The sequence below is a fragment of the Ambystoma mexicanum genome, chromosome 9 (genome assembly GCF_040938575.1).
Source record: "Ambystoma mexicanum isolate Mex_15411 chromosome 9, UKY_AmexF1_1, whole genome shotgun sequence".
Lineage (NCBI taxonomy): Eukaryota > Metazoa > Chordata > Amphibia > Caudata > Ambystomatidae > Ambystoma > Ambystoma mexicanum.
The window spans coordinates 1,389,512,539-1,389,656,717 of NC_090931.1; the positions used below are offsets into that span (position 1 = coordinate 1,389,512,539).

At 46.7% G+C, this 144,179-nt stretch overlaps 1 protein-coding gene across 2 annotated transcripts; it reads right to left on the reverse strand.

Moving 5' to 3' along the window:
• Nucleotides 1–583: 583 nt before the first annotated feature.
• CYP27C1 (cytochrome P450 family 27 subfamily C member 1) lies at nucleotides 584–112,106 on the reverse strand. 2 transcript variants are annotated; one of them, XM_069616792.1, is made up of 9 exons: nucleotides 111,615–112,106; nucleotides 66,705–66,895; nucleotides 62,724–62,923; nucleotides 51,611–51,820; nucleotides 35,918–36,081; nucleotides 30,380–30,546; nucleotides 18,306–18,384; nucleotides 3,464–3,667; nucleotides 584–1,198 (listed from the first exon to the last, which is right to left on the reverse strand). In XM_069616792.1, exons 1-9 carry the CDS (start codon nucleotides 111,966–111,968, stop codon nucleotides 1,082–1,084), a joined length of 1,686 nt encoding a protein of 561 aa, XP_069472893.1. In that variant the 5' UTR covers nucleotides 111,969–112,106; the 3' UTR covers nucleotides 584–1,081. The 2 variants fall into 2 exon arrangements, with proteins under 2 accessions (XP_069472893.1, XP_069472894.1); XM_069616793.1 differs by lacking the exon at nucleotides 111,615–112,106 and adding an exon at nucleotides 76,462–76,480 and having other exon boundaries at nucleotides 945–1,198.
• Nucleotides 112,107–144,179: the final 32,073 nt, after the last annotated feature.

Here is a 144,179-nt window from a genome sequence, read left to right on the forward strand (position 1 = left end):
TCATATAGACTCTCATGGCAATAGAAATCTATCTCTTTCCCTCAAAGAGCACCCACCCACTTGTCTGACCGCTACTGGGCTGCTTTGTCGAGCCTTCCCAGCCACCCAAGTCTTAGAATGGCAAATATGCACATAAGCTAATCCCCTAGAATCTCTAACCACATCGACTACAGTCACCAACGGCGTTCCAACCAAGGAAAAAGCGCATTGAGGTCACACAAGTGGGGAAAGAGCGCTATATAAATACCAAAATACAATACAATACAAGGGATAGCAAACGACTCTGTGGATTAAGAAGTGTGTTAAAGGGATGCCCATACATGGCATTTGAGACTCAAGTTCAGAACAAAATGGTTCTACCGATCCCTATTATAGCCACCAGATGGCAATGTAACCCCGACTTTTAAACGTGAACGACTACAGCAGTCACCCGTGATAACATTCTCCTTATAGTACTCGGCTACTTCCTGCCTCTGTGGTAAAAAGGTCAACTAAATGGGGTTAGTGACGTTTTTAGCACATTCACTTTTCTTGAATTAAGTCATAACGGTGGCCGTAATTACTCTCCAAGTCAGCAAATGGGTAGCTATTTAGTTGACATTTGTTTTTAATATTTAACAAGATGGGATTGTGTTTTATTGACAGTACTACAGCCCAATGAGCAAATATCCTCATTCGGAGAATAAAGGTAGGGCAGTTTACACTTTACGGTGACATCTCTAAAAACGGGATATCGCAGGATATCAGTCTCACCTGCGAACAAAAAAACATTCAACACTCGTCTTTCGCTGCACACATGTGTGCCTTTAAATCTCTGTAAGACTATGCAGTCTAAAAAAAAGTGCCAGTTAATGTTCTATTTCATTCTATCAAACTACAGCTTTACATAAACATTATCATTACTTATTAAAAAAAAGGACAAGTGAGTAATGTCTTGTGGCTTCATCTAGAATGAGTTTCAGGTCTGCGGAAGGCGAGTATCCGCACCGCGCCAGTGGTGCCGGGCACTGGTCAGCCCTCAGCAGTTCGGTGAAGCTCTTCACCCGGCAGCAGTCCATTTTAACCCCCTTGGGCCTTAGTCTCACTTCCGGTCGCAGAACCTCAGGTTGATGTCGCCTCCGGGGGCCAGAAGTCCATGGGTTCTGGCCTTGACTTCCTTTGTTTTGGGAGAGGTTTGGATCTCGAATTTCTGAAGCAGCTGGAAAAAGAAAGACACACAATTAGTTAGACTGCTACTGAGGATGCATTCCAGTTGAGTTATGTTTTTGTTTTCAATGGCAATTTCCACCCACAAAGTTCTAATAAAGAACTAGAGGGCCAACATTCCACTAGAAACAGTGTCAGCCCTGGACGCCATGTTGGTGGAAAAAACGCTTTACTTTCCATTGCAGCCTATGGCTCTTTTTCCACCACCCTGGCGTCCAAGGCTGTCAACAGAACGAGAAACGCTGCCTCACTTTCTGCTGCCATGAAGTATGGAATGTTGGCCCTCTATTAGAACTCTAGGACACTAAGCAGACTCCCAGAATCATGGGGTGGACATGTTTTCTTCTCCCCTTACGGAGAAACACGGCACATTCACAGTAGTGGAATAATAAGTACTGTTAAGGCCAAGGTAAGGGCGTTGCAACTAATACAGAAAGTTATATGCAGAGAAGCGATGGGGGTAACATGTTTGGACAGCTCATCTCTGTCAATCAATTAGGAAAGTCGGTTACCTGCCTAATCACGAATCGCAAAAACGGTGTTCCTACTTTACTCATTATGACCACCTCCAGATGTCAACTCCCATCATCCCTAAACAGCCTAGTCAGTAGTGACGGATCATGGGAGTTGGAGGCCAGAACATCTGGACGTTCACATAATGAGTAGAAGTATTGGCACTATAACTCCAAAGGTCTAATTTCTTCCGTCAACATGGAATTAATTGACTATAGGGACTGCTTCATCTCCTCTCAGTCAAGAGCAGATTCTAGCTCGGATTAAACTCTGTGGACGCGGGCCTTGGAATTACCTGTCTCTTTACCACTGTGACGTATCTTGGTCATCGATGTGCTCATTGATGTGCCTTAGCAGCCTTCCCACATTCACTGAAGAAATACTGAATACCCAAGTAGGTTTTAAATAAGAATGGTAAATATTTACTACAGACATTATGGGAATTTTGTGCATAAGATTGAACAGATAAAGGAGGAAATCTTCTGGTGACGTATCTTGAATTCTACAAAACTGAAAGGTTTAATAGCAATGTACAATGTCTGGTTAGAGATTGAGAGACGACTGGGTATCTCCATCTGAGTCAAGCGTAATGTAATGTAATGGAACAACCTGTGTGTATACCTAGAGGTAGAGAGAATGAAATGTAGACTGGATATTTATGGCTGTACATATGAGAATGTTTTAGAATAGATTTTATTGATTGTATTGAATTTTAGGTATTTTGATATGGTTCTTATTATATTTTTATGAGTATTAATTATTAATATGTAATTTGGTTCTTCTTTTCTTATTATTGGATTATGTATATATAACATGTAATTATGTGAAAAGTTTATTTATAAACTGTAACACATTAATAATAAAAATAAGAATACCCAAGTAGGTATTAAATAAGCCTATAAAGCTTAGCCCAATATTAAAATCCCTATCTCTGAAGCATGTTCCGTCAAACCTCCACAAACCTTTAGGTCGTCATCATCTCTGGCAAGTTTATGCAACTCATCGGCCTTATGTGCCTTTACAGGGTAAATATTTTCAAAATAGCAGTAACTTTGTTTCTCCAACATTTGCATAGCTCATCTGTTAAGCGACTTTAGCTTGAAGTCTTTTTTGCGTCACCTGAGCAGAGCGGGTCTCCAGCGCACCGCATAAGCAGCCAAGACTCTGCCGCACTGCTAAGGTGGCGCAGAGCATCAAAATATGCTTGCCATGGGAAGGGGTCGAGAATGAGGTCCAAGGGATGTGCAGGAAGGAGTGGGATTGGGGCATACAGAATGCAGGGAGTAGCAGCGAGAATCTTTACATGTGGCTATTACCTGCCTCTAGGGGAAGCAGGAGAGCAGCAGGAGCCATGGAGAATTAAGGGAGAGGGGCCTATCTTCTGAACGACATAGTGGGACAGTGGCAGGCTTGAAGGGGATTGGGAGGGCCTTCGATGCCTCAGATTGCCAAAGGTGAGGAGATGGAAAAGCAGTGGGGTCAGACGTGGGGGTAGGGGTCAAAGGCAGCGCAGAAGAGCGAGAATCAGATGGGTGCATTTCATCAATTTGCATGCTTTAATTGTCCCGCTTGTCAAATTTCATAGAGGATCTTAAGACTTTTTTCAACAAGAGCTTAATTTAGTACTTATTTCAGAGTAACTGAATGCAGAATTGTCACAGAGGAGCAATGTGGCAACGGTGCAGGAATGCAAAGTTTAGGAATTGAGTCTTTGCGCCACTTAGCATCTGCCACACTGTCCTACCTGTATCAAGGAAAGATGAATTTCCAGCTCAGCGATTCTCCTTCCTATGCAACTGCGCAGGCCATAACCAAAGGGGATGGAGCCAAAGTTGTCTACTCGGTCCATGTTGCCTTTCCTCAGCCAGCGCTCTGGCCGGAACTCTTCCGCCGCCGAGAAGTACTCTTCCTCGTAGGATGTGGAGTAATGGCACAGAGCCAACTGCGTCTAACAGAAAACAGACAAAAACACAACATTACAATCTATTATCATTTTCACACTACCCCTCTGTTCCTTTCTCAAAGGTTTTCCAAACAGAATAAATGCATTGTTGCTTGGCATTGCCGTGACATTTTCCCTGAGCAACACACGGTTTCATTTTGACATTTTCAAGGTGACATTTCCACATAGGTTGGCTGTCTGTTCCGTAGTATCAACTCGTTCACTAGGTAGAAGAATATCTAGACTCTTTAAGTCCTTCTTTCTTAATACCTCCAATTCACGATTCTCCATTATATTTTCTAGGAGACACCAGATGATATAGTTGTCTCTTTAAGCCTCTGAGCTCATACATCTGGCCGGTTCACCGGAATAAGCACGGCTGTATACAGACTAAGAATGGGGTCAAGATTTACAGTATTAATAAAACCGCAGAGGGGTAGTGTTATCCTCTTCACAACTTAGAGAGACAACCATATCTGGTGTCTCCTAGAAAATATAATGGAGAATCGTGAATTCGAGGTATTAAGAAGAACAAAGAGAAGAAATTAATTCTGGCGAAGAAGTAGATTTCAGGTATACCAGATTGTAGATATTCTTGTACACAGGAATCCATGTTGTGGGGCATATTAAAAAAAGCTTAGTCCTGATGAAGGCCGATTCCATCTGGAGCTTTAAGTGGTTCACTTTAGGCAAAACACTGGGCTGTTGACTTTAATGTGAGAAGAGTCATGCTTAAATTTGAGTAATATGTGTGTTTGGTAAGAGGAATGGGTACAAATCCCCCGGAACTAAAAAAAAAGGGGACACCAGAGAGAAAATTTCGTCCCAGACTTTGGAAGCAGATGACATCAGGTGTTGTTCCTATGAATATTTGCTATTGTTTCTATGATGCATTTTCATTGTATGTTTGAATAGTGTCCATGCACTGATGAGTCATTGTATTGATGTTTTTATCTGGTATGATTTATGGAAGCTTATTAAAGTTTGAACTATATATAATTGTGAATATTTTTTCCACAGAGAAATGACAGTGCTTACCAATTGATTGTTGGTTTGATGAAAGAAATGGTCTGACATATTGTTTCTGATCATTTTGTGTGTGTAATATATATTTGGACCCTGCAAGATCAGGACTGTAATCAGGTACCCTATAGTATATGGATCTATTTGGCGAGACAGAATGGATGCAGCCAAGCGCCTGCACAGACATTTGCATTCACGCAAAAGGGGTTTGCACAATGATGTTTTGGGCATTGGTGTTGAATATGGCCTATTCGTTGTAGATGTGGGTCTAGGGTAGGTCACTCAGGTCGTGATCTGTGGTTTTGTCAACCGAACTTAACTCCACTACCTTTAACTCAACTTCTCTTGGTTGTACGACCAAAATATATATGTATGTGTATCTTTATAGGGTGGAAGGGGTTGAGGGTGAGAAGAGGAGTATGGTAGGAACCCCCCATTAAAAGAAAAACATTCATACCACCAAAAGGAGTCGAACTACAGGTAGTCGAGGTAAATGTGGTTCATGAAATGACATAGAAACACTAGGGACATAGTTTATGTGCTTCAGTGGAAGATGAAAGCAGCATTGGCACCTGTAGGTGCAGGCGTCTTTTTACTCAAGTTGAAGATCCTCCATGTTCTAAGGATGCACTCGGAATGGCGATGGTTCCATCAATGTAGCCCAGGGGAGAGATGGTCAGTCAACTGACTCAGAAGGCAAGGATTCTCAAGCAGGGGTTAAGACTGGTTTTCCCACCGTCCAGTGGTTGAAGCACTGATGAGCATCTTCTTGAGATCAGGCAGAGGAACAGGATTTCACCAGGACTTCAATGGAGTTGGTGCTAGTCATCTGCAGGGATCATCCTCGGGTTGTCAACGAGCTGCTCTTCTTTGTAGAGGGTTTAGCTCCAACGATGATCCGTCAAATAGCTGAAGGAGCACCCCTTTTATGCAATATTGGGGATGAGAGCCGACCAATGGTAAAGATCTGCACTGTTCAAACTGGCAGTGGCTATCCATTTATGGATTCCATTGGGCACAACATCTACCCAGGATGTGTACTGTGACCAGACAGTGCCAACCCCCACATCTAGGCTTACACACAAACTACCCCTTTGCCCACAATAGCAGCAGTTTTCCCCCCGGGAAAGGGCATTCCATACATGGCATTTCCTTACCTGAGAAGGCAGGAAGAAGGTCAAAGAACAATATGGCCAAAGCACGAGTGAAAACCTTGTGGCAGATCCATCTTAGGGTGCTAGCCACCCTTAGTAGCCATCATTACAGTAAATGCAAAAGTGCAAAACTTTACAGAAATGGTAGAAAAATAAGTACTGCCACTAGCTCGCACCAGGGAAATTGTAAAAGCAACCAAAAGGCCATTACAGTAAAAGATATAAGTATACAAAGTATGTTAACCGCACTTCACTTTATGATGATGTGTGCAATTGTAACATTATAAGAAATTCACAAAATACTGATAGTCTTATGGACTGATCAGTTTCCTCATAAGAATGAGCAAAAGGGCAAGGAAGTAAAGCATAATGCGTTACTTGCCTCCAAAAAGTCAGGTCAGGTGTCCAACGAAAAAGGAACGTGTCCTATAGAAGAGTGTCCCATCAAAGCCAATGGGAGAAAAGCAGCAAAAATAAAGTTTCTCCTAACAATCCTTAGCCAGCATAGTCAATCTTAAACACTCAAGGGAGATGTAGTGCAAACCTTTGGGAAGGCACTCGAAGGGGTTTCCAATTATCAGAAGGAAATTAGAAAACCAAGCTTCAGGTTCCACAGGTACGCAGGGAACCTGGTCAATCGTTATCTACTCTCAATATTTGAGGAGCTCCTGAATTGTATTAAGATGTGTATCTTGGTGATGCGAGAGTTTTGTGTGTGTGCGGGGTACCTTGTTGTGATAAGCATTAACATGTTCATCAAAGGAGGCTATGTGGGGGAGTGTGGGTATTTTGGGGGAAGGAGAATAATAACCTTGATACTGCTATGCCATTTACATTCAGAAGTACAGAGTGTGAATGCAACGATGATCAGGATTTGGTTTGAGAGGGAGTTGAGAAGGTTGCATGACTAGCCCATGTTCTTTCTTCAGGCTGGGTCAAGTCTAGTGGTGCAGAGAAGATAAATATCTGCTCAAGTCAATGGGGGAGGTGTTGCGAATTGCGATGTGTGAGTCAAAGAACGACCTTGAGGTAGCGGGGCTGAGCTTCCAACCACTGGCTGAACTTCTCTAATGTAACGACAAGGGATGTTGAGCTTTGAAAAGATCTAGGATGACAAGGCAAAGATACTGCTGATCAGAAGCGGAGATACTCTCTCTGGGCCTCGGGACAGATCTATGCCAAGCCTTTGTCGGCAGCAGCCACTGCGGGTATTGCCTACAAGCTAGAAGTGAACCAGAGTTCTGCTGACAGCATGCTCAGAACGCCAAAGGTGTGCAACATCTTTTCCACACTCAACAGAGCTTCATTGTTTGCCTTCTGAGCAACGTGTTCATGTTAACCATTTAAGCATGGTCCAGAGAGTGGCTCATGGGATGAGTCTGCCACTGGTTCTTCTCCTCCGAGGAACGGACAATATAGCATGAAAAGTTTACCCAAGGACTCCTCGTTAGGCTTCAGATGTAAAGTTGGTTGTGCCTTTTCCATTATGGCCCCATCACTTTGGAATATACTGCTTGTGCTGTAAGCCATCATATGCCTTTGAGCTGTGAGCAGAAAACCAGGCTATTCCGCCTCCAAAAGCCCATCCTGCTGAGGATTGTTGCAGTGGTGCCAACAATCCTTTGAGTGTTGGTGCCACTTAGAAAGCCATGTCGCTGTAAATCTGACCCCATTTAAAGAAACCCCATGGACCCAAATTCTCTCTGATTGAAGACTCACAATTAGGCCAAGTGTAGCCTATTTGTTCCATTGTATTTTCCATGACACACACGCACACAGTGATCATGTTCCTCAAAGGGAGGGTCTGACCACGGCGGTGCCAGCAAAAAAAAATGAATTCTCTCCAGAAACAATAAAAACACTACCCAATTGCTCATTTGTACATAAAAAGCAGTCTTTCTGACGTCAGAAATCCCTTGTTCATTGGTATAAGCGCTGTGATTGCTTTTCAGAAACACAAAGAGCCTAGACGGTTGTGCAGGTGCATTTTAAGATCAGACGCACTTCAGTTCCTGGAACGCTGCTCAGCGAAGCCAATTTTACGGACTGATCAGTGCCCTTTAATAAGTCTGCCCAGTTCCTGGCAGAAGAGACACTGGCACAATGAGCGTCTTGTTGTCTGTCTGTCTCTGAATGGCGCTTGGAACCGCTCCATGCATCGAGGAAACGCACTGTACCTCGTTGGACGTGCGAGCACACTCCCAAGAATGGAACTAAAGAACCGGGCAAAGGCTCTCAGGCCTTCTCCCTGTGTGGAAGTGCCAAAGCCCCAGATTCATTTTCTGAAGGGCAAAGGCTTAGGTTCCCGTCCAATGTTCCTGTCATTAGGCAGAGGCCAGGAATGGCGAAGAGCCGGCCCTTCTTTAGGACATGCTGCTATCAGCTGGACTCTATGCTGCAATCACACAGGCATAGCTATCCCAGGGGTCAGTGCAGCTGGACTCTATGCTGCAATCACACAGGCATAGCTATCCCAGGGGGCAGTGCAGCTGGACTCTATCCTGCTATCGCACAGGCTTTGCCTGTATTATCCCAGGGGGCAGATCAGCTGGACTCTATGCTGCTATGACACAGGCTTTGCCTGTATTATCCCAGGGGTCAGAGCAGCTGGACTCTATGCTGCTATCACACAGGGATTACCTGTATTATCCCAGGGGGCAGAGCAGAGCAGCTGGACTCTATGCTGCTAGCACACAGGCATTGCCTGTATTATCCCAGGGGTCAGAGCAGCTGGACTCTATGCTGCTATCACACAGGGATTACCTGTATTATCCCAGGGGGCAGAGCAGCTGGACTCTATGCTGCTATCGCACAGGCTTTGCCTGTATTATCCCGGGGGTCAGAGCAGCTGGACTCTATGCCGCTATCCCACAGGCTTAGCCTGTATTATCCCAGGGGGCAGAGCAGCTGGACTCTATGCCGCTATCACACAGGCATTGCCTGTATTATCCCATGGGTCAGAGCAGCTGGACTCTATGCCGCTATCACACAGGCTTTGCCTGTATTATCCCAGGGGTCAGTGCAGCTGGACTCTATGCCGCTATCACACAGGCGTTGCCTGTATTATCCCAGGGGTCAGTGCAGCTGGACTCTATGCTGCTAGCACACAGGCTTTGCCTGTATTATCCCAGGGGTCAGAGCAGCTGGACTCTATGCTGCTAGCACACAGGCTTTGCCTGTATTATCCCAGGGGTCAGAGCAGCTGGACTCTATGCTGCTATCACACAGGGATTACCTGTATTATCCCAGGGGGCAGAGCAGAGCAGCTGGACTCTATGCTGCTAGCACACAGGCATTGCCTGTATTATCCCAGGGGTCAGAGCAGCTGGACTCTATGCTGCTATCACACAGGGATTACCTGTATTATCCCAGGGGGCAGAGCAGCTGGACTCTATGCTGCTATCGCACAGGCTTTGCCTGTATTATCCCGGGGGTCAGAGCAGCTGGACTCTATGCCGCTATCCCACAGGCTTAGCCTGTATTATCCCAGGGGGCAGAGCAGCTGGACTCTATGCCGCTATCACACAGGCATTGCCTGTATTATCCCATGGGTCAGAGCAGCTGGACTCTATGCCGCTATCACACAGGCTTTGCCTGTATTATCCCAGGGGCGCAGAGCAGCAGGACTCTATGCTGCTATCACACAGGGATTGCCTGTATTATCCCAGGGGCGCAGAGCAGCAGGACTCTATGCTGCTATCACACAGGGATTGCCTGTATTATCCCAGGGGGCAGAGCAGCTGGACTCTATGCTGCTATCACACAGGCTTTACCTGTATTATCCCAGTGGTCAGAGCAGCTGGACTCTATGCTGCTATCACATGGATTGTTATTCTTGTGACATTCCTCCTCTCTTGCAAGTCTAGCAGGAATGTGATTCTCCAGGTTCCAGGTTCCTGCATGGCAGGCGGTGTCTAAGCATGAGAGACTCCAATGCCCATGCTCCACCCCCAGCTGATTGTGAGCCGGGAACACATGTTAGTTTGAACAGATGCAGTGTTAGAATGCTCCTTTGCTTCCCAGCTAGATAGGCATTTTAGAAATCCTCCACATAAATTAGAGAAGGCGAATGGTGCTCCTGGGACAGCACTCAATAAAACTGCTGCAACTCGATAAAGATTGCAACATTATTGGGAGCTACGTATAAAATCCACGATGTGCAGCTTGCTAGTGTCACAGGAGCAGTAACATGATCTCAATAGGTGCTTCTTCAAGGCTCTTCTGAACTACAGCCAGGGGCGCCGAGTAGGCAGGTGCTCCAGGGCCCTGCCCCCCCACCAGGAAAGGCCATCTGTGTAAAAGTGCCTATATTTTAATGGGGCCCACCTTCCCCCTGAGATAACCTGAAGTCGGGGCTCCTGACAACAACCAGTCTGGCCAGAGGCGAACAATGAGTTCAAACAGTTCACATCCAATGAAGAGGTGGGTGTGGCCTCGCACCCTAGCATATTGTATGTACCACTTGTGTGCTTGTTTCTTTTGGCTAATTGCAGACTATGGGCTCATGCTCAACTATATGCAGGGTCCCCAATACGAGTTTCACATAAATGGAAATGAGTGGCTCACAAAGCTGCTTGCCTGCCTCAGACACAAGTGGATCTGTGCTAATGGCAGCAAGACCTGTGTCCTACTTCAGGCCTACGTTCCATTTGCTATCACTCGTTGTTATTACTCACTCAAGTGAGACTTTGGGCCTCATTATGAGTCCGGCGGTAGCCATGCCGGTAAATACCGGCATGGCTGCCGCCAGAGTCATGAATTACTGGCACCCAGCAATGGGCAATTACCGGGGCATTCCAGCCCCTGCGGACCCGGTAATTGCCCATTGCCGGTAATTATTGTTCCTCATTCCCATTTGAGTCCAATTGGAGCCGGGACCTTGGAAGGCATGGTCGCATGTGTCATGTCTCAGTGCTTGTATGCATGTGCGTGTTAGTACGGGGCGGCCTGAAGCACCGGCTCGCCCACCACATTGGCGACGAGGCGGGATACAACGAAGTGAGCAGCTCGACACGCACCGACGTGTCAACCACAAGCATTTTCTTCGCTGTGTATCCTGTATCCTGAATCCGACGCGAGCAATGGCGATATCGTTAGCCTCAGCTCGAAAGGCAGTAGCGGCCCACGAGGGTGCTCGTGCGCTGCCTACGTGCTAACGGAGGACAAAACACCAAAGCGTTCGCAGCCCTTTGTTCCAAGAGGACTACAGGACCGAACGTCGTCGTAGCACCAATTCACCTCTGCGCACGGGACCAGGTACATCAGCGATCTGTCCGAGTCACGTTTGCTGCCTCTAATATTGCAGTGAGGTGCCTGAGTGACCGGCAAAGATGACGGACAGCGATGGAGAAGCGTCGGCGATGCAAACGGTAGTGCACAGACATCAGGGTTCATTACTACCCATGCAGGAATTTGACACTTCAGGTCCACCCTCAAAATTGGGCCCAAAATGGTTGCTGTGGATAAAAAAACTGGACATGTACTTTGCAGCGACCGGAGAGACCAATGACGACACAAAGAGGGCGACATTGCTCTATTCGGCAGGGATGGACTTTCTCCGCATATATGAGTCTCTAAACCTACAAGTGGCGACGTATGATGCCGTTAAAACTGCCCTCAAGAACTATTTCATTCCCCTATCCAACGTGGACTTCGACAGATTTTTATTCTGTGGTGAGAAACAGTGGGAGGAGGAATCGCTTGATCAGTTCTGCGCACACCTGCGGCAGATGGCTACCACCTGTAGGTGGGACAATGAAGAGGGTATGATCCGGAATCAAGTGATTCAGGGGTGCAGTTTGGGCAAACTACGCAGACACATACTGCGAGAGCCGGGACTGTCTCTTGTCCAAATATTAGACACTGGCAGGGTGTGTGAATTGGCTGAGACGAGAGGAGCTAAGATGGACGCTGCTGTGCGCCCCGGAAGGTCTGAAGAGGCATTTGCAGTGGGAAGGCAAGCTTCATCGAAGGCGCGATGGAGCCAGAAACGCCAGGATGCAGCCCCAGCACACGGATCAGCGACCATTTGCCAATACTGCGGATATGATCTGCCCCACTCTGATGACTGTCCCGCCAAATCAAGAACATGCGGCAGGTGCAATGGTCCGGGCCATTATGCCAGGATGTGTCGTGCCGCCGCACCGGTTGCCACGCAAAGAGGACCGGCGAGGCCTAATGGCGGCAGGCTCAGGAGACAACGCAGTGTTGCGACACTGGAGCAAGATGTCCAGAAACTAGATATCGCAGAGGAATAGGAAGAGGAAGAAGAGTTTTTTTTCATTTCGAACCTTGCGACAGGAGCACGAAAAAAAGAGACAGCCTAAGTGTGTGGTTGACATTCAAGGTGTCCCAACGCAGGTACTGATAGGCACGGGCGCCTCTGTCTGTGTGCTTGCCACCGACCATTACAGAGCAATCCCGGGACCACCACCATTGGATGTGTCAATGGCAAAGATTTTCACCTTTGGAGGCGACACTCCGCTACCCATTCAAGGGGTGTTTGTGGCACCTGTCACCAGAGGGACCAAGACCATCAAAGAACGTTTATTTGTCACGGACATCAGCCAGCACTCGCTTCTCAGTTGTGCTGCGTCAGAGGCATTGGACCTGGTGCATTTTGCCGTTGAGGTGTACCAGGTGGACATTGACCAACTGCTGACCAGATTCGCCGGTATCTTTCAGGGAGTGGGCAAGCTGAAGGGTCCCCCAGTGCGTCTACATATCGATGATACCATCCGGCCCACCGCCCTCAAACATCGAAGGATCCCGTTCCACCTCAGGGAGCAAGTGGAGAAGGAGCTTCAACTTCTGGTCAAAATGGACATCATTGAGAGGGTGGAGGGGCCGACGCCCTGGGTCTCGCCCATCGTAGTGGCACCGAAATCGAAGCAGCCGGGGGCGGTACGCATCTGTGTGGACATGCGCCTCCCAAATGCCGCCATTAAACGTGAGAGACATCTGACACCAACCCTGGATGACATTGTCGGGGAACTACAACGGGCCAGAGTGTTCTCGAAGCTGGATCTGAGGTTGGGCTATCACCAGCTAGAGCTCCACCCAGATTCCAGATATATTACAACGTTTACTACACACGAGGGCCTCTATCAGTTTAAACGCCTGAGTTTTGGCATATTCCCTGCGGCGTAAGTTTTTCAAAATGCCATCAGGGGTGCGCTGGCTGGCATTAAAGGGGTACTCAATATGAGTGATGACATTTTGGTTTTTGCAGAGTCCAAGGCAGAGCCCATGAAGAGACTGGAGCATACCCTGCGAAGGTTGAGCGAGCTGGGTCTCACTCTGCACTGTGATAAATGTGAGTTTTTCAAGGACAGAATTGGGTTTTTTGGCTCCATATTCCATGCCAGCGGCGTAACGCCAGATCCTGAGAAGGTCAAAGACATCCACGAAGCGGCGGCGCCCCAGTCTCCCACGGAAGTACGTAGCTTCCTGGGACTATTGCGGGCGCTTCATCAAGGGGTTGGTGTCCCTGTCCGAGCCTCTCAGGGCTTTGACCAGGAATGAGGCCACCTGGGTGTGGGACAGGAGAGAGCAGGAGGCGTTTCAGGAGATCAAGAAAGCTCTGTCTGATCGGGACACAATGGCGTATTTTGACCCCACCGCAGAATCAGAGATTGTCGTGGACGCCAGCCCGGTGGGTCTAAGGGATGTCCTTATGCAGGCCGATAATAGAGGAGACATGCACCCCATTGCCTATGCGAGTAAAGCTCTAACGGACACGGAAAAGCGCTACTCGCAGATTGAGAGAGAGGCGTTGGCCATTCTGTGGGGTTGCTGCCATTTTCGTTTGTACATTCTGGGCAAGCCAGTTACGGTTGTGACTGACCAAAAGCCGCTCCTGCCCATCCTGGCGGGCGTGTCGTCGAAACCTCCCCCAAGGATAGAGCGCTGGATGCTAGCACTCGAGTACGGGGTTAAGCTTGTCTACAGACCGGGGACTAATAATCCGGCAGACTACCTCTTCCGCCACCCGGGTCACTAGCGGGTGGAAGGCCCCAGTGAAGTATTGGATTGGTTGGTGTGGTTGGTGTGCCACGTGGTGGAGAGCGCGATGCCCATGGCACTATCCAGGGTAGCAGTGGCCGAGGAGTCGTCGATGGATGAAGTGTTTCAGATGGTCAAGGCGGCGGTGAGAAGTGGTGACTGGAAGGAGATGCTCCAAAACAACTCCAGACGGGAACAGAGGGCTCAGAAGGACCTTCAGACGCTCTGGAAGGTGAGGGACGAACTTTCAATATCGGAAGATGGACTACTGCTGCGTGGAAGTCAAATAGTCATTCCACAAGCCCTAAGGAACCGCGTCCTGGAACTGGCCCATACGGGACACCAGGGTATCGCCAAGACAAAGGCGCGGCTCAGACCCAAGGTATGGTTCCTCGATCTGGAAAGTCTGGTGGAGTCGTTTGTGAAGAGGTGTTTGCCGTGCCAAGCAGCGAGTCCGGTTGAGAGGGCTCCACCCATCAGTTCCATGGAACGGAGTGAGAAGCCGTGGGGCACGGTCCATGCCGACTTTGGATCAACGGGAAGGGGCATGCACTTTCTGGTGGTGATCGACCAATGGTCGAGGTACCCGGAGGTGGAGGTGGTCGAATCAACAGCGACTGAACACACCACCAGGGCGTTGGACAGAATGTTTGCCACGCATGGTTTCCCCGAACTGTTGTGCTCGGACAATGGCCCCCGTTCATGGGAAACGAGTTCACGCAGTACTTAAAAGAAAAAGGCATCCAACATCAGAAGGTCTCGCCCCTCTGGCCTCGGGCCAATGGTAAAGCTGAGAGAATGATGTGGAGCCTTAACAAAGTGTTCAGAATATCGGCCATCGGAGGGAATGACCTACGGCAGAAATTGGTCGAGTTCCTAAGGGAATACATAGCCACACCCCACCAGTCCACGGAGGTCGCCCCAGCGGAGGCGCTTTTTGGACGCTGCCCGAGAGGGTTGATCCCTGAGATGGAGGGCCGAGAACCCGGGGTTATGGACAACGAGAAAGTCTGGGAGGAGCGAGCGGCACGCAACATGATGGAAAGTGCGAGGAGAGGTTTACAAGATACGGAGATGGCCGTAGGCGATTCCGTGTTAGTGCGGAACCGTCGACCGGAAGGGAAGCTGGCACTACCATACGAACCCCGGCCATTGACTGTCACCCACGTGAAGGGGACCATGGTCACCGTGGCCAACGAGCGAGGGACCATCACCCGCAACCAATCTTTTTTTAAGAAAGTGGATGTTGCCGGTGAGGAGACAGGCCCCGACGAGGGATCCCTATCGGACGCGGGGACGGAGAGCCCTGGAACAGATACCCCACTGGAAGGGCTACCGCGGGTGGAGTGCCCAGGAGCGATCCCCCAGAACAGTCCCTGATATCCGGAGCGACATAATCGCCGGCTGCCAGCTCGGCTTAAGGACTGCGTCCTGGACTCACGAGACTGAGCTGGCGTCCTGGTCAGGTCAGCGATCCCCTACTGGGACATTCATCGTTGTTCCATGTTGGACTGTTGTGTTATTGATATTAGTTTGTTTTAATTAAAGAAAAAAGGGATGTGACGTTGTCAGTGTACACGGCGCATGCGCGAGCCTCGTTTTGGGTGGCACATGTGCGTTTTGAATAAAGAACATCCGTGCGGCAGTTGCCGCCGGGACCTTGGAAAGCATGGTCGCATGTGTCATGTCTCAGTGCTTATATGCATGTGCGTGTTAGTACGGGGCGGCCGAAGCACCGGCTCGCCCACCACAGAGGTCAGGCCTGGCAGGCGGGAAGGCACCCAGGAGCAGAACTCGTAGTTTGTCGGTCCAGTAACAATTGTACCCGCAAGCTTACCAGTACCGTAGTTACTGGACCAGCAAACCTGTAATGAGGCCCTTTGTTTGAGACAGACTTTTCATAGGAACCTCAAATCAAGGTGGTGGTCAAGATAGACCACTACCAACTTCATAAACTGGCTAAACTGTTTCCCTCTTTCAGAAACACGTTGTAGTTCTGGTCCAGAAAGTGGCGTTTACTCATTTCAAGTGCAACACATGACTTGTCCAAAAAGAATCTGAAAAGCTTAAAGACGCTTAATATAGAGCAATGTGCTCGGACATTATGCTATGTGACATATGAATAGCATCCAACTGCCGTGGTTATGACTTTAAAGTGCAGACAGAACTTTATACGCTAGACTGTACATTAGACTGCAGGAGAATTACTGCACAAAGGTAAGCGTGCAGGGCCTTTTCACTAATGACTAGCACACGGGCAAGCGTGGCATATGCAGGCCTGACTTGCACCTATGACGAGGTCCGTTCCAGAGATGCACTCCTATTTATGCCTTTTTAGCCAAGTTTCCACATTTGCAAAATGAGTGGAAAGAATTGGGGCATGGACTGGGTCAGTGGCAGCCCGTCTTTCATCGAGTAAGGGGTGTTGCATGTGCGCAACTTGATAGCTCTATGCAAATAACCAAACCTACTAAAACCTCATCCCTCTTCATACACCCCTCAAACCGTAACTAACCACACCCATACCTCTTAACAGCAACCCACACGCACTTCACTACACCGCAACAACAAACACATCACACAGAGCCTTACACAACGGCACATGATGGACACCGACCGGATACCACACCAAAAAGCTCAGTGAGTGGTGGTAACCAAACTGAAGCTGCCAACAACACATCACAGCTCCCTTGCTCTTTCTCCAAACTTAGTCCTACTAGCGTACCCTAACCTACCCCCCTTTCTTTCAGATCCGCCAGGGGACCACTACAGTGGTGATAGTGTGCAATATAAATATCCTTTCACATTAACATAAACATTCAGTGCAGGATACAGCCAGAAAAGCCGAATAAAGAACAACGCTCTAATCCTATTGATTGTTGACAGAAGAAAGAATGTATCTAGTTCTTATGGCGCACGAGATGGTAACGGGCGACTTGGCCTTTTTTCATGATAGGAACTTGATGGGGAGTTATGTAGTGTGTGTCATAGATTTTGCAGCGTGCAGTCAGAGCATTAGGTTTGATGCCATTGAGCCAATTCCGAGAGAGTGTGTCCAGTTTGCTGCTCAACGAGAGGTCAAACTCGGTCCAAGTTGGGTCTAGTTTGAGGTAATAGGTGGACATACAGGACTGAATAGTGTTGAGAAAGTCTTTGAAGTGGAGGTATTTATTGCAGGAGATTTTAAAATAAGGTTGCGTGCCATATGCATGCTCTTCTTTGTCGGTGGTCTTTGTTTTAAAGGAGGACTCCCAGTGGATCTGTATAGAAACTGAAGATTGCGGGTGATAATATGGAACCCTGTTAGACCTGAAAGTCCTAAGCAGTAACCAGGGGGGCCAATCAGGAAACTTAATTTGGGTAGTTTGGCAAAGTAATGCGTGGAGATGTGTGGAGCTGAGTGCAGGTGAAGGCGTGCATGTGCTCGGCATCCTGTCTGGATGGTGGCAAGGGAGAGTTCTTCATGTGAGGTGAAGAGGACTGGAGCGTGAGTTGCCAAGTATTCGTCACGTCTCAGCGGAGCACTGCAACCAACGCTAACCTGAGCCGAGGCGGGCTGCCTGAAGGGATCCAAAGGATGGTAATGTGGCTGGCCGGGCCAGATGGACGCTTGTAGGGCAAGACTGCTAGAGTCCTTGTCAGTGCAGTGATATGGGAAGCGCTGCGGGACCAAACTTTGAGGTACTTCATTCTGAAGGGACAGGGAGAGGCTTCTGGTGGTGGAAGACTCTTGAACTGCTCAAGCAACACCTGACATGGTCAACTTCATGGATAACGGAAGTGAAAGTCTGGTGTTGTGACTTGGGCCAGGCTCTTTTCTGCCCTTTCATCATGATTTCGGGACATGAATACTTATAGGCAGTTACAGCAAGCATAAAGGACGTTCTCCCTATCAGGATAAGATCTTCAGCCTAAGCCCCTCTCCCGCCTAACCCCAGGGTCCTTTCATAATCCAGCGCTGGACGCAGAGACCACCTGACTCCTGGGAGAGACTCTTTAGCGCTTCACTTTTCCTGCCCCATCAGGGACCTTGTCTTCTGAAAGGGCTTCCATGCGTTCTCACAGAGGACGGTGGAATTGCTATTGGACACTCCCCCTTACCCTACTGGGTCTCTGCAAGTTTCCCCCTCTTTCTACTTCTATGAACCAACGTCATTTTTACTGTTTTCCGCTTGCCACTTTTATTTGTCTCTGCACCATTTTGTTTGTTTCACGGTGGGCCTGATTTACAAAAACGCAATCCCATTGGAAAACGCTTTGTAAATCAGGCCTGGTGCCTCTTAGGTGGCAAACGAGGGCACCTTAAAATAACAAACCAAGAATAAGAAACCAAACATCCAGCAGAAATAAGAAAAATAAAATTGTTATTCTCTGATGCCTTTTTTAAGGAAACTATGGAATGGAAGAAAGATGCAACCCATTGCTTACTGGTGAGGAGTAAACCACAGTAATGCTTTACTCACCCCTTTGGGGACCAGATAGCCTCCAATGACCATATCTTCTTGGGTCACCCTTCCGTTTCCTGGCAGGACTGGAAATAACCTGGAATGATGAAAGTGGTAAAGGTCAGACAAATAGCTTTTACAAACGTACCCTGATTCAGGTCATGCTTAAAAGTGGCTTTGCTTCTATTTAGGCCTTTATAAACTAAGCCCAGTCTTTGATACTGCATATTTTTCTGCCGAAAAATCAATTAATGAAAATCCACAGGCCGAGTAACTCGGTCATATTCAGTCCGAAGAGTCCATTACATTAAAAACTCTATGGCAAAGTAAGTCGGGCCAAAGGGCAAGATGATCTTACATTTAAAAAAAGAGAGGCCTGGGGTCTTTTCTGTTTTTATAATTCATACAGAGACTAATGTTTACACCCAGAACGCGTGCTCTCTGGAATCACCACAAAACTTTACATGTCGTGCAACAACTTAGACTAGCAATCAAAGAAAGAGGCACTGCAGGGGCTGGAGAGGGCCAGGAAGGGTACTGAAGTGGAAAAAGAGGAGTAGCCGAGGAGAAAGAGAAAGAGGACATGAAACGTGCCATGAAGAAAAGATGGCTCCTTCAAGCAAAGCAGTGTGACGCAAGGAGCAGCGCAGGTTGAGAAAGGAGTATGAAGGGAAGGAATGGTGTTCCATGCCAACCGGGAGAGTTCAAAATGGAGGTGGGAGTGTTAGGATAGTTTTTCTGAAGTCCATCTAAGGGCTTAGTAAAACCTTTCAACTGAGGCAGTACAAGACTCCATTAGTATAAGGTGGTACCACCTGATTTCATGGTAGCGTAGACAGAGCAGCCAGGCTTAACTTAGGAGGGAGAGAGGGCTGTAGAATCAGTACAAAGAAATTGTAATACAAATGGTCCAAAGAAACACTGAAACGCTAAGTATTGTAAAAAATAAATGGTTTATTTAAATACAAGTAGGCCCAGATAAATCTTGGGGGGAATAAATACTATCACATTATATATAACAATTATAAAAACATAACACTATGCTTGAAGGTACACCGACCAAAGCATATAACCTTATTTGGAACACCTAACAGTAGTTCTAGGGAAGTAAAACCCAATAGTTACTTTTGGATTACTTACAGTAATACAGGGCAGTAGACCCTAGCAGTTGTACCATGACGCTCAGCAAGAAATCACATCGTAATATCAACTGGAAAATATACTTTGTAGAATAGTGACACACTTATTCTAGGAACGTAAAAACCTATAACTTCCTTTGGGATAACACAGTTATACTCAAGGTAATTAAACACTTTGTGTAATTTTCAATTACAGTTGCTTTTCAGTGCACAGATTAAGGAAAGCAATAACTTGTAAACTTATTTTTAGAAGGCACACCGCTAAAACAAGGTAACACCTCTTTACTTTTGTAAGGAGTCTTATTCTGTACAGGCTAACAGCAAGTCAGGGGAAGCAAGAACCAATTGGGGCACTCATACAATTATCCTAACAGGAATAATAAAGTGAACCCGACAGCATTACTTTTGGGAAGAGGAGAACCCAATTCACAGAGTAACTTAAATTGCAGTCTACTTTCAGATAGACTGGCAAGACAGTTTCTAAGGAAAGTAAGACTTTGAGAATACTTATTTAAGAAGGCACACAGCTTATTCAAGATAAGCAAGATGAGGACATTCTATGTATACTTTTCAGAATGGCACAACATAGATAAGGCAAGTAATGACTTTTTGTAACTATTCACTCAGAGTTTAAAGTTACCAACTAATTAATTTACAAGTAAGTAACTTTTCAACACTTGTTTTAGTTTTCATGGCAGACCCCTAAAGTATCCAGTCCTTCCCAGTTCTAGTACACAAGTTCTCTCAGAGGCAAAAGAGGGACCCTAGTGGTCTAGGAGCCAGCTGTAGGCAGCGTGAGAAAAATAAGTATTTTACTTTAGAGTTAGTTGAGGGTCCAGGGACTTCAGAGAAGACACCCTAGGAGGATTCCAGCAGAGGCCTGGGTGCACTTGATGAGAGGACTCCCAATCACAGAAAGCACCCCAAAACTATAAAGGGATCACAAGAGACTTAAGGTAAGTAAATACCCAAGCCAGCACAGTACCTCTGCACAGAAAAAGATTTTGCAGCAGGAGGACTTCAGGATCTACAGCCAAAAACCCAGTCTCTGAATTCCTTCATTAAGATGACAGAAGAAAGGACAATGGAAGTACTTTTTCAGCAAGGATCACAGGGAAGGCTCTAGGTAAGGTTTTCCTTGTGGCCGGATGCGGCTCTGTGGATTTGGCGCCTTTTTCAGTAGCACAGAAGACAGAATATCGCTGGTCGGATTCTCATCATTTGCAAGGTCCAGCACTCTGGTGAGGGGACTTTTTGGACTCGGTTCACGTCTCTGGAGGTCCAGGAGGATGCCCACAAAGTTTCAGCAAGATTCGGAATTCGGAAGACTGTGCACCGTACGATGGCTTCAGGTCCCAGGGTATTGCAGCCCACAAGGTCGCAGCACAACAAGGGATGGCTCAAAATGCAGGTCTTCTTGAGTCTAGTGGGACTCATCAGGCTCTGGATCGGGGTCGCTGTTTTCGGAGTGCCAAGATCGATAGGAAGGAAGGGCTACAGCAGGCTCTGGTTACAGAGCAGGTTCTCCGGTCGCTGGAAATCATCTCAGCCGCATTTCCTGCATCATCCTCTTTGGTTTTGGTTGCAGTGGTCGACTACCTCTTCAGCTTCCAGGATCAGACTTTTATGCAAGAACTCAGCCAAACAAACAGCTTTGCAACATTCAAACTTGAGGGGTTGGCAGACCCTTCAGGACAGCAGCCGCCCAGTTTGAACTGGATTTTCACTCAGGCTGGAAGACAAAGGACTGCAGAGGTTTGGACTCCTCTGTCGCTTCCTGCCTTCACAGACACTCTAGAGCCTGGGCGGGGAATCCCCAGGACTCCCGCCGAAGATAAAAATCACACAAAGGAATTTCCCTCCCTGGAGGTCAGGGGAAGGAACAAGAAAGGACAAGGAACACTGAAATGGCAAAAAAAAGAAGACAGGGGCCATTTTGGTAAAATGAGCAGACATGGAAACAGCCCGTGGAAAAGGTGCACCAAATTAATCAAAAGGTTCACTCCCACCAGCCATTGAAGGTAAATGTGTCCTTGTAACATAAATCTTACATTTAAAATGAGGAAAGGGATACTCAGTATCTCCCCAGCACTCCCCATAAGGTGGGTGGTGCTGGTCTCACCTAATAAAATGTAAAAGGGATCCAGAGACGGGAAATAGGGGTGGGTAAGGGGTGGCTAAAGCTGAAGGCTGGGCATCCATATGAAGAAAATCTTGAGAAAAGGATGGCCACTTGCAAAGGTACATATTTGGAAAAATATGACAACCAATGTGAATGGGCCTCAAAACACATTTGAAACTGATGGAGGATTTGGTCCAGAAAGGTTCCACAGCTGAGACACATGAAGAAAGATTTTCAACACATTCTTAACTCGTCTACAACACCTGCAGGGACAAGCCATGGAACTGGGCATTGATAGGTGGATGGCCTGATACAGCAACTGGAGGAAAGCACATGCAGGTTAAGGCATGTGGTTCACTTAGAGCATTACGCCTACAAGTTTCAGCTCGTCCATGACGCTCCAAGATATTTGTTAGTTATCCCATCACACTTAGAACCGCTTAAGATTAGCCACTGGAACACACATTAGGTATCCTTGATATTGCTATCATTAGACTACCTTGGTTTGTGTCCGCAGAACATGGAAGATATGTCATTGTTATGTCTAATTTAATGTGCATCTGTTGTCTAGGACATCTAGTCTATTGTGTTCCGTGAATCCCATTAGCCTGGCTTTTCCATGTCTAGTCCCACCTAGCAGATGCTCTAGAACAACTAATCTATCACCCACAGACTTGGCGGTAGCCGGCCCATAGTGCCAGTAAATCTGACATAGTGACAACAAAGATAAGGTCCATCTGAGTTTACAGTAAGTATAAACGCAACACTTCGGTAGACACCTGCCACTGGCACGGCTTTCCTCCCACGCACTCTAGCATGCAACTAGGACTATGACAAATTCGGTCCAGCTGGTCACATAATCTTTGCACTGAAACACCAGACTTCACCCAACACCTCTCCCATTAGAATACAGCAACAACCTGCAACAAATTCAGTCTAGCTGAGTACACATAGAGTCTCCTGCACTAGCATTCAGTCGTGACCACCTTAAGCACCCGCCCACGTGCTGGACCTCCTCGGTTGCTTACTGCGCCTAATCTTGGCCAAATGCACACATGCATCTTAGGTCTACTCTAAGAAACGTTCCCATACCTGAACTATGATCCCCGAAGGCGTTCCTACCACAAAGCGATTCGAGGCGATAAAACTGGGAAAAGGCGCCATATAAATGACTACTACAATACAATACAAAATGTAAGTCAGCAATAACACGTAGATCCCTGTCAGTGAAGGTATAGGAGGCATCTGGCAGTGAAGGATTGGAAGCAGCACTGGAGGAGTAGAAGGAGTTGCTCCATGAGACTTACTGCCACCATCAGCCATAACCATCTGGATCCCCGGGCCCCACGTTCAGCAGCAAAAGCCCTTAGATGCCTAAAAGCAGGGGGTGGCCCAGGGAACTTGCAATCCCCAGTGCGGTCAGCCTGAAGTGACTGGTGGTGTTGCCTTTGATTCCCTAACCCCAAACGCCTGGGATGTGCTCCATCATGGGCTGTGTGGCGTGTCTTTAGACTTCTCCTGACACTGTGCTGTCATGCAACAGGCAACGTTCTGCCTCTTGCTATAAGTGACTGGATGGCACTGCTTCAGTTGCTCTCGCCCTTCTGAGGTGGCCACTTCCTCCACCTTAGAGACATAAGCTACTCCATGAAGAGGTCAGCAGAGCTTGCATAAACCAATACTGCTAATTTTGGAAACAGCCATTCCAACCTGCAGCACATGAGAGGAGGACCCCCTGTTTTGAACCCAAAGTGGGACATTTCTCAAGTAGTCTTTGCAGGATTAACAGGCTGAACAAGGTGTCAGTGGTGTCCACAGTGGCACCAGCCGACCTAAAGATTATGATCATCTTAACTGACCTCCTGACCTTTCTCTCTTCAGAAGGAAATGAATACCAGGCTATGCGCTGACCGGGCCTTAGAACTAATGTTACTCTAACAACTTTTAGTGAAATTGGAAGCAATGTGGGCTTCATTGCGAGTTTGGTGGCATCTCGGCGGTAACTCCGCTGAGATACCACCAAACTGCATTACCGTTACCGGCACTTGGTCTGGCGCTGTTAGCACTGGATTACAAGTGGTAGTGGCGGTGTTAGTCCCCATTTAATTGGAGTCCGTGGGACTCCATGGGAGATTTCGGCAGTGGTCATTCTGCAAAACTTTGGCAGAAAGGTGTCAGATTTACCTCCAGCTAATCGCTGGAGGTGAATGCTCAAACTTTCCGCCAAACTCGTAGTTGGGTGGTGCAGTAATGCAGCGTTAACGGTATTAGCGCTGCATTTTACCCGTAACACCCAACTCGTAATGAGGCTGAAAGTGTGGGTAAAAGGGTAACTCTGCAATTGAAGGACTTCAAACAAAATATTAAGAGCAATGCAGAATTGGAAATATTTTAGCATGTGCATTGCACACCAGATTCCTTTCTTGGCCTTTTCAACATTTGGCATAATGTATGTGATTTACATGTGCTTTGCCTACGTCCAACTCCTTCAATTCCAGTTTCACACTTGAAACTAGTGAAATTGTAACTCAGTCCTTTGTTGAGAAAACGACTGTGTTACAATAAGCTCCTGCTGAACGGACTGTGCAGATAATCTGTTTAAGGGCATGAATTGTCATTAGCACCATGGGCGGGGGAGCCAGCCAATCGGGTGACTAGGAACGCAGGCTAGCACTACTAGTGAAAGCCCGTGTTCTACTCTGCTTTAAGAAAATAAAATTGTCCCCCAATCCCACTTACCTGTTCGCTGCAGCTTTGGATTCCCACTGCCGAAGCTGCTCCCGTCCCCACTCTGGCCACCATGGAAATGGACGAGGGGCTCCATTCGGAGCCCCGAGTTCCTAATCCATGGAGGCCATGTTGGTAGAGTATTTTTTCTCCGTGTACCGGACGCCGCGAGGCATCCCGTGCACGGAAAGAAAATACGTTCCAATAAAAAATAAAACATTACCACCCGTGTAGCATGCTGAACTGGTGCTAATGGCGATACGCCCCTCGGTGGCTCGGCCCACCCTATGGTTAACGGCCTGCTAACCTCGTTAAAGGACCTGCCACCTCAGGGCATATCGCCTCATTGTTTACCTGGAAGCAAATCTTGTCACAATGGCATGTCTGAATACAGCAGGGAGATCTCTGTAAAAGGGGACACGCAATGAATCACTTTCCCAATCAAATATTTGGTCCCAGAACAGTAGCCAATATACTTTTAAAACGCAAACATTTTAAAAACAAATTTCCTTTAGCTATGAAAACATTTATTTGTGAATATATCTTTGAATCCAAAAACATGAAGCATTGTGTCTTGAAACCGGTAGTAAAAAATTATTTCCATCCTGAAAATGGCACTTATTCTTATTCCCTCCATCCAAAAAAGTGAAAGCTGAAAAAAATAGGACAGATCTGATATTGCTTCATTGTATGCAAAGAGTAAAAAATATTGGGCCTCATTAGGAGTACAGTGCAGTAAAAACGGTGGTAATGCTGCGATAATTCAGTTACCACCATATTACTGCTTCTCCGTACTATGGGTTTGGGGGTAAGGTGAACGACAAATCCCAAAACATGTGGCATTGTGTCTTGGAACTTGTAGTAAATAATTATTTTCATCCTGAAAAATTAAACATTCTTATTTGCTCCGTCCAAAAAGGGAACGCTGAAAAAATGTGACAGACCCAATATTAAACAATATTGGGCCTCATCATGAGTACAGTGCGGTAGAAATTGGGGTAATGCAGCAATAATTCAGTTATCACCGGATTACTGCTCTCCCGTACTTCCGTATTATGAGTTTGGTTGTAAGTTGGACAATAAAACTACAGCATAATCCTCCACTGTACTGCCAAAAATCGGCAACATTTGTAGAATTGCCACCAGAGGAATTACAGAGGAAATTCAACCAAATTCACAATGAGGCCCACTGTCATCAAAAACAGTCCCCAAATATAAAGGATGTTTTCCTGCAACTGCTAATGACACAGTAAAATAAAATAAATAGATGTCACAACCTTTTTGTTCTCCGAATGGGTTCTGTAGACAGACATGATAACGCTCTCATCAATTGTTGGAAATGAATGATCCTGTAGGTCGCTGTTCCGTCTCACCCTGGCTTGGTGCAGTTCATTGCGGTGCATTGCTATGCAAATATCTCAGAAACCATGCATCCTAGGGCCTTGAAACTTGGTTTCGGAGGTTCCATAGGGACCTCGAGTTTTGTTCCTCGTGTCGGGACCATTTGAGAAACAATGGTGAACATGGTTTACGGTTTCGTCGGCAGGCACCATCTCGCAACAATCCTCTGGAAATGTCATTTCACCTGACGCAGCAAAAACCTAACTGCATTCCTTCACCTTTCAGGTCTATTCACCCCGCATACGTTTTTTGTTTCCCTTGCCGGTGAACATGGTTTACAGCTTTGTCGGCAGGTCAAACATATTTTTACTTTTGCTGAAATCAGGGGAAAAGGGTAGGGTGTCCAAATGTCATGTAGCTAGTAATGTCGGAAGGGTCCTAACAGGTAACTATGCAATCTTTGGTGCAGATTGGTGAAACAGTGAGGAATTGTATAAGGAACAACGCTTCGCCAAAGCCACAAACCCACCGACACTTTTCGACTTTTAAATATATAGAAGATAGATGTAAGTACTTGGTTATTTGAAGTTCAGAGAGCTGGAGGGTTCCACGTGTTTTCGTTGCTGTGCAACTGCACATTTACATTTGAAACGTGCAGTTTTCACCAGTCATTTTCGTTTTTTTTAATGGGGGGTTCCCCTCCAAACCCCCACCTAACCCTCTCCCACTACCTCCCCCTGCCACCCACCACCCCCAACTCTCTACAAACACCCAACACATATGTTTAACAAAAAAATTGGAAAAAAACTACTGCAGTGAAAACTGCATGTTTAAAATGTAAACGTGTAGTTTCAAAGTGGCGAAAGCACGCCACATGGGCTGTGTAGTTACAGAAATAGGCAAGCTTGCAGGGCTTTGCTGAAGGCAGGGCAGGGCAGTCATAAGGTTTTGCAGAAAACCTTTGGAAGAGGGCATCACGGTTGATCCTCTTGGATGGAAAGGTCTGTGCAGCCATTGCCGGCACGGTTGGTTGTGAGATCAAAATCCTAGGCAGCCTCAAGAGTAAGGCGACTGGACGTAGAATGAAAAGGGATCGTCATTTACACTCAGAAGCGGTAAATGGAGCGAAACATTGCTAAGGGAAATGGACTATAAGCAAAGAAAGGGGAACATTTATTAAATGGAAACAACCTCAAAGGGACTACTATGAGGGGCTGGGTAGATAACTACACTTACAAAGCAGGATAATTGTATTGGGTCATTTATAGCAGGCTTAATACCCAGAGGTTTCTAAGCACGGACCCGGGGATCAAACCTGTGTTGCTCCGCCTCGTCTTGCTTCCAAGAGCCTGTTGTCCCTGAGCTGTCCTCCCGGTATACCACATACGACATACAGGAAGTCCTGTGTTAGAGTAGATTTTCCTTTTTGAGTCAAATTCGCTCTGCCTGTGAGTCCCCCAGCACATTTTGCTGGACTCCTGGATTTTTGACCAGTTCTCCTGAGTGGGAACCTTTTTCTTTTACTCTGACCATGAGAACCCTTTTTTGCAATTTTTTTGTATTTCTCTTTGGAGTTATGCTTTCCTCCAACTTTTCTGGCATCTACATTTTATTATTGCAGCATCAGCACTTTCTGTTCAGTGTTGCTGGGAGCCCCCTGAGCTTTCCTTTTTATTTTACCTGTGTTAACACATGTTACCAGGGCAGGGACACCCTTTTTCCCCCTTTTATTTTGCGAGATCAGCACACCCACCCTTAAGGGGAGTGTGAGGGAAAACATTGGGCCTCATTACACGGAAGGCGGTGGGTCCAGGGTGCTATTAGGACCATGCCGGTAAATTACCGGCACCGCCTTGGCGGAAAGGGGATTTATCGCCCCATTCCAAGGTTGGTGGGGCGGTAAATCCCCCTTCCGCCATTGCCCTTCCCCATTCCCATTTCTGCCCCATAGGGCTCTATGGGAATGGGGAAGGCGCTAATTACGGCACCGCAATTTTGCGGTGCCGTAATTAGCTCCGAGGTCCCTTAGCGGGTTGGTTTTTAACACCTGCAAAAAGCAGGCGTTAAAGCACCAACCCGCTAAGGGACCTCGTAGTAAGGCGGTAATGGTTAACGGCCACCGTTACCATTAACGGTGGCCGTTAACCATTACCGCCTTCCGTGTAATGAGGCCCATTGTCTCCCTTTTCTCGCTTTTCCAGTAACTTTTAGTTACTGTTGCAAGTTCATCTGACAGGCGGGTGGCAGTGTACGTTCTTGCATGACTTTTTGTGGACTCTCAATTTAGGCTGTCTTCACAGCTGCAGTATGGGACACAAGGTTCACCATTGACCTCCAATGGTGGCCCGTACCTTTTTAAACCCCATTCTTGATTACTTGCTCTTACTTGAGCCTTCTTCTACCTGCCTGGGTGGGGGAGGTCTTGATGGGTCTTTTGTCTTTGGAGGGCCTCCCTTGGAAGCCCACCATTGCTCTCTGAATGCCTGAAAGGACAGGAAGTTTTGGGGGGGGGCTGGGGTGGATTGAAACTCCCCTGGTCTTTGTCCTACAGTGTGCCTCCAACCATTTTGTGCTGGGAGGCTGGATGTCCCCATTGGACATCCACCTCCCAAGTTTGAGTAAACGCATATATGGCGATTGGTGGGCTCAGACAGTTTTCCTACATAAAAGACGAGGAACCTGGAGCAGAAACTCGAAGTCGACTACTGAAACTGAAGATTCAAAGAAGAAGGACATTCGTAGCCACTTCCTGCGACCATCAGAGCTGTCTGATGAGTAACTGCTGCTGTACCGACCTCAACCTCTGTGCAACAGGGAAGTCCTAAAGCGGGCAACTTGCTCCCTTGGACTGGTGGGCCTAACCAGTCCTAAGATGAACTGCATCTTCAGGCATCCCTGGACAAGCTGCCACCTCCACAGCCTGCAATTCCTCAATGCCCGGGGTCCTGTGCTATTTTGCGGCGGAGCATCTTCTGAGGAACGGTTTTGTCTGAAGCTTGGTAGGCATCCTTCTGGACCTACAGTGACTGGATCCTGCTCCTGAAAGTCCCCTCAGCCGAGACGAGGACTGAGAAAGGGTGCAAACTCCACCACACAACCGTCCTTGTAACAAGCTTTGAAAAAGGCACCAGTGAGCCAGTGCTGCAAGGAACTTCTGTTGAGCACTCAACTACTCGAGGGTAACCATCAGACCCATTGCATGTTTTTTTCTATAGTCGCCAAGACCAAGATTTCTGAACAAGGATCTGCCGTCACCTCTCCTTGTGGACCGTCCTGCTGCACCAGTTTATTTGCTTATAAGGTGCTGTACGGCCCCTAATGCTTACTTCCGGCCTGATTTGTTGCTCCTGTGCTCCGGTGGGTTGCAGTTAAGCTGTTGCTTGCATCCCCACCAAAGCCAGCATTGAGCTACATTGTGGTGGACAACCTTTTGTGCTCCTTAACCAAAGAAACCTAATACTCACCTGTAAACTTAAAGAACTCTTCAGAGACTCTGCCTAATCCACTGCTTACTTGTCTTTTCTTCCCCAGCCCTTGGTCACTGGGCCCCAGGCCCCCCCTTGACTTTGTGAGACTCACCTAGCATAGGGTTGGACTTCGTAAGATTGGTTAAGCAGGAGTTAACTAAGTTATACAAGTTGGCTTAAAGTTTGCATCTTGTGTCAGATGTTTGTACCACTTTGGTGTTACCTTACAAATGTTCTAAAGTATTTTTGATTGTTTGGATATTGCAAGTATTCTGTGTTTATACTACTGTGTGATTGTACTTACCTTACTTAAATGTTATAAACCTAAGTGCCTATAACATAAATACCTATTTTCATATAACTTCTAGTGTGTAAGATTTTCCTTGAACTAAATGCTCAGAGTTCTGTGTACCTCACTACAGCCCTCCTCCCCCCTAAATTAAGCCTAGCTGCTCAGCCATTGCTATCAAACCATTGGGTAGTTCAGGCCTAAGCTAAGAGTTGTAACCCTGTACACCCAAGAGTGAGTCTTCTGAAGTCCTCTCACAGATAAGACTTTTGTAAAACTCCCTAACATCCTGCCTTTAACAATAAGGCTGGTCTGCTCCCATTGGTGGCAGTACCAATACTGATTTGTATACAAATGTTCCAATTTTGGAATGGTGCCGACGGGCTAAAAGACACAGGTGTGAAAGGTCGCATAGAGCAATGCCAGTGGTTAAGATTAATTCAAAACCTTCCACCCATTATACTTTTTTTGTTGAAATGTGACAACATGCATCAGATAGCACTGGCATTTTTCTTTTTTAAATATACCTTCTGTCTAGGAACTAAGACAACTCTATCTGAAGTCAGTCAGGTTGAATTGTGAATTGTGTTTTAATGACTATTAATAAATTGAACATGCTTTGAATTGTAAACTTGGCATATGGATGTGCTGTGGTGTTCACACCTACCTCTCATATATATATATTCTCGTTAACCTCCCAAAAAAGAGGTAGAGTATTCACTATCCTTTTTAGTGAAATTTTGGGTTTCCCTTCTTCGTAGTTTTTTGTTTATTCTGACATTATTACTACCTCATCTAAAAAGGACATTTTAGGTACAAAGAATTACAAAAATATATAGATGTTTTAGGAATTAAACAAGTTTTTTTATACCTTATAAAATCATTTATCCCAATGAAAAATCATCTCTATAGTCCTGGGTAGTTCAACTGAAGTATAAAGCTAGAGAACTGTAATTAAATATAAAAACAAATACCTATTTTAAGGTGTGACTTAATGCATAACTCACCGAAGGGTTTCCTTGAGAACAGCTCTGATGAGGGGCATTTTTGGGACATCTTCTGCGATGGGCACTTGACTCTTTCCCAGGTTCCTAACAATTTCCTCATACACCTCTTGCTGAATGTCAGGGTTCTTCGCCAAAAGAAACGACGCCCAGGACAAAGTGAACGAAGTCTGAAGAAAACAAAATCAAATGCCATTTTTGAGGTCAGACTCACAGACAGATGCTCCAAGCATGAATGAAGTCAAAATATTTAATATGTTAAATGATACTTTACTTGATTGCAAGTGACAACCCAAAACTCCACAAACACCTCAATCTGGTTCTATCTATGTTATCACTTGTCCCTGTAATTTGCGGTACATAGGCATGAACTCCCATGAATGAATGTTGATCCAATATTAGGACCGGCCAGACTCAAGCACCTTTGGTCAAACATTTTCAGGATAAGGGACACACGGTCAAGGCCTGCAGTTGTTCATATTGGAAGCTATTCACCCCAATAAGAACTTTTCCACTCTGCAAAGGTTACACAAGTTAGAACAACATTGGATTTATAGACTAGATACTCTCAATTCTGGCCTTAACGAGGCCATCAATTGGTCCATTCTTATGTGAGAGTGACCTCTAGTCTGGCAACCAACCACTGTTATCTGTATCATGATATCTTCCCTTGTTTTCCATCCAGAGATTCAGTTGTTTCACTGGTCACCCTCTGCATTCACACTTGTGACCCCAGCTACTTGGCATCCCACTTAGTACCTTCAGCCCCTACTATTTGTACACATTTGCATGTGCGCTGCGTTCAACACACATCTCCTGCTCTGTGTGTGGCACTATCCAGTCAACAGATGTTTTTCATCAAGCACTGTTATAAGATGGCCGCCAAATTTTTTGCCGCCCACACTTCATCATGAAAGAGGGACCGGTCCATGCACATATTGTCCTTCATTCATGTTCATGGCTATTTATTTGTATCTGATTCCTTCTGACACAGGAGATTGAACAGCTTTTCCGTCTTCATTCAGACATTTTGTCACAGCGCGAACCACACTGTGTCAATAGTCCTGTCTACGCAATGCTAGGTAAGTGCCACGTTGTTATTACTATGGTTGAGCCGAACCTGGTTTTGAAACATTTTAATACACATGTATTCTGCCACACACGGCCCCAGGTCCTACAGAGGCACTGCACATAGGTGTCACAGCTAGTTGGATTAGATGCACTGCTGGACGCTTTCTAGTTACAGACACAGGGCGTTTTCAGTCTTTACAGTGAAGGAGATGGGAAGTCCTGATGGAACTTGGTGTGATGCTCTGGTGGTGTGCCTCTTTTCAGCTATATTCTGCACTATATCCCTTCTTTTACAATTGAATATGTCACATGTCACGAGGAGTTGCACTACCCCCTTTGTTGCACACTTTTCGGGTTTGAACACAGGCATAAGATTTACTCCTTAGGGGTTCCATAGTTAGCACTTACACAGTGTTACTTTCTATTACCCTGCAGGAGCTTTATCTGACTAATCCCCGCAGGCAGTGCTGGCATTTCCACATTATTTCTGTTTGTACCAGAATGTGGACCCTTCTAGCGGCCTGAAACTCTTGAGTCGACGACGATAGACAACCTTGGGGGTTGTTCTTTTTTTCTCTGACGGCACATTGGACCTTTATTAAATTGACTGTTTTTCAAATGTATTTGATAGATTCCTTGTTGACTAAGTTTCACATGATAAAACACTTTTTTGGTGTATATCTGGTATATTTCTTCAATATTTCCAGGCTTTATGGGTATACTTTGTACCATTTTCAGTAATGTTTTGAACTTCCGTGTCTCTTTGTTTTTATTAGTATGCAATAGGTGTCGTGTGTATTTGTGTTCCAACTGTTCACCACTTTTGCTCTTGTTTTCTGTGCTTTATTCACAATAAGGCAGCTACGGTATAGGTATACATTTGTTTGATGATATTTGTTTTGATTGCACATTTTTCTGTGTTGTTCTCCTTAAATATATTTGCTCGAAGTAAAGAACAATCTGCATGAAGAACTCATCTGTATGTTTGATTATTACCTTTTAAGTTACTGTTTAAAGTACATGAAACAAACTTTATTGTGTACATTTGCATCAATACCTATGTTTGAGCTGTGGTATTTATAGGACACATGTCCAGAGTACGCATTGGATTATTTACATTTAATTTTTGAATTTGATTAAGCAATACAACATATGCATCCTTAAGCAGTGGGCCCATGTCCTTTGCTAATATATACCCCTGAGCACACTTATGGCTGGATTTTGAGGGTCTATGCCAGGAACCTGATTTAAAAAAAAGAGAGATTCTGGATACCCTAAACCTCTGCCTCTTGGGAAGCTAAGGAAAGAGAATGGAGGGTGTCAAAAGGAAGCTTAACCAGCACCATGACCACCTCTGCCAATGGAACTCTTTCATCATCACTGAATGCATGTCTTTCTGGCAACTAGTTCCCTGACAGTCATATCCACTCACTAGGATGCCTGTAATGCTTTCCTGTAACAGAAAACACCACACTGTCCGAACATATGGTCGAAAGGCATTTCGTCAAAAGACATTTCGTCGACGTAATTTGGTCGAAAACCAAATGGTCGAATTTTTTATTTTATTTATATATATATTTTTTAGGTTGTAGTTTAGGGAAAAAAAGGTTTTTTTTTTTAAAAAAAGGGGGTTTGGGGGAAAAGTGAAAATAAAAAATACGACCATTTGGTTTTCGACCAAATGGTTTCGACCAAATGTCCTGTCGACGAATTTTTTTCTACGAAATGTCTGGCAACCAAACACCACAATAAGGATCTCACATATACATGAGATATTTGGTCAGAACATAAGACTGTACGCTGTACTTCATCTGATATTTGCAGTTCTATGGCCTCCTAAAGCACCCGCGATTTGGACCAGAATGTTAATCACAATTACACTCTGTGCATGTTAATTCCAATTTCAGAAAGGCAAGGGGTGAAGGGTGATGAGTTGTGTAAGGGTGCAGAAGAAGGGGGAGACTAACACACAGGTTACATAGTGGTTGCTTAAGACTTTTACTTAAGATCTAAATAAAGTAAAAACCTATCTTTGCCTATATCTAAGAGGGTTTCCCTACCACAACAAAAATACTAGAGGGTCACATGATGTCTATATAAATCAATAGTCCATTTTCCTGTGTCAAGAATCCTACTTCTGTACTTCACACTTATAACTAAACTAAAGAGGTAGTGGATCTTCTTGGTCAAGAAGAATGGTTCCCTTCTTCAGGACAATGGATCACAGTTCCAGTTGTTAGGAGGTATTTTTACCTGAGGAAATGACTCCCCTCCCCAAGTCTCAATCCCTTTCCAAGGCACAAAAAACTGAGTTCCAGGGTGTAATGTCAGCACTGAGAAAAGTTCTCAACTAAACTCAAAAGGTAAAGTTCCAGTTCAAACATCAACATTCCTTACTGCCCATAGTTGACTCTTCACCATTGGGTTCCTGGAGAATGCTCCCTTCTCCAGGTATCTTGTTCCTTGGTTTTCCAGCACCGTGGGCAATGACTCCCTTCCCCTTACTTCAATATTTTAACATAAAGGATTTCTTCTCTCCAAGGAGAATGACGCCCTTCCCCTGGATCATTGCATTGATTCTGTTTGTAAACTCGATCACAAGGTGAATTACTCCCTTCTCCTGATGTCTGACTCTCTGTGCTGTTCTCCACACACAGCCAAAGGGTAGTACTCCCTTCCCCTGAACTCTCTTTTCACTTGGTTTCACGATTTCATAATACCTCGGGAATTACTCCCTGGCCTTCCTTGGCGTTGTTCTCACACTCTCTTGGCTTACATTCACAGTTCACAACATCAGGGGGAATGTCTCCTTTCTCCCGACATTTATTCTCTTTCCTGCTCTGGCAGACCTGGTTCCCTACCCTGCCAGGTACTGCCACGAAGAAGATGGTTTAAAGCTTTCTTCGTACTTATGTGTGGATCCCAAACCCATCTTTCCTCTTATCCTCTCTTTGGCAGACCTGGTTAACTACCCTGCCAGGTATTGCCACAAAGAAGATGACCCAGAAGGCTATTCGTTATTGGGTGCGGGTCCCAGGGTACCGGCCTACAGCCCCTTGTCACATGGCACAGCTTCCCTGCTCAATGCTCCTAGAGGGAGGGCTTGAGGGCTTAACTCATTCGCCAGTCCTTCTTCCTGTATTATGACGAGTGGGCAGAAACAACTAAAATGTCCATTTCAGTTCTCACCATGGCTCTTCATTGTTCTGCACCTCTTTCTCCTCTCAGTACTTGTCATAGGTGCCCTACTGGTGTAGTCTCTGCTCTTCTTCATCTCAGTAGTTGTTAAGGGGGTCATGCCTAGGTAGTCCTTACTCTTCCCTGCCTCAGTGAATCTTATTTCACTGATCCTACCCAAGTACATGGGGTGGTTGTGCTTGGTATTGTGGTGTACCCCCAGGGGTAGGTTGAAGAGGAGTAATTCGTACTGCATTCTCCCTAGATGTATGTCCCTACTCCCAGAAGGGGAGTCCCCATGAGATCCTCCTTCTGTGTACCACCCCCAGGGGGACGATCGGGTAGCGGCCTCACCTCCCTGGCCTCATGGGAAGGGGCTCCCCTTTGGGGAGAAGTGACGACATCTATGGATTTGTCACAGTGGCTATGAACATAAAAAGCATTGGCAAAGTGAACAGTTTGGGATTTGTTAAAGGGAACTCGTTCACTGCGCACGCTGCCTACCTTGTCCGAACCCAAGAGAATAAAGAAGGTGGATGGAATGACCAATGGAGCAATTGCCTAGGAGAGCAGTGTAGCATCCTTGCACTTCCCTAGTCGCAACCACATCACTGGTGATTCAAAGTTTGCTGCCAGCTGTATAAACTAAGGGACAATACACGAGACAAAACTCATGGTGTTGCAAAAGCCCCTTCTTTGGGTCAAAAACAATTTAGTCCCAATAGTTATAGCTAAGGACACCTATGCGCTAAAATGTATTGTGCTGCTAAAGCAACATGTATAAGCAAATCTATGTACCCTTGTCCTGAGCCGTTACGAGATCAACCTAATTATGGTGCTGAACTGCTACCTATGAGCCAAGGTTTTATTTTTGAATTTATAAAGCGCACAAAGCGGCCATGGGGCATCGATGCTAGGAGGTTAATTAGGACATGTTTGCCAATGGTTGCCAAAATGTTAGGTGAACGCAGACTATGGTTGCCAATGTTTGTAGATGGCCAACTTTGGTTGGCGATGGACCGATCTTGGTTGGGGACAGAGCCAGCCAGCATGCATGCATGCCCACTGCCTGACCCTAACAATCCTCTGCCAGTACCAGCAATACCAAATGCCTGACACTAAAAGGGCTGCTAAGAGAGACCCAAGCAGTGCAGCCAAATTACACCCAGGATCGATATGTGCTATCAACATGCCAAATTACCTCTCTACACATCTACAGCATTCATTTTGGCATGCACTAAAAGTCTCATCTCAATGGTCCAAAAGTAAAAAAGTAATTAAAGAAAGGTTTACCGTGTCAACACCAGCCAGGAGCATTTCTGTCATGTTGGCATAGAGCTCTTCTAGGGAAAGTTCTTTACTGATAAGGAGGCACGTGAGGAGCCCATTTTCAACCTCCTCGCCTCTTTCCACGCGTTCCTCGATCTCCCGTAGCTTGTTGTCCACATGGATTTGACCTTTTGGAACAGAAGAAAGAAGTTTAACTTTCAATTCCAACATCAAGATTATTTGATTTGACACCCTTTAGCTACATGTCCTGTCGTGCATCAGAAATAGGCAAACAAAATACAGAAACTATTAAAAAAGAAAAAACACAAGCATTTATCACATTGTTACAAAATGCAAAATGGAACTTTGTTAAAAATAGGAAAGAACAAGGGGGAAATGAAGGGGGAGGTGAGTAGAACCTCTAGGCTGTGCAATTCCAAGTGATGGCAAGAGGGGACCAGTGAACCAGGGCAGAAGTCTCATCTCGTTTGCAAGTGAACGAGATGTCGGGTTATGGAGGAAAGTTTGCATTTTAGGATATGTCACGGGAGATCAAGAATTCATTGCAGGTTTGTGTTTTTATGTGCGTCTTGCATCTCCTTGGGGTGTCTGATAGATTTCTCGCTCTCTGGTCTTTGATGATGCAATAATAAGGCAGACCCCCATCCAATGATGTTTACTCGCATTAGTCTCTTAAGGTCTTATAATCACATCATTCCAGAAGGCACCTGTTTTTCAACTGGAAAAGCATCAGATTGAGGTGTGCCACTCATTCATCTGTTAAATGCTGGCGTTAGGCACTAACTCTCATTGACACATTCTATGGGATACCGGAGTCATAATCCCCCAGTGTTTCCGTGGAGCCAGACGCCGGAAAAATGCACGAGTCCGGTGGCAGCCAGGCCGATTTTAGCGGCAAGGCTACCGCCGGGCGTGTAATGATGCCCATAGATGCAAACACTACAGTACTGTTGATGCATACTACTGGGGTTGCTGCTTCAAAGCACCTGGTGGGAACATGTTGTGGTTCAATAAAAACTCCATCTACAGTTCACAGGCACAAACCCAAAACGTTCTGCACATGCACGTGTTAATGAAAATAGCTGGAGGGATGGTCAGGAAAAAGGTTGTGACAGAGCAAAGTGCTTGGCACCTGCAGCCCACAAACAGTCATCCCCTCAATTGAGAGCTTTAAGGAGGCCGGGGAGTCGTTAGCCACTGGACCCTAGAGAACGTTTATAGAGGGAGGTGGCGGTCAGGAGCGTGGACCCACACAATGGCACACTAGGCCATTTGATCCATTCCCCTCTATACCTTTCTCCATGCTGCACCACCTTCCAGACTGCGATCAGCATGCGACCAGCATGACCACGTTCTTCCTTTGGGATCACTCACTAAGTCCAATGCAAGACTGGACCAGGAACAAGAGGATACTCTCTTCTCAAAATACACACAGTTCATGATTTCTCAGGTCATGACGTTTTTTGTGAAGTATATAATTTGGAAGGTCATGCCGATGGCTACACAGCTGACTCCCCACAGTACCCACCAGAGCTGCAGCCTCAGACAACGCATCCAACAATGCAGCAACCTCTACCGTTGCAGCCGTTCAACCCACAGCTCCAGTGCCCCCCAAAAGCCTGAACTGCCACATAAGGGGCTCCAACCTCCACCTCTGGTGGATATGACCTCTAAGGGGGACACCCACCCATCAAATATACTTCTACTAGGAACATAAGTAGCCGAGAGGTACAGAACTCAATAAGAGCATTCCAAAAATGAGTTTTGTCCATAATGGAATTCATGAACTTGCTGTTCCAGAGCCCTGATATGTGGAATCTCGAAAACTGGAGGAGGTCCTTTTGGACAGGACAGGCAGGAAACCTCCCACAACACCAGTGAACAAATGGCTGGACGTCTAGTTCAGGATGCCTCACTTCTCAACCATGGTCACAATGAGGAGCGGTCTCTCTGCTTCTGGCTTAGAAGAGGGGGCATTCTGCCACAGATAGCACATACTCAGCCTCACTGGCACTCCCGGGAAAAGAGGATAAGTTGCTGGCCCACTGAGGAAAAGAAAGATACCAAAATAGCACCCTCCACGTGACACATGCCAACATATGGCACCATTATGGCAGCCTGCAATATGCACCACTTCCAGGACACAACAGAGATGGCCAAAGATCTCCCCCAAAAAGGGAAGGAGCAAATTCTCTGGGAATGCTGGACATAAAGCAACTGGCCTATGAAATGCAGAACTCAGCCGTTAGGCATGTGGATAGCGTGCCAACAGGCATGTGTCTTGGACTGGATGTGAGGAGGTGGGGCATGGCTGAAATGCACCAAGATAAATATTGAATCCATTAACAAGATTTGTAGCCTAGTACTCAATGGTCTCCAACTCTTCCACCCCACCGGTGATGAAGACCTTACCTAAGAAAAGACAGACACTTTGACAGTGAAACTGATGTTGGCCATTACGAAGCAGCAACAGAAGCATAGGGGTGGCGCAACTACCAAGGCTTCAAGGAGCTCAATCACACTCCCAAGAAAGGTGGAATCCTAGCTCAGGCTCATCTATTGAAGTCATGATAACCATGGGATTGTTTTTTTCCCTGAGCCCATCAGTGAACTACAATAAGTCCATCCTGAGCCTGTAGGTGAACTATAATAAGACCACCCTGATGCTGGCAGACAGGATACACTACACTGGATTTATATATGTGACATGTCCATGGGCACAGCCTTTTCAATCGAGGAAAGGATCCTGGCAATTCAGACTACAATTTCCCAGTTGATGATGTCTGATCGAGTCCCGGCCCTTCTATTCCAAAGGCTGTTAGGGCCCATATTCTCTGGTGGTTCCCCTTGCGATGTATCATATGAGAGACACACAGTTACAATTGGCTTATCACTGGGATCAAGAGGCTTAAGAGTGTCTTCCTGCATTCCAGTGCCCAGGGTCTGAGTGGTGGACATCGAGTAGCTATTTATGAGCCTGATCCTCAGATTTTCCTCATGAAGGACTGCTCCCTCTACACATATGTAGCAAAAATGGCTGTCTGGAAGTGCATGATCTATTGTTACTGATAGAACGGATGTCGGAAAGAAACTTACTAGAACTGAGAGTGATCTGTTCGGCACTGAAGTCCTTTCCGCGATCGATCTTTGGCCAGAGTCCTCATCATCACAGACGACAACTCTGCTACGTTTCCACTGAACAGGCAGGAGAGCATAAAACCCCTCCGATTTACAGGTTGGTGCAAGAACTATGGAGTTTGTGCATCCACCATGTTGTTTTTCCAATTGCAGTTCACCTACATACAAACTCCTTCAACAAGCAGGACTAAGTTCTACAGGAATGGTCCATATCACAGACTCGGGTGGATCAGCTCTTACTTGATAATTGGCTGATGGACATGTTTGCAACTAAGGAGAACAAGACGTGTCCCCTTGTCGCGTCATGGAGCGTTTAAGGGATCTACTCGCATTCCTTCTTCCATAGGACAGGCAGACAGTTCCCTTAGGTGTTTCCTGCTATGCCTCATATTGCAAAAGTGGTTCACAAACTGAGGAGGACCAAGCACTGTCACCTTGTCCTGCTAGTACTATAGTGAGCAGAGAAGGTGAGTTTTGTGGACCTCCTAATGCTGTTCAGCTACCCTCCTTTGCCTCTCTGTCTCACGACCTTCTGACAGAAGGGGGAGTTCTCGCTCAGATCTTTGTCCTTCAATTGCCCTGCTTAGAAGCCTGGCCTCTAAAGGGGGACGTTCAGCAGTATTGGCCTCACAAAAGAGTGTGGTCCTAGAGGCGGCCAAGGAGCAATCCACTAGACAACAATACATAAGTAAGTGGGCAATATGTTGTTACTGATTACTATAGACAGGCCTCAACCCGCTAGTGACTACTTAGGATATGGTCCTGTCTTTTATGGAGGGCGTGCGGCATCGGGCATGAAGACGGAATTCTGACATGCCCATTTCTAGTATAAAAGAGCATACTTAAATTCTGATGGCGCTGTTTTCTCTCTTGCAAACCCACTGGTGAAAGGGCATTTTACCAGCCTCATGAAGCTCCAAACGTATGTGAGTTGCCCATCTGGTACGGAAGCTTAACATCATTCTCTCTTCCCTAATACATAAACATTTTGAGCCTGTGTTCAAGGAAGTTATGAATTTTGAGGTAAGCCAATCTGTCAATGATTTTCAAGAGGAAGGGGACAGTAGTTATGGGTCGGTAGTTAGTTGGGATTGCCGGGTCGAGGGTAGGTTTCTTGAACAGTGGGACAATATAGGATTCTTTGAGGCTAGGTGGGACAAAGTAAGTGGCGAATGAGGAATTAATGATGGCAGAGATAAGTGGGAGCAGGAGTTCTGCGCATTCTTTTACGATGGAGGCTGTACAAGTGCCACCTTTGCAACATGAGGGTTTAAGACCTTTGATGATAGTAGCAAGGTCAGATGTGTTGAAACTGGAAGAGAGGGATGTCACTTAGTTCTCTGTGTTGTGGAGTGTGCAGATAGGCGGCTGGTATGCAAGATTGTTTGGCTTTTATTTTGGCTTACAGTTGTGCAATTATGCCCGTGAAGGTGTCTTGGACATTGCAGCACCATGAGTTGTGTTTCAGGATGGTGGAAGGGGGAGTGATGGGGGTTTCAAGCTCTTGGAGGATGGTAAATAGTTCTTGTAAGCTAGAGGAGGCATTATTCTTTCGTTATAGGTGGCAGCTTTGGTGGCATGAACCAGTCAGATAGCACAGCAAGTAGAGTGCTCACTTTGACATGCGTGCAGAGCCTGCTGACTGAGGTTCGTATCCCGGTGGGGCCAAACTCAGCCTTTCACCCTTCCAAGGTCGATAAATGAGCACCACACAACGTAGGTAATAATAAGCAGCACTCAGATGCGTAAGGGTTCATATCACTATATAAATGCAAATTATTATTATTATTATGAATCAATGGTTTGTAGTGGAGGGAGATTTTGGAGAGGTAGACTGTTTGCTGACGTCGAATCTTTGTTTCATGTGGCATCGGCTGCTCTTTTCCTAGCACGGGTGGCCTAGAGATGGAAAGTGAACCAGGAGTTGAGGTGTAGCGTGTTTTTGGCATTCCAGACTTTGAGGGGGGCCAAGTGGTCAATGGATTTACTAAGCAAGGTGTTGTAGTGGGCCACCAAGGTGGTAGCGTGCTGGAGGAGAGGGAGGAGATGGCTGAGCAAGGGGATTAACTGGGCACTGGTCAGGTTGCGAGTGCTGCAGGAAATAATGGTGGGTGGGAAGGACCCTGACTGCGCAGGACGTTCAGTGTTTGCTTGGGATAGGGATCGAGAAGATGACGGTATGGTGGTCTGACCAAGGGCAAGCTAGGTTAGAGAGGACTGTGATGTTGCTTTCATGATCCAGGAGCTAGTCTAAGTTACGGCCTTTGGAGGGAAAGGGTCTATGATGCGTTCAATACAACCTGAGGCTGCTGTGGAGTTGGACAAGGCAGGGGCCTCTGTGTCATGATGAGAAGTTAGGTCATTGACTTATGGTTTGTAGTGATGAGTTGGGCATGGTCGTCCTCGAAGGTCGCGATGGGACCTGGGGGATGATAGAGGAGGGGGAGGGTAATAGTTGTATTAAGTGAGCAGTTTAGTTTGGCTGGGATTGATTGACAGTTAGGGAGTGGGTGGAGTTAATGGAATGCAAAGAGAGGGATTCCTTATAGATGATGGCAACTCAGCCCGCTTTTCTCAGTGTCCTATCACAGCAAAGAATGGCATATCCTGTGGCGACAGCAATGGATAACGAAGGGCCGGCGGCCAGGGTTAACCATGTTTCTGTTAGGGCAAGGATATCGAGATTCTTAAGGATGGTGAGGTCAAGGATATCATGTTCGTGGGCAATTAGGGATCTGGTGTTGAGTGGGGCACATCGGAGCAGAGAGGCTGGAGATGTGAGGGCAGGCTGAGCTTCTGTGACTTGGGAGGGGTTGGTGGGTATCGCTAGGTGGGAAGGAGATGAAGCAGGAGATTGCCAAGGGCTGAGATGGCATTGGAGATAGGCATTGCGCCACTCTGTTGTTGGGGGAAACCAATCAATAGTGGGGGTAACAGACCGAGTTGCCAGGTGAAGGAGGCATTCTCCTAGTGGGTTAACTCTGGACTGGCTGCAGGTGTCAAGGCGGGGAGGAGGAGGGAGTACCACGGGTGGAAGGTGTGTGGCCTTATTCGATGAGGTCAAGATGAATGCACCAATGGGCTTGGCAGGCATTGGCAGTCCAGTCAATGCAAGGGCGCTATTAGTTTGGGGGGGGATTTCTCGTTGGATGCAAGCATCACGGGATTGAGGGGATGACCATTGTGGTGGTCCAGAATGCACCGTACACCACGCCGTGTTTTGGTAAAAAGGGAAAAGATAGAAAGGTGGAATGAAGGAAAGAACAAGAGAAAAAAATGAAATGACAGAAAGAAACAAACAGAGGGCATGAAGGGAAGAAAGAGTGAGAGAAATAAAGAAATAGAGACATTGAAAGGGAAAGAAATGGAAAAAGAGATGGGAAGAGACAAGGAAGGAAGAAAGGAATGACAGGAGGAACGAGGAGAGCGAGAGCAGGGAAGAAAAGAAGGAAGTAAATGGGGAACAAATATAGAAAGGAAATAGATTGATAGGTGGAAAGAAAATTCGAAATCAGAAGGAAACATAATTTCAAAGATAGAAAAAGAAAAGAGAAGGAAATGTGCATGTGCTACTTCTGAATTAGTCAGTTTCAGATTTGTGTCATTGCACCTCAGAGTAGACACACGTTTCCTATAGTCAAGTAACTGTTACAGCAGCTATTGCCTCTCATTGAGGTGGAAAGTGTCCTGTGATGATCAGTCCCTTATTGATACTTTGTAACAGGAGCAATGGCTCCACGTGGGGCTGCAGGAAAGATGGCAGCCCCAGTACGATAACTGGAGGGCTCGTTTTTACTTTTTATTTTACACGTCTGTTAGTATTCTCCAAGGCCACTGATAATAATGTTGATGTTTTTAAATAAAATATTTCATGACAGTTTCCCTTTAATGATTCGTATTTCACACCATAGTTTACACCATACCGTACCTTTATTCATTCTAGCCATGGCCATGACCACCCAGTAGCTACGCAGAAGGGGCTCCAAGACCCATTTACTACCTGCATCTTATATTTCTAATTAGCGCCGTCTGCACATTAATCCCCTAAAATTAGCCAGCAACTGCAAGATCAAGGTCATGCCCACTCTATCCAACGCCTGAAATACATATCAAATTAAAATTGCATTATGAGATACGATATAAAGGGTAAACCTGGTAACCCAGTACTCTTTTCTCACCCTTTTAAAGCTGAAGAAAATAAAAGCTATCAACATTTTAAATGTGATCTAGTTTAATAAATGCGTGTATTCATTCTTTCAGGTGCAAGTCGTAGCTCTTAGTGAGCCTAGAGGATGTTCATGGTCGAGAATTGGAATGTCTTATGAATCGTGTGTTCGAAGGGATCAGTAGCTCTTTCCTTGAGGTGTGCGTTTGAATGCTCGTTACTGCGTGTTTTCTCATTTTCCCTCTTTCTAGATCAGCATGCTATCTGAACCACTGCCCACCTTTGCAAACGCACCCCAATGTATACAATCATATTCTCTCTACCTATTTATTTATTTATTGCATTTATAAAGGGCACAAACAGCCCGGAGGCATCGTGGCGCTGTTACACGGAGCGCGGCTTAGTTACAGAGGTATTGCATATTGTGATACATAATGTGGTTACATGGAAGACGATTTGGTTACAGAGGGCTTACATAATGTGATTGCATGAGATATTCTCGCTTGCCAATTGCACTGGGCCATGGTGCGGATGCCAAGAAGGAGGTACTGCACGAATGAGACAGCATTGGCAGTGTAGCTTGCCCCAGATCAGTGCGGGAAAGCTGGCCAAAAAGCCTCCTCTGGCAGACCGACATGCCATTAGTGGCCGAAGCATCAGCAGGGTGGGCTAAGGGGTGGAGAAGGTTGGAGGAGTGCACAAGTAGCATGAGGAAGGCTGCTGAGATGATTCTTGCGGCTTCCGATGAGACGTGCCCCATGACGACCACACTAGTGCAGTTGAAGGAAGAAGTAACACCAGTCTGTGCCCTCACACTACTTTGGTGATGTGGAAATAAACACAGCAAAGCAATGATTCAAAAATTGGCCGGCATGGCCATCCCAATACAGACCATGAAACTGTGGCTCTAATCAGCATTACAAAATATCCCTCAATGAACCCACACTTATTGGGCCAGATCCACTCTACAGCCACTGTGCCACTAAGCTGGCTAATACTAGGAGGTGAGCTGCTGGCTGCAACAGGTACAGAATCTGTGCAGCAACCAATCGTTTCAATGTTGTATTTGAATAGGTTGCAATGAGGCTAGTTACAGGTTTAGCAAGTACATAATGGGAAAGTAACATAAAGGCCCAACTGTCCATGATTCAAAGGTTCCAATTGACTATTTTGTACATGCAAAATGAGTGTGCAAAATATTTGTTAGAAATGTTCCATACTCATTGCATTGTCCTTGTGAATGCATTCCCATCTTCTGCTAATTTGCCCAGTTGAAATGGGCAAACTAATTGAACCACATGCCCATGTTGGATATTGGCATCATCTGTAGCTTTGTACAGTTTGCAAGTACAAAATGGGTAAATAAGTGGCCCAACGTTTCTTTATTCAATAATTTGGATATGCCAATTTTTAAACTTGTGAAAATTATGTTTAATGTCACCATGCACAGTTGTCAAACATGTTACTTATGGACAATTGTCAGAAATGTTACATATCATTATAGTGTCCTGGCAGAAAAATAGTCATGTTCTGAGCATTTGCCATGTGGCACGTGGATAATGGGCAAAAAAGGCAAATCCATGCTAAGTTGCCCATTAAAAAGTCATTTGCATAACGTCCAAGTGAAATTCAACGAAGTTAAGAATTTGTATTTAATTGGACAATAAGATCTGCCAAATAGCAAAGTGAAACGCCCAACCCTCTCTGTGAAGTGGTTTTAAAATGTTCCAAGTTGGGACCAATGTTACTGGCCCAATGTGCTTGAAAATGCATCACTTTCCACTGCATTTTCTCACACGATAGCTCAAAGGAAAAGCCCCCAAATCTTTCAGTAACATTTTCTTCTATTCCTTTGACCAATGTAACAGGCCATCTGTGCTTTACTAAAAACAATACGTGACCCTCATTTCCCAGTAATTCATAGGGGGAATTATATGATATTATATGTCATTTATAATGTGCCTGTACACAAGTGTTTCTAGGCGCAACAAGACAAGGTGGGGAGACAGAGGAAGGACAATACAAACAAGACAAACAATCTTCCTAGGTCTTGTGTCTTTCAGATCGTGCACGTGCGACAGCATGAAGGTGCAGGGGGAAGGGAGAGGGGGTTGTGCAAGGGAGAGGGAAAGGGGAAGTGCAATCAGGGCAGCATTGCTCTGAGTGAGTGCAGCCAGGGGGTATCTGGACTTTGCATCTAATACCTTTCCATCGAATACATTCACATCGAGGGATTTGCATCTAAAAAATATGCATCGAATGCATGTTTTTGGGGGGTAAAGGGTTAATTTTTGTTGTGGTGGGTTTTAAAGGGTTAAAAACGTGTGGTTGAGGGGAACCCCCCCACAAAAAAAGAAAAAAAAATGCATTTCATGCACATTTTTTCGATGCAAAAAATTAGATGTAAATGTCCCTCGATGCAAAAAATTAGATGGAAAGACCATAAACCCATCCAGGGCAGCACGGCTCTCTGTAAGTGCAAGGAGGCATGGGGCTGTAGAGGTTACAGTTACAACCCCTAAGTGCGCGATACCCAGTGATCCTCAGGGGGTAGCCAAGAAACCAGTCGGTGCAGCAGACAGGTAGGTCAGCAGGGGAGAGAGAGAACACAGAGGAGAAAAGGAAGGTCTTGAACAGCTTCCGGAACTTCAGGTGGTCTGGCTCATGTTTGAGAGGGGCAGGGAGGCCATTCCAGAGGGAGGCTCCTGCAGAGGAGAGGGATATATATCCCCCATTCTCTGCCTGGAGAAGTGACTGACCATCAGGGAGTTGGAGGTAGCTGAGCGAAGGGCTTGAGAAGGAAGGTATTTTGGAAGAGAGTGTTGAATGTAGTGCACAGAAAGCCTTGTGGACGACGCAGAGGGTCTTGACCTTGATCCTTGCAGCCACCAGGAGCCAGTGGAGAGATTTCAGGGCTGGAGAGATGCAGTCCCTGGGCTTGAGGCCAAGGATAAGTCTTGCAGTCCTGTTCTGGATCAGTTGCAGAGGTCAGAGAGTAGAGGAAGGCAGATTGAGAAAGAGGCTGTTGCAGTAGTCCAGCCTAGAGAGAACCTGGTCTCTGGAGACAGTGATTTTCTGGGGGGAAGTAAGAAAAGGAAGAATTCCTCTGAGGGGGTGCAGCTGGTAGTGGGCCTTCTTGGCAAGGTCTGTGATGTGAAGAGAGAAGGGCAGAGTTGAATCGAAGGTGACGCCAAGGTTTTTTGCCTCACAGGAAGGTGAGGGAAGAGGGCCCACGGAGGGCGGCCAGAGAGAGAGGGAAAGCGGGAGTAGGGGTCCCAATGAGAAGGATCTCCGTCTTGCTAGCATTAAGGCAGAGATCGTTGGATCTCCAATCATGAATAGCGGATAGACTGTCAGGAATGAGCAACACAGGAGTGTAGGCTGAGCGGAGCCTGAAAGAGAGCTGAGTGTCATCCACAGAATACTGAAAGTTAGAGGGGAAGATATAGATCAGGGGGCCAGAGGGGACAAGTAGACATTGAAGATCCAGGGGGAGAGGTTAGAGCTCTGGGGAACACCAGATGCGGAGAGAGAGGTGTTGGAGAGAAAGGAAGGTGAGGGAAGAGGGCCCACGGAGGGCGGCCAGAGAGAGAGGGAAAGCGGGAGTAGGGGTCCCAATGAGAAGGATCTCCGTCTTGCTAGCATTAAGGCAGAGATCGTTGGATCTCCAATCATGAATAGCGGATGGACTGTCAGGAATGAGCAACACAGGAGTGTAGGCTGAGCGGAGCCTGAAAGAGAGCTGAGTGTCATCCACAGAATACTGAAAGTTAGAGGGGAAGATATAGATCAGGGGGCCAGAGGGGACAAGTAGACATTGAAGATCCAGGGGGAGAGGTTAGAGCTCTGGGGAACACCAGATGCGGAGAGAGAGGTGTTGGAGAGAAAGGACCCAAGTTGGACCTGGGATGGTCGGTCCAGGAAGAAGGAGGTCAACAGCTCCATGGCCTCACCTGTGATACCCAGATTCTCGTGGAGTCCATTGATCAGGATGGCATGATTGACCGTATCAAAAGCAGAAGAAAGGTCCAGTAGGAAGAGGACAGAAGGAAGGCTGGAATCAAGATTAGAGAGCAGATCTTTGTGGATGATCAGGAGAGCAGTTTCCTTGCCTCTGGCTGCTCTGAAGTCAGACTGATGGTCATGGAGATAACCAACAGATTCAGTGTCGAGGGTAAGCTGGGAGATGGGCAACTTTTCCAGGGGTTTGGCCAGGAAATGATTGATAGAGTTCGGGCAATAGTTTGCCGTGCAGGTAGGGTTGGCAAAAGGCTTTTTAAGGAGGGGGTGCACAATGGAGTGCTTGAGGAGGGAGGGGGAAGGATCCAGTGGCGAAAGAGTGATTGCAGAAATCGGCCAAGGCTAGAGCGATGGTGTCAATGTGGTCCTTAAGGGTTCTGGACGAGCAGAGGAGCATCTGTTTGGATGACACTTTCACAGATCGGACTTGTCTAGAAACATCGTCAGGTGTTATCAGAGAGAACGAGGAGAAAGGAGGAGGAGAGGGAGAAGCGGCCAGAGGGTGGCCGAGAGAGGTTGAGGGGGAGGATGATGAGAGCAAAGACAGGAATTACTCCTAAATCACCCAGTGAAGTAATCTTTAAATCCTATCAGTTTTTGACCAGTGTTACTGGTCTTGTGTTCTTATATATATACCATTTGCCACAATATATATGATATGATGTGGCATTTATAATGCACCTGTATACAAGTGTTTCCAGGCGCGATAAGACAAGGAGGAGGAAACAAGGGAGGACAAAATAACGATCTTACTAGGCCTTGTGTCATTCAGATTGCGCAAGTGCAGGGAAGAGGGAAGGGGAGAAGTGCCAGGTGGGAGGGAAAGGGGGAAGTGCAGTTAACTCAAAAGTGCAGGCAGGGGGTGGCTCATAAGTGCCCAGAGAAGGGACTGTAGGGTAGCAGATACAGACCCTTAAGTGCTGGGGAGCCGGGAGGCAGTGCAAGGGCAACTGGACATGCAGGAGCCTGGGCCGAGGTTCAGAGGGTGACCAGTGCGCAGAGCAGTCAGGTGCATCAGCAGGGGAGAGGAAGAGAGGAAGCGGAAGCAAAAAGGAAGGTCTTGAGTTGCTTCCGGAACCGGAGGTGGTTCTGCTCAAGTTTGAGAGAGGCAGGGAGGCTGTTCCAGAGGGATGCCCCAGCCGAGAAGATAGATCTGCCCCCAAATCTCTGCTTGGAGAAGCATCTGACCCTCAGAGAGTTGAAGGTGGATGAGCGGAGAGCTTGAGAAGGAATATGTTTGGGAAGAGAAAGTTGGAGGTAGTGCGGTCCCAGGCCCCAGAAAGCCTTGTGAACGATGCAAAGGGTCTTGAACTTGATCCTTGCAGCCACAGGGAGCCGCTGACGATATTCCAGAACTGGAGAGACACAATCCCTGGGCTTGAGGCCAAGGACAAGTCTTGAAGTCCTGTTCTGGATAAGTTGTAAAGGGTCGAAGAGTAGAGGCAGGAATATTTAGAAAGAGGCTGTCGCAATAGTCCAGCTTAGAGAGGACCAGAGCTCTGGAGACAGCGAGCTTCTGGGGTAAAGTGAGAAATGGAAAAATACCTCTAAGGAGGTGCAGCTGATAGTTTGACTTCTAAGAGACGTCAGAGATGTGAGGATAGAAGGAGAGGGTGGAGTCGAAGGTGTGTTCTTCTGAAATTTCCTTAGGGGAGAGCCATAAAATTCAAGTATAATTTATGCATTAAACGCTTCAACTCCTGGCCAATTTGACTGTCCAAGTGGGCTTAATTAAAATGCAGCATGTGCCACTAAACATCCTGAGGAGAGCTCCAAGCACTCTGTCCTACACATTCTTTGTAAACACCAACTTTGTAAGTTGCCTTGAGCAGAAAGCACTTGGCAGACCCTCCAGCTTATAGCAATTTTGTGGTCCCGCAAAATGCCGCAAAAACGGCCGTTTTGTGCAAAAACAGCATCTTTTTTTTTACATTTTTTTTTTAAGTAATCTGAAAAATTACTGTTATAAAAAAGAGAATCCTCAGGGTGCCAGGTTCTCAACTTTTTTTTTTAATGTTTTTTTTTTCACCTCCTTGATTAAATAAAGTGGCGTTTATGTCAATTTAAAACCGCATCCCTCATTTCCAAGCAAGATGCACTTTTAAATGTGCAGAAATTGTAGGCAACCCTACGCGCACGGGATGTGGGGCTGCCACTGCATGACAGGGTCTTTCCTGACCCTGTCATGCATTTCTTTTAAGGTACAAACCGCTGGTGAGTCGCTTGCATTTCTGTTCCTCAAACAGGATAAAAATACATTATTTGGGTCGCATTTTACAGCGGCAGGCACCTAGAGTGCCTGTCCCTGTGAAAGGCGCTGGGAGCTTGCAGAAAACTGCCGGGAGAGCGATTCTAATCAAAGTACTGCCCATTTTGATGACACAAATCTATCGAATGTTACAATTTGACCAATTTCGTCCAGTACTATTCGATCGATTTTTATAAATACTTAACATGTGTTGCGGGGGTGTCACCCGCTCCCCATGTTCAGTATTTTTAGTCTAGGGTGGTTGCAGAAGTGTTTTCCCCTTTTTCCTCAAAATTGGAGGCGGGGACAGAAAAAAAACAAAATAACGAAGAAGGGACCCTGCGGAGTAGGATCCAACCCGCGTTAGAGGGACGGATCTGGCACCGCAGGGTTGCAGGGGAAGTGGCAGCGACCAAGCAGTTAAGTAAGGGAGGGGGTGGGGTTGTGGTGAAAGATACATTTTGGGTTGTTTGGCTGAAGTGCAAATCAATTCGCAGCAAAATTGACTACGGTCAATTCCGCCGCAAATAATTACACTTCGGTCAAACAACCCAGAACACCATTCAAGGCAGCTGGCCAGCGCACAATTTGCGCTACAGCTCAAGCCTGTGGAAATGCGCCGGTCACCTTTGAGAATAAGGTGACCTGCTCATTTCCAAAAATGGGTTGTCTAAAAATAGCATATCCTCTGTTCTTTTTTTAAATGCCCCATTATTTGAGGAACTGGGTCAAAATCTACATTTACATTTTTTTTCAAAAATGGTTACACTATGAGAGAGAGGGAGAGTGATGGGTGAGATGTGAAATGATAGGCAAGAAAGCAGAGGGAGAGCAGTGGGTGAGAGGAGGAAGTGCTGCACAAGAGAGCAGAGGAAGCAGCGATGCAGTGGGCCCGAAATCTGAGAGCGAGCAGAGGTACAGAAAGTAGAGGGAGCGTGTGGTCAGTGAGCCAGAAAGCAGAGAGGAAGCGGTTGGCCAGAAAGAGGCAGTGAGCTGCAGATTGGGAAAAAAGATTAGGGAAGAATGTGATAGAATGGGAGAAAAGATGCAAGATGCAGAAGCAGCACAAAAGAATGAAGGACTGTATATTGAGGGAGGAATTGTAGAGTGTAAGGTGTGAGTTGGGAGTATGATTTGGAGTGTGGCAGGGGCTGGGCAGTGCACATTGTGACTTGACAGTGTGACATAGCACGTGAGTATTTGTATGACAGAGTGAGAGGTTAAGGAATGTAAGTTGTGATGGAGAGTTGGTGAGAGGTGTGTTGGTGAGAGAGGTGTGTGGGTCTTTGGGGATTGGAGAACATAGAAGGGGAATATTTTCATCATTATAATTGATAATGATCAATTTAGTTAATACTATTAAATAGGCATTAACATTAAACCAGAAATGTAGCCAAATCAAACACTGTTCTGCCAAGCCAGAGACATCTGGGACTCTTCCTATTAAATTAATACAAAAGATACATAATAATGATACCCAGGCTCTCTTGTAGCCTTGCACTCTGCCTATTTCCTGCAATGTGGCAATCTTACACCCTCCAGTTAATACAAAATGTCCTGCAAAAATGCCGCAATAAATAAAGGTTTGTGCCGCATAATTTGCCATTTCATGCCGCAAAATCCTGGAAGGTCTGACTTGGTCTAGTTTACTGTTAATTCCTGCACATTAACATAGCCTCTTCGCAATATGAAGTTTCTTCAAGGTATAATTTGTGTTGAAATCGTTTTTTTCCACAAACTGATCGCTGATATGTTCCATAGAACTAAGGATGTTGCTCGCCGTCCATATGATACTGATATTTTGCTTATTATCCACAAAAGGTTGGTGCCCCCTGGTCTATTAGATATAGTGCCCATGAACCCGGGCAGACTGTACAAAGAAAGAGGACTCAAGAAAGAACCAGTGTAAGGATACTCATAGTCATCTAATGAAATCTGCCAAAGAAAGCAGATTCACTCACACTGAAAACCTTGAAAAAAATGAGGATATTACGGAAATCACACTGAGGCGAAATAGGATGTTAGAGCAACAAAGGCTACAATAATGCTTAGCAAAGAAATGAGGAGAAAGGATAACATAAAAATAACCTGTTCATAACCAAAAACAAAAGTGAAGACCTCTTACTGAATTTGAATAGTCCGTCCCAGGAATCGCAGAACTCTTTCCACGGTCTTGGGAGAATTGGGCGGAGCCATTTGGGTATTGCACCTGCATACATGGTGGTCTTGAACATGCTAAACATCAGCTCTAGTGCCTCGATGTACTCCACCGTCTTCTTTGGGACCTCGTTTTCCAAACAGCCCAAACGGCACTCGTAGAGTATGGTAGCCACACCTAAGAAAGGATGAAGAAGAAATCATAGTATTTCATCTTAGCTACACATGGCTAGCATGCCTGCAACTTTCAGAGAAACAAATGTGTGTTTTCAAATTATAAATACAGTCAGAACTGGTCCACCCATGATTAGCTCATCCTGGACTATGGAAATGACCAATCAGAATCTAAAGTGTATTTAACGTACTCTGAAAGACTTGGAGAGGCTAAAACATGTTTCTTCCACTTAAAGGAGTATTACAAATTCCTGGATCACATTATTACACATATATAATAATAAAACATATATATCGTTATATATTATTATTATTATTATGGGTATTTATTGAGCACGGTCCTAGCTTTGGGAAGCAATCTGGGGATTGGTGCATGCTGAGCGAATCCTTATCGCTCAAAATATCTGTCATGAGACGAGTTGGGTTTGGGGGTAGACAGGGGTGCAAAGCCCAATGCAGGCAAAGGGTTAAGGCTGGGAAAGATGCATTAAGGACATTCAAGCACATAAAGGGATTCACTACAGAACAAGAGAGACATTTTGCAGTAAAAAAGGAATTACCTTCATGGGGATTCAGGTGCTCTTATTTTCCATTACCCTTAGATCCAGAAGCTATCCCTCCTTCCTAACCTGTTAGGACAGATTACCCAGTAGGAATGTACTTGGAGAAAGGTGACAGAGCATGCAGGATATCTTCGAGCAAAAAGATCATGTATTAGTTACTGGCCAAAAAAAGCGTCCTGTGCCAAAGAATCATCCAGGTCATGATGCTGACAAACCACAAAGGAAGTAGCCAGAGAGGCCGATTCTGTGATGCTCACATGCCTTTGGAAAGCTACAGACACTGCCCTGGTTCAGGTGGAAGGTTAATGTAGTCTCGTGGGTACAGGGAGACCATGGAAAGCCTTAAAACCATCTTGTCAGCTAGTAAGGTTCATTGCAGGAACGAGCCTGCAACGTAATCACCCACCGAGCAGAAGTGACCACAACCAGAAAAACTGTTTCCCAACAGAGGAGGTCAATGGTGCAGGAAGGCAAAGTTTCAAAAGTCTTCCTCACAAGCAGATCTATAGCCCATTTCAACTGCCATTAAACCGGACAGTGATGCTTAGCAGCATCTTCTGCAAGGAGAAATCTCTATGGATAGGCTCCACCAGTGGACGGATGTTTATATGAATCCATCTTATTTTGCTAAGGCAGTTTCGTTTAGTTTTTATAATTATAGTTAGAAAGGATGTGCCAGACAAATATGACATGAAAGACATACCATTGTCTTCGGCCGTAGTCAATAGACTGGTCTTCTTCTCCAAAGCCCATTGACAACACCTCACCCATTTGATGCTGCACTGTTTCCATATTGGTTTTTTGCTGCACATATAATCAGAATATCGCACACTAAAATCCACTCCTGAAACAAAACTAGCTGGGGTGCAAAGCTGCCACGTTGGGCAATGGTGTGGAGTTGTGTTGGGTCAATCTTTCTCTCGAGACAGAAAGTCTTCCCACATACGAATATCCAAGAAATCTCTATCCGACAAGGAAAAGTAGATCCGAGCGCAACCTGTTCGGAAACATTGCAAATATTGATGAGTTCTTGCCATGCTGCAACATTGGAAGTACTGGAGGTGGTTAAATAGGGGGAGATGGGTACCAGGACGCATAAAATGATGCTTGCATACCTGGCAAAATTCTATACCGACAAAAGGAAACATCTTTTGATCAATTTTTAGCCCAGCTACTAGAAGAGCCGGAATACAAGAGTATTATCTGGGTTCTCTCGCCTTCTGGTTGTCACCACCCACATAGACCCCTTGAGTTTGTTTTACCCTTAATACACAGCCTTGCATGTAGTAATACACAGCCTTGCATGTAGTAATACACAGCCTTGCACGTAGTAGCAGAGGCAACCAGCAATGAAAAGGAGCGGTGAGAGTTTTTAGGTAGAGGACACATGTTGTGTTTCACCAGTTTGGTGCTGCATAGCTGCAGCTTTTATTCTGCAGTTCAAGGCTGGGGCATACGTGTGAACTTAGTACCTTTCTTTGTGCATGAATGACAATTGTGCTGCGCGTGGGATTAGCCTTGGCAGGTGGTGGTCAGTTGGTAGCACTGTAGATCAACCAACAGTAGCGTTCAAGTCATGCTCCTGTCTATATAGTCCTTTCTCCACTCAGAGGCAGTCCCGCTTTAGAATTTTTAATTGGTTTATACAACAGAGATAGAAAAAAAAGGCCCAGGAAAAAGTAGGTGCTATGAAAACTGTGGACACACAGGATGTCCAACTGAAGGGGCTTGCCTACTTGATGCGCTAGAGTTCATAGGACCGGCCTCCCAACAGAAATGTAAAATTAATATTGGGGCAAACATGATTGCTTTAAGGCCTACTGCAAACATTATCAGCCACAGGGAGCTGATATGCTCTGCAAATGCACCTATGGAGAAACGTATAGAGCTTCACTTCCACTGGGCTTCGCCAATGCAGATCACAGAGGATTAGAAGAATGTACTTCAGCAAAGTGGCGCTCTCAGCAACAAATCCGTCCAGGGGTCATGCTCCTTGCGTGGAGGAAAAAGCATGCACAAAATGCATGATTTTCACTGTAATCACATGTGTATTCATTTGCATGGCAGTGAGGGGCAGAGAATGGAATGTCTCTTTCCGCCACCCCGGTCATCTATGCCATACAAATGTGCTAGTATTTATGCCACCATAGTATTTTCATGCTAGCGCAAATACTTTGGATTCCTATGCAATCCGATGTATATGCTGCTTGCCATGCGTCAAGGGCAATCAGCATTTACTCATTTTGTACTATGAAGTGCAAAAAAACACAAGGCATACATGCAATTACGCCTACCTTTACACCTCTATTTTGCACTTCGTAATGCGAATGAGAAAAACTGCATGGAGGGGACCTCTTTGCACTTAAGTGCAAACATAGCAGGCTGCCTCCGTTACTTTTTACGCTTTTAAAGAAAATGACTTCCTCTGAGGTGTTATAACGGCAATCTTCTGCAGACAAGACACAAATCTCTCTGAAAGTTAATGGTAATTCCCACACTTTCACGCACTGGGACACTCAAACAAAGCGTGCCTGGAGGAAAGAAAGATGTCTGATTTTATTCTTAATACCCCAAAATGCTTTTAGGCCACTCCCACATGTCCAGGCGTCTGTCCATACCTAACAACTTATAAGCCCTATTTATTTGGTTCCATGTGATAATGTCCCCGCACAAATGTCGCCATGCAAGAATGTTTTTTAATGGAACGGGGGACACCCATGCAACCCCCGTTCTCATTTACCCCACACATTGTCCCCATATATAATGTCGCCTATGCCGTTTCCCGGCGACTATATTTATGCTGGCATATATGGGGACAATATTACCTGATACCATTTATTTGTGGTTTCTCAGGTTCCCTAGGTTGCAGCTGTGGTGAGGAATGCATGCCACACCCTGCTTCTTTGCCTGAAGAAGGTCCTCAAGCCGATGACAGTATTTGCCAGCACATGAGCAATACACTGTGGAGCTCATTTTCATAATGGAGTAGATAAGAAACATGCGTAAAACGCCTATGCATGCTTTTTACTCTTCTCCACAGTTTCGTCGATTTGCATGACAGAGCTAGGGCATGGAACGGCATTGTATTCTCATGAACGCCATCAGCTCCGCCATGCAAATCTGCATGCAGTTATGTCAGCATCATGGTGCAGATGTAATAGATTCCTGTGGAATGTGCATGCTTTTTACACCAGCTAAAAGCAGGCAGATTCCATGGGAATCCATTGTATACGCTACCTGGCATGAGTAAATGGCAGGTGGCATGTACATATGCTGCATTATGAAGCACAAAGAAGGCACAAAGGTAGTCCCGCCAGTTTTAACTCCTCTTTACAGATCGTAGTGAAAATTACAAGAATTGCACAAAGGCAACCTGTTTGCACATAGGTGCAAACATATCAGGTCCAATATGTGCAATTAATGGGGACTTGAAAAATGACTTACTCTGTGGTTAGTCCACTGCAATTAACCACACTCAACACCTGCATACCTGACCAAGTACCATAATAAACTGCAGGGGGCTCCATATGGTGCACGGTGTCAGGTGCTCAGCATCAAATCTTCATTTTCTTATTTTCAATTTCTCTTTACTGCATTACTGTTTTTTGCTTTATTTCTTTGGCACATTAACTATATGTTTAAGACCATTTTGGCTATCAATGTTGATAGGTAGATGTTTATGTACAATCTCCTCTACATGTGAGTCCCCCAGCACTTATTGCTGGACTACTGGATTTGTGGTCTGTGCCACTGAGTGAATGGGAACCTTTTCCACACTCACTCATTCTTTTACCCTATCTTTTGGGATACTTTGTATTTCTTTTTATACCTTATGCTTTGAGTTATACTTTCCTCCAAGTTTTCTGACATCTGTCTTTAGACTCTTGCATCACACAGCACTATCTGTGCAGTGCTGCTGGTAGCCCCTTGGGCTTACCTTTCTATTTCCTGTTATAGGGGGATATGTTTATTCTTCCTTTCTTTTATATTGTGAGATCAGCACACCCCACCTTATGTGGAGAGCTGAGGGGTTACACTGTATCCCCTTTCCCACTGCTCCTGTAACTTTTTAATTACAGTGACAAGCTAATCTGAATGGCTGGTGGCAGTGGTTTTATCTTACCTACCTTTGTGCAATTGTTACTCCCAGGCTGTACTTATAGCCGCAGTCGTGCAGAGAAGGGTCACCATTGACCCAAAATGGTGACTATGTTCTTTTTATTTGCTATTTCTTGGTTGCTTGTCCCTTCTTGGTGCTTCTGCTGTGCTGGGTGGGGGGTTTGACTTTTGTCTTCTGAAGAAATTATTTGGGGAGCCCAGCAAGGCTCCAGTATGCCTGTGAGGACAGGAAATGGGGGCAGACTCTGAAACTCTGATGTTCTTTGTCTTCTGGTGTGCCTGCCTGGAGCCAGTTCCAACTGGGGGGCTGGCTGTCCAATTAGGTCAGCCACCACCCAGGGTTTCAATGGTGCATGGGTGCTGATTGGCTGGGTTCCTGAATAAGAGGCATGGATGCTGAGACTTAAGACAAGCTGACCCCTGCAACAGAAGAACTGATGAGGAGGAAGAGGAGAAATGTCTGCAGCCACTTACAGATGACCGGAGAGGCCCTCTGAGTAACCACTGCTATCTGACCCTTCTTCCAAGCATCAGAAGAGCCCCGAAAAGGACGACTCTCTCCCTTAGACTAGTGGTTCAAATCAGTCTATCGATGAGCTGCATTTTGAGCAATCCCATGATGAGTTGTGACCTTCACAGGCTGCAAACCGCCAATACTCTGGGACCTGTGGCCACTGTTGAGTGCATAAACCTCCGAAGATTGAATCCTTCCCAAACTTTAGCGGACTTCTTCCAGACCTCCAGAGGCAAGATTCCACTCCTTGAAATCCCCTCACCAGAGTGCTGGACCGAGAAGGAGAGACGAATTGACCAGGCGATAATCATTCTTCACTGGTGTCTTGAAAAGGGTGCCAAAATCACAGAACCCTGAATAATCCTTTGTCTGAAGCCTCTTCACTCACCTGCTGCTGCAATATCCATTCCAGTGTTCCTTCTTTCGTCTGCATGACCACGAATCCAGTGACACTGTCTGCTGGTGCTGCACCGTGGGGGCATCATGGTGCATCCACATATTCACTCCTAAGGTACTGTGAGACTCTTGGTAGAATTAACTAGAGTTCCTTTGCTGCTCCTGTGTTGCTGGAGTGCTGATTCATGTGGTTGGGAGCTTGCCCAGGTACGTTCGCCTAGGCCTAATGCCTGTGAACCTACAGGGAGGCTTCTTTGAGGTCCCTGACCCTTTTTTCCAACCAAAGGTGTTACTTACTTGCTACAGAAGACTTCCTCTGGAACTTTTGAACTTTCTAGAGCTTGTGCCTACCTGTTTTTCCCTCAAATCTAATTCTGAGACACTCATTACTAGATAGAGATGGACTTCAAAAGTGTTAGGCCTCTGTGAAGTAATTACAAGTATTTATCTGCTTTATGTTGATTTTGTTTCATCCATTTGTACCTGACACAGATATTCTGAAAGGTGATTACAAATGTTTTACTTACGTTTGAATTGCATACTGCATTGGGTTTAAAAAAAAATACTTATTGTGTGTTATAGTACTTACCTTGCTGAATAATTACTTACCTTAGTATATATATATATAAAAGAAACTATTATTTGTATATACATTTCAGTGTGTCAGTGCTTCTTTGTCTATTCTCTAAATGCTGTGTACGGCCTAAGATAAGCCTGGCAGATCAGCCGATGCTACCAACAAACCCTGTGTGGTTCAGGCCTATACTAAGAGTTTTAGCCCTGTGTCCCAAGTGTGAGTCTTCACAAGTCCTACAATCGGTGGACTTTTGTAAAAAAAAAAATCCCTAACAATTGTGATATATATTATTGTTTGCTTGTCTTAAAACTGTGATTTAACTAAGGATCATGTTGTATACAAATACTATTTCCTGATTGTCTCTACAGCATGACTTAGTCGGCCTCTTGTTCTAGAGAGATCAGTGTGTGTGGTGATGGTTTTTTAATGCATTTCTATTACCAGTATTTGTATTGTTTGCCAGTGTTAGGAATATGTATCATGTTTATGCTGCATCCCCTTTCCTAGTGAAACCCCCAGCACGTTTTGCTGGACTTCTGGACCTTTTTCTTTCTATCCAGAATGAGTGGAGCCTTTTTCCACTCAATCATTCTTATTTGCTCTGTCTTTTGGAACTCTGTTCTCTGTGGTTTACCTTTACTATGGTGTCTACTTTCCTCCATATCTATTTTAAGGCATCTGTGTTTTACTTTTGCAGCACACAGCTCCCTGTGGGCAGTGTTGCTGGGAACCCTTTGGGTTCTCCTTTGAGATTCTTTCCTTATCCTTATTAACTACGGTTCCTAAAACGTTATACTATGAGAAATTGCCACACACCACCTTATGTGGAGTGCAAAGGGGATACATAGTATGCCACTTCTCTCTGCTCCTGTGACTTTTTAGCCACATAGACAATGCTCTAGTTATCACTGGTGGTAGAGGACGTCTTCTACCAACTATTGTGCTACCTTTTACCGCAGCCTGTATTCACAGTCTCGGTTGTGCACAATAGGGTCACCTATGTTCCAACACGTTGGCTCCTTTCATTTTTGACAATTTCTAGGGTGGATGTCCTTTGTTAGCCCTTATTCTACCATTCTCTGTGTGTGTGTTTTGACTTTGGCAACACCCTTTGGTGTCCCCGCCTAGGCACCAGCATATCTGGGCAGGCAGAAAGTAGGGGAGGAGTTTTTCACTCCCCTGTCCTTTGTCTGCCCGAGTGCCTGAATCGAACCAGTGCCCACTGGAGGGCTTGCTGGCCTGAATGTAAACTGGTGAGAGAGATTGCAGGTTCCTGAGGTGAAAGGCAAGTTGACCAATGGAAACTGAAGTAACCAAAGAAGAAGACGACCACAGACGCCTGCATCACTGTGAATCGACCACTGCTGTCCGGACGCCGAGTTCTAATCGACAGAGGAGCTCCAAAGAGGATGAGTCCTTCCCTTTCGCTAGTGGGACCAACCAGTCCTGAGACCAACTACAATTTGAGCCATCTCCCGGAGTGCTGTGCCTTTCTAGAGCTGCAGACAAGGACATCATTTCACCAAAATGCCAGGGGTAGCGGAAGTGACATCACATGACCCTCAACCTCTGATGACATCATGGGAAGTGACATCATTTGACCCCACCTTCCAAAGTGACATCATAGGAAGCGATGCAACATAGCCTTTCACCCCTTGACAAAACAAGAAGCAGCATCACATAGCATTGTTCGTAAGTACACTATGAAGAATATGGTTACAATATCACTATAATGTGATATACATTTCATACAAGAGTGGGTCGCCATATATATCATTAAGATCAGTGTGTATAGGCCCATATTACCAAATTACTGTGAATGCAAGCAGATGTCCATGGCCAAATGATAATGATGTGTTATTATATAGCACTTACGCTTAAGCGCTTTATATAGAACAAATATACATACAATATCACCCGACCTGGGTTGGTACTCATTTATCGACCTCAGAAGGATGAAAGGATGAGTTGAGGTGTTTAAGAAAAGACAAAATCAGTGACTCAACCCCCAAGTGTGCCTGAAATAAACCTTTAATGAGTCTAGCAATTATTGTATAGAATTCCAGAAAGACAAATTATTTGGTGTTCCTATTCTTTCTTATTTAGGGTCACTGCTCAAAGGGTTAGACATGTGGAACCCCTATTCTTTTTTTTGTATTCTTTTTTTCTAAAGAGGCCTGAACAAGAAAGCCAGCCACTCCAGAAGCAAAGAGCCACATGGCGCTGGCCACAGCCCAGGACCTTGCATAAAAACTAGGGGTAGTAAGGAGACAACTGGGGTAACAAGAGAGACCTCAGGGGGTCGCAGTTGCGACACCTGGCGACCCCTAAATGACGTCATTGCCTCCTTTCCCAATTTGCATCTTCAGTTCCAAAAAGTCTTAGCCTTGCCTAATCTTTTCTGTATGATATGATATGGCATTTATAACGTGGCTATAGACAAGTGTTTCAAGACGCGATGAGGCAAGGGAGGGGAAACAGAGGGAAGACAGAGACAACGATCCTACTAGGCCAGGTGATATTGAGATCGCGCAAGTGCAGGGGAGGGGGAAAGGGAAAAGTGTGGGGCAAAGGGTAGGGGGAAGTGCAGTACATAGAATAACAGTAAAATAAATAAAGACAATAAATAAAAGTGCGGCCAGCTGTTCGTAAGTGCAACGGTAAGTACAGACATCAGGTGTCAAGTGGAAGTAGGGGTTGAAGGGATTCAGAAATAGTCCCCAAGTGCAAGGGTTGCTAGGGGGGCAGTGCAGGTGTGCAACTGGCAGGGAGGGGACATGGCCCCGAGATCAGAGGCTAACCAAGTAACCAGTGCAGTTTCAGATTCAGAGTTTCAGATTCAGCCAGGAGATCAGCAGGGGAGAGGAGGAGAAAAAGCAGAAGCAAAGAGGAAGGTCTTGAGGTGCTTCCGGAACCGGAGATGGTTCTCATCAAGTTTCAGAGAGGCTGGGAGGCTGTTCCAGAGGGAGGCCCCAGCAGAAGAAAGATATCTACCACCAACTCGCTACTTGGAGAAGCGACTGACCATGAAGGAGTTGGAGGCGAACGAGCGAAGAGCTCGAGGAGGAAGATATTTAGGAAGAGAGAGTTGAAGGTATTGAGGTCCCAGGCCCCAGAAGGCCTTATGGACAATGCAGAGGCTATTGAACTTAACCCTTGCCGCCACTGGGAGCCAGTGCAAAGATTTCAGTCCTGGAGAGATACGATCCCTGGAGTTGAGGCCAAGGACAAGTCTTGCAGCCCTGTTTTGTATGAGTTGCAGAGGGCGGAGAGATGTGGTGTTGTCACAATAGACCACATACCGATTCATTTCCTATCGAAAGTGACATTTGATGCCAATACCTATGTATTATATGCACCCACAAAGAAGATGCCCCCACCCTTTTTGCACCTTTTCCAGAGTAATCCACAACCTTGAAATATTGGCTCCTATTACACCCAAGGCCCTTGCCACAGCAGGAGCTATCCCATCCACTTTACCTAACTTTAAATCTAAGAATTCAGTGGTCATCAGTCCCCCAAGTGTTCCACCACTCTCATGTCTGTAATACAGTCCCTATTTGTAAGAATGAACAGACTCCTTGAAAGCGGGATCAAGAAAGCCCAGATATCTAATTTCTAAAAAATGTATTACCCATTATGCAAAAATGTTTTAATGTCAATATGGCATCCCTCACCCCCATAAACCTACTTAACTTCCCGATTTCTTTCTCGCCATTCCCTCTCCTTCCTCTAAAACTACTTCAAGATAATGCTATGTTTTGCAAGCTTTATTTTTTTGAGTCTTTATTTTGACACAGTCAATATTTTGTGCACCTATATGTATGTATATATGGGATTTATAAAGCACAAACCTAGCTGCAAAGCAACAGAGTGATGTTCAAATCCAGGGCTTTACAAGCAGGTTGCAGGGGTAGCAGATAGGCTGGGATAGGTAGGGTGGAGCGAGGGACCTCCAGAGGGAGAGAAAAGGGGTTCAGTGAAGCAATCAGAAAGATGTTCTTTAAAGAGTGTGGTCTTCAAGTCCTTCCCGGTGTGTGGGTGGAGTGGGAGACTCTTACTGTTCTTCGTAATTTTCACTGTTCACTTTGTCCTGTCACCATGGAAAAACTGCACTGGCATCAAATTGACTAGATAGTTCTTGAGTATTATCCACGGGATGGCTTATCAATAACACTCTGATAATAATCAGGAAAGATTCAAATTCTCCATGTGCAGATTTGTGCCACTCTACAAAAACGGGAAAGAATGATCCCTAAGAATTTCTATAGGCGAGGGGCGCTATGCTACAAGCTGAGCGTTAACAAAAGCCTGTTGAAATCCTAGAGGAAATGGGAGACATGTTAAGTATGTCATGTCATGCAACTGGTTAATTAATTAACTTTTCTGTAACACTCTAATTACCGGAGACCAGTCTCTGGGATTCAAACCTGTGTTGCTCTGCGGTGTCTTGCTTCTAAGACAAAGGAGTGGCCCCTGAGCTATCCTCCCAGCCTGGTTATTCGTTTATTTCCTATGAAAAATTGATCTCACAAGCATTTGAATGTGGATGCACCCCAGTTTATACCAAACAGTTTAATGAAAGTGACCACTGAACTCTCTTGTATGGAATAGTATTAATGCACCAAGGTGAAATAACACTGTTTAATACTGAGGCTGGTTACAGCACATTGAAACGTAAGCACTTGAAGGTGTCATGGACTCAGGGGATTCATGAACCCAGGTTTTGGGGCCTTACCTTCCATGGAGTACTTGAAGAAGAGATCGTTGACATTGGTCACTGTCTCGCCGTCTTCGTCTTGGCTTCTGAGGGTCTCAATTCTTTTAATCAAGTCTGCGATTACTTCATTGACTCCCTCTGAAAAGATCGCCACGTCCTTGGGTCTGAGGATTTTCTGTCGCAGTACACTCCTCATCTTTAGCCACTTCTCACCTTCCCTGGAATAGAAAACAATCACTACAATGATTAAAATGGGGCTAGTATATTAGGAAGATTAGTGGAACAAGAAGAGCAAAATACCCTTGAAAGAGGGATGAAAGCCCAATGTTGACACATAGCTGTCTATGGTCTCCGCAGTAATGCCCCCTGTGGTAGGAAAGTGGACTTTTTTTTAAAGAAAGTGAACAGAAATAAGAGCATTGTTGCACATGCCTACGCCCTATGCCTTCCACAGCATATGTGAACATGTGTGGTCCTGTTACACCTCAATTTTGAAGATCGCTGCTAAGAAAAAGGAAAATCAAACAGGGACTGCATGGATGGTGGCAGGTTGTGTTTCTCAATGCATGGTAAACTTAGAAAGAACAATTGTTACTGTGAGAAACCTGAAGGTGTCTGTCATCCAGGTGGCCAGGACATGGCCATCGCTATTGGATCCAGTTCCTGGGGGTGGACCGGTGAGGGAGGATCACCTGGATGAAGAGTCTTCAGGCAGTGGAAGTGGGACACCGATGGGTGAGACAAGGTATCCCCTTCCTTATGACACCTTTTCCCCATCCTGCCTAGCAGGATATTTAAAAACTCTACCGCCCCTTTTCCAACACGAACACTTTCTTACACCGTGAGCAACAACGCACTAAGACCCTAGCTGGTTACATGACATGTCCCAACACACGGGTCAGGCAGAGTCAGGCAATTGACGACAATGCACACCTGACCGCCCTTTCCCTTTCCCATAGGAATAAAAGGCAGAGCCCGAGAGCACACTCGGAGCAAGGCTGACTGTACCAGGCAAGACATGAAAGGACATCAAGGGGGGAGTTGCCCTTGCACTTTTCAACCCAGGCCCACAAAGCCTCAGATAAAGAAAACGCATGACCGGGAATCGCAGCTGGCGATTGGTGTGACAGATGTCAGTGGTACATGGAACCCAACGACACTGATAGCCAGGGCGGGGAGACGCGGTTCCCATCGTGGTACCGTCCTGGATTCCAGCTGTAAAGAAACGCCAACGAGTCAGCACAGCCGGTAAGCCGAAGAACCTGATAGGGGACCAGACTGTGTTAGACTCAAGGTTGCAGTGGCAACATTAAGAAGATTAATAGACCGAGGTCTTTTGTTGTGAACGAACTTGGTACCAGAGATAGAGTGGTCTGGCACCACGTGAGCACCCATTCGAAGGTCTCTAGCTGGTACCCCTCTCCTGAACAAAGAGAATGTGGAACCGCAAAAGTATTAACACTGCAAATATCAAGAGGCCATAGGGAAGGCCGGCACGAGGTGTCAAGGGTCAAGCCAAACCCCTTGTACAATCGAAGTCCTTGACAAGGTGCAGAAGTTTTGACAATTGTGAAACCGACTGAGGGAGTTATGAAACAGGCATTTGCGCCTGGCTGAGGGGCACACCGTGCAAACTGTAATATGGCAGGCCATACTTGCCATAGGACTAACAGAGTGACCCGGCAAGAGGTGATCGCCTTTCGGAAGTCTCCATTTAAAAATTGGCAAGTGCTCTGGAAAGTCTGAGCCTGATGGAGGGAGGCTGACGATTGAGAGAAGGATCGGAGCCTGGCTGAGCGTGATCCAAGGGTGAAGGGTAATCACCCAACTTGAAGATTACCAGAAGGAACTTTTGTTTTGTTGTTTTTGCATATCAGGCCTTCTGAAGCAAGAGACCTTTTATGAAAGGAGACTTGGGCACAGAAGGCCCTGGTATAGAGAAAAGGAACTGTAAGCTTGTGCCAGAAAAGTCCCACCTTGTCCCGTGCTAAAAATTTAGGGAAGGGAGACCTCTTGACTTATTATTTTGTGAACACTTCTTTTGTTTCTTGTGAACATTATCCCACACTATTTTGTAGCATAGCAGTAAGGATTGGCAATAGTTGTTTTAAGTATAAGCCCTTTTTATTTGACTAGACTCTAATAGGACTGTATTATTATTAGATGGTCGTAGCTTGCTTGCATCTTAGATTTAGGTTTAGATTAGGCATTTATTTCACCCATATTAAAGCAGTTTAATAAGCACCCTTGAACTGTGATCACTTGTTTCTGTCTTACTTTGATACCATGCCTTCCATACACTACTGAGTAACCTGTTTTTCTTCCACACTAGGTGGATCAACACTTTTAAACCAAAGGTTAAGTTGTACCTAAAGGCTCTAAGCTCTGGAACTCTCTCCCTCTACAACTAAACCTCAAGGATGACTTTCTGAAGTCTGGAGATGCCCTAGTGCATACCTTTTCACCAGAGCTTTAGGCCCAGTTAATTGAGCATTAACGCTGCTGTTCTCTATCTAGCAACTCCCCCTAGAGAATCGCTCTAATCACCAACCTCAACTCATCTGCCTTTCGCCGAAGAATTCCTCTCAAAAAGCTTCCCATTTTAAGTTCCCCACTTTGAAACAAGGGATTCCATTAAGAATCAAAATGAAACCCTACCCCAGTTCTAACTTGGAGGATAACTATCTCCACCAAAGGCCCTGTTATTGAGAAGGTGCCAAAGATTGCTTAAATGGGTATCTTCCCCCAATATATAATGCCTTCTATAAAGATGTACTCTGTTGTAAGGCACAGGCGGGCACATCTTGCAAACTGGTATCACCGTGTGCCAAAGGAGTGTTGTCCTGTGTTTACAGAATACGTTTGTAGGCTGTGTATCCCCAAGGCTGGCCAAGTGCCAGAGACTATTCGGCCCACCTGCCGATGAACTGAATGATACCATTATGCCTTCATTGTTGCTACTGAAAATCTTTAATTCATTATTTGCTACTTTACTTGTACCTAAGATGTTTAGCAATGCTGTTGCTATTATTGAATTATATGTGTCAAGGTTTGCTGTTGCACTGCATAAATACTGCTACTATTGTATTGTGCTGTACTGGTTTTGGGAAAACATAATGAAAATATTATACATTGAATATGACCATCGAATCCAAAAGCCTCATCCTCTTATTGTTAGGGAACCTTACTGTAGCCCTACGCCAGAACACAATGAAGATGCTGAAAAGCAGCAACTTATGTTTTACAAGAAATCCTAAATGAAAACAAAGTCTTTCAACTTGTCTTGATGTCAAGTATCAGATTTAGGGCCGAAGCAACTAAAGACCAAAGGGGTCATAGTCCATTAAGCCTTCTGCAATGCTGTCCGAACCCAATACAAGTGTATGCCCTTCCCATCAATGGCTTCGAGTTTATGCAGGGCAAAGGGAAGGCAAAACAAGAGAGATTGTACGCATAGTACAAGTTAAAATCCCTTTCTACAAAGGATTAACAAAGGGATATTAGACTGACTCTGACCCATATTATTTGCTTTTTGAAAAGTAGCATCCAATCTCCAATTTCCTAGTAATCGATCCTGCTGATCGTCCCTATGTGAAACTGAGCAATAGAGAGTTACTCTCACAAAAAGGAGGATAAAGACAGCCTACATCATATAATAATGATCAGTTGTGACCTTACACTTGTATGCAGTTCTAAGTATGGATGGAGGGATGGTAGCTATACAGAAAAATCATGGCTCCCAAATATCCCCCTTTAGGAGAGAGAGCGTGCCGATTTTGGAACCTAGAGCCAACCACTTTTTTGCATTTTTGCTCATCTGAAAAATCCATTTTGCTCAATGCAATCTGATGGTGAGTCACATCCTATCAAACTTCATGACCTAAAATGTCCCTCGATTAAACCATCTAATGTTGGAAGCAATGGGGTGGTGCCAGTTTGGTGTAACCAAAGCAAGGAAGGTAGGGTCTGGACAAAACAACAGCCAAGGTGCTTACTCACGCAGAAATCAACCCAGTGGACCTCCCTCGCAGGTCTCGGTACTCCTGCCAGGACTCCATGTTGGCTCGCTGAGGTGCTGACTTCTCGGACCTGAGGACGTGGGCAACCATATCTCGATCTGCAATGGACACCACAAGCTGGGGGCCAAAATGAGACTTGAAGATCCCACCATATTCTTGAGTATGTTTTTGCTACGACACCAAAATAAATAGACAAACAAGGAGATAAAAAAAAAGATAGAAAAAAATGTTGTCATCATTGTTTGATTGTGCCAATCTAAGGGAAGGTGGTGGGGTTATCAAGCACACTGCCCATTGTGAGAACGCTGAGATGTATCTTTCCATGCGCAACGTTCATGCTGTACCCTTGACTCAGTCATACATTTATGTTAAAGTAGAAAGCACAAGCTGATGACCTTTGATCGTCTCAACAAAGAACAAGATGCATGCAATAGATAAACTCCTACCAAACAGCATGAACATCCATGCGCAAGCAATTGAAGGAAAATACTTTTGTATTTGAAGGCTTAGTTTGGAAAAACCTGCGAAAAAATCCAAAACGTAAAATACTCATCTGACCTTACTGGTTCATGGAAGGAGTAAAGTCCATCTAGGATTTAGTTTGAAGAGTGATTTAGTTTGATAAGACCTTCAACTTCACACAGAGAATATGGCACACAAAAAATTCAAATATGAGTACCCGCGAGGGGAGTTGTCGGCCTCCCAGACAAGGAGGAGGCTCAAAATGGGGGCCTTACCACATGGTAATACCGCTGTCCGTATCTCCTCCTAGGGGGAGGCCGCCATCTTCCTCCGCAATGATCTCAGGTAAGTGCTGCCCCCCCGTCCGCATCCCTGCTTCCCCTTCCCTCCCACCCCCTTTTCCACATATTTTGTCACTTTCCATCCCCGCCCCACTTACCATCCACAGCCTGGTCCCTAGCCAACGCCGGGAACCGCAGTGGTCCTGGTGCGTCCCTGCAGCCTCGCCAATGACTATAATGGAAAGGGAAAAGGAACTATGTAGTCCCTTCTCCGGATCCATTGTGGCCACCTTTTTATTTTTAAACAATCTATTAGTATGAGGTACATCATGTAGGATAATAGCAATATTACCCTTGCAGAGGGAGCATTACCAGATCTGGCAAATGCCCCAGGATAATGGTAAAGCCCTTGCTTCGCTCATGCTTTTACCTGGCCCGTGACATTGCCTGGCCCGCTAATGCCCCCCCCTGCTAGGGTGATATTGCTTACGTATAATTCAGCAAATAATTATCTGGGTCTATTAAAATCGCATGTCTTTTGAAAACAATTGTAGGCCCTGTGATCACTTTGCCTCTAAGACTGAAAATGTCTGAAACCTCATTCGGGTCAGGCAAGAAATGGGTCAATGAGTTGGAAACACAGCTAGTACAGATACTGAGAAGATCTGTTAAAGTAATGTCAAACATTGATTACTCGACTGGGGAATATGTGCAACGCAAATCAAGACCCTAAACAGGGCCTACTTAAAACCTGCCTGATTGACGGAAAGACGTGGAGAAGACCATGACATCTGTTGAAAATGTACAGAGTTGGGACTCACTTTTTCTTGTGGTCTTCTAAAACGTGTTTTGTTGCGTTAACTTGCTACCCTTCCTTAGCCTTGTCGGTTAGCTTTGCCGATAGTGGAGTGGAGTCTGAACGTAACTGCTTACATGTAGGTAGTATACCATTTTTCATATACATCCTAAATATACTGTATTGAAATGAGTCTATGAAACATGTTGCAAAGATCTAAATAATGAAAAAGAAACTGAGGTCACACATTGCTAGCATTTCAGCTAGGAGGGTTAGGTTCAGAAAGTGTGTAGATCCACCTTACATAGATCTCTTTTTTTGTTTTAATGTGAACCATAGTAACAATTAGTAAAAAGGATCTATAATGATTGTAACTAATTTCTTGCATTTTATTTGACCCTTGTGCCTAAAAAGGCTGTGTTATGTTTTTCACCCTTCACCTAATATATTTTGTATAAAGTGTTACATTTGATGGAATTCAGAAGATGCAACGAATCCAGGGATTTTGTCAACTCTCCCAAGAGGGAGCCACCCTCTTTGGGACTATTGAGGTGAGCCCACTAAGCTTAACACCTGCTAGAGGACAGGATAAGTGGGATTCCTCTGGAGGGGACTCCCTCTTAAGTGGCAGGAAACCCCAGAGAGAGAGACTTAAGTCACCATCCCTTCTCCCCAGAGACTAACACGTTTATGGGGCATGCAGGCACTAAGACGTGTGAGAAAGGAGGAACTGCCCTCAAGATCCCGCACTGGGCCATCATAAGCCAGCAGGATACGCCCCACTGGCGCTGAGTCCACTTGAGAAGTGGCGTAAGCAGCTCAGAGGTAAGACGGGAGGCAGTCGACCAACACTTGTAATCTCATCACAGGCAGTCGACCTTTTCTATCCTCAGCCAACTGTACTACACTAGCTAGGACCCTGGTGTTTCTAAAATCGATTACTGCAACACCCTTTATCTTGGCACTAACATTTGCAATATCAATAAGCTACAAATTATCCAAAACAATGACATTAGAGCTGCATTAAACATCCCTAGGAACCAGCACATCTCGGAGACTAGACGAAGTATACGCTGGCTCTCAGTAACGCAAAGAATATCCCTGAAAACACTTACTCTCACACACAAATGCCTCTTGAATCAACCACCAAGCTACCTGGCCAACAGATTCTCCATTCACACTTCCAAAAGACCCCTCAGAAGCGCCCAGACGAATTGCCTATCCATACCCCGCTTCAACCTTCAAAGATCTGGTGGGACGAGCTTCCCAGTCTTGGCAGCAAAACTGTGGAAATCGCTTCCCAACCTACTAAGAGCTGAACCATCTTTCTAGACCTTCAAAAACATGGCCAAAACCCGGCTATCTGTCCAAGATTTGCCCCTGACCGTTCACTAGCTCCCACTTATGCGACTACTGATTGCCTCACCCCTCTGTAAATATGTAACTAACTATCCTGTACTTTATTTGTATGTATATAATAATCTTCTTTGTAACTTTGTAAATCATGTAATGCTCCGGTCTGCTCATTCCCTGTTGTAAGTGATGCGCCCGGATGCCTTTGGGCCTGGTGCGCTTTATAAATAAATAAAATACAAATACATAGCCTTCCAGGGAGCACTGCTTGCTCATCAGATACAGTTCCACGTTGGCTTCCGAGGAATGGAAGGCGAGTGGCAAGACCAGAGGAAGCAGCCTCAGAGTGGGGAAAAAGAGAGAAAAGAACGCAAACTGGACCAAGAGGAAGTACCCCAGAGAAGGGGAGTGAGAATGGGAAAGGCATGGAACACAAAGAATATGAACATCCCCTAAAGGGGTGTAAGGAGAAGAGCCCCAGAGTAGAGAGAGTCTGAGAACACCCCAGAGTGGGGAGTACAAAGGAGAAGGGTCCCAGAGTGGGGAGAGACTGAGAACACTCCAGAGTGGGGAGTGAGAAGGTGAGAAGGAGAAGCCCCATAGAGGGGAAAGAAACTGAAAGGAGAGAAACCCTGTGGTGGGGAAAGAACAGATAAACCGAGTGGGGATTGAAACTGAGAGAAGCCCTGGTGAGAGGAAAAGGCTCAAAAGCCCCAGAGGGGGAAGAAAAATAGCATGAAGCCCGGGAGAGGGGAATCAAGACAAAGAGAAGCCCAGAGTGGGCAAAAGAACTGAGGATCAGCAAGAGCAAGCCCCAGAGGAGGAGAGGTAGAGACTGAAAGAACCCCAGAGTGGGCAAGGGGGAGATACAAAGGTCTCCCCAAAAGGAGAAGCACTGTCAGACACACATATTTAAAGGAGATTAAGAGAGACCCGGTTGGAACGCCAGGACGGCATACCAGCCATACACAAACTATGTTTTGGACTGTGAATGTAGGCGAGGGCCTATGGTAAAGAGACACAAGGGTGGGAGGTAAGAAGCCAGCATCCATCCCTTTCCCTTGGGCAAGGACCAAAGTATGCCTTGGTTGTTTTATATTTTCTTGGGCAATTGGGAGAGAAAGTACATCAGATTAGGATTGCTGGAGAGGACTTCCTCTATGTTTCACTATCTTGACACACTTACGAGCACCCCTTGTTCCATTTTATGCATAGAGTAGGGCTTATCATCACTGATTTTAGTTCTTTTTGAAGCGGAAGAGGAAATTAACCTTTTGAAAATCATTCTTGCTTGTCAATCTCCTGATTCTGGCCTACCACAAAACCTTCTAGGGAATTAAATTATCTGTTGCAAACGGAACTTTGAGGTTATAGGAGTACAATGCTGTAGAACTTCCTATGTCCCATTTTAAGATGTGATGAAGAGTAAACATTACGGCATTGCTGCGTCACGTTTGAGTGAGTCTGTCATGGACTTGAATGTTCTGGGCGGTGTTTAAGATATAAAGGTAATGCTTTGTGACACATTAGGGATTTTGGGGCAGGAGATTCAAAGGCCGACCTGCCCCTGAAATGCCACCTCTGCACCCGGATCCTTCTTTTCCCCAATTAGGGGCATGTGGAAATGTCAAAATGTCACATTCCCATGCTGCCTAAGGGTTGTGCCACTTAGGCAGTCAAGAGCTACAGCTTCTACCTCATCCAACCGGCCATTCCTCTGGAGGCCCCAATAAAGGCACTAAGAGGCCTTAAGCGATAACCAGAAGAGCCAGGCAGCATTCAGGTTTCTCCCTAGCTCTAGGGAAGGGTAGGGAACGCACCTGCCGGGATCCTTGTCATCAGCCCACTCAGGGTTCCCGCATAGATCAGTTCACTTCACTCGAAGACTGAGACCCAGCGTCTAGGAAAAAAGGGGACATGCGCTGCAATACAGCAACCTAATCCTGCATTTTGTACAGCACATGCAAACAGCGCGGTAAAGTGGGGCTATCAACTCCAGTGACTTCGGTGAGGTTGGAGACTGATAACTTATCATGATTTTAAAGTGTGATGTAAGGAACCGAAGCAGCGCCCTCTGTAGTCTGGTGTAAATGCAGCCCCTGGGTTGCTGAGGCATTCCAAATGATCACACTTATAATAGACCTCTAGGGCTTTTAAAGAGATGCTGCAACATATGCACCAATGCTCGCTGTGAGTTATTATTGTACAGTGAATAAGTAAACTTTTGGAGAAGGGTGATTGTGGGTTCAGGTTGTGTGGTACATTGTGTAAGTCAAACAGAGCCCTGAGAGGATAAAATCAACAGGGAGGTAGTGCCATGTGGTAGCAGAGAGTTACACTTCACACGGCCTAAAGTCACTGACCTTAAAGGGGGTGCTTAAAACTATGTCAGAGAGCGCATAAGAAAGTGTGGGGACCTATGAGGGCAAGTCACTGAGCTAAGAGGAAGTAGAGCCGGCGTGTAAGTAAGAATGGGGATATGCCCGGGGTTGGCTGGGCAAAGAAGCAGCAGTAGTCAAGAGGACAGTTTTAACCCAGATGGCCCTTAAACTGGGTGGGTGCCTTGGGAATTAGGTCTGGACCCAAAAGTGCGCACATCTGGGACCTGTAGGTTTGGGTGCTGAGAGCTCATGACGCGGAGTGTTTCCTTCCGGCATCTGCCTCATGCAATGCAAGTCACTATTCATTGCATGCATCCCTCCTTTTGATAACCTCAGAGTGCTAAAGGGCCGAAGATGGAGGGGAAAGCAAACTAAGAGGGCAGAGTACAGATGGTCCTGTGCACTGCTCTTTGGTGTGTTGTAATGAAGTGTGTGAAAGACGAATGCATGAAGCTCTCAAGGCGGCTGCAGCTCTATATCGCCGAAGGAAGCCTTGGTAAGCATCGCACCGGAAAGAAAATACAATGTCAGATGGTAGAAGTACGGAGTCCATCGGATGGAGGGTGATTTGTTGGGAGATTTAAACACTTTTAGTGCAGGGAGCTTCCTTTCATATAGGAGACGGTCCTCAAACTGAAGTTAACATAACTGGAGTCATTAATAGAGAAGGTGTTGGTGCCAAGTGGCAAACCAATCTGGATCCATGGGTTTGATATCAAAATTAGAGGACCCCCCAGCCTCTAGGAAAGTGCCCGTAGAAGTCTGGACAACCAGGCAGATGCCATTGCCTGGAGGTGACGCTACCAATGATCACCTTGCTGATGCCATTCCGAACCAAGGATTCTATCCCAGCAGTTTTGATTCCCTAATTCTTGGCAGGATAGTTCAGTGGCAACGTGCTCGCCTCGAAGCAAGACGACACAGAGCAGCACAGGTTTGATCCCCGGGTCCGTGCTTAGAAACCTCTGGGTATTAAGCGCGTTATAAATAACCTATCATATATCTAAGATCTTGAGCTAAACATTATGTTAAGTTTCCTGCTGTGACTGACCAGGTGATTTTCAGGTGTTTTACGTGCCTGCGCTCCACAAACTAGTTTTTTTTAGGATGTGTATAGCAGCTGTTCTAACCCCATGTACTCTACCTGAAAGAATATTACTTCACATGAAACTTAAGAAAACACTGAGTAAAAGGAGACGGGGCAAACGCTGACACAATCATGCCACCTACCTTACAGCGTTTATGAGCTATTGTGCTTACTATAAAACATTCAAATCTAGGAATACACAGCATCAACAGGATTGGGGATACACAGCATAAAGAGGAGTGGGGATACACAGCATCAAGAGGAGTGGGGATACACAGCATCAAGAGGAGTGGGGATACACATCGTCAACAGGAGTGGGGATACACTGCATCAACAGGATTGGGGATACACTGCAGCAACAGGACTGGGGATACAAAGCATCAACACGACTGGGGATACACAGCATCAACAGGAGTGGGGATACACTGCAGCAACAGGATTGGGGATACACAGCGTCGAGGCATAATCAATGGATGTTTTACAAATGAGTAACCCAAGCACACGTTGGAGACAGCCCAGTAAAACATGGAGATCAGGAAGCGGGATTACGAATGTATTGTGCAATGTGACGTTGTGAATGGAAACTCATAAGGCCTTGAAAACGTGCACTAGGAGTCACATTTAGACTTAAGTGTGAAACACCTGTCGGCCAACATATCTTTTTGCTTTCATAGTGTGTTTAATTTACTGTCTTCAAGGGACTTACAACTCGCTGCTTTGTATATGTTACATGAATGCATGTGAAAAATCAAGTATTTTGAGAGAATTGTTATATAAAAGAGACAGTCTGACTATGTGATGAAGCAGAACACGCTTTAGAAAGTGTATATTTAGATTGAATGTGATTGAAATATAAATTAACTTACTATTTCAGGGTTGACCGTGTCTTCTTTAACTTGTTTTACAATTTTAGCTGATAGGTGGCACTTTAGCACAAGCCATGAGCAACACTATTGCATTGAAGTACGGATAGGAGGGAGACTAGATGTGAGGAGGGACACAGCTTGTGGGTGTTATTTGGCCATGGCCATACTAAACCCTGTGGTCATTCCACATACTACCTACTTCTCCCTCACGTCCTCCTGGGATCTCTTTGAGTATAGCTCACTCAAGCAGTAACATCAAACTGGGTGCTGTATACTGCTTGTCTATGCGACTCCTAAGCAATCTCTTGAGAGTTAATGGCTTAATTGCAACTGTAAATGTGCTACTGGCAGAGGCGTGTGCTGGGGGGGCTGAGTGGGCTATAGCTCCGGATCTTTTGGTTGTAGCCCCGGATAGATGCTCAGGAGCTACAACCAAAAGGCTTGCTAGCTCCGAGTCCCGACAGTCCTGACATTATCGTAGCCCCATATCTTTTCCAGAAGTTAGCAACATCCCTGGCTACTGGTTTAATAAAAATGTCTTCACTAAGTGTATCTTCAGCCATTTGATTTACATGCAGAATCCGTGTTGTGGTATCTGTCCATTGCACCAAAGTTTTTTTTTAAAAGCACCGGCAAAGTCAACTTTTTTAGCTAGCTTATGCATACCATTAGATAGGCATTTGCCAAGCCAGCTGTTCACGCTCACACTATTTTCCAACTGTTGCCGTCTTGTAGCCTATCGCTATCGCATGCCTACACAAAAGCCAAAACGGTTGGTTTAGGCATGGATTATTCCTTAGCAGTCATGTGACTATCAAGTGACCTCAATTTCGGCCACCTTCTTACACACCTTTAACCCCCGGACCCTCACCCCATGTGGGTTTTTAACTCCTAGGAATTGAATGGTGGGGCTCAGGGGTGTTGCTAGGTCTGGAAAAGATCTGAGGCTATGCTAATGTTGGGACTATCGGGACTCAGGGCCAGCTAGTCTTTTGGCTGTAACCCATGAGCTTCTATCCGGGGCTAGAACCAATAGCCCCTTAGCCCCCTAAGGAACGCCTCTGGGGCTCCTTTGCAAAGGAGCCAGAGGAAACGTCCCTAACTGCAACAGTCCTCCACGGTCTCACTACTGAGACACAGAGCAATTCGTTTGGCGCCGGCAGAAGTCAAGTGCCTATCTGGTAGGATAGTTTTAATGGCACCATACGAATAACGAAACATCCACAGTCAAGCTGAAACCAGTCAACACACAGTGACAATGCACACAAACCGCTGCAGTCTCACATGTGGTTAACCAACTCTAACCTGAAATACTGCATTTCTTGTGAACGTTCATTTTTACAAAAATTTAAGTGCACGAATTTATCAATTTATTGTGAAAATAAAAGCAAACCGAAGAACATATTCCAATGGAATTGTATGGACTGGCCGAAAGATATTGTGCAGCAAGGATGGAGTTTAGCCCTCTTTGCCTATAAAAATATGAGTTAAGAAGACGTCACGTCGCGCACGTATATTTAGAGGGGAATGAAAGTGCCAACCACAACACTCCGCGGGTCAAAAGTTGAGACACAAACGGAGCGCACAATTGATTTACACTGATAATAGAAAGCGACAATAAATGAGTCCCTCTTTTAAAAAGGCCTGGAAACTACGCTTGGGACCCCTGCCGTCCCATGCACTGCCAACTGACAGCTTTATGCTGATGCCACCTTTATTTAGTGAGCCAAAAAGGCCCAAGATACATTGTTTAAAACGCATTCGTCTGTCTAGAATGTTATATATGCTTTTGGGCCTCCGAACACCTTAGCCAGACGGAATCCTCCAACGCAGTTTGGCATCTACCCCCCTAATCCCCGTTACATATTACCATGACGGGAGCATTTAATTGTAAACAGTTTGTCTTCCTGCCCCCACCAGCCGCAGCTCCCTCCGTCACACCATGTTGCTATGGAGACGAATATTATGTTACAGGACTGGCGGCCTGTGGCCGCTCCCCTGAGTGAGGCTGCAATAACAGGGGCACTGAAACAGGCGCCCTTTCAAGCAGAACAACTAGGCTGGGATGTTAAAACGCAGATCATTCACAGTTCTGTGTCAGTCTTAGACGACAACATAGGGAAAGAAACACAAGTAACTGTGGAGTGAAAGAGTGCATTATCTGCAGTGTTGGGCAAGAGTCCGGGCTTTGGCAGCCATCTTGCCTGCTCTTAGGACTGGATTGAAGGTGACTTCACCCATGAAGGACGTGGGGGTCTGTAGGTTCAGGTACGCCTTCTTTATTTGGTAAGTATAGGAGGTGCAGAGAAAGGGAGCCCAACCGGTGCCTACCACTCAGGCAGCTTCCAACCGTCACTGATGGAACACCTGGGTCAGGACATTCACCAATAGAACACAAAGGGTGGGAAGCATTCCACATACTAGATCACACACACACTCGCTGACATCATTGTTCAGACAGCCAGGGAGGGACACCACAGGAGAGGCTGTCTACACCACACACGCATTTACACTGCAGCTGGTGGGCCGACTCCCATGCTCTTCTTCAGAGGAGAACGCCACGTTTCGATCCTAAATACCAAATCCCGCCCCCGCAATCCCTCCCCCACTGTATTCTGTGCTAGGAGAAGAGGGAGAAAGCATTCTTGCCCCCCAGATTGTGGCATTGTGCACTTCTGCAGTGCAGGAGTGCCAATATCTCAGGTACCAAGACTCTTCAAGAGTGAGGTTTGAGGGGCTTGGAGCAAAAGTTCATGCTTTAGTACAAAGATGAGGATTGCCAGGTGTGAGAATGCAATGAAGTCATGGCTGGGCCAGAGTGAGCCCTGTGATATGTTTACATGTGCATCAGCCTGCCCTTTATAGGACAGCCCAGTTTTAGAAAAACTTGTGTTTTCCTCCAAAACTAGAACCTTTGGTATGATTGCCCTCCAAATGTAGGCTCCATGCCTACAAAATCGTGAAAACACCTAACCCCAAATCCTGGGCAGATCACCGGAGCCTGTGTTCTAAGGGTTTAAACCAGGGCCATTGGGACAGTAATTGCATTCCAAGTGTCTACCTCCGGTGCCATCAGCAGAGAGGCAGCTGAACGTGCCATGTTTAGCTTAACAACACCAAATATTGTTAACTGTTATTGTTAATGTTAACAAAGCTTGTAGCATTCGCTATTCCCAGCGTTGTGGTTTCATGGCGCTATGAGTGCAGTTGGAAGCAGAAAATAATCGAGCAGAGACAGGAGGACAGATTTTCGGCTTCATAGGTGAAAAGCCATGTTTTTAAGTCCTTTCTGAATAAGGTGGGAGAAACAATATTTCTTAAGGGGATTGGAATAAAAAAAAGAACATCCAGCCATTGTAGCGAGCTTGAAACAGTGGACGACAAGCCGATTTTGCGTGCTAGATTTAAGGGGTTTTATCGGTTGGTAAAGAATAAGCCTGGAGTTAAGAAAGGAAGGGCCTGTACTGTGGACAGGCTCATTTAGGATATATCTTAAACTTGACACGATTCTGCAGCGGGAGCCAGAAAAGATGCTTCAGCAAAGCTGAGATGTAATGGTAATGCTGAGTCATTAGCCTTGCCGCATTATTCAGGACGCTTTGAAGATTTTGCATTAAGTGTTTATGGTCCCCTAGATAAATGCCACTTGGATAGCATAGATACGAGATAACCAAGGCATTAACAGCCTAAGTACAGTGACTGAAATCCAGAAATAGTTTTGGATCGATCTTCCATTAGGTTATTCCTCACTCCTAACAAATCATATTTGCCAGTTTTTATATTTAAATCTTTATAGAGAAAGAAATGTAAAATTCACCATTTGTACCGATTTTTTCAAAAGTTCTCGGCAGGAGCACCTCCCCAAAATCTTACCTAGAGGGGTTTGTGTCACTTGCTATATTTACTTGCACGGGATATTATTGGGTGACTTTGGGGACCTAATCAAGATTTTGGCAACAACATCCATTAGGGGTTTTATGGACCTAGAATTGGTGCCTGGGGCTCAGTAACTTAGTAGAAAGTATGAATTCATGGAGGGAGACCATGCACATTGGTAGAGGCAAGATTCATGGAAGGGTTTGGGGGGGGAACCCAATCATTTTAATGTGAAATGCAGCTGTGAAGATGAATGCAACCCCCCCCCCCCACTCTGTCCAGAAGTGCTGTGAATATGGAGAATCCAGTAGTTGGCTGGAATCATAGCTTTGAACACGATATAGCACTTATCAGACAGCCAAGTAATTATAAGGAACACCAGATTAGGAGAAGATTCAGTTAAGAAATCATAAAATATGCTCCTTATTCTTAACTGAAGAAAGAGCAATTGCGCAAGAAGAAATGTCTGAGTAATAAAGACTGAATGATCATTTTATTTGGTATAGTGGGACGGTTTGTTGTCATGGAAGCATCGCGAGGGGAGAACGCTCTATAAGCAATGGAGATCGGCACTTGTATCCAACTAGTCTTCCTGATATTCAGATTGACCAAACTCGCAATTACATTATCTGATAATTTAAGATCAGTAATTTCTGGGCAGAGCATTGTACTATTTGATCAGGTCAGTAGTAGGATCAGAGAAAGAAGAGTGGCAGGTCGGGTATGTCCTTATATATGAACGAGCGTAGACAAGCTTGCCTTAGACGTGTCTTTGGTGCATCAGTGGCACCTCCACTGTACGCATCCAGCGCATGTGCCTCATCTGATAATTTTAATTCCAAGCGAGGCAGCTTTTAGCAGAGAGACAACAAATATCCTAATTTGTAGCTCTGAAGATGCTAGGCAGCGAGTTAATTATAAAAGAGACGAGCAGTCCACTTCACTTGACCGTCCCCCAGCCCAACAATGCGGAGCCAGTGCTATGCCTAACGAGTAAATCTAATAGCGGAAAGCAAATTACAAACATACATTTAAAGTTATTTATTGGTTAGAATGTTTCCAAAATCGGCCTTGTGGTGGGAAACAAGTTTGCCTTCGCCCAATTGCAATGGTAGAGGGCTGCCTAATGGCACTTCACCAGGGGTCCCCGTTTTAGAAGCAGCCCATAATGAAGACATCAAGGGCATATAAATACCAATGCCAATGTATGCACTGGCAAGACATGTCAAATGATAATGTACACCTGTCCTAAGGATATACTCATATTGTACCTGAGCATCTGAATTTCATCTGATACGAGATCTTGACTCCAAGGCTGTGCAAGACAACCTACAAGAGCAGCCCAACCTGCTTGCGCTGCCAATGGGCCCAGACGTATTGACTATATGTGAACTGCAATCAGACATTTGGGTTAATTGCTTGCTTGCCATGTCACTTGCACACCAAGTCAACTGGCGCTTTTCTATTTTCTGCCTCTACTTTTGTCTTCAATTGATGCCCTAGTTTTGTAACAACACTGGAGGATGGTTTCTGAGAGTCAGCTTGGAACTTCAAAGGAAAGAGGGGCAAATGCCGTTTCTATGTGACTATCTCGGCGAGGTCATCTTCAGTACATTGGCAAGATTACATTTCATTGTGTGAATTTCACCTATACCAGAACATCAGTTTCCCGCAACAAGAAAATCATATAAATGTCAAATTCATGTCCACTTTCTTGCATTTCAAAAAACTCCTCAAAGCTAACAAAAATGGGGGTGGGAAGCCTTATGCACCACTTCTCCAATTGCCCCCTTTATCACTTCTGGTGGAGAACGGTCGGGAGCGGTGTTCCACTACTTTTATTTGTATCTGTTTACCATTCCTCCACTTTTTACCCCCATATTCACCAGTTTATACAGAGGATGTGTCCGTTCATGCCCCTGTGGCAAGTGTAAAGTTGTAATAGGAGCCTTAGTTACTAGTCACTTGCCCCAGCTGCGACACCTTGTTACATGCTGCACTATGCTCCCGCCTACCATCTTCCCAGCCACTACTTTGTGCGGGACACTTCTACCGCTGGCGCAGTGTACTTCACGTCCTAATCCCTGTGGCGGAGGTGCCGCTCCCATCATGCTGAATTCCGGCCATGCGGATTGAAAGCTGGACAATGATGACCCGACCTTTTGTATTAGCAACACACTCGACACTCCCTTGGGCCATATCGCCAAACACTATGATACTGCTACGTATCAGCGACATTAATGATATGGCACTGGTTGCACACTAATGACCACCCCTCCCCCACCTTGCATGTTTTGGACTTACGCTATAGAGCTAGGTATTGCTTCACTTGCACATCCTGCACTGACACCATCACCTCCCCACTGCCCCTACAGACATTATTACCCTTGGAGGTAGGAACCAATTCCGCTACCTGGAAGGCCAATGTGCATGCCACCATGAACAAGAGGAATGCATACTCCTCAGTGCAGATCCTGGCAAAGGTGTTAAGAAGACCGGGCAGTTTTGTAAAATCTATCAGTCTTCTGCATACGGCTCTTTACCTTGCCCCACCTACTAAGAGCTTTCTTCTCTTAGGAATGGCAGGACCATGACTGGGACCCAGCCAAACATGCGAAAAACCGATATGGAAGGAAGGTGCCCATGGGCAAAAGCCACAGGGCTCTCATCACTGTGCATATTTGTTTATTATTTTTACGGCGCGCCACACCCTAGGGTATCTGGAGTGCCTGTAAAGAAAACAACACAACCCTCCAAAAGCCCTAAATGCTGCTCAGGAAGCTTCCTTGTCATTTGTGGCCATGAGGCCGCAATCAAGTGAGAGAAAACTGGGCGCCAAGATCCACCATTGGTTTATGTGCCTTGAGCTGGAGGCCTCTGAAATCCTACATCCTTGGAATGAGTCAACACATCTGTAAAATTGCACATGCATCGCTATGAAAAACACACGCCCACCAACCACAACTGCAGTCACTCCAGTAACATGCTGCCTGACCATAAGATAGCAATCCTGTTCTTGAAGTCCTCGCCCCGCACAGTTACGGTCAATGCAATAAAAAATTGTTTCCGGGCAATCAAATTTCTTACCTGGCCACAACATACACCACGTATTTTGCACTGTGACCCCAAGCCCTACCATGCTTGCTGCATGTGGATACAGACATATTTCCCATTTTGATCAAGGAGGGCTTACCAAAGCCAGTGTCCCATTGAAATCAGAGAGAAACCCTGGCCATATCTGAAGGTCCTCCGTCACTGGCAAGCACATTCTGTTGTGCTTGGCCAACTAACTGGACATTGATTGTACAATCGATGATGAAAATGGAATTGTTCTCAAACCAAAATAAAGTTGACCCACCAACACATGCAACTGATGAATGGTCACCTTCCTCACTCCCAGCCATTTCCCTTTTGAAGCCTTAAAACCCTTAATTTCGTCATCTGAAAGTCTGCTAATGCCTGCTACGAATTCTAACTCGATGCCTAAGAGAGTCTTGTTGTTGTCCCTCTGTGTTTTAATGCGTAAAGGAACCCCAAATGTTCTCATCACAACGTCAGATTATCGTACAACCTGAGAGCACTCCTCAGATTCTGGAGGTCCCTAAACCAAAAAATCATCCAGATAACTCATCCGGATGTCAAACTTGCCTGGGGCCGGACACTTTCCTGACCACACATTCCAAGAAAGTGCAATACCTCTCAAAATAAGCAGATGACACAGAACGACCCATTGGAATGCATATGTTGCAATAATACTTAACCTCAAAATGGAAGCTCAAGAAGCGGAAATCACCCATGTGAACAAGCCATAGGCTGAGTACCGACTCATTGTCTTCCTTAGACATCAGTGCCATTGGTTTGGCAATTGCTTGCTCTAGAGAGACATAGATTTTGCCAGTTAAGACAAATGTTAACCGCTTTTACCCCCTACTGAAAACCCAATCTCCCTGCTTTCATTCCCCTAAAGTAGTGGTATTCAAACTACCCCCCTCTTGAGTAAAAATATTGTTGGCAAGACCCCTCGAGTAAAAATACTATTGCATGGCCCGCCCAGATGACATATTGGCTAATGTTTTCTATTGAAAGCGGCCACCGTACTCCATGTTGAAGAGCCTCGCTCCCACGCCACTGGCCCTTCCTCGGCCCAAAGTTTGAAACCACTGCCATTATGTCTGCTTCCATCCCCCTGAAGTAAAGGGCCGATTGAGGGAACCTTTCGATCATGATTGTCAAGAGAACAGGAGACCAGGTGATGAGTGGCAGAGCCCCTTCTCTTATCCAAGATTACCTTCACGCCAAAATCAAGGACTTCCAATTGAAGATCTGCTCTCATGCAGGCATCCCAGTCGCGGACCAATCCTGGTCCACGGTAGTCTCAGTCATTCAGGCACTCCAGACATCCTGGCAACAGTAGTGTGGATTGGAACCAGACAGTCCCAACCCACTTCCTTGGCACACACGTGACAGGCAGAAGCCTGCTAAAGAGATAGGTTTTCGCAGGAGGCTGCATGCCCAAAAAAGGAAAACCCTGGTTACTCGACCTGGGTGAAGGCAAGGGACAAAATGACCATGGGACAAAACAAAAGAGTTTGTGGCTCTGCCATTTTCAGACCTGGCCACAGTCTTGAACCAAACGCGGGAAACGTGGTGTGATTCAGTAAAAAGTAAAACATTATAAAAAGTAACTGCTGCCACCAGTTTGTGCGAGGCACACTCTTACAATCACCAAAAAAATCCTTTGAGGGTGTCTAGGGCCATAAAGCACAGAGGACCCCAGCGCAAGGTACTGGAACATACATTGTGCACTTCTAAAAAGTTATCAAGAAATGGCAACATAGTCAAAGACTAAGGGAAACAAAGTTTCCCAGTACTGACAGTCTGAAGGATGTGTCAGTTTCCCCATAACAAGTGAGCAAAAGCCCAGGGGGGGCAGCTGCAGACTGGGCTCCACTGGAAAAAGTAAGGATAGGAAAGTCAAACAAAGCAAAAGGTTTGGTGGGTCCACAAATGGAGGGAAAATTACACAAAAATGAAATCTTTCATAACATGGTAGATCTGGGGTATGTTAGCAGGGATGCAGGGAAGCTAAGGCATTTCTGCATAAAGTTGACTGTGCCCAAAGTTGAAATGGTAGGGAGGAGAGGTGCCGTCTGCGATTCATGCCATCTCGCAGAGCTCCCTGCTCTATAGTCCCCATGATTTACCTCCTGGGAGACAGCAAGGAATTCACTTTTTCTTTGGCCTCTCAGAATTGTGATTTAATTGTAAAACCCTTGCTGATACGAGAACCACAATAACTTCCTAAAAGAAATCTCCACCCCCCCACACTGGATGATTGGTCCGCTGGGATACGGAGACTGTTGATTGACGAAAAGATGTCATAATATGCTCTGCTGCAAACATAAAACGTTTTTTGAGTTTGGCAATAGATTCGGTAAGCTCCTAGCATGCAAGTTACACGACAAAATAAGAGCAAATTACATCCAGCAAGTAATGCACCCAGATAGGACCTTTGCATGCAATGAGAAAGACAAATGATCTGAATTCAGGACCTACTATGCAAAGCTAGAATCCACAGGTGGTTGGTGTGGTCGCGTCTTCTCGAATTTCTCCACGGGTGCTTTTTTTGGTCATGTCCAGAAATGATTGATCTTGTGATAACATCTCGAATGTCTTTGAGGAGTGTGGTTGTTTACTGGAGTATGTTAAAACTGTAACAAAGACTATTGGGCTCATTACGAGTGTCCCGGTTCGAAAATGCCGGTAATACCCTTATTTTTACAAAACTGTCACAATCCGAGTTTGCCGGTAGGGGCTCTGATTTACCGGCAGGGCTGACCTGCCAGTAGTTCAGGCCCCTACCAGCAAATATTTGCTGCAATCACCGGCACTGATACTACTGGTGCCGGGGATTGCAGCAAACCCAATCCATGGGACTCCATGGAATGGGAACTTACCGCCGTTGCCGGCGCCTGCAATATCCCGGTAATACCGGGATAACCAGTGCTGTTAACGGCAAGGCTAGTTTGCTGGTAACGCGCCGGAAATTACCGGCGGGTCATCCGCAAACCCGTAATGAGCCCCTATGCCGGCCCAAAAAGGTTGAGGGTACTGGGCCTTTTAAGCTGTGGGTAGGCCTTTCGGGGTTTGGTGAGGTCAATACGGGTGTAGGTGAATTCTAGTAATACCATGCAGCTCTCCTGCAGTGTGGGTAAAACTACTGATAGCCTTCTTTGAGCCATGACATATAATGGACTGTGTGGATGGTGGGGGCTGGGGGGAGGGCGGTCTAGGGCTAGGGGTAACGGAAGGGGGTTGGCTTCTTTTTATTGTCTCCAATACCAGATATGTGATATAGAGTGCTCTGGTTGTTTAGGCTTTCGTATAATAAATTCAACAAGTCAATAAAAACATTTTGATTAAAATAAATACTTCACCCGTAGCAATCTGAGCCAGTGGCAACATACCCAATCACAGCATCTGTGCCTAAACCTCCCTCATTCCACAGAGGCTCTGAAGACCCTTAAATCTTTATTGCTCAGGTTGCGTAATCTCACTGCGCATCTCCCACCTCCCACCATCTTCCCTGACATCTCCCTTATCCTCCCACCAATCCTGCCAGGAGCAGCTGCAGGCGAGGATTTGGGCTTTCTAGGAACTACTCCATTTTCTTAATGCTTTCTCAGAAATATTGGGGCTGCTGGGTAAGGGATCAGGGATTTGTGTGGGCATGTTCTGGCAGACAGGCAAGGATGGGAATGAACACGAGCGACGAGGCGGGCTCTCTCGGGGAACAGGCGAGGGGCATCTTCATGTAGGGAAACAAGCATTTATGTTATATATTTATTTTATATGCAAAGTAAGGAATAGAACCCAAAGGGCCCATTTCTGTTTGTGGCGTTGAGGATTATTTTGCAAGTACCGCAATTTGCACGTGCTTAAGAAAACAGATGGGAATAGATGGGAAATATCAGGGCAGAAAGTGAGGGCCCCCCTCACTTTGCCGCCAGGTTCCCAATCAGGGCAAACAGCAGTATATATAAAGGCACATCCCTTTGTGAACGGGGATGCGCTTTGATGAACCCCTGTGGGAGGAGCGGGAGGTCAAGCCCTTGCCCGGCTTCTGTGGGTGGGCCAATTCACAAAAGTGAATATGCCCAAACAAGGCCATTTGTGCATCAGCCACTCAACCAACAGAATACAGGGCTTTTGTTGACTCGCAAGTGCGCGCCTTTTGGCATCTTACCAAATGGCGCCAAGCCCAGGCACTTGTCACCATTTTAAAACCTGGAAATTATTTTCATGGTGCGCGCCAGCGCAGATACACCCATTATTCTGTGTAGTGGGGCACACGCTTATTGAATATGGTCCTTTGGTTATTAATGTGCCTTTCGTGTGGTGCGACGCAAGCAGCATGGCCAGTGAGTGACACCAGACACAGATATTCTTTGGAAGGCATTGGGCCGCATTTCTTACATTTCTTACATCACTTAATCTGACAAAGAGCCATGCATGAAGGACATCATAGAACCTGTTACGCCATCAATTATGATATGGTATTTGTAACGCGCCTATACACATGTGTTTCATACTTGATTGTGGGGGAGTGGCCGTGGCCATCACCCCCCATGCCCTGGGAACAGACCATGGACCGGTGAGGACTGCTGAATGAGCGCCTGGCATGGCTCCTCACCATTCCACAACAAACCTTGGACCATAACATAAATCAGCAATAAATCTGCCTTCCTGTGACCCAAATTGTTGAGCCCATAACATACCAGCCTGCTTCCCCCTGGGAATCAAACTGCCCCCGACCCCAACCTCCAAGCTACAGCGTGGGAGGGCAGGAAAATGAGTAATGCTGAGAAAAGTAAAAATCCAAGGAGGATACAGAATAATTACCTCTTTGGTACTGAGACGAGGAATCTCAAAGGAGATATAATGGATATATCTCTGACACAAAGAAAGGACTGCTACGAAAATGAGAAAGCCCCAGAGCATCAACATAAAAATGGGAGGCGCAAGAGAACAAGAGAGAGATCCAGGAGATTGGAATCAGCTGGACAGGAGAAGCTGGAATCCCAGAGGAGACGCTACGCTTCACACAGCCGAACAGTGGGAAGTAGAAAGTGCCCGAGATGCGCCGTGGGCACCGCAGACCCGAGGAACTCCGCAAGTTCAACAACAGTTACCGGAGAAATGCTCAGGGGAGGCTAAAGGAAGGCAGTGGCTGGGAAGTGCCCAGGCTCGCACAAGCAACCGGGAGAGCATACCTGCCTGACAGAATGAGGGAGACACAATACAAAAGTGGTGGCAGGGAAGGAGAGAAAGTCAAGATCCTTTCGGACCCCGAAACCATAGCGAGAAAGACACTGAAGCGTGTCAATGGAAGGAGAAGTAGCAAACAAGAGAGCAATTCTCACGTACCACAGAGAACCTGCGATGTCGAATGACGACCCAGTGACGCATCCCTATCACACCACAAGAAACCTGGAAGAGGGGGAGACACAGGGAAAGAGGCACAGATAACGAGGGGCACAATCATATTCGTCATAGCAAGAGGTACGAATATGCCGATTGGAATCAGCCTACTCGTCCGATGGAATGGTTGAAACGTGAGAATAGTGAGAAACATTCCAGGACATAGCCTACTCATCGCAGTAAATGAAAGAATCATAAAGGCTAGCAGATTGGTCACTGGGAACATCACACAGATCCCGGTGAGGATACAAGAATACAATGCATCTTAAAAACCAGTAAGAGAGAAGGATCCCCACTGGTGAGACTGGTGTCAGCAAAGGAGAAACTGCCAGCAATCCCCTCAGGCTGCATCTGATTGCTGGGCTGCATCTTGCATATGCAGCCTATGCAACAACTTTGGGGGCCCCCACACATTGCTGCTGCTTTTGTCCGCTGACTGCCAGGGCCATTTTAAGAAGCATGGAGACTGAATCCAAGAAGAACATCGAGAGACCAGCAGCAAAGACCTTGAGACAGCCCTGGCCAGGTTGTCTCAGAACTGAGGTGTTTACATTATACTTTTTGATACATACGGTACACCATATGGACTTTGAATATACTTTTTGATGTTTTTCTATATAGGATATTGTATAAAGTGTCATGTGATTTCCGCTTTGGAAATAAATCTCCCACAACGCTGCTGGTACACCAGAAGAGAAAAAGTGTACATATAACAACTAAAAGGACTGTACACCAGCCTTCCTTTGTCCGTCTTTTCTTAGTGCGCCCGTTACTTTAACCATGTGCCTTTTTCCTTAGGAGTATTTGGGGATCCTGCCCTAACCTTCAGATTTTTGCTACCTTCTACACATTTACAGCGGGGCTCATCGGGGTGATCTCAAACCCAGGGAAGTGTGGTTTGAAGACATGTAAGAGACGGGTCAAGTTATAAGTGAAGGCATAATACGTCTATTGTGTGCCTGCTTACACCTGTCTCCCAATAAAGTGCAAAATACGATCACCCTGTTACAATTTCTACAGGGCATACTCGCTAAGATAAGCTTTCAACCTATGGTACTGGAGTTGAGTTTGCAGGGAGGTAAAATTATGCCAGTTCGTCATCTCTATTTGCAAATGGGACAGTTTCGATACTGGCTAAATGTGATCTTTAGATCTTCTGATATTTAAGGGGGCCAGGATTTCCACATAAGCTGGAACGTATCTGTAACCTTTGTTCTCCACCTACATACTTCACACAGTCTGTTCTTGACTGGGCCACAATTGGTCGATAGTCTTGGCATTTCCAGGGCTACTATTCAGTTTGTCCAGCAGGAAAGATGTAAAAGCCAACCAAGGTAAAAAATGAATTTAAAAAACACCAAACTTCAAGGTTCCACTTACGCACATCTCAGGGCCATCATGACGCCAAAAACGACTTGCTCTTAATTACCTCTTGCTTTTGTTAACTGCCACACCTAAATAATCCAGTTAAGTCCAAACATGTTAGAATGTATCCTTTTTCCTTTGATGCGGAGTCATGGTCCTCGGTAATAGGGTCTTCATGCACCCAAAATATGACTACACCATCTACATCCTGCCATCCATTTGTCTTTGATAACGGCACCCACTTTCCCCTGATCATTTCCGCAGCTTTTTTTACTACACAAACTAAGGTGTGGACATCCTGGACGGATGCATGGTACCCCGAACTCCAGACAAGCTAACACCTGTAACTTGCCTCCGAGCATGGTCCCTAAATTGACAAAAAAACCCTAGGGGCTGACCCATACATTGGGTTATCTGGACCAGCTCAACCGGATACCATGATGACTAACTTGGGTAGACTGACCGCACTCTCCGGCCTCCACTTCCTGTCAACAGACCCTATGGTACACGTTGATTACTCGGCCCCACTGGAGGAAAAATGGTGTGGCAACACTAATCGAGTTTGATATAAAGACGAGTGGCACCACTACCACCGTGCCACAGCAACAATGCAATTAATTCCTAACACATTTCATAATACTGTGGCTACGCAGCTAAGGGTGGAATGGTGGCAAAAGCAGGAATGAAGTCTGGGGACTCCAGAGGGGAACAGCATGGCAGACCGGAAAAGACATTTCCTTTGATAGTGATGACTATTTAAAGCACCCTAGTCCTGTGCTGGTGCACCTTCATAAGTCCCCCATGAGATTCATGGCCCATTTCATTACGGTGCCAGGAGTACCCATTTGCCACTGATGACATCACATCCCTTCCTGAGGGTGTGGTCATCACTTCTCCTAGGATCCTAAAGAACATGGGACCAGAGGGCATGCTTCACCTATGGTCTGGACACCTTGGGCGGGGCACAATACGCCAACCTCCAGACATGCCTAGTTGCTCTGGGATCCCTACAGTGGTGATTTGGTGCAGTACACAATCTTTGTGACATAAATCATTCTCATCCTAGAGAAGAATTGCCAACACAGGCCACACTCATTTACAGAAAACAAAAAAAGTTGTGATGATGCAGCATTATTTATGCTATACCTACATTCACTATTCCGATACATATCGGGGAAAAGCAAAAAGCTAACCGTGGCTAGCATCAAAATATCATAGGCGTGTTCAGTACCAGCGATCATTCCATTTTCTACAACGAAATGGAGAAAATTATGAAATATCAAAAGATGCACTTGAAGAGTATGACACACTAAAACGACCAACACACTTGAGGGTACCAGCGATAGGGCAGGTGAAGCAGGACCCGGTTTCTATCAGATCTCCAGCACGGGATGTCACGGAATGCAGGAGGATGATGCAAATAGTGCTGCGGCGTTAGCGGGTGCTAGGTACGGGTGGATCTCACTGGTGCTGGGTGATGGGAGAGGCAGTGAGCACAATTTACACGGTTGCTCACTCAGACTCTTTGATCCCATATGCCACCAGCATCCAGCACCTGTTCAGACCTGTGTGCTGCCCTTCTGTCGGCATCTCCATTTTGATTCATCATCAGCGATGAGGATTGATGGTGGCTAGTTAGGTGTCTTCTAGAGGTGCCCAATAGGCCACACCAGTTTTAGGATTTTGTACAGGCGAGGTGTGAGAGGAGTCACTGGCATCCCACTTTTTCGTAATATCTTATAACTTAAATCATCACTGAGTGTAGACTTGAACCATAATAATGTGATATAGGTTGTCGTGAAGACTTGCACTGAACTGCTGCCCTCACTAAACCAACCCGTGCAGTCTCTTTTTGTGCTGTTTTCATCTTCATACAATTTAATCCCACAATTTGGAATGGATATGAGTGAACTCTGGATTTAAAAAGCTTAGTTAAAAACGCAAGCCCCCTCTGTCGAAATGGAGGGGCTGCCAGGTTGGGTGGGTGGTGGCAGCAATGTTAGAAAAGGCAGGCGGACTCTTGAGATGCCCACCCTGCTTAAGGGTTGCATATCGCGCCCCTCACCACCTTCTCCTCTCGGTACGGCCACAATGATCATCGAGCTTGAAACGGCATGGTGTGCTGAGGTGGCGAGGTTGCGGGGATGGGCCAGCTAACTTTTCGCGCGAGTGGAACTGGTGCAGAGGTGCTGCTAGGGGGGGTTGAGGGGGCTATAGCCCCGGGTCTTTTGGTTATAACTCTGGATAGAAGCACAGGTACTACAACCAAAATGCTAGCGAGCCCTAAATCCCGCCAGTCACGACATTAGCTTAGCCACTGATTTTTTCCAGACCTAGCAACACCCCTGGACTGGTGGCTGGAAAACCACCATTTAAGGGGCGGATAGAGTGGGTGAGGGGTTAGCATATGCTTTCCTCTCAGAGTTCCCGCTGCTGTTTCCTTCTGGGCGCCTGTTGCCTTGTCTGCCGTGTTGCTGCAAAGGCTGCTGCTGCTCCTGCCTCATGCTTTCCTGGGTTGGGGGAACGGCACTGTTTCTTCCTCAATCCGGGCAGATCATCTGCATATAGGATCCACGGGAAAGGATGTTCGTATATTTTAGGAAGGAAGGTTTTCACCTCTTCTGGCTGTCCCCCATATCTGCTAGATATAAATTGAATAATGCGGGGGCCAGGAGGAAGCCTTGTTTCAATCCTCGAAAGTATTGATTTTTTTTTAGAAAAGATACCGTACTTTGAAAATCTCACTTGAATAGAGGTTAATGTGTATAATGCCTTTATAGCCTCAACCACATCCGAGGGGCATTTCCAAGTTAATAATTTATCCCAAAGCCTCTCCCTGCTGACACTGTCAAAAGCTAAATGAACTTTGCTTTTGGTCTTCATCGCTCTCAATTTTTACAGGTTCAGCAGGAAGAGGTTGAAGTTTGTACCAACATCTTTGACAAAACCAGACTGTCTTGGATCCAAACATCCAGATTCAGTCACCCAGGTCGTCAAATGGTGTAACAACACTGCTGCAAAGATCTTTCCCAGAATGTCCAGGAGGGCGATTGGGCGGTAATTTCTGCGATCTTCCCTGTCACCCTTCTTGAATACCGGGATTATCAAAGCAGTCTTCCACTAAGTAGGGGCAACCTTGGCTACTAGGACCTGGTTGAATAGTGAAACAGAAAAGTCTGCCCACGAATCTGGGTTTTGCTATAGAATACAATTAGTGAGTCCATTGGGTCTTGGGGCTCGTGAAGAATGTAATTTCTCTATTCATTACTCAATGTCATCCTTATCAAAATTGACAGACCATTTCCCATGGGATTGCGCCTCATCTAAGGTACCCATAGGTTTTGACCGTGCAAAAAGGGCTGTAAAATGGGAGATCCATCTGTCCTCCGAAACTGAGGTAGTAAGTACTGCTGGTTGCATTGTCTCATCATTGTTGAGCAATGCCCAAAGATTACACGTGTTGTTCTTACAAATTGTTTTTAGAATTTGCTCTGCATCAATTGTAATCTCTGGGCTTTGAAGATAATAACCAGTTTCTATATTGTTGATTCCTTTTTTTCCTTTGAATTAATCTCCCCCTCTGGGAGTCGATTTAATGTTCTTAAATCAGCCCGGTAAATTTTTCTGGCCTCTACCCGCTCCTTGTTAGAAGTATGTTGTCTTTTGAATTCGGGCTTCGAATATTCTCTGGGTTTTTCCTGGAATTCCAGTAATACCCATGAATAATCCAAGCCTGACTTCTACAAGCCTAGCTGGTTATTATATTTGACTGTAAGACATGGGACCTCACTAGGTCATATGTATTACCTATTCCTTTGCTGAGAGATCTTTATGGTGTCTATCGTATGCAACAAGGGGCATACTTCTTACCCCTTTTCATGTTAGTGCTAAAAAATGATGGTCGCTACTGTTCATGGGTGTAACTAAAAATAAATGAATCAAATGGATCAAGTTCCAAGAGACAAAGTAATAGTCCAGATGTGCTTTCTGCTCACCGCGGGACCAGGTCGATCTACCCGGGGTATCACCCTTCATTTGACCATTGAGCATTACAAATCCTTGTTTTTTCACTTCTCTGACCCATAATGCTGCCTTTTTATTTTTTTTAGCAAGGTGTTGGAAATCATGTTCCCCTCATCATCTAGACACTTTATGTTAAGATCTCCCCTTATCATTATATAGGGGTCATTTAATTGAATATAGGAGTCATCAATTAGCGATGTTACACATTTAACAAAACATTCATCCCCAATCTTTGCAGCATTCCATTATAAGTTAAATATTCAAATGGTCTTCACATCACCACAAGTAGACCTTTCCCAATTAAGAGTCAATATTTGTACAAATGGATTGGGGTTTCTCTCTTCAATCGCTAATAACACCTGACCTGCTTTTACCAATGTCATTAAGCCTGAGTAGGGTCTAACTGCCAATCCTTTTTTGGAGGGGTTCAGGAATATCGTAAAGCCTCACATATTGATTTAAAACATATCCAGGTCTCCTGAAAACGTAAGACATCATAATATTTGAGGTTTGTGGTTTTCTTATTAAAGAGATGAGCAAATACTTGTGAGTTCCAGGAGCCCATTTGCAAGGCTCTATCTTCCTGTTTCTTTAGATGTTAATTGTCACTGGATGTCGCTAAGGAGCCAGCCAACCATGACTGATCTTGGTTCTTGGTCTTCAAGTCACCTCCTTTATTTACCTCCACCACTTTCTTTTCTTGGCTTTTAGAGCAATCAAATGTCACTTTTATCCTAGCCAATGATCTTTATTGGGAAGATGGGCTTTGGCACCTCAGAGATCTTCTAATGGTGCTTGACGTTTGATCGCGGCTTTGCTTCTTGTTATTCTCTTTCGGGACCTGCGATAAACCTTTCCTTTCTGAACATTGATCTTATTCAAGAACCAGTTTCATTGGCTTAGTTAGTGTCCCTTTGCTTATTTAAAAGCCTAATGGTAACAAATCAGGTGCTGCTTCCAACAATGCTGCTCTCACCAATGTGGAGTTTAGATCTAAAATAACCCAATCTAGACGTGTCTCCTTGACAAATTGAACTATTTTTATGTCTTCCGATTCGATGTAACATAGTTTTGGAGCATGATGGAGAAGTTTTAAAATGTTGGCTCGATTCAAAATTAAGCTATCTTTAGATGGTAATAGTCTCTCTACTACTACTGTAGTTCTAAAAGTGGTTACTATTTGATTATTAGATTGAATTTCTTTCTCTACAACCTCCAACCGCCCAAAGACCACTTCTGGATTGTTAGTAACAGCAGGATTTAATATCTGCAATGTTGCATGCCACTTTTGTTCTAGAGTTTGAACGTTTGCTTTCATTGTTTCCAGTGGTTCTAATCACAACTTGCTTAGAAACCTTCAGAGAAAGAGTTTTGGGCGTTGTTGTGGGATATGGGATTGTTAGAGATGTTTTCATGTTCAGAGTTGTGACCAAGCTGTGGGTGCTAGTGGGTTATGGGTTGGTCAGCCCTGGGCAGACGACAGGGGTAGAGCTGGGAAGTTGACTCAGGAACAGTCTTGAGGCTGTGTCTTGTTGCTGTCTGCGTGTTTGTAGCGCTGGGGCGTATCTAGTAACTGTACTTTTAGTAACAACTGCAGTCAGTCCGTCTTGGGCCACTTGGTACCTGTCACACCCACTTACCTTCATTTCCCTCCCTGGTGTGCAGGAACGAGGGTTCTGCTAGACCCTATTTGCGTGATTATATTTTCCACACATAAATGCCCATTACTAGAGCATGCATGCATAAAATAGCACACAGATCAGCCGACGTGTGCTCCACCCCCCATAAAACCGGTTACTCTGGGGCCATTGAGGCTCCTAAAGATGCCAGTAATATAGTAGGATCTGTATCCCAGTTGCCACTTGATGGAATAATTACTCCCTTAACGCCTGGTGATCGCTGTATGCTGGATATTCAGGCTAGAAGCACCCAAAGACGAGAGCGCCTACAAAATGGAAGAAGGGAATTAATGCCTGATATTCTCTGTCAATTCCCAGTCTCTCCAACTACTCGTCAGGTTGCGAAAAATGAGTGTAGTGCCGCCAGAGGACAATAAAGTGACATTAGACCCTTTGAGATCTCTCAACATGACCTTCCTCTAGACACCCGACTTTGCTTAACTTCTGCAATAAATGATGCAATGCATTCCCCTTTTAAAAGTATGCACAGTGTCATCATGGAAGTCTGCTCTAACCCTAATTTGGGTGGGAAGGGAACTTGGTAAAACGTGAGAGCGTTATGGATTTTCAGGTATGGGTTGCCTCTTTTGACAAGACAATTTCTCAGTTGGGACACACAAAGAGTGTCAAACAGATAACTGTATAATACAGATCGTCACTAAAAAAGCAGAGGCAAGTTGCCAAACTAACTTGAAGCATGCTACCAACATGCTGGCTACTAACGAAGCATCTCAGGGCTCAGTCCCCAGTACAGTTATGTCAGATGGTCCCATTATTTCGAATTGTGAGGTGACCGTAGACACTTCTAAATCCTTGGATCCCAGGAAGCCTGTGAATAAACTGTCCTACTCTTCACTGAGCAGGGACTTCTGTATAAGAAAGTCCTCAATGCCAGAGATTATGGATCCAGTTTTAAAGAGACTGACTATGGACCGAAGAAATATAGTCATTGTGAATGTTAATAAATTGGAAAGACCGGAGCTGAGAGAAGCTTTGCAGAATAAAGTCTTGGCTTGGTTACGGTCTAAAATTGGTGAAAGTTGTAATAGACCTATGGACCTTAAATTCCTGCGTAGAGTCCGAATCAAAATTGTATTGTTATTGGCTGTGGTCGCAGTAACCTTCCATCCTTTCTGAATAGTTGCAATAAGCTGGGAAAACCGTCATCTAGCTCGAACTTAAGAATTGTAATTTGACTGACTTGTTTTATATCTGTTTTCTGATTTGTTTGTATTCTTACATTTTATATATTATTGTCTGTTATATTGTAGTGCTCTAAGGTCTTTAGAGTCAGCGCTTTATAAAAATGAAAGCGTGCCAATAGTTCTGCATCTCTATACAGTCTGGTTTGTATTAATGCCGCAAAAAATTCTAAGAATATTAACTTTGAATGGGTCATAGCCAGTAAAATCACTTGATGTTTTATCGTCTCATTCATTGTTTCATAAAGTTTTGTGAATGGAATTAAAGCGACCGTCAAGGCTGACATTATGTTATTCTGTAACTGAGCAATCACTGCTGGAAAAGGAAATGCTCACATGAGTTTCTGTTTGTCCAAAGTCAAGCCCTTTTATGATCGTTCGGACGAGGAGGACGAAGAAGTTGGGTGTCATGTATGTCCCCTCAGAATATAACAAGACTTCCAGTTGAGGATTATTATAGCGGGACTCTGAGACACCCTTGGTTCTCGTTAATGGGTCATATTTGCTGAGTGGTTTGGTTTGCAGTGAAAATAAATGTCGCCAAGTAAATCCAAGGAATGTTGTAATGTATTACTTCTGCCCTTGTGTGCTGCCACCTGCAAAGCCCACTATCTTTTAAACAATTTCTGGTTTTAGCCTATTAATAAATGCAGCTCAATAAAGTGTTAACTACTACAAAGGTATTTTTTTTGGGCCTGTGTCAGTGCCTGTCCTGCCTTTAAAAATGTGCAAAACATTCTGACTTAGAAATGGTTGCATTAGGAAGAGATGTAGTATGCTGTAGGTGTGGAACTACAATGTTTTAACTAATTTTGGCTTGCCCTTTTCTCCAAATTTGAGTGTTGGCAAATCATGTTGCAACTTGATTTCTCCCCAGATGTTTTATACTATGACTCCCATAAATTGCAACTGTAGATAATGCTAGATATGGCTGATGGGAGTTATAGTACAAAACATCTGGATATATGCTAAAGGTTGCAGACCCCTGAAGTAGAACACCATCCACACTGTGACTCAAGAGAAAGTTGTACTCGAATCATGGCAGGCACATAAAGAAGTAGACCCCATGTTGGAGACACTAGAGCTGAGCTACAGGATCTGGGACAACTCGCCACTGTGGCCACTTCACTCACATTCTAATCCAGCATTGTTTATGAGGTCCATTCGCTCTCCACTCGCCAAGCCTCAAATTCCCTTTTTACTGACGCACTGAAGCTGGACCCTCTTTAAAATGCACGAAACAAATTGTGGTAAAAGAGCCCTTGTCCAAATGCAGCAAAACAGTCACGGCAGGGGAGTTGCTAGGTCTGGAAAAGACCCGGGGCTAAGCTGATGTCAGAACTGTTGGGACTGGGGGCTAGCTAGTCTTTTGGCTGTAGCTCCTGAGATTCTATACAGGGCTACAACCAAAAGATCAGGGGCTATAGCCCCCTTAGCCCCCCCCTAGCAACGCCCCTGAGTCACAGCGAGTTGGGCGGATACTGAGTTGCAAACACAAGAGAATCGTGGCTGCTAACTGGCACTGCTTACAGTGGGCCCCCATGACCCTATCTATCCTAATGTTTTAACCAACAGCACTTTGGATTATGCAACTTGCTTTTTCCCATTAAGGTACTGGTTTGCTAGACTACATTTTCTCTCTAAATCAACTCCAAGTGAAATGTATCTATCTAAGGAGGAATCCTTAACACGCGGTAAAATTGTTTACTTGATGTCTTCATTTGTGTAGGTCAGTATAATACGTTATGGAGTTACCATTTTAAAGGATCAATCTGGTGTGTTTCTCTTTTTGTTCAGGAAAAAGGGGACCCCGGGGGAACGCAAAGCATTTCCCCCAGGGGTTGTTTTGGGCACTGCACAGGCCAGAGCGCCTCCGGGGTTATTTAAGGGGGCAGGGAAGGTTCGAGAGCAAGTGACGGTTTAGGCAAAGCGTTTGTCCGGGTCGCCTGCTCCCAAGCCTTCGCTGCGTTGTGGGCCTACTAGTTTTGGGTTTTAGCAAAGGTGAGGATTGTGGTGCTTAGAGCTCAGTTGTTGACGGGCGGGTAGGAATAGCTTTGGTTAACGTTGTTTATTTATTTTTAATTTCGTTGCTTAGTCGGGGGTACCGTAGATAAGGTACCCCCCCACCACATTGTGTTCAGCGGCTCCTCAGTGATCAAATTTCTGTGAGTAGAGGGTGGCGGGCTCCGGTGGGAGCGAGGTCTGCTCCTGTGCGTCCCATTGGCAAGGTTTGTTTGGGCGGGCTGCGTGAGGCAGCGGGTTTCCCTTCCCGGGGAGCGTGCAGCCTCTGGGCAGTTGGGGGCCTGTCGGGGTATTGGGGTGGTGGGGGCGCAGGGCCAGGTGGAGCCAGTGGGAGGTCGGGTTTGCAGTGCACGGTGGGCAGGAGCTTTGTAAAAGCTTTCAGCTGCCGGGCAGCTTCCTGCTCGACGGAATTGCACGCAGTGACATGCGGCGGCCACCAGGAGGCAGTGCGGAGCCCTTAAAGGGCTGCATGCTGTTTATAAAAGGCGAACGCCATTTTCTTTGAAGAGCGGGAAGATCTGTGTTTCTTTTCTGGGGGTTTTAGGGGAAAGCCAGGGGCTGGGGCTGTAAAATATTTTTCAAAAGAGAAAGAAAAACAAGAGATAGTGTTTAGGCTATTAAAGCCTTAGTTTTAATTTTGTGGGATAGGGTTAGTGGCCTGCTTTATCCCCCAGGGGGTTAGCTGCAAGCCTTGTTCAGGGCTAATTTCAAAATAAATAACATAAAGAAATAACAAGGAGTCCAATTATAATAGGAGGCCAAGGCGGCCTCTTTTGAGGTTCTCTTCCAGCTCATTCCTGGGTTTGTGTTTAGTGCACAAGTCTGCTTTTGTAGCCCCCCCCCTTTTTAGGGCATTCCACGCAGGGAGAATTTTTGGGCTCTGGGACAGTTTTTGAGTAGACAGGGTTTTATTACACGCAGTGTAGCTGCGTCAGGGTGGTGGGTCAGGGGGCAAACAAGAATGGGCTAATTGATGCCAAGGCATTGAGGGAGGCCCTGGCAATTATCAGCAGGGCATCCAAGGCACAGCTGGAGGGGGCTGCAGTGGAGGTTAAGGGCGAAAAGGTGGATGCTGTGGGGAGGCCGCAGCGGAGAGCTGCGTCGGATGGGGTGCTTGCCGCGGTGGTCGCATGTAGCCCTGCGGCTGGGGTGCAAGAGGTCGGGGGGGAGACTGGTTGGGTGAGACTGTTGACATGTTCCCGCAGCAGGAGTCCAGTGAGGAAGGAGATGAGGAGCATTGTAGTGGAGGCCAGGCTGCAGTCGGGTGTCGGCAGGGCAGAAAGAGGTGAGCGGGAAGGGGAATGGTCAGCTGCATGGCATATGGGAGACATGAGGTTGGGGGAAAGAAGGGAAGAGGTAGGGGGGCAAGGAGGGAAATTGGCTTGCAGACTATGGTGGACTTGGAGGCGGAAAGGAAGATTTCTTCAGTGGTGGTGCAGACAGACAGGGCGATTGAGCCCGGGGCACACGAGGTACAGATGCCAAAGGAGAAGGATGCAGAGGGAAAGGGAAAGGAGAAGAAGTTGCCATAAATGGGTATTACGAAATCATTGGGAGCACACTTGATGACTTCAACAAAGGACAAGATATGGGCAGGGGAATTTGTGGACGTGTTCAAGCTATTACATAGGGAGGTCAGAGCCAAGGAGGGTTCTAAGGAGGAGGAGAGGGAGTTGGCCTCGCGTCCAAAGGTGCTGGTGACGATTGAAAATTGGACGTCGGCTTTTATCATCTATGCAAGTGTCTATTGTGAGAAATTCCCAGAGAGATGTGTGGCACTGTTGAAGTACATGGATGTGATTAGAAAGGCTTTCACAAGTTCTGGAGGTTTTGCGTGGGTACGTTATGATGAGGAGTTTAGAGCAAGGATGGCGGAGGACAGCCAGGCGGTCTGGGGGGAGATAGACACGGATCTCTCATTGCAATGGATGGCGCCGACGAGGCCTGCTCCTACAGTGCACACGACAAGTGGCTTACCAGTGTCTTGCCGGCCCTTTCTTGGTCGCCCCGCCCATGAGGGGGTGGGGGAAGGAGGCAGAAGTCAGCCCTCCGCTTCATGTGGGGCATTCAATAAAGAAGGCTACACGAGGACAATGTGCAAATTTAAACATGAGGGCAGCAGATGCACGGGTCGGCACCGGATCACGCGTTGTTTTCAGGCAGGGGACAGAGGGAAAGGGTGAGGAGCGGGGCAAGGAGGTGGGGGTAAGGACCGTATGCCAGTTAAAGTTGGGGTTTTCTGTAGGCGGTGCCTCAGTTTATCAGAAAGGGTGGGGGGTGCAAAGGTTGGGGAGAGGTTTGGGAGCGATGCCAAGGGAGTAGGAGGTGGGTGAGGAGTCAGACGTTAGGTGGGGCGGGGAAAGGCCGCAGGGGGGGGGTGTAACTGAAAACTGATAGTGGGTGGGGGGGCTGTCATTGGGAGGGCACGGAAGACGGTGGCGAAGTCCTCACGCTTGCTGCACGACAAGGTGAGCCAGCCTTGGGGGTTGGGGGCTTGAGCAGGTTATAGCGGCACAGAGTCAATACAGAGAGAATCACAGAGGTTAAGCAGATATCGCAATTTCGAGTGTGCGGTAGTAGCCCCGGCTCGCATGAGGGGCAGGAGACAGAGCACGCGCTAGGGCAGAAATTCAGTACGCACATCACTGGAGGAACTTGGCAGGTGAGGTCAAGGGAGTTGCAAGTTCGCCTTGGTTTAGTGGCAGTATTGGCTGGGGAAAGAAAAATAAAAAAAGAGGGATGATATCGAGGAGGAGCAGTAGGCCAGAGGAACTCAAGAGGAGTAAGGGTGTCGAGAAGCTACAGGAGAGGGGCAGGTTATGAGGAACGGACTGCATGGTCGGGGGCGCTCGTTTGGCCCTTGGTGCAGTGAGGGGAACGAGGAGAGGTGACTGCATGGACGGGGGTGCGGGAGCGCCCCTAGTGCAGTGGTGGGGACGTGATGAGAGGCAACTGCATGGACAGGGGTGCACGAGGGCTCCTGGTGCAGTTGGGAAACATGGTGTAATGGACGCAAAGTGCATGAAGAGCGAAGAGCAAGTTATGTGGATTGGACTGCATGGACGGGGGCACAGGTTTTGGCCCCTGGTGCAGTGGCGGAGAGGAGAAATGAGGAGATCGGCCTGCAGGAACGGGGGTGCACGTGGGCCACTGGTGCAGTGTGGTTAACATGGTGCAATAGTAGTAAGGTGAGGGAGGGTGGGGGAGCAAGTGTGAGCAGGGGGGTAATGGGACAGCAGAGGCAGGATGTCTAAGTAGGGGTAGGTGCATTGGTTAGAAGAATGGGGTTAAAAGGTACGAATTAAGGCGGGCCAGGAAGGGAAGGGCCGGGGGATGTTTCCGGAGTGGGAGTAAGGAGTTGGTCAGATGAGGATGGGGTGTCTTGGGGGAGACAGACTAGGGTAAAGAATGGTGGTTTTTAGGAGTTAAGTTGGGGTCGGCAGTGCGGGCAGTACATGTATTATGGGGTCAGGAGGAAGGTTTGGAGGAAGTGGGGGAGTGAGCAGAGGTGGGGAATGTTGCCTGAAGGAGGTTGGCGCAGGGCATTGTGAAGGTAGTTGGAGGGGGACTAGCGGAGAAGGGTGAAACGGGGGGGGGGGCTGGGATAAGGGAAGTTCAAGGGATATTAGTAGAGATTTCCTGGAGTTGGGGGCAGTTTGGGAACGAGGGCAGGAATAGGGGGGGGGGGGGTGGCAATGGCGAAGAGAGGCTCATAACTATTTTCTTTTGCAGATAGGGGCTTGAAGGAGAGGTGAGTTGCCGTAGACGTGAAGTTGCAGCCAGCGAATGGTTATTGGGGCTGGGAATGTGGGGAGAGAGATCGGATTGTTTGCACACAACTGAGGACACAGTAATAACTGTGCTTTATTAGCTAAGGGGCTTAGAGGGGTCTATTTGCTGCCCATGTTGTCGGTGGGAAGGGTGTGCCATGGGTTTTCGGAGGCAGTTATAGTACACGCAGGAGGTATGGCTTAGTAAATTAATGAGTAGTAGCTTTGCTGTAGAATGAACAGGGGACCTTACTGGTTTTTGGGAGTGGGGCTCAAATAAGGGGGATGGAAAAAGTTGTCGCTGAGGAGGGTTGCAGGGGGATGGTATCTTAAGTGGCAGCGGGTTGGTCTAGGAGGAAGTTTAACGGGTCATTGGGGATGTGGTTGGGGCGGTGGGGGCACAGGTGCTGGTGCTCAGGGACACAGCTTTGTGAGGATTTTCATTTCAGGAGCAGGGAGTGCCTATATCGGTTTATGGGAATAGTTACTGAATTAGGGGGCGGCGTGGGCGGTCCAAGACATAATACAAATTGGAAGTAGAGGTAAGTCAGGATAGGTGGGGCAGAAAGAACACCTCAGGGGAGGGTTTTTCTGGTGCCGGGGGAATGGCCCCTTTGAATGAGGGGGGAGGGAAGCACAATGTGGGGAATAGTACGGGAAAGGATGGGAGTGGTGCTGTTTGCTCGAACGGGCTACCCTGGGGGTGCAAAGAAGGGGAACAGGTATTGAAGATGGAGGGGCATAGCCCCAGGGAGAAGATGGGACAAAGCGGGAAGGATGGAGAAGATGGCAAGGAAACGGTAGGGAGCAAGGGATAGGTAGGGAGGAATTTAAACTGGCTTATTTATTTAATTGTTGGGGAATGGAAATGTTTAATTATTGATTTATTTGGCAAGTTGTTAAAAACAGATTTGTTAGTCTGTAAGGCCAGGAGCCAGGTTAGTGTTGATTTGTGAGCTTTGGCCTGTCACATTAAAGCAATCTTTTGCACTACAAGCAAGTGTGGGTGTTTTGTGCACTAAGCCCAAAAGTGTAAAAGGGTACTAAACTATTCACAGTCCTGTGTCGGGAGACTGACCTATCGGTCACTCGATGTTGTGCCAGATGTAACTTGTTCAGCTGATCCCGTTTGTTTTTTGGATTCTGATAGTTTTGATGCTGAACTCACAATGGAAAAGAGAAAACTACAAATCCCAGAATCCAAAGCAATGAGAGCGGAAAATTCAGAAATGGTTTATACATGACGTCATAAATCGTACCATTTTATTTAATCCCAAAACGGTGGCACTTCGTTCAAGATATTTAATTTCCACGTATAAAGTGACAATGCTTTGACCGCTTCTCACACTGATCTTTGTGGTGAAAATGCATAACTTACAGGCGCTTGGAGACACCACCACAGAGCTGTCAAGAGCGTACACGTCACACAGAGCACCCGTTTTCCAGGTAGTGCGTGCGTGTTAGCAAACGCATCGTACAAACTGCACCATAGTTATCATGGAAAAGTAAATAAAAAGGCACTTATAGTGACTTTGGCGAAAACTACGCCTGGCTAAAAGGGGCCAAGTAGCAACTAACTCTGCATGCCAGAAGTGGGACAAGAGGGTCAGCAATATAAAGCGTAGTGGATATAAAGATCCCCGCTGCCCGTTAAAAGAGGCGCACTGAGATAAGATGGGGTCGCCGAAATGCCTTCTGGTACGCGCAATCATGAATTTAGGGAAATGACGCTACACGTAAAAGATTGCAATTACGTGAGATACTTTCATTCGAGCACGCCGGCCACAACGCGTGAGCTTGTAAAAGAGATAAATGAGCATCGCAAATACACCGGAGGCGGAGGGAGGGGGGCCCGGACATCGCCTCATCTCACGATGGGCCGATAATCCCTGCCAATCAGGCATTTGGTCGGCTTCTTGAGTGCCCACTGATAGAAGACTTCCTCGCATATAATCACGTACACAGCCACCGACCGTGTCTGTTTCCTGGAAGGAGGGTATTTCCCTAATGTCGCCCCTTTCAGATACTTACAGCATTCCCCTGAAAGCCACAGCCCTTGATCACGGCAAGTAGCGCCTACTGGGCCAAAGCAGCGGGTGGCAATTACACACACAATGTGTGCACTGTGACAAGCAGACCTAAATTGGGAAGGAAGGACAAGAGGGGAGGAAGTCTAAACAGTGTGTTTAAATGCTAATCCACTTGACTGGTGTCGTTAAAGGCCTGTCTGCCACCCCTTTGTTATCGTAGTGTATAATTGATGTCCTTAAACTAAAAACACAGGGTGGAGTTTAATCCTTTCCTCCAGCGTTTAATTTTTCCTCCCACATGGGGGTCTGCATCTTAAATGCAGTGCTAAAACCAGTTAAACCCTTAACAGACGGTATTTACACCCTATATCGCAGCCTTTCTTTGTTCAGCTGACAGCCTAAATCCTCTTAAACGGCTCATTCATACGTGAGTTTATGACCACTCCTGGCAGGCCTGTGTTAGCACTGCCCTATGCAAAAAGGACAAAAAGGACCCAGTGCAGTGGTAAATAGGAGGGGATAGAGTTACTTGTCAATGAATTTAAAAAAGTAAAAAACCCGGGACAGGGCAACTAACATAAAAGTAGGACTAACTCTTCAAAGTGGCTGTCCAGGCACTACACTTCAGTAGAGGTTGGAGGAGAAGGGGGTTTAATTGATACTGTTCAAAGAAACACACATTATAATTAATTTATCACAAAATAACACTATCTTAATTTGTAAAATGCAGCATTTCTTCTGTGCGATATTGTGCATTCCTGCCTGGCAGCTATGAAGACCTACCAAAAACCAGGACCACTGCAGTTTCCAATGGAATATAATCTTGAGAAAGCGGTACAGAGCACCAAAAACCGGGACGTCTGGTCACCCTATCGCAAAGGACACTGACCTTTAAAGGGCTGGGCCGTTTCCGTCTCATAGTAAAAAATAAATTCGACCAGGGCAACTGGGGCGCAGCCATAATATGCATGCCACTGGCAAGACCACATGCCCCATGTCATTCTGGTAATGCACACCCACTATTTTCTTCTTTTTTTTTAATTTTGTAGTTTGTAGGCTTAGATTTATGATGAAAGGGAAACATACGAGTGCCAGAATGCAAAGGAAAAGTACGCGTCTGGATGTGCGACTCCCAAAAGGCATGGGGACATGTATGAGGTAAGATTGACTTTGAAAGGCGGTAAAGTGGTGCCCGAGCGCTGGGCACGTGATTCATTGCCCCCCCAACAATTACCAGCTTTTCAAAGACACGAGCCTGCTGGCAGGTCAGTTAGATAACCAAAAGGATAAAACCAGTCCCTCATCACAAAATTGATAACTCACATGGCACACAATCTAAACTGAATTTATTGTGCTTTAATAGCATCATGCTATTCACATAACTCAACTATACTAGTTTTTTTCGAGCTCAGAAGAACCATAGGCTGAACGGAACCTGCCACGATTCTAACTTGGCAACCATGGGCTGAGCAGGGGGGCATGCCAAGGCGAAGAGTGAACGCACGTGACACATATATTTTTTGGATGCCAAACCGGTCACATTCTTTGATCTCACAGCAAAACCATAAATGTACTCCCAAAAATGTGACGTTACATATAATACACCATTATCAATAATTCACAACACTTCCTACTGGCAACTGGTCCAGGGGGACCAGGCGCGTCGCGTGCTATTGAGACCCTATCCCCTCTCCACCATGCCTTTCGTGGCAGGCAATACCGGAGGCATCCCCTTTCTTCCAGGGCCCAGCTGTCCCATGGTCTCACCTGGAACCTTCGGTCGCCGAACCACATTCCGGCTCCGGAGTCCCCCAGAAAGGGATCTCAGTGTCCCCCCACACCTGATGCCTACTTCTCCCTCCTCCAACAAGCAGGGTGTGTGGGAAGGCAGGTGTGGTCCGTCAAATCAGAGAGCAATCTTTTATTTTAAGTCCCTATGTTCGAATTTATTTTATATGTAATTTGTATTATGTATGCCGCTAAACATCATGACATGATACTTTGTGGCGCTAAGTAGAAAAATAAGGCTAGCAAAAGGACATTATGGAGGAAATTAGAAGGTATGTGTTATGTTCCGCCCTGCGTCCCGCTACGCGGTGACGCAGGGCGTGCTGAATAAAAGCCCCGCCCCCACGCTCGGGAGGCAGTTCCGGGGCAGACCATCCACCCGTGTGTGCGTGCGAGTTATTGGAGCTCCCGCTGGCGCTGCGCCACAGGCCGTGCGGCCTAGCTTACTCCTCCAGCCCTCGTCCGCGCACGCCGAGGGCTGGGACATAACAATGGCGACGAGGTGAAACGAGGACAAACACGCGCTCGACGTTCACGGCGCCTAGATGGCCTGCAGCCATCGCGGCCACATTTTTGGACACCCGGTGGGGGGGGGGCAATCGCATACGTGACCCACCCCAAAAAAATCAATTTTTTTTTCTCTCTCCTTCAATCTTCTCATCATCACTCGCCCTACAAGTGATGACTGGGCGGTGTGAAGCCATCTCACATCTGGCATCGCACACCAGGGGCCCCAACACGACGTGGCATCGGACCCACATGGAAAAACCAGCACCTGAACTCTTCGATACAGTGTTTGGACACCAAGGCACCTCCAGGGAAGGCCCAACTTCACTGCGCTAGTGGTTGCCTATCACGACAGCACTGAACAGGTACACGTCGACATGGCGGCCGGCACGTCCACCCCTGGCCCCCCACGCCGTCCAGAATTGCGGCAAACCTATCGCTGACGTCCCCACAGCCTCGCACACAAGGAGGCTCATCGGCACTGGTCCAGCCATTTGACCCCTTTACCGACCCATCTTCGAGTGGACCCAGATGGCAGCTGTGGATCCAGAAATTCGAGATGGCGATGGAGTGCAAAGATGTGACGTCGGCCAGGAAAATGAAGGCGCACCTACTCCTCAGTGTGGGTGACGAGGTACTGCGCATTTTCAACTCCTTGGATGTGGCCGATGGCCAAGATGCGTACCAAAATGCAAAAGATGCCCTAACAGCTCATTTTCTACCCCAACTGAACCCGGACTATGAGACATTCATCTTCTGCACCACCATACAGGCAGCAGAGGAGACCCTGGATGCCTACCACACTCGGTTAAGAAAATTGGCCATGTCCTGCAAGTTCACTAATGTTGAGAGGGAGATCAGGAGGCAAATCATTAACGGCGTACACTCAGAAAAACTAAGGCGCCTAATTCTCAGCGAGAGAGGCATCCCCCTGCAACGAATCCTTGAATTAGGACGACAAAGGGAACTAGCCCACACCAGAGCGGCCAACATGGAGGCCACTCTGCACAGACTGCAACCGGTCCTCAACACAGCCATGGTGGCCCAGATCACCAACAAACAATCCTCGAAGGGATGAATACAGTGGGGGCTATGGCCAGAACAGGTGGCAACCGCGCATTCCTGGGCCCACAGAGTGTGGCTGGTGTGGTGGCCCATGACATGGCCGCCGCAACTGTCCTGCGCAAGGCACCACCTGCGGCGCCTGCGACAGGAAGGATCATTATGCAAAGGTGTGCAGATCATCGGGCGCCTCCACGCAGCCCCCACAGAACATTTCAGACAAAAACGCGACCAAGAAAAAGAAGCAGGCCAGTGCAAGGAGGGTCGCAGTGGCCCACTCTTCCACGGAGGAAGAAGGGGATGACATCTCGACAGGGCAGCAAGATCCCGGCAAGGACAACGAGAAGAAAGGAAGAAAGATATACCTTGTGTCCGCATTAAGCCAAGGCCAAGAAACACAAAGAAAAAAGACCAGCGCATTCTCATGACCATTGACACCGGCGCTTCGGTGAACGTGATGCCCATAAGCATATTTCAGACACTGAAGCCTCAACCACTTCTGAAAAGCACAGATACGCTGTTGTATGCCTACGGCAGCCGGAAGCCCCTACCAGTCATGGGCAGGTTCCGCACCACGCTGGAGCACAGCGAAAACAGACTGTGGTCGAAAGTATATGTCGTAAAGGCAGGAATCGAAAGCCTCCTGAGTGGAGACGCCGCAGAAGATCTGGGAGTGGTCAAATTCATCTGCCACATTGATGAGGCCGAAGAGGTGGAGAAAATGCTAAGTCAATACACCAAGCTGCAAGATGGAATAGGCTGCTTGAAGGGCAAAACCATCCGGCTGCACATCGACGAAACAGTACAGCCGAAGGCCGTACGGCATCGGAGGACACCTTTCCACATGAGAGAACAAGTGGAGCAGGAACTCAAGGCTCTGGAGGAAGCTGGCATCATAGAGGCGGTTACTGGGCCCACACCATAGGTCTCCCCGATGGTTGTCACGCGAAAGCCTAAACAGCCTGGAAAGGTCCGGATTTGCATTGATATGCGTCTACCTAACACTGCCATCAAACGAGAACGCCACATCACCCCAACGATCGACGAAATCGTGGCGGACCTCACAGGGTCTTGTGTTTTCTCGAAAGTTGACTTGAAAGCGGGGTATCATCAACTCAAACTCCACAGAGACTTGCGCTACATTACAACATTCTCGACGCATCTGGGGCTAAGGAGATACAAACGCCTGATCTTCGGGATCTCGTCTGCGGCTGAAGTATTCCAGCAAACTATCCAGGAGGTCATCAGGGGCATCCCTGGGGTCCTCAACGTGAGCGACGACATTCTGATTCACGCCCCCGACAAGAAGGAGCACCTCAAGATGCTTCATACCCTACTGGGCAGACTACAAGAGGCTGGACTGACCATACACAGGGAGAAGTGCGAGTTCCTCAGATCGGAAATCACTTTCTTTGGTTACAAGTTTGGCAGCACAGGCATCTCCCCTGATCCCCAGAAGGTTGCAGACATCCAGGCGGCAAGCCCACCGATGACCCCTACAGAAGTACGCAGTTTCCTAGGGATGGCAACCTACTGCGGGAGGTTCATTCGAAACCTGGCCACCCTATCTGAGCCACTACGGGAGCTGACGAAAGCAAACACCAAGTGGGACTGGGGGCAGAAGTGCCAAGACTCGTTTGAAAGTATTAAAGAGTCCCTGTCCGTCGACACCAAGATGGCGTATTACAACACCGAGCTGCCCACAGAACTATTCGTGGATGCAAGCCCCGTTGGGCTCGGTGCCATCCTGATGCAGGTGACGAGAGAAGGGGAGAAAAGACTGATAGCATACGCCTCGAGAGCCCTCACGGAAACCGAACAGAGGTACTCCCACATCGAGAAAGAGGCCATCGCAGTGCTGTGGGGGTGCAGGCACTTTCATCTGTACCTATATGGGCGGCGGTTCACAGCAGTCACTGACCACAAACCCCTACTACCCATCTTCATGGGAACATCGTCACACCCTCCGGCGCGGATCACCAAATGGCTACTACATCTCCAGCAATACGACTTTGATCTCATCTACCAACCAGGCAGTGGAAACCCGGCGGATTTCCTTTTGAGGCACCCGTGAGCGGCAACCCAACACGAGATCCAAGTGGCCGAAGAGACAGAGGAACATATATGCCAAGTGGTTCGTGCAATGAGACCAAAAGCGGTGAGCATCGAAGACATCGAGGCAGAAACCAACAAGGATCCCTGCTGCAATCTAGTGAAAGATGCCATAATCTCAGGGGACTGGAAAACCTTCATGAGACACACACACAACAGAACAGCGGAAGCAAAAGGGTTTCTGTCCGATATGTTCACCGTCCGGCAAGACTTGTCAATCACAGAAGGCAGAGTGATACTAAGAGGTAACCGCATAACAATCCCTCTCAGAATGCAAGACAGGATAGTGGCCCTAGCGCATGAAGGACACCAAGGGCTGGCAAGGACGAAGGCCTGCATACGGCACAGGGTATGGTTTCCCCAGATCGAGGAAAGGGTTGAGACGCTCATCAGCACGTGCCTAGCCTGTCAGATAACAGGAGCCCCGCAAGAACCAGAACAAATTCTATCGGCGGCACGCGGCCGCTCTCGGTGGGAGGCCATCAGCATTGACTTCTACAAGCTACGGGAAGGCCTCCACCTCTTGGTAGCTGTTGACGACCACTCCCGATATCCAGAGGTTGAAATAGTCGAATCCACAGCAGCGGAAGTGGTCATTCCAGCCATAGAAAAAATGTTCGCAACTCACGGACTACCAAACTCCATCAAAAGTGACAATGGGCCACCGTTTACTGGGGAGGAATTCAAGAACTATCTGCAGGACCTCAACATAAAGTATCACCACATCATGCCGAGGTGGCCCCAGGCCAACGGGGACGCCGAACGCTTCATGAGAACCATTAACAAGGTGCTAAGGGTATCCAAGGCGAACGCCAGCCCATGGAAGATCGACCTCTGCCAATTCCTCAGGAACTATCGGCTTACCCCCCACAGCACAACCGGCATACCGCCGGTGGATCTCATGTTCGGCACCGTCATCCGATCCTCGATTCCGCACCATCCAAGCAGGACCCCGGATGAGGTCAATGAAGAGCGCACGGAAATGAGGAGAAGGAGTGCCAATGCCCACATGAGCGGCAAGAGAAGAGCGAGGCAGTCTGATCACCAAGTGGGGGACCAAGTCGTCATGCTACGAAACCCCGCCAAATCAAAACTCGACACCAGATACGAGGAACTGCCATGGACCATCAGCGATCGGCACGGAACCATGGTGACTGTGACCCGAGGACACCGTCGAGTGACGAGGAACTCATCATGGTTCAAGGCAGTGCCTCGCAACCTGTGGACTGACAGTGAGTGCCATCTGGAAGAGGAGGACGCTCAGCCCAGCGAAGACGAGCCTAAGTCCATCCCGGAGGAGACAAGAGCGGCGGATGGAACCTGGGAACCGCTGGAGGCCCCCGACCTCGAGGACATGACCAGTGAAGGTGAGCCAGATCAGGAGCCGGGGGGGGGGGTGCAGGCCCCGAGAAGGGCGGTACGGTCTGAGAGCGGCCACGAGACCGCCGGCCAAGCTAAATGACTATGTGTGGTAGTGTGAGGTGCCTGGACCACGGACCCTATGGCCGGACGATTATTGGTTAAGAGCGTGAGCAGATGTTTGCACTCACAGTTGATGCAAGTTAGTGTTATGTTTGTTTTATAATAAAGGAGGAATGTTATGTTCCGCCCTGCGTCCCGCTACGCGGTGACGCAGGGCGTGCTGAATAAAAGCCCCGCCCCCGGGAGGCAGTTCCGGGGCAGACCATCCACCCGTGTGTGCGTGCGAGTTATTGGAGCTCCCGCTGGCGCTGCGCCACAGGCCGTGCGGCCTAGCTTACTCCTCCAACCCTCGTGCGCGCACGCCGAGGGCTGGGACATAACAGTATGCAAGAAAGTGGCTATGGGGCACGCAAGTGGCAGGGCACTCTGGACCACAAAACATCCCATACTTTTCTCAAATTACCCAGCTGCATTTATTACAAAATGCAACAATAAAATGTAGAGAATAATAATCAACTCCATTCTCATAATTCTATCCAACAACAATCTTATCAAGCGCAAACATCAGCACAAGCTACGTACAATTAGTTGGGTGTGAGGGGGTGCCTGCGCTGCCCGTCTTCGCCCTTACACACCAGGTCCGATTCTGGGAGACAAGGAAACCCCTCCCGAATCAACCATAACATTCATTTAAAAAAAAAAAAAACGGGACTAACGTTCGTGTTTAAAGACTGCTTGTGTAGCCGTTCGCCTCGTTATTTTTGGCAGGTATCCCTTGAGGCGGTATGTTTTGACGAGCGTTTGTGCTTGTTTCGCAGCCTGGTTTAGCAACGGCTGTCTAGGAAGCACGCACGCACGCTCGCGCCGAGTGACGCAGCCAGCAGCAGCGCCCCCTAAGGTTGCTCGACGGACCGTACCGACGTAGAGTCACGCTGACGCTTTTGCTCAGCTCCAGGCACAGACTGACGCCGGGTTCCCTCTGACAGACTGGCTCTGCGCACTTTTCAATTAGTCTATCGAGAATATTTTCAGCAAATAAATGAATCACGAAATGTACGTCTTCATTTCCGCACCTAGTAGCGAAACGAGGTTTATCGCGAAAGAATGGTTGGTTCGTTCATTTCGCGCGCGGCTGGCAGAATTTCATTTTCTATTTAGGCTAAATCCCAAAAAAATGTGGGCGAACCTACCTCTTATTGAAAGGAATTGTTGAATGTGTTGTTTTGCAAACCATGCGGACATTTTGCATTTGGTGCACGAAATTCGTGACATGCAAGTTAATCTTTTGTCCGGTTCTGCGTTCACATATTGGGAAGGATATGTGTTTTTCGTGTTACCCCCCCCTCCCCCCGGGACAAAATGGAGGCGATTCCACTTGAGATTATGTTTTTCAGTTTTACTCGACGGGATCTCGTAATACAGAGCAGCGCACAGATTGAGAGATAGTGATGCCGAGGACGGCTGCGGCGGCAAGACCGGAGAAGGAGGTGGGGGGCGAGGGAAAAGGCCGAGCCATGCCCACTTGGAGGAGGGACGGGCTGCCTGCCTCGCCTCCTGGCTTCTGCTTGTGTAACCGGCTCCGAAACTCAACAGCACATGGTAAAATGTTCAGCCACTCAAACCCAAAGAATATAAAAATAGCCCATTTGCAAATTAACAACTGCCAGCTTAATATTCGAGGGGGTATGGGGTTGTGTTCTCGAGCCCTGCTTGAGAGAGGCACGCTCCATTTTTTAACATTTAATAAATGTTAAATGGATGTTGTTTTCGATAACATTTCATTTTCACATTTTTGGCCCGGCTGCTTTTCTCGTCGTGTGTCCCTCCAAAACAGCCCACTGTATATAAAACAACCCTAAGCATTAAGAAAATCTTCCATTGTGCATCCCAAAAAGCATCAGTCTCCACGCAAGGTGAAATACCCTGTGGATTATTCTCTCACACAGGTCTTGCTGCACTAGTTAAGTGTATATTCGCGCACCCTGTTCCTCAAAGCAAGCTGCTAAAGACAACTTTATTTATACTACATCCCTTTTTGGGGTATACTACATCCTGCCTGTGTAACAACCCCAACGCGAACACTGTGCCTACAGCATAGGCTCTAACCCACAATTTATATTTAGGCATGTCTGTCCCAATGTTCTTTATCTACACACCCTCTAGCTACTTTATGATTTACCATACATCGTCTACAAAGCCCCCGTAGCAAACACTGACATTTCGTTTCCACGTAGTTTCTGCTCATTGCATGTTCTTAAACTTTCACACAAATGGTACCTTTTAAAAATCACACATTTTGTACGTGGATTGCCAGAAGAAACGTACCTGAATTTCGTGGATGCGGCTAAACCCATCTCTGTAGAAAAACTCCATTAGATTGTTGAAGGTGCTTGGTCCTGGCATTTCTCTAAGGCTTTTCACTTTAGTTCTTGGCACAGCCATGGCTGAATCTTGCATGTTCTGCGCCGACTGCCGCCCATGCCCTTCAGGTAGCAGCTGCCTTTGCTCCACGCTCAACAGTAACCCTGGTACCTGCCCATCCCCTTTCCTTTCCCGTTCCAAAGGGGAAACTTTGGATAACTGGTGAAAACGTGACACCAGGCTGAGACACAAAAAAGCATCGGGATCAGTAGCCGGGAGTCTACTGGAGTGCCTAAAAATGTGGGAGAAACCCGCCATTTCTCAACCCGTAAAACTTTTAAGTTTTGAGGCTTTGGTTTCTGTTGCTGCTTCGCTTTTCCCCCCCTGTCTTGTATGCCCAGATCAGACTTGTGCACGCACTTCCCACAAACTCCACTGACTTCACTTGCCTGGGCATCAGTTTACATACCATTATTTAACACTCCCTCCCCCAAACGCTGGAAAAGGGGTTGTGGTCTGGGGACTGGAGCGAGTGGCGAATAAAGGGGAGGCTATTTTGATTCCGCTCAGATAATACACTACTTAACATTTGCATGGGGGTGTTACTGTAGCTACACACACCCCCTCCGCATGCTGGTAATAATTCTGTTCAGCCACTGCACTTCTAATTATGCATGTCGCCGATGCCCTTTAGCTGAGCTGGAATCTCCATGGTTTCTATGCAATTTACAAAACGTGAAAGGTTTGCAATAAACGATACATGTCTACATATAATGTGACATAACATTGATAGATAGGTTGACCACATTTTGCACGCGACCATTTCTGGTATAATTCCTTTCAACACTACAGATGTTCATTTCAGTAAAAGGAAATAAAAAATAGCCCTTGCAAAAAATACACGTCAATAGACTTTCGTCTGAATAAATTGGGCCACATTCTCAAAAGTTTTTGGGCGCAAGCAATGAGATGCTCCAGCGCATCTCATCCCTTTTGCAAAAAAAGAGCCGCCTTATCCACAAGAGTGAAGTTCCCATTCAGATACACATTTGCACAAATCGGTGGGATTTATGCACATTTAAAAGTGCATCCTGAGTTCACATAAGGGATGGGCTTTAAAATGCGCAACAACATCCCCTAGCGCCCTTTTTCATAAACTGGATACACTTAAAAATGTGCGGGAAAATAGTAGAGTCCCCAGCGCCTGTTTGGAACTCGCGACATATATATTTTGGGACAGATTCTCAAAAATTAATGCAAATGAAAAAAGCACAGAGGGTGCGTTTTTTTCATTGCGATTATTACAGAAATGTGTAGGTCACCCTATTCTTAAAGTTGACCAGTGCATTTCGTGGGGGTATTGGGGGGAGTTAAGGGGGGCGGGGGAGAGGTTGGAGAGTAGCGCGAAGCTGGCCTGCCCCCTAGTGAAATGCGAGGAGCAAATATAAATGTTTATCCCTGTTTGTGGGATAGAAATGCAACTGGGAAGACTTCATACCACTTCGCTCACATTGCATGGCGGGGTTAGGGAAGACCCTGTCATGCAGTGACTACCCCGAGATTGTTCCAAACAGACACAGTGGGATGTACGTTTCCTGCACATTTTAAAGTGCATTCCATTTGTGAATTCTGTACAGGCTTTTAAATGTAGAGAAACTCCTCCTGATTTGCGCAAGATGCCCTTTGTAGATTGGGCTTCTTTTTTTGGTATAGGTGATGAGATAAGCTTGTGCATCGCATCACTTTCTGCCAAAAAACTTTTGAAAATCTGGCCTAATTCTGCACGTTCTGGGAAGTATATCACCTAATGTCACCTTGTTGGTATGTGCTACAATTTATAAACCTCCTAAACTAGCCAAGCACAAATCAGTTTTGGTTTGTATGTATACATCTATATTACACGGTCCGCGGTAGCGGCCGTGTAGTTATGGTTAAGTTGCTAACCTTATAGAATAGCACTTTTCTGTGGCTTATAACTTTGCTCCCCCTGGAGGAATCGTCACCAAACTTTTTTTTAAAAAAGTAAATGGCTGGATCTGAATATTATCGGCAAGTTGGGTGAGGTTTCGTGCAGGGGGGGGGCATAGTTATAGTGGGGTCCCACATTTTTTTTTCTTTCCATAGACTGAATGGGGAAAAACTTTGCGCACGGCTACAGGCCGATCGGCTGGACATATTTTCACCAAATTTGCTGCAGGAGCGGGGGCTTGGGTCAGAAAGCGTGCTTTTGTGTGTTTGGTGGAAATTGGACCAGTACTTTTGTTGCAAAGAACTGAAATGTACGTCCCAAATATGTGTGATATCTGGGTCCCATTTCCCTGTTCGCTACGCGGACAAAAGTCTCATTGACCTGCAGTATGCCGTGATGTCGGCAAACATTGGACGCAGCCGGTGGTTGGCTGGAGGGAAACGTGCTGTGCGTTTTTGGGAAACGCTGCCATGGTTTATCGGAGGATAGTGTTGTGTGTGGCAAGGTTCTAAGCCTTTGTATGCATGGCTGGGCCTCTTGTACATAGCAGTGTGCGCACTAAAATTAGTTAAATCTGGCTCCGCTCCGGGTCCCATTTCCCTGTTCGCTGCGCGGTCAAAATTTTGATTGCACTGCAGTGTGCCGTGACGGGATGTGTGTCAAAAGTGTTCCATGACGGTGGCATGTTGTATCGGAGGACAATGCAGCGGTGAAAGGTCCTGAAAAACATAGTGTACGGTATCTGGTGGTGGGAAGAAGGAATGGAAAGGGTGCAGGAGTGAGAAGTGCTTCATGTGATATATCTCATTGGAAGAAGACAGTGGTGTGCCAGCGCTATCCGTGCATGTTCTGCCAATGCGCATACCTCAACAGGCAACAATCTTGTGTGGTCATTGCAGGCAGCCTTCGTTATGGCATGCCAGCTGCAGCAGCGATGTCCTTCTGTGATCAGTGGTGGCAGGCACATTTGCAGAAGGGGAGTGTATTCCACAAGACATGAGGATTTAAACACAGTGTGTACTATGGTGTGCTGTGTGAGGTAAGTCCATAGCCCCTTCGATGCATGGCTGCAGCCCTAGAACAGAAAAGTATGTCCACTGGTTGAAAAGGTGTGTCCACTGGTTGAAAGTAGGTGCCACATTGTTTCTTTTTGTGTGTGGTTTGGCTGCAGTGCACACAATGTTGGTTGCATGGGTGTGGTGATTGGTAGAACAACCTACAGTTGTCGGTGTATGGGTGGAGATGCTGCAGTGACCAGTCGTGCAGTGTGTCCACTGGGTGCACTAACGGAATAGTGTACATATGGAAGAGGTGCAACTGGTTCTTATATGTGCATGCGTAGTGTGCATTGCGCAGATTAGTAAGTGTTGCAGTGCACTACGCACTATGGGTCCTATGCACGTACTTGAGTGTTGGGAGCAGGCCCAATGTTATGAAGATTGTGTTGTTTGGTTGGCATGCTTATAATGCTTTGTTATTGGAAGTGGGTAGTGGTGCCAAACACAGCAATATGTTTCTGCATTACGGTAAGTGGAACACGTGTCCTTGCCTCCCAGGTGCGTATGTTGCCTTTGTGGTTTCTGACACATGCCTAGATGGTCGCCTGCATGGCTCTGTTATCTTGTAGTGATTGTGGCCAAGGCCTAGACTGTCGGGTGCATAGCCGAAGGCCGTATGCCATGCACCCAACAGCCCAGGCCTTCATCACAGCCACCACAACATATTGCAGCAATGCAGTTGTCACTGCATGCATTTGAAGTTGGTGAGCGGCACACAATGGTTGTGGAGGACATTGTACACTTGGTAGAACAGCAGAAGTGAGCTGCTATGCATACATTAGCATATGGTGGTCATCATTGCCCCTGTTGCACAATAGGGAGCCACATGTCACCATTTGCGTTTGCTATGGTTAGGCCCTTATAAGACCCTTGCTTGAGGGAGTGTTTGAACACATTGCGCCATGAAAGGAAGTCATCAGCATCAGAAAGTTGCAATATGGACACTGTACACATCCACTCGCATACCGTCCGCACAGGCACCACAAAGGCATGGAGCCATGCATGTAAAGATGTGACCAGGGTGAAAGATGGCAGGCGCAATTGCAGATGTGGAGGTCATTACACATGACATGAGGAGTAAAACATGGGTTGTACTAGAGTGTGCTGTGTGTGGTGAGGCCCTTGCGGTCAGTGATGGTAGAGCACTGGCAGAAGGGGAGTACAATGAAGAACACATGAAACTTGAAACGTACACTGCAGTACGGTGTGTGGCATGCGTTAAGCCCGTAGCCCCTTCAATGAATGGGTGGCCAACTTGCACTGCCAAATATATTCCCTGGGGTGAAGTAGGTTTCACATTGTTGCCTTCGGTGTGCGGTTTCTGATCATTGCATAAAATGTTGCTTTCATAGTTGTGGGTATTGGTTGCAATTCTTAAACTGTGTAGTGCATGCCTGGACCTGATGGAGGGAGGACTCCTCTAGTGTGTCCCGAGGGTGCAGTGGTGAAGTAGTGGATGCCTAGAAGTGGCTAGGGGTGACTGGCTCCTCTAGCGTGTCCTGAGGGTGCAGTGGTGAAGTAGTGGATGCCTAGAAGTGGCTAGGGGTGACCTGCATGTACCTGGCCACTTGTTCACCTGCATGACTGTTATGTTGTGCTGGGTGTGGCCAAGGCCTACACTGTTGGGTGTATGGCAAAAGGCCATAGGCCGTAGGTGAGGCACCGAAGAGCCTAGGCCTGCACCATAGCACTCCACCATAACGCAGACATCCCGTTTTAAGTATGCATTTCTCAGATGGTGGCGAAGTTCAAAAATGGTTCTGCATGACCGTGTAGACATGGTAGAACAGCACAAGTGACCTGATATGCGTCCAGTACCATATGGTGTAGATTATGCCACCACCTTGGACAGTAGGCAGGCACATAGCGCTATTTGTGTTTGGCATGAGTTGCCCTTTGCACCACCCATCCTATGTTATGTTTGTGGATTGTGGTATGTGGCAAATGTTCCCCTTCATGCGGCCATTATGTTGTGCTGGGTGTGGGTAAGTGTGATGCTGGAAATGTATCAGAGGGACAGGGCCTCTGAATCCTTGTCCTTTTCTGCCTTTTATCGTGTGTTCTGTTATGTTTTCTGCCCAGGAATCCATTTGGGACTCCTGGCAGTGCAGCTCTCTCTTTTGGTTTGGTGAACAGACCCATGGGATACCCTTATGGCACCCCTGGGTAGGGGTACAACTCTGTGCCCCTAGTGTATGTTTTTGGGCACCTGTGGGTGGCCCACAGAGCAGGGTATGGGCTGGTGGCAGCTCCATGCTGAATTGGACAGGTGCTCTGGGTGTCCTCCATTTTGGGATACCCAGGCCCTGCCATTGGGATCAGTTGATTCCGGATAGGAGACAAGATGGCCCCGGTGGCCTCTTGCTTTCTATCGCCTGATACCTTGTTTTCCCAAAGTCCTGGGAAGCCCTGACTCTGTCCCTTCCCCCTGACTGGTTGTTGGGTGGAAGTTCCGTATATGGTGTTGTTGTGAAGGCCCAGCTAGACTTGCTGGAGCCTTCCCGCTGACTGTATGTTGTGGGTACCTCCTGTGGGTGGGACCTGGGTGAATGGGGAGTGTGACCAATATGCACTCCGTGTTGTGGCTGTCTGGTTTCTGCCATGAGAGACAAAGACTGAGACAGCCCTGCCCGAAACCGGACTGAATGCAGTGTGTAGAGCTGAATGGCTGAGTACTTGTCTCAATCCACATTCCGTGTTGTGAGTGTCTGAGCGGGAGAAGAGTGGCCTGAATGCCCTGCGTGCCTGATTGGCTGACCGACTGCATGAATGGCCTGCTGTACGATTGGCTGCTGAATGTGTGCCAGCAGTGTGGATGAGAGACCGAATAGTATATCTGGGGACCTCTCACCACTGGAAATTGTTCAGAAGCTGAAGTCCACTACGACGAGTAACTGGAGTAACTGACGCTTGACCTTGAGGCCCTGCTGGAAGAGAAGGTTTGCCGTGGCTCTCCTTCACGATCTAAAGGCTGCCGTGTCTCCAAGGACTGACCCAGAGAGGACCTGGTAAGGCGCCCTCTTCCCGAGCTACGAGGGACCATCGTGCACAGCTGACCTTTGCCAACGCTCCCTGGTAGACAGACCTACGAAAGGCTGCCGACCCGATACGGGGACTGCTGAGGAATCCCAAAGTGAAGCGCCCGGACTGTTGTCCGCCACTGTCGACGACTGCTGTCGCCGACCGGAGCCGCCGTGCTCCCGTTGCCTAAGAACTTTCGACTGATCAACGGACGCTCTCGTCTGCATCGCCGTGTCATCTCCTGTGGGAGAAGGCCTGCCCGTCGCCGCGCCGAGGAGTATCCACCGGTGGGTTTCCCGCCACCCAAAGACCGCAGAGACGCCGACGACTCGACGCCCTTGCTGGGCCACAGTTCTTCTTCATCTCTTTGCGGTCCAGAACTATCGTCACCGAGGTGCCCCGCACGCCTCATCCTTGCAGGACGCCAACGCTCTGTCGTCGACGAGCACCGCTCGGATCCAAGCCTGCTGCCGCATCGACATAGTTCTACCCGGTTCACGGTCGGACGTTCGGCGCCCCGTGTCTCCCGCCTGAAAGGGGCGACATTCAAGAAGGGCCGCCGATTCCCCGACACCGAACCACGAGTCCGCGACGCCTCTCGATGATCCGTGGCTCCTGCCTTAAAGGGAGTCACTCCAGAAGGATCGGTCGACGCCTCGCCGACGAACTCTACTCCACCAGGTACATTGGGGGGGTAAAAACATTGTGGGAGAGAACGAGACTCTGGAACAATATATGGACTGGGCTTGTTTTATATATCTCGTTATTTTACAGGTTGCCCAGGTGGGGGGATCTCCACTCAGAACCGTGTCCAGTGGTAGGGACCGGTATTCTGCCTATTGTCTCATCCGTCTGCTTTCTCTCTTCTCTATTGCTGGTCTCATTTCAATCGAATATTAGTGGTACCACTCTAGAACTGTAAATATTTATCATTGCCGATTCTCCGGAGCACAAAGTGCGTTATTGTGATAAGTGTACATAACCGTGAATATTAATTATATAAAGACTGTGTTTTCGTTAATACAGTGTGTGGACATTCCTTTGTGGGGGCTTGGGGATACACTGTACTTAAGAACCAGCCTGCATCACCTCCTGAGAAGCTAGGCCTTGATTGCTCGTCCAACGTTACCAATTTGAGAATCTTGGCAGGGGTCTTCTGTGCCTTTCCTCTACCATATAGAGAGCGGAAGTACAGACCCCCCCACCTCGTCTTGACAGCTTGGTGGCAGCGGTGGGATGCTTATGGTTTTAAGAATCAGTGTGTAACCGTGCCACTTACAAAATATCTGCACTTTATTGAATTAAGGTTTAGGTGTGTACCAAATAACTGCATTACAAGCAATGGAGACCATTGCGAATGGTAAATTGACTCGGATGAGCTTAGAGGCTCTCCAGAGTGCTTGTGAAGCCAGGGAGTTAGACTTTGTGGATAAGTCTAGGGCTGAGCTGATAGCTGCCCTGGTGGACTACCAGACTGATGGTGAAACTCTTGATGAAGGGGGGGATGCAACCAGTGAGGACTCTGCCCCCGGGGTTGTCGCTGAATCTGTTTCTGGGAATGCCGCCATTCCTGCTGCCTCTGTTCCGAACCCCAGCACTTCCATGGAACTTGAGTTATTGAGGATGAAGTTAGCCTTTGAATATCGCAAGTTGGAAATAGAAGCTGAGCTTAAGAAAGAGGAGCTGGCACAGCAAGTGGAACTCAAGGACAGGGATCTTGCGCTCAAAGATAAGGACACTGAATGTCAGAGAATCCAGTTAGAGAAAGCTCGAGTGGAGACTTCAGCTAAACCAATTGAGAGTGGCAGGTCCCCAGCCACCAAGTTTATGAAGGATTTGGTTGGTGTGTTTTTGGAGGGTTCAGATATCCTCCAATGGATTGAAGCGTTTGAAATGGCTTGTGCGATTCATGATGTTGATAAAAGAGATTGGGCTAAGTGTTTGTTAAGTAGAGTACCTCAAACTGGATATGACTGTATTCTGAAGCTGAGTGTGGAAGAAAGGGGTCAGTATGAGTGTATGAAGTCTGCTTTAATAGCCAAGTTTGGCAAGACACCTACCCAATACCTTAAGAGGTTCAGGGATTTTAAGAAACGAGAGAATGTGTCTTGGGTTGACTGGGTGAGTGCTGCGCACATGAACATGATGGGATGGATTGATGGGTACAAGGTGAAAACTTTTGCTGAATTATCCCACCTGTTGTTTTTTGAGCATTTTTCCGAAGCCTGTTCGCCAGAGCTGCGTCAGTATGTTGCTGACCAGAACATTTTGGACCCCTTTAAGCTGGCTAGGTTGGCTGACAAGTGGGTCTCCCACCGGGTGTCCCCTAAGGACTCCAGTGGGAAGGACAAGGATAAGGAAAAGGGGGCCTCTCAGAAGGCTGAGGAGTCCCCCAAGCAGTCACAGTCGAGTAACACAAAACCTTCCTCTCCTAAGAACCAAAAATCTAGTGGGGATAAATCCTCTGTGGGTGGGAATAAGAGTAGTGGTCCACCTGCTGCAAAGCAGGCTCCCAGTGGTTCCAGTACCGTACCTCGCACTCCTAGCGCTTGTTGGGATTGTGGGGCTCTGGATCACCGAAGGGGTGACTCCAAGTGTAAAGGTAAGGCACTTGGAGTACAGGCTGTCAGCCTGACCTACCCTTACCCCGTGTCTGAGGTGGAGGCCACCGCCCTCCCCTCCTCTACCGGAATCACTTTTGGTGCTCCAGTAGAGATTTCCTTAGTGTCCCTTGGGGCCTGGGACCAGTACGCAGAAGTACTGGCGACTATCCCGCAGAACACCCGTAGGTTTTTGAGAAGTGTCCTCCTGAATGGCCAGCCTTCTACTGGTTTGAGAGACACTGGGGCAAGCATGACAGTGGTGGACAGGACCCTGCTCAAGCCAGAGGACTATGTAGGTGCTCCTCTGAGAACCACCAGGTTAGCTGGTGGGCCTCCCAAATTATCGCCTGTAGCCTTAGTCACACTCATGATTGGAGACAAGACAGCAAAGCTTCCTGTCCTGGTTCAGGACAATGTCCCTGCTAACATTCTGTTAGGAAATGATCTAGTAGAGTTGGGGTTGATCTCGGATGGTCTTCCCATGACTGCTGCTGCGGTCACTAGGTCACAGGTGACACCGGGTCTGGCTGTGAGTCAGGTACCCGAGCCAAAGGCGAGGCCTAAGGCACGAAGAAGGAAGACCAAGAAGGCCACCTCTGTGGGAGGAACACCTTCTCTTCCTGCTGTTCCGACAGCGCCCATTGGGATCCATGCTCCGGACGGGCTGGGTCCAGTGGAAAACCCGGACTCAACTCCTGTGGGAGAAGAGGCAGAAGACTCTCCTGTGGGAGAGGTTCTTAACCCGGAGGATCATCCCGACCTTCAATGCTTGTTAGCTGAAGGGGGACCCTCCCGGGCGGACTTCTGTAAAGGGCAGAGAGAGTGTCCCTCTCTCGAGGGTCTGCGGACGCAGGCCCTGTCCCAGGCACAAGGTGAAGTGCCTAGGACGTTCAAGATTTATTGGGAGGGTGAGCTCCTTGTTAGTGAGCCCACTAAGCCTGAACCTGGTGCCCTCAAGAGGTTGGTGGTACCCCAGGTTTTCCGGCCCTTCCTGCTGCAGTTGGCGCATGAGGTGCCCTTGGCCGGTCATCTTGGTACCAAGAAGACTAAGCAGAGGCTCTCTGCCCATTTCTACTGGCCCCGGATGGGAGTAGAGGTGGAGTCCCACTGCAGGACCTGCCCAACTTGTCAGTTGTCTGGCAAGACTGGAGGCAGAGTCATTGCCCCACTGCAGCCATTGCCAGTGGTCGGCACACCGTTTGAGAGGGTGGGCATCGACATTGTCGGTCCCCTGGACCCTCCCACTTCAGGTGGACATCGGTTCATCCTGGTTTTGGTTGATCATGCCACCAGGTACCCTGAGGCTATACCCCTTCGGACGGTTACGGCCAAGGTGGTTGCCCGGGCTCTCCTGGGCATTTTTACCCGTGTTGGATTCCCCAAGGAAGTTGTTTCCGACCGAGGATCCAACTTCATGTCGAGTTACATGAAGACCATGTGGAAAGAGTGCGGGGTAACATACAAGTTCTCCACCTCTTACCACCCCCAGACCAACGGTCTGGTTGAGAGATTTAACAAAACTCTCAAGGGCATGCTAGGTGCTTTGGAAGAGCCCCTACGGAGGAAATGGGATCTCCTCCTGCCATGCCTGCTGTTTGCTTACAGAGAGGTGCCTCAAGAGGGTGTTGGTTTCAGCCCCTTTGAGTTGCTCTTTGGACATCCCGTGAGGGGGCCCCTCGCCTTGATCCGAGAAGGCTTGGAAGCCACCCCTCCAGGTCCCGCCAAGCAAGTGGGGGACTATGTGTTAGGCCTCAGACGGAGGATGACACAGATGATGGGTCAGGCAACAGCGAATCTCAAGGCCAGCCAGGAACTAAATAAGTACTGGCATGACCTTAAAGCTTCGCAAGTGGATTGGACTCCGGGACAGGAAGTCCTCGTGATGGAGCCTACCAAGCCTAGAGCGTTGGCAGACAAATGGACTGGACCCTTCAGGATAATCTCCAAGATGGGCGAAGTCAATTATCTGGTTGACCTGGGTGCCTCCGGGGTAGCCCCGCAGGTATTCCATGTCAACAGGCTCAAGCCTTTCCACAGGCGAGCCGAAGTCTCGTGTCTCTTGCTAGCTTCAGGGCAAGAAGAGGATGAGAGTGAGCCCCTTCCTGATTTGCTGCATAGCAACCCTCAGGACGGCTCAGTGGAGGGAGTGCAGCTCTCTCCCGATTTGACAGCAGAGCAGCAGAGGGCCTGCCGGGCTTTGCTCCAGCAGTATGCCTCTCTGTTTTCGCTGGCGCCAGGCCTTACACCGTGGTGTAGGCATGAAATTGACACTGGTGACAGCGTGCCTGTCAAGAGCAGGTGCTACCGTATGTCAGATACCGTTAAGAACCACATCCAGGCTGAGGTCGCCAAGATGTTGGATCTGGGTGTAATTGAACCCTCAACCAGTCCCTGGTCCAGTCCAGTGGTCCTTGTCCCCAAGGCAAGTTCCCAGGCGGGTACCAAGGATTGGAGGTTCTGTGTGGACTACCGAGGAGTCAATGCCGTCACCAAGACTGACGCGCACCCATTGCCCAGGGCTGACGAGCTCGTGGACACCATAGGTGCTGCCAAATTTGTGAGCACCTTTGACCTTACCTCAGGCTATTGGCAAATAGCTCTGACGGACCATGCCAAGGAAAAGACGGCATTCTCCACACCAGAGGGACTTTACCAGTTTAGAGTCATGCCTTTTGGTTTAAAGAATGCCCCTGCCACTTTCCAGCGGTTGGTCAATCATGCGCTCAGTGGGCTGGAGGCCTTTTGTGTGGCCTACCTAGACGACATTGCCGTCTACAGTTCCACTTGGGAAGCGCATTTGACACACCTGGATAAAGTGTTGCAGGCCTTGAAAAGGGCTAACCTCACTATCAAGGCTACCAAGTGCCAGATAGCTCAGGGGAAAGTTACCTATCTTGGTCATGAGGTAGGAGGGGGTCAAATCCAGCCTCTTTCCAGTAAGGTACAGGACGTACAAAACTGGGAGACTCCCACTACTCAAACCCAGGTGAGAGCCTTTTTGGGCCTCACTGGGTACTATCGCAATTTCATGGCAGACTATGGAACCATAGCTGCACCCCTGACAGCTCTAACTTCGCCCAAGCAGCCTAGGAAGGTTAATTGGACCGAAGACTGTCAGAGGGCCTTTGATGGCTTGAAAGAAAGTCTGTGTAGGGCACCTGTGTTGTGTGCGCCTGACTACAGCCGACCCTTTATCGTCCAGACGGATGCCTGCGACACCGGAATTGGAGCTGTCTTGTCCCAGTTAGATGACAAAGGGAGAGAACACCCTATCATATTCATCAGTAGACAACTCAAGGGTAGAGAACTTAGGTGGGCTACTGTTGAAAAGGAGTGTTTTAGCATAGTTTGGAGCCTTAGGCGTTTTAGGCCCTACCTTACGGGGTCTACCTTCAAGGTCCAAACAGATCATAAGCCCCTGAAGTGGCTTATGCAGATGAAGGGTGAGAATCCGAAATTGCTCAGGTGGTCCATTAGCCTGCAAGGGCTAGACTTCACCATAGAGCACAGACCAGGGAAGAGTCACGATAATGCAGATGGCCTTTCCAGAAGGTATGTTGACCGTCTGGATGAGGGTGTCTATCCCGTGGGAGATTAGGCACCCTCCACCTCAGTCTGGGGGGGGCGACTGTGATGCTGGAAATGTATCAGAGGGACAGGGCCTCTGAATCCTTGTCCTTTTCTGCCTTTTATCGTGTGTTCTGTTATGTTTTCTGCCCAGGAATCCATTTGGGACTCCTGGCAGTGCAGCTCTCTCTTTTGGTTTGGTGAACAGACCCATGGGATACCCTTATGGCACCCCTGGGTAGGGGTACAACTCTGTGCCCCTAGTGTATGTTTTTGGGCACCTGTGGGTGGCCCACAGAGCAGGGTATGGGCTGGTGGCAGCTCCATGCTGAATTGGACAGGTGCTCTGGGTGTCCTCCATTTTGGGATACCCAGGCCCTGCCATTGGGATCAGTTGATTCCGGATAGGAGACAAGATGGCCCCGGTGGCCTCTTGCTTTCTATCGCCTGATACCTTGTTTTCCCAAAGTCCTGGGAAGCCCTGACTCTGTCCCTTCCCCCTGACTGGTTGTTGGGTGGAAGTTCCGTATATGGTGTTGTTGTGAAGGCCCAGCTAGACTTGCTGGAGCCTTCCCGCTGACTGTATGTTGTGGGTACCTCCTGTGGGTGGGACCTGGGTGAATGGGGAGTGTGACCAATATGCACTCCGTGTTGTGGCTGTCTGGTTTCTGCCATGAGAGACAAAGACTGAGACAGCCCTGCCCGAAACCGGACTGAATGCAGTGTGTAGAGCTGAATGGCTGAGTACTTGTCTCAATCCACATTCCGTGTTGTGAGTGTCTGAGCGGGAGAAGAGTGGCCTGAATGCCCTGCGTGCCTGATTGGCTGACCGACTGCATGAATGGCCTGCTGTACGATTGGCTGCTGAATGTGTGCCAGCAGTGTGGATGAGAGACCGAATAGTATATCTGGGGACCTCTCACCACTGGAAATTGTTCAGAAGCTGAAGTCCACTACGACGAGTAACTGGAGTAACTGACGCTTGACCTTGAGGCCCTGCTGGAAGAGAAGGTTTGCCGTGGCTCTCCTTCACGATCTAAAGGCTGCCGTGTCTCCAAGGACTGACCCAGAGAGGACCTGGTAAGGCGCCCTCTTCCCGAGCTACGAGGGACCATCGTGCACAGCTGACCTTTGCCAACGCTCCCTGGTAGACAGACCTACGAAAGGCTGCCGACCCGATACGGGGACTGCTGAGGAATCCCAAAGTGAAGCGCCCGGACTGTTGTCCGCCACTGTCGACGACTGCTGTCGCCGACCGGAGCCGCCGTGCTCCCGTTGCCTAAGAACTTTCGACTGATCAACGGACGCTCTCGTCTGCATCGCCGTGTCATCTCCTGTGGGAGAAGGCCTGCCCGTCGCCGCGCCGAGGAGTATCCACCGGTGGGTTTCCCGCCACCCAAAGACCGCAGAGACGCCGACGACTCGACGCCCTTGCTGGGCCACAGTTCTTCTTCATCTCTTTGCGGTCCAGAACTATCGTCACCGAGGTGCCCCGCACGCCTCATCCTTGCAGGACGCCAACGCTCTGTCGTCGACGAGCACCGCTCGGATCCAAGCCTGCTGCCGCATCGACATAGTTCTACCCGGTTCACGGTCGGACGTTCGGCGCCCCGTGTCTCCCGCCTGAAAGGGGCGACATTCAAGAAGGGCCGCCGATTCCCCGACACCGAACCACGAGTCCGCGACGCCTCTCGATGATCCGTGGCTCCTGCCTTAAAGGGAGTCACTCCAGAAGGATCGGTCGACGCCTCGCCGACGAACTCTACTCCACCAGGTACATTGGGGGGGTAAAAACATTGTGGGAGAGAACGAGACTCTGGAACAATATATGGACTGGGCTTGTTTTATATATCTCGTTATTTTACAGGTTGCCCAGGTGGGGGGATCTCCACTCAGAACCGTGTCCAGTGGTAGGGACCGGTATTCTGCCTATTGTCTCATCCGTCTGCTTTCTCTCTTCTCTATTGCTGGTCTCATTTCAATCGAATATTAGTGGTACCACTCTAGAACTGTAAATATTTATCATTGCCGATTCTCCGGAGCACAAAGTGCGTTATTGTGATAAGTGTACATAACCGTGAATATTAATTATATAAAGACTGTGTTTTCGTTAATACAGTGTGTGGACATTCCTTTGTGGGGGCTTGGGGATACACTGTACTTAAGAACCAGCCTGCATCACCTCCTGAGAAGCTAGGCCTTGATTGCTCGTCCAACGTTACCAATTTGAGAATCTTGGCAGGGGTCTTCTGTGCCTTTCCTCTACCATATAGAGAGCGGAAGTACAGACCCCCCCACCTCGTCTTGACAGTAAGGCCTAGAGTATTGGGTACATGGCCAACGGCCGTTGGCCATGCCCCCAAGAGCCTATCCCTTGACGACAGCTAGCACACCATAATGCAGCCATCCAGAGTTGCCTCTGTATCTCTCCGAGGATGATGACCTTTGAATAGTGGGTGCAGAGAGCATTTTACACTTGGTGGAACAACCAAAGTGAGGTGCTATGCGTTCACGATCACATGGTGTAGGTCATTGCACGTGTTGCACATTAGGGAGACATATGTTAGCATTTCGTTTGCTTTGGGATGTCCTTTACATCTGCTTAAGGAAGGGTTTTAACCTATTGCGCCATGAAAGGACGTCCTCAATATCAGAAAGTTGCAATATGCACAATGCACAGAGCCACTCGCATACCGTTCAGCACAGCCAAAGCAAAGTGATGGAGGCATGCATGCAAAGATGTGGCCAGGGTGAAAGGTGGCAGGCGCAATTGCAGATGCAGAATGCATTACACATGACATGAGGAGTAAAATGTGGGGTGCACTAGGGTGTGCTGTCTGTGGTGAGGCCCTAGCGTCTTGGATGCATGGCTGGAAGCCTTACATGAACAGCTATGTGGGTTGCTTGCAACTACTCCTCAGATTGTTGCATTTCGTGTGTGGTTTGTGAGTTGCGCATGCATTGTTGATTTTTGGTGTGCTAATTGGTCGCACATGGTACATTTTCCAGTGCATGGCAGGAGCTTATGGAGTGAACAGTTGTGCAGTGTGTCCACTGAGTGCTGTGGTGAGTGTGTGTGCCAGTGCATTCGGTTCAACTGCATAGTGTATGTTCTTGAGTAGTGTGCATTGCGCACATTACTAACTACTGTACTGCACTTTGAAGTATTGTATCATTGGAGTTGGTGGAGTGCTGGGAGGAAAAAAACTATGGCTACCTTCAGTTCGTGGTGCTGGGTGCCGCTCTGGGTGAATGTGGACGCTGAAAGAGTGGATCGGTTTGGAGAGCTGTTACCTGGAGGTGCTTTCACATGACACAAGACCTGTACTGTGAGTCTGTAAAGGTACGCTGCAGTGCAAAAATGATAGTGTTTGATGCAGAGGTCTTGGATGTGAATGCTACATGCGTGTGTGACTATTGAATACTACCTAATGCGGGAGTGTTGCATAATCAATAGTGGAAACGGAAGGAGTGCCTCTGCTTTACTAGGGTGTGGCTCTCGCTGTAGCTGGGAAGGCGCACATGCTACAATCTGCCCTTCTGAGCATGGTGCCTTTGCAAATGGAACTGTGGGGATTATCCAATCAGTTGTCCTGGGTGTGGTTCACAGGAAGGGGCAGTAATATATTTCCCCAAACCTCAATGCAGTTAGGTTGACAGAGATGGAAAGATGCAGAGTGCTCATCGTGGGCGATACCTTTTGTGCAAGATCTGCACAGGTATGCTGTGGAAAGAGGCTTTGATACTATCAGTTGGAAGGAGTGGAGGCTTTTTGGGGCACAGTCTATGAGTGGGGTTTCAGTGCCATGGTTCTCCTTTGTACATGTGTGGCCTCTGTCGGTACTGTGGATGTTGTGGTTGTGTATTATGGAGCACTACATTTAGGGTACATGTCGTGCTCACGTTTGCTCCGTCACCTCAAGAAGTTGATGGCAGCAGTGATGCAGATTTTTCCCACTGCCAAGGTGATTTTTATCCTCCATACCAAGAGGTGCATGGGACCATGCCGGTGTAATTTGCCCACAGCCAGAGGTCAGGAGGTGTTTCATAAACAGAAGCATGTGCGACTTTATGTGCAGTGCTGGGATGTTCTGCACCGACTATGACCGCATTAACGAGCAAGATTTGCAGTGGTTCCAAGGAAATGGCATTTTTTTTACCTCCATTGGCAACGCTGTTTTTTTTGCCACTCTGCACGAAGCGTTGCAGACAATCCTGTAGAACTGTAAGAGAAGCGTTGATGTTCAGTCCGTACAAATGTCAGGAGGAGAAGCAAACCAAAACGCATCGAAAGAGATAACAAAATTGCATGCAAGCACTTACATAACAAAAACAGGTCATAAAAAAACTTTTGTTTTCTGAAACAGTACTAGAGACCCAAACCCCTACCCTGTTTTACACTTAATGCCCCCCCCCCCTTTCCCTGGCACAAGAACTCAGCGGATTATGCTGTACTTTCACGCTTCCACGTGCCACATTCAGCCATTTTCTGGATGGGAGCCATGGAAATGAAACTGGAGCGAAAGACACTGCTCTATAAGGTTGGTGGGTCTGGTGTGTATGCAAACACTGTGCCAGAAGGTCTCTTTGCACAAAGAAGTGCAGAAGGCTATGGTGGAAGTGTGCAAGGTAAGGGGCAGGCATCCTGGGTGTATGCCTGAACTGTATGTATTTGTTTGCAGTTAGTAACATGCAAGCTGTGCTGCATTTGCGTGATATTTTTTGAAAAGTATGCAGTCGGTGGAGTACTGCAGAAAACAAAAAACTTTGCAGTGTACACGGTAAGTGGCAGGAATCCTACTGTTGTGTATGCATTGTGTGTATATCATATGATGTGCAATGCGCCTACACACACGTCTAGCAAAGTGCAATGAGGCAAGGGAGGGGAGACGGAGTCAACGGCCCTACTAGGCCAGGTGTGACTTAGTTCGCCCAAGTCCATGGGTGGAGGGAGGGGAAGGTGCAGTACATGGGGAGAAGAACAAATGGCAATAAGAAAAAATACGGGCCAATTGTGCCAAGTGCACGGATAAGTCCACACAACAGGTGGTGGATGCACTGTTAGGTATACAGAAAACAGTCCTCAAGTGCAGGGTTTGCTAGAAAGCCAGTGTAGGGGTTTGCCTGGCGGGTGGAGGTGACATGGGCTCGACATCAGAGTCGCCAGTTAACCAGTGCAGAATCAGTTTATGTCAGGCAGTTAGCCGGGGAGAGGAGCAGAAACAGCAGGCACTAAGAGAACGGCTTTGAGGTGCTTCCGGAACTGGCGATGGTTCCCCTGAAGTGTCAGGAAGGCAGGGAGGCTGTTGCAGAGGGAGGACCCAGGCGAAAAAGCACATCTACCACCAACTGGTTTTTTGCAGAAGCGCCTGACCCTGAGGGAGTTGGCGGCGGATGAGGGAAGAACTCACACACACAGATATATAGGGAGTTAGAGTTGAAGGTATTGAGGTCGCAGGCCCCAGAAGACCTTCTGCATAATGCAGTCTTCTCACTTTATTCCTCGCAGCTACTGTGAGCTGTTGGTGACATTTCAGTGCAGGAGAGATACCATCCCAAGTCGCGCACTCCTCTTCTAGATGCGTTCCAGAGGGTGGAGAGTAGAAGGGCAGATTTAAAAAGAGCCTTTTGCAATAGTGCAGCCTAGACAGAAGTACAGCTGTGCACACAGTGATCTTTTGGAAAGTTGCTTTCACTTGGTATGATAATTCAATGCTGCTATTGGTGGCATTTTTTAACGATTTTGTAGGAGGTGGGTTAGTGGGGAAAACATTTCATAGCATTAGCGGAAGGAAATCAGAGAGTTTCTGTTTCGAAATTTCACTGTATGGGTGAATGAGAATGTTGCAAGCACATATCACTGAAGTGCCACTTCATGGTAGGGGATGGGAAAAACACCAGTATGCTTTTAAAGAACGTAATGGCCTCTCAGTGGCAGATACCGTGCTCTGAGGCCCTTCTAACACAGTCATACACATAGTGCAGAAAAAAGTTTCTGTACCTCCATTTTGTGGTGATGGGTGCGTATGTGGATGCACAAATCTTGCAATCTTTTACTGAACTTTCTACTTGCCGTGCTGTCCAGTGACAGCACACTAGCAGGCTGAATTTATAACGGTACCTCTGAAGTGTTTTGCAGAATTGACAGTGTTGGACGCTAACGTCTTAGACAGCATTGGTGGAATCTTGTTTGTCTATTTACCCGTACCCAATGAGGTTGTGGTGGACAAAAAGTAGTGCAAAGGGAAGGAGGACTGCTCCTGCTTTACTGGGGTGCGACCCTCGCAGTACTTTGGGCACCGCATGTGCCACAATCTGTGCTTCTTACCTTGCTAGAAAATGGACATGGGACTTTCGGGATTATCAAATCAGGTACTGTGGGTGTGGTTCACAGGAAGGGGCGGGAAAACTGTTGTACATTATACTCTGCGTAGTGAGGCTGGCTGGCATGGTGAAACGCATTGTGTTGCCTATAGATGATGCCTTTCTACTAGATGTGCACAAGTATCCCCTGGAAAGAAACTTTGATCGCAATTTCGGTTTGGAAGGAGTGGACGCATTGTGGAACAGTGTCTACAAGCGCAGTTTCGCCGACATGCATGCACTTTGCAAAGACCTGGACACTTTTGCTAGAGCCAATGTTATCGTCATCCACTACGGCGGCATGCATATGGGTTACATGTCTTGTTTAAGTTTGTTCCGTCGACTGATGAGGTTGCTAAATCTAGTGAAGAGGCTTTTTCCCACTGCCAAGGTGCTTTTCTCATCCATATCGCCACAAAGAGTATGGGACAATGGTCCTGGATGTTGTTCCGAGCCAGAGGCAGGAAGGCTTCTCATCAACACAAGCATGTATACTTTTATTGTCCGCTGATGGGATGTTCTTCTGCAACAAGGACCTCATTAGTTGTGAAAATGCCGAATTTTTCCAAGCAAATGGCATTTCTTTGTCGCCCATTGGTAATGTTGTTTTGTTTGGCCATCTACAAGATGCAGTGAAGAGTTTACTGTAACAATGTCAGCACAAGAAAACACAAAATCAAATAAAAAGTGAAAAAGGTGTTTCTCTAAAAGTGTCTTAAAGAAAAAAGGCTCTTTTCAGAGCGCCCCTTACAACAAACTCCCCCTACCTTGGTTGCAAGTTATTCCCCCATGCTCGCACGCAGCACGAAACCCACATCCGGGGATTTTCAGGATTGCAGCATTGGAAATGGGACTGTGGAGCCACAGGGATTACGCAACAACGTTTCTTGGCGTGGTCTGTACACAGAGGACTGTTGTACAGAACTGATATACATGGAGAGGTCTTCAATGTCATTGGTGGAAGCGTGTGGAACATTTTAACAGTACGCAATGACGGCACGCTGCAAAGAAGAAACTGGAAAGGGAAGAAGGAATGTTCCTGCTTCATTGGGACACGGCCTTGCTGCCCTTGGGGAAACGCACGTGCGCATACTCCTGTTTTCCGCTAGATACCCATGAGATTGGGACAATGGGGACTATCGCTGCTGTGGGTGTGGGTGTGGGTCACAGCAAGCGCCCGTTCATAATTTTTTCCATTACCGTGCGTTCTCAGCCAGACAGACATGGTTGCTATTAGTTGCAGACGCACTGTAGCACAGCAGATTTGGTGCACCATTACTTACATGGCAAACCTATGTGGCCTGCTACTCTGTTCTGAAAAGCTGCAAACAGATTGCACAGTACCTCTGGGGTGTGCCTTTTTGTAGGGTTGCTGTGGACAACTTTCACCCGGAAAGCAGGCCTACATTGTTCCAAAACATACATACATGTGCAACGGCACATTGTGGTGTGTTTGTAAGCATGTACTTTCTGAAAAACACTCTGTACATTGCTCAACCCTGCACTTTGCCGCTGTTCGAGGGTCTGGCGCCTGTCCTGGAAATAAGGGCCCACGCGCAGGGTGGGTGCGGTCGCACGGTGACATCGCCACTGTTCTCCTTTGGGGCAGCTGGACGGGTTTTGGGCGGAATACATTGTGCACATGTGCATGGGTGTCCTATGCACACCGTTGCCACTTCTCTACTCAATAATAGTGTGCTACACGTGCGCCGACCATTTTGGGAGATGCTGGCTATTTATAGGGTACAGCAAGTGGGATGTTTATCTGTATAGCTACTTGTAGGACGTGGGTGGATGCCCAGCCTAATTAAGGTTCCTTTGCATATGCTGCACAGTGGCGATGTTGCCAGGACAGAGGAACAGATACACATGCGTGTACTTGCACTACGCACAAACGTCCGCTCCCACATGCATTGATAGGTGGTGGACAACATGGCGGACATGCAGAGCCTGCTGGCGGCGTACGGTTGCCTCCATTGTCATTGTGAATAGGCCGGACAACTGCGGTGTCCGTAGAACACCTACCTTTTTCTTAATTGCGGTCATTGCAATGAGGACTGTGTGCTGCTGAATCAGAACCCCATTTCAGGAAAAAAAGAATACCACACAAATACTCGGCAACATTCTCAATATTACTGTTTACTTGTATACATGCATACACCCCATTAGGAAAGGGAAGGGGTAGTAGAAGTGGATACTTATTGTGGGGGAAATGGGGATTTGCACAACTAAGTTGTGAGGGGAGGAAGAGATTGATGTATCACCTTAACGCAGAGGTCTTCAAACTGTGGGGCGTGCCCCCCTGAGGGGGGGCGCCAGAGCCCAGCATGAAATGTGTAAAAAATAAAAATGTTATTTTTTTTTTGGTTTTTTTTGGGAGGAAATGGGAAGGGGCAGCTCACATGGTCAGACTGGACCATAAAACGGTCTTAGGCACCAATGAAAAAATTGCCAGCAGTTGCAAATGGATATTCAGTCCTTTAGTCACAGACTGTTTGAATAGTACCCAAGGGGTTTTTTGTTCAAATGTAAACCAATTGTGATCTTTAAAGAATATTTATTCAGCAACAATGGTCAAAACTACTAGCTGCATAGTGAAGTAACTCCTCAAACTGGCCCACATTGGCCATAAAAGTGGCCCATTTTGACTGGCCTACACTAGCATTTTGCGTTTTTGGTACGGTCATCGCACTATAGGCCAGTCCAAGCCTGCCGGCTCATCCATAATGGGTGAGGGGGCGTCCACCCACTGGCCACCTCACCCATTATGGAGGAGCTGAGGAGCCAGCCCAGTGAAACACTGAGATCTCCCTCAGCTGCTTTTTCTAGCAGAGGGAGTGTTCCTGGGCTGGCTGAACTGTCAAAGGGAAACACTCCCCAGCTGCACATGATCACTGAGCCATGCAACGCTAGGGGTGTTTTGCTTCGCCAGCCTTGCATAGCTCATTGGAAATGCTGGCTGGGGCACTGCATGTATGTATGTATGTATGTGCGAGGGGGTTCTCCTGCGCCTCCTCGCACATACAGGCAGAGCAACCTGGAGCGGGGCATTTTAGCAACCACGCGCAGGCCCCTTCAGAAGGTACGTTTATGGCGATTTATTTTTTATTTAATTGTGTATGGATGTGTATATGCTTGTGTTATGGGATTGTGGTGGGAGCAGGATGGGCGGCAGCACTGGGATAGTGGTGGGAGTAGGGTGGGGAGAGCCCAGGGTCTGTACTGGGAGTAGGGTGCGGTGACGGCATGCAAAAGTTCATAATGATTTCTACATACTGCCCATCTGGCACTTTTGGGGGGTCCCGGCCTACCCAAACATTGCTCAGCGGGGGCCCAGGCCAAAAAAGTTTGAAGACCACTGCCTTAACGTCTCCCATTAAACGGTTTTTGAGGGGATGGCGGGCTCCGACATGGGGAAGGAGTACACGTGCAGGTGTGCCAGTGCTGTTGCATTTTGTCCAAAATATATCCTTGTACGCAACCTTTAAAGTGGCACAATTGTTCACCAATGTTTCCACTTTAACTTCCACTCTGTCCATTTCCCTATGCACAGAGTTTCTTTCCTATGTCCATATACTGTTGTGGAAAGGTTGTTGCTTGTACTGCATTGCTTTCCTTTCCAATATGTTCTCTTACCAAAAAGAGAATGTGTTTGGTGTACATGCAGCAATATAAATTACATAATTTACGGTTCACACTTGTGCGTACCAATGGTTACTATAGAAAGTCATTGCGTCATGGGGGAAATTTTCTTCCTCCCACTCTAAGGTGCTTGCCATTGCTGCGTTACAAAAAGACACGTTATGCTTATGTACTATTTCATGCTGCAGCACCTGTGCAACTATTAAAAGTTTAGTGACCTTACTACATTGTAGTGACGTTCAGGTCTTAGCACTTTCCAGTTGTTACTCTGACCGTTCGTTCTTTATTCCCCTTTACAGTATTAGGGTGGTAAGATTGTTGAATGCAGACATCACTTCTGTTTTTGATGCATTCCGTTATGGTGTACTCCCTATGCCTCTGTCCTGTTTGCTTCATAAGTACACAATTTGCAAACCTACTCTATTTTCCCTTGCAGTTCTTGCACATGGTGCTGTTTGCCTATGTTCTTTGCGTTTGGCGATTGGTACCACTATGTAAGAGAGCACCTGCCTTCCTCAGCAGGTTGGATGCCACCCGATCTCTGCAAACAGACATAGTCCGCGACTGCTGTCTGCATTAACATGGTGCCAGCAATTTCACTATCTTGCTCGGTTCTTCTTTACAAACTAAGGGTATCCTGTTAAAAACCAATTAAATTCACGGACAAAAAACATTGTTAAAGGGACGTTATGGTTAAGTTGCACTACTAACAACCTATGCAATTCAATGGACAAACGCTGTTACAGGGACGTTATGGTTACAGGTGAAACTGAAAAAACCCAGAATTTTGCCAGTTATGGTAAGCTAAGCAACCATAACTCGCGCTGCCCCTGTGCACTGCAAGGACTAACACCCACGACATCAAAGATGACATCACAAATGTCATTCATGACATGACTGATGACATCACATGTGTATATAGTTTTCATAAACAGCCTCCACAAGGGATTGTCATTGTAATGTTGGCAGAAAACTATCAGAAATCATTGGAAGAACTATCATGACATACATAGTTCTTTAAGGAATGCGTTGCTATAAACACCATTGCATTAAAGAGTTATTTCCAGTACATGAGTCCAGTCATGTAGAAACGTAGCAGTTGTCTACATCATACAGGTGCAATAATCAAAATCTTCGGATGTTGGATCGTACAATGATGAATGCTTTCATTTGAAGCTTTCTGCAGTGTGACACATGCAATAGGTAGCTACGAATGCCTCTCTTACTACATTAATGTACTACTATACACAACGAGACCACAACATATACCAATTTGAGCATACACAGAGAAAGTAAAGTAAACAAAAAAGTAGGAGTACCACCAGAAAGTGTTCATACACTCGCCGCTTATGTTCATGCCCAGAATTGATTGCCGTTTTTCAGGCTTGGTTCTTACCCTATGTATATGTATCTTATGGTGTGACTCGACCGTAAGGAAAGTAGTGCCAGAACATATGAGAAGGGTAAGGTCAACAAATATAGCACCTCTCCCACTTTTAGTTCCTGACTCCCAGTGAAGAAAAGCACCCGGTGTACATATGTCACTGAACAAAAAGAGGGAGCCACACATGTGATGTCATCAGTCATGTCATGAATGACATTTGTGATGTCATCTTTGAAGTCATGGGTATTGGTCCTTGCAGTGCACAGGGGTAACGCAAGTTTTGTTTGCTTAGCTTACCATAACCATCGAATTTCTGGGGGGTTTCGGTTTTACCTGTAACCATAACGTCCTTGTAACAACGTTTGTCCATTGAATTGCATAGATTTTTACTAGTGCAACTTAACCGTAACGTCCCTTTTAACGTTTTTTGTCAGTGATATATATATATATATATTTGTTGTCTCTTAGTTGTGGTTATTTTCGGCGCAGGAAATCAATGCTCTCCACATCCTGAGACCAATATTACATCCTGGATTTCCAACCTTTCACTTATATATCATTAAGTGATGTCATTTTAAGAAGGTTTGTAAGGGGGAAAAATGCAACTAATTAAATATTTCCGTTTCAAAGGCGCACAACCCTACCATTAAGGGGTAGTAAAATGACTCAAGCTGAGTTTTAGTTAAATAACAAGAAATACAAAATTGCAAAAAGGAGCGGCATAACTTATATGACCTACCTATTTTTAAGGATATCGGCACAACAGACGCCACCCCCGGCCTCCATTTACAGCCTATGTCTATCCCTTGTCTTTGGATGATATTCAGTTGTATGTTTAAGCTTAAGAAAAAAACATATATAGCCAATTTGGACCTCTACCACCCCATACTACAATCTTGGGTTTGTGGATAATTCCTATATTATTGACATTCTAAATTGTAATGAAGCAGAGAATATATCATAAACTATACGATGGGAAGCTCTGAAATTGAGTTATTTCAGAAGAAGGAAAATGTGCCTATCAAATGCTCCTGTAGGTCGTACAGTTGGTGCAAAGACCGAACTAATTCAGACCCTCCAGGATATAACTTCATGAAATTGAATATTTTGCAGGATAAAAAAGCAAACTTTGCAGCACAAAATTGCATTAATTGCAGCATTTTTGCAGCACTTTTTTATTGACCAGAGGTTGTAAGATTGACAGGTTGCAAGAAAGAGACAGTCTGTGAGGCTACAAGAGAAGCAGGTTGTCATTATTTGAACTTTCTTTATTAATTTAATCAGACTAGTCCCAGATGTCCATGGCTTGAGAGAACAGTGATTGTTTTCTTCTACGTTTTTGGTTGAATGTGCATGCCTTTTTAATATTATTCACTTTATTGTCCATTATCAGTTGTAATGGTGAAACTATTCTCCCTGTATGTCGTACAATCCTGGAAACACCCACACACCCCTACTCGCCAACATCCCTCTCTCACCAATTCCCCATCACAACTTACACTGCCCAACCTCTCACTATGCCAGTCATGCGCAAACCCACATGATCTGTCACACTGCCAAGTCACAACTTGCACTTCCCAGTCCCTACCACACTCCCAACCATGCTCACAATTCTTCCCTTACGCTCCCCAGTTCCTCCTGCAGTCTACAGTCCTTTGTTCTTTCTCGCTCCTACTGCATCTTGCATCCTTTCTCCCATTCTATGACACTTTTCCCCCATCCTTGCTCTCAATCTACAGCTCACTGCCTCTTTCCAGCCAACCACTCCCTCTCTGCTTTTTCGGTCACAGATCCCCTTCTAGCCCAATGCTCCCTCTTCTTTCTGGCCCACTGCCACACCTCTGGCCTACAACCGCCTTTCTGCTCTCTTGCCCACTGCTTCCCCCCCTCTGGCCCACTGCTCTACCTTTGCTTTCTTGCCCACCAGGCCCATTGCTCCCCGCTCTTTTTTCCCCTTCATATTGTGACCATTTTTTTATTTGTCAAAAATGTAGATTTTGGGCCAGTGTCCCCAAAAATGGGGCAACGAAAAACAGAGCTGAGGACATGCTATTTTAGATGCCCCATTTTTGGGAAATGCGCAGGTAACCTAATTCTCAATGATGACCTGCACATTTCCAGGTGGCGGAACTGTAGCGCAAATGATACACTGGCCAGCCAAGTTGATACATTGGTGTCAGGAGCGCTCTCCTGACACTAATGTTCAACAGGCTCACAGCAAGTAGGTGCTGCGAGTGCATTTCACCATGACAAGCCCTTAAAGCGCCTCTCGCTGTAAAATGTGATTAGAAAAACATTTCTATCCCTTTCTGAGGAATAGAAATGCATGTGAGACAGCAGCAGTTCACGCCTCTGCTGTCACACTTACAAAAACAAATTGCACAACAGTGTCAGCAAAGACAAGGTCATGCAATGTGCACCACATGCACTTTTTCCAAACAGGCGTGTGGGGTGACCTTATTTTTCGGAGTATTTAAAAGCACACCCTGTCTATAAATTCAGGATGTGCTTTTAAATGCGCAGAAACACCCTCTGCAATGGGGTGAAAATGGCCTTCTGAATAGGAGCATATAGGATGCGCCCATTCAGATGCCCTTTGTGGATTCGACTGCCCCATTTTTTTGGCACAAGTCATGACATGTGTTAGCACACCTCATAACTTGCGCCCAACCAGTTTTGTGAAGCTGGGCTTTTGTCATTTATTTAAAAAACGGCAGTTTTTGCAAAATCGGCTTTAAAAAACGCTTTTTTTTCACAGCATTTTGCACAATCATGATAAGCTGGAGGGTCTGACCAACGCTATGGTAGGGTCCCCGAACTCAAAGCTATTGGGGCCTGTGTCACAAAAAAAGCTAAGACTGTGCACTGTTAGTGCCACACAACTATTACGTTGTGAGTGGATTCAATAAAAAACGCCAAACCCCACAGCACAAAGTAAAAACACCAGGAACACTCGCCGAGGCCAGCCCAACACTACGCCTTGGATACAGATTGCGCCACAATTGGCCTTGCTAAATGGGTGAAGTTAGTAAGGGATTGGCGCTATCATAGACAACACCTCACTAAACGGCCTTAGCATTTAGTGAGAGCCCCCACACTCAACAACAGGCCAAAGCATCCATCCAGTAATTGTCACACCCAACACCTCATTATAGAGCGAGGATGCATACCTGAAAGTGGGACTGCGAGGTGTGAGTAACTCCAGCATGCATCAAAATTACCAGAAACTCAATTACATTTCAAACTGCAGAACCAACATCCAAATCACCAACACCTTAAATTGCATATTTTGAGCCACAGCCAGTAGGCCCAAACACATCCTTTCAGGAGCTGTCATAACCACCAGTCACCATCCCAAGCAGGTTTTCATGGAGGCCCCCCAAGCAACAGTACAGTTAAAATATTCAACAACTATGAAAGAAGATCTCCACTTCTTCCTCGACACACTGAACTTCACACAGCACACAAAAGACAATGCACAGGAAAGGTCATATCCCTGTGCTCCCCAGCACCACCTTCAATCATACCTCTACAATCTCGCTGCACTGGTCAGACAATCTGGCAAACCCCTTTGACATTAGTCACAACAGTCAAGTACACCCATCGGAAACCCATAAAACAAGCCTTCAGATCAGTCAAAGATGTGTTTATGTATGAATGGTTATAACATAGTAAATTATGTTAAACAAGAGCGACAAAGTATTCCTGCTAATACAGCATTATGTAAAGTAGGGAACCTGGCCATGCAACACTGGAGACTTTGCAGCATCCCTTGTATGGCAAGAAGGATACGTTTGGAGGAGCTCTGCTGGTATCCAGTGACCAAGTGAAGAGTACTTAAGCCCGAGGCACAGCACCAGTATTCGGGACCTGAGAGTCAGCGAAGTACGATAGAATGCTGTCTGAAATGGCAGAGTCCTCTGTCATTTCCACAATCCTCATGATCTGTAAAGATTAAAGTTGTTATCACCTGCAAGATAGATTCATGGCTTTTAATTCCCTAGAGGGGTGCATTTACTTTAGTTTATGGTGATTATGGGTCCCCTGTATTTAAGGGGCACCCCTGTAAATTGGGGTTAGCTTTCAGTGGTGAACCTGACGTGATACTTAGTTTCTTCCCCTGTGCTTTGCGAAGCTTCAGGCAGGTCAGCCACGCCGAACTGTAGTGATCAGAATCCTAACTTAAAAAACCCATGTATCCTGAGTGACTTTAGTAGAAGCCATTTAAAAAGAAATCCTTTCTGCTCACTGGAGCAGGGCATGGCTCCAGAATTACAGGCCGGCATAGGGACTTCGTAACAGAGGGATGATAGTATTGGTGATGAAGTATAAAATAGGACTTTTGGTGATAAGTGGGTCATGTATTGAAATTGTCACATATTTCTGTTTTTCTACTTTTTATAATGGAAAGGGAAGGAAAATAATCCCCAGCTTATAAGGACTGGGAGATAGTAGCACACATTATTCTTCTTATGACGATAAAAGCAATAAGTGGTATTATGTAGTGGCTCGGTATAAGGAATGAGACTGGATCTTAGTCTTTTATATTTTGTCTTGCTGTCTTTTGTGGTAAAAAAAGGAAGGAAGGTGGATGAGTCACGGTGTGTGTGTATGTGTGAAATCAAAGTGGAGAAAGTGTAAAAGTGGGTGGGGGAAAAAGTGGGTTGATCTGTATTTTTGAAGCACGTGCAACATAGCAATAGGGTTTAAGTGAAGCATTAGGGATGCCCGCAATATTATGGAGGAAGGAACTCCAATAAAACACATGCATAGGGTTCTGCCACAGTGTTGTGACAGAATAAATAAACAATTGATAGTAGAAACAAAGGACGGGGGGACATCCTGCTCCTGGCCAGAGCAGGGCTCCTATAATAGAAAAAATGTCCATCTTTGTAGCAGCAAAATATGAAGGGAACAAGTCCCACAAAAGAGAAGAGATTCTAGATCTCTGTAAATTAGTTGAGGATATGGGAGATCAGGAAGGTGAAAAAGAGATCCAATGTAAGGGGATATACCGCGTAACGCCTAAACCTGCAATAGGGTATACAAACCCAGTCTATAAGCCTCTCCACAACTTCACATGGGCCAGTCTACCTCAGATGAACTAGAACCGCGACCTGCTTTGCAAAGAACTCAACCCCACTCTTGGAACCACCATCAACTGCCATGCCCCTGTGAAACAATGCACCCCCAAACGTAAACCTTCAGCACCCTACTACACTGAAGAACTCGACCACAACAAAAGACCCATCAGAAAACATGAAAAGACCAGATCACAATCCCACACTGCATGCTACCTCGCCCTGCTCAAGAGATTCTGCGCCACACGCACATGACTGAGTACCACTGCCAAAGCCAGTGTAGGGTGTCACCCAAACACGTGCCCTCACAATAGACCAAAATAATGATAATGAGACCAAGAGTTTAGTTGCAAGGATAACAAACTTTCTATAAAATAAAGTATGCAAGCAAAGAACTCTGCTGCCTGGGAGCGCTCTGCCGAAAATTACATGGGCAGCACATTATAACTTACAATTGCGTCAGAAGTGACATTCTGTACGGTACAAAATCTGAGTGTGGATTGGTAGGCCCATATAGCACTGCCTGCTCCATAGGGGATACCAGGCTGCAATCGGTTGCTGCTTCCCAGTTGGTCGGGTGGCACATGGATCAGCTGGGCTCATCTCCTCAGTGAAGGTCAGGCCAAATGTTACCCCATTCCTAACTCTCTAAGCTAAACAACAGGAACTGATAATATGAGAATAATGGCAAACATAAAAATCCTTGCTTCAAGAGGGTAGTTAGATTTCTACATTCAGGGCTTCATTGATACTGGGGTCCCGCTCCCAGGTGTCTCCCCCTGGAGGTTTGATCTACAATTTATCTTCCCTAATGCCTCATGACACGGATAGGCATGTGTTGGGACTGGGACGAAAATACTGCTACAAGGGATTAAGTCTAGGGTGGGTGTTCTGGAATGGTCAATGCAAGGGGGTCAGAGGGGTATCCTCATGAAAGAGAATGAAGGGTCGAGGACTGGTGGGCTCTGGCCTGACAGGTTGGGGGTTGAGAGAGCATGGGCAGTTTAGTGGAGATAGATGGGCACTTGTGCTGGGGCCGGCTCTGGTCTCACGCTCGGCAGAGAGCACATTCAAACAAAGTTTGTAATTCTCTTCGTGCTGGACCTTGATCAGGTTTTCAAGAGCGGTAACCCATGTGAGTTTTATGATATGCTCAGTCCATATTTGCCCACATGTGTTTTCCATCCATTCTAGTCTTTAATCCGACAGGCCACGCTTTGCACATGAATGTTAAGTTTCACCCTTTATTTTCTGCGAATGTTGTTCCCACTATAGCCAGGAATGGTTCTTTGAAACATTTTGCCCCTTGTGAGGTTCAAAAGCGTTTTGTTATCCCATTTTAGTTTTACCGCCCTTCTTTTATATGGGTCCCCCAGATAAAAGCTGCAGACCAATGTATTCCTAAAACAGTCATTACTATTGAGAACACAATTGCAATGAAATTAACAACACAATCATAACGATATGCTCTAGTAGCGCTTATCCTATTCCTACTGCTATCTAACTCATCATCTGTATATCTTTGTGGTGTGAGCTCCAACATCATTGCACCTATGAAAAAAGGATAAAACAGGGCTGGCATTAATAACGTTTTAGATGGGACTAGACATAAGGGTGAAAGATGAGCGTGAGATGCACGAAAAGTGAGACAGTGAGATATAAAGAGACTTGGCGATATATATTTATACACAGAGAGGGAGAGAGTGTGAGAGAGAGAGCACTTATTACATTCAGTACATATACATTTTTTAAATGTCATGTTAACCTTCATATTTACATAGTTGCCTTGTCTTTCATATACCCAGTAATCTTTTTAAGGTACTGTAGCATTTCTCTTATCATTATTCAGTGTTTCTGGTGCTACACTGTCGTGTGCCTTTCTGACATCCGAGAGGTGAATCCAGTACCTTAACACATATACTTTGACAGTCAGGAGGGGGACAATAGATCACCTTGTAGTGTCCATGGAATCTCGGTGAGTTCCAATTTTGCACCAAACTCTGTATGTACACTAGCTCTCCAGGCATTAGTGGTTGAGCTGGACTGTCAGAGATGCAGTTGTTGTATCTGTCTGACTATCTCTGGTGAAGGGAGGGGCAAATTGTTTGGCAGTGTATCTCACTGCACATGCGAGCTGTGTCAAGTATTCTTTAAATTCCTCTCCTAATAGAGTTGCTGTTCTGTGTGCATCAGATGCTACTGGCGACAAGGGCATTTGCATACGTCTGCCAGTTACTATCTCGTGGGGGACAGGTGGTGGTCCTTCCTGGACTGGTTGCGGAGCTGGAAAAGGGCCAAGGGTAGGCAGTATACCCAATTCTTTTTTAGAGAGTGACATAGTTTAGACAACCTACTTTTGAGGAGGCCGTTGATTTTCTCGACAACTTCATTTGCTTGTGGGTGATAAATCGAGCACATTTTGTGTTTTATCCCTAGCAACAATGTCACTTCTTTGAACAGGTCGTTTACAAAGTGTGTTCCATTGTCAGATCTTATGACATCACATATGCCCCAATGAGGGAACACCTCTCTTACTATGAACTTGGCAGCACACTTCGCGTCTGGGTGGGTACAAGGTCCTACTTCCACCCATCTCGAGAAGGGACAAACCACTGCAATCAGATATCTGGCACTGTTACATCTTTCTCCCATGTTTGCATAATCAATCTGCAGCTCACAGAAGGGTCTTACAGGGTGGGGTAATGTTCCTCTTAGTGTGCTGAGAGTAATTCCTGAATTGAATACTTGACATGTTATACACTCAATCACCATCTTGTTAAGGTATTCTTGGAGATTTGGGATAAACCAATCCTCATGGAGATCGGCTGCTATGTGCTGCTTTGAAGTATGTGCTGGGAAGTGCAATTGTTTGAACGCCGCGTATAACCGTTCTACGGGCATAACAACCTTCCCTGTCATGTCTTGTCTCTACAGTACGTCAGTGGCGACTGTGTGCATCCTCTTTTGGCCCATAATTCCTGCTCTTCTGGTTGGGCTCTCTTTTGTAATTTGATTATCTGTACAATGGGTAGTGCGTTGTAACTGTCTGCTTTTTGTTCTTCTTGTTTGCTCAATAGTATGCATTCGGTACTAATGTGCACAGGGAGATGTGCTGCCTCTTTGGCTGCTGTGTCTGCAGCTGCATTTCCCAAAGATATTTTGTCATGATTATATGTATGGGCCTGCCATTTTACTAAGGCCACTATTGAGGGTTCTGCGAGGGCTTCAATTAATTTATTTAGTAGCTCTGCATGTTGAACTGGGGGACCCATCAGCTCTTCTGAACCCCCTCCTCCTCCATCTGGACAGACCAGCATGTACCGTAGTGGATACCTATGCTGTATCAGAATATATGGTCACTGCACATCCTTTTGCTGCATGCAGTGCCTCAATCAATGCTAATAGCTCTGCTGCTTGGGCAGAATAGTGCAGGGGGGAAGGGTTTCTTTACTAGTACCTCATATTCCCCATCTTGAAGTCTCACTACTGCTGCATCCACATGCTTTTCACCTGTTTTTCTGCAAATTGGTGCTGATCCATCTACAAAGTACACATCCCCTTCTTGTAGTGCGTTCTCCCCTGCTTTAAGAATATTATCCCCCCCTCATACATAGCACAATCATGCTCTTGCATATCTTTCACGGTGCATGGCTCTGTAAGGAACGTGGCTGAGTTCACTGTTTTGCAGCGTACCACATGAATATTAGGGCATGACAATATTATTTCATAAGCTGATGCCCTTTGTTTGGTGAGAGTGGACTTTGACCTTTCGAGTATGGCAAACAAGGAGTGTTAAACGTACAGGGTGACAGAGCACCCCATGACAATTGTTGAGCTCTTT

Coding starts and splice junctions, on each gene's coding strand:
- CYP27C1 (XM_069616792.1), bottom strand. CDS start 111,968: ATGGCGGGTTTCTCCCACATTTTTAGGCACTCCAGTAGACTCCCGGCT. Junction 36,082..51,610: donor GGACGGACTATTCAAATTCA/GTAAGAGGTCTT, acceptor CTGTTCCAAAAG/GTCAAATCCATGTGGACAAC. Junction 18,385..30,379: donor GTTCTCAAGGAAACCCTTCG/GTGAGTTATGCA, acceptor TCATCATTCCAG/GTTATTTCCAGTCCTGCCAG.